At 40.9% G+C, this 134,818-nt stretch overlaps 8 protein-coding genes across 18 annotated transcripts in view; 1 reads left to right on the forward strand and 7 right to left on the reverse strand.

Moving 5' to 3' along the window:
• lpp (LIM domain containing preferred translocation partner in lipoma) overlaps positions 1-17,745 on the reverse strand; it is a 207,297-nt gene extending 189,552 nt beyond the window's left edge. Inside the window, exons 1-2 of one of the 6 annotated variants that reach the window (XM_085152077.1) lie at positions 17,430-17,744; positions 8,671-8,742 (exon numbers count right to left, since the gene is read on the reverse strand). The gene's annotated coding sequence lies outside the window, so the exon portion shown is untranslated. The other 5 variants (XM_085152074.1, XM_085152079.1, XM_085152076.1 and 2 more) reach the window with 5 other exon arrangements.
• A 12,801-nt stretch (positions 17,746-30,546) lies between these two features.
• Positions 30,547-47,362, forward strand: bcl6aa (BCL6A transcription repressor a). 4 transcript variants are annotated; one of them, XM_085151560.1, is made up of 10 exons: positions 30,547-31,347; positions 38,321-38,413; positions 41,766-41,937; positions 42,029-42,250; positions 42,359-43,309; positions 43,589-43,770; positions 43,858-44,025; positions 44,110-44,240; positions 44,485-44,622; positions 44,711-47,362. In XM_085151560.1, the coding sequence occupies exons 1-10, from the start codon at positions 31,320-31,322 to the stop codon at positions 44,852-44,854; spliced, it is 2,229 nt and encodes a 742-aa protein (XP_085007686.1). In that variant the 5' UTR covers positions 30,547-31,319; the 3' UTR covers positions 44,855-47,362. The 4 variants fall into 4 exon arrangements, with proteins under 4 accessions (XP_085007686.1, XP_085007688.1, XP_085007689.1 ...); XM_085151562.1 differs by lacking the exon at positions 38,321-38,413; XM_085151563.1 differs by having other exon boundaries at positions 30,548-40,503.
• On the reverse strand, positions 47,214-50,319 carry smx5. Its single transcript, XM_085151564.1, has 5 exons — positions 50,204-50,319; positions 49,935-50,002; positions 48,558-48,588; positions 48,385-48,444; positions 47,214-47,672 (listed from the first exon to the last, which is right to left on the reverse strand). The coding sequence occupies exons 1-5, from the start codon at positions 50,204-50,206 to the stop codon at positions 47,547-47,549; spliced, it is 288 nt and encodes a 95-aa protein (XP_085007690.1). The 5' UTR covers positions 50,207-50,319; the 3' UTR covers positions 47,214-47,546.
• Positions 50,320-52,134: 1,815 nt separating this feature from the next.
• inpp5d (inositol polyphosphate-5-phosphatase D) lies at positions 52,135-68,699 on the reverse strand. Its single transcript, XM_085151221.1, has 27 exons — positions 68,393-68,699; positions 67,841-67,904; positions 65,879-66,014; positions 65,657-65,789; positions 65,373-65,513; positions 65,196-65,280; positions 65,041-65,115; positions 64,867-64,944; positions 64,659-64,782; positions 63,082-63,188; positions 62,886-62,988; positions 62,608-62,804; positions 62,398-62,515; positions 62,207-62,303; positions 59,986-60,124; positions 59,691-59,799; positions 59,446-59,534; positions 58,781-58,862; positions 56,721-56,810; positions 56,531-56,641; positions 55,537-55,616; positions 55,360-55,447; positions 55,130-55,276; positions 54,975-55,038; positions 53,378-53,575; positions 52,825-53,249; positions 52,135-52,730 (listed from the first exon to the last, which is right to left on the reverse strand). Exons 1-27 carry the CDS (start codon positions 68,530-68,532, stop codon positions 52,699-52,701), a joined length of 3,252 nt encoding a protein of 1,083 aa, XP_085007347.1. The 5' UTR covers positions 68,533-68,699; the 3' UTR covers positions 52,135-52,698.
• Positions 68,700-68,877: 178 nt separating this feature from the next.
• Positions 68,878-76,978, reverse strand: gpr17 (G protein-coupled receptor 17). Its single transcript, XM_085151223.1, has 2 exons — positions 76,294-76,978; positions 68,878-73,595 (listed from the first exon to the last, which is right to left on the reverse strand). Exon 2 carries the CDS (start codon positions 73,585-73,587, stop codon positions 72,577-72,579), a length of 1,011 nt encoding a protein of 336 aa, XP_085007349.1. The 5' UTR covers positions 73,588-73,595; positions 76,294-76,978; the 3' UTR covers positions 68,878-72,576.
• A 1,245-nt stretch (positions 76,979-78,223) lies between these two features.
• Positions 78,224-109,540, reverse strand: myo7ba (myosin VIIBa). 2 transcript variants are annotated; one of them, XM_085151218.1, is made up of 48 exons: positions 107,789-109,540; positions 107,162-107,199; positions 106,965-107,066; positions 106,689-106,841; positions 106,048-106,232; positions 101,259-101,380; positions 101,046-101,188; positions 100,844-100,957; positions 100,411-100,564; positions 100,249-100,325; positions 100,052-100,171; positions 98,381-98,520; positions 98,079-98,289; positions 97,864-97,999; positions 97,608-97,780; positions 97,377-97,520; positions 97,108-97,266; positions 96,865-96,957; positions 96,241-96,335; positions 96,057-96,141; positions 95,750-95,968; positions 95,082-95,288; positions 94,789-94,998; positions 94,538-94,696; positions 93,298-93,597; positions 93,059-93,219; positions 92,851-92,977; positions 92,657-92,776; positions 90,612-90,785; positions 89,510-89,737; positions 89,246-89,413; positions 89,031-89,148; positions 88,508-88,634; positions 87,896-88,062; positions 87,627-87,808; positions 87,221-87,342; positions 86,972-87,126; positions 85,701-85,854; positions 85,065-85,220; positions 82,726-82,831; positions 82,515-82,628; positions 82,333-82,417; positions 82,139-82,239; positions 81,780-81,965; positions 80,081-80,197; positions 79,791-79,874; positions 79,564-79,683; positions 78,224-79,471 (listed from the first exon to the last, which is right to left on the reverse strand). In XM_085151218.1, the coding sequence occupies exons 2-48, from the start codon at positions 107,177-107,179 to the stop codon at positions 79,376-79,378; spliced, it is 6,687 nt and encodes a 2,228-aa protein (XP_085007344.1). In that variant the 5' UTR covers positions 107,180-107,199; positions 107,789-109,540; the 3' UTR covers positions 78,224-79,375. The 2 variants fall into 2 exon arrangements, with proteins under 2 accessions (XP_085007344.1, XP_085007346.1); XM_085151220.1 differs by lacking the exon at positions 107,789-109,540 and having other exon boundaries at positions 107,162-107,239.
• A 125-nt stretch (positions 109,541-109,665) lies between these two features.
• Positions 109,666-121,316, reverse strand: sap130a (Sin3A associated protein 130 a). Its single transcript, XM_085151222.1, has 21 exons — positions 121,062-121,316; positions 119,987-120,114; positions 119,635-119,909; positions 119,017-119,184; positions 118,831-118,927; positions 118,530-118,642; positions 118,306-118,430; positions 118,030-118,177; positions 117,856-117,946; positions 117,654-117,758; positions 117,304-117,445; positions 116,725-116,840; positions 116,322-116,609; positions 116,053-116,227; positions 115,474-115,569; positions 115,030-115,391; positions 114,699-114,944; positions 114,483-114,608; positions 111,938-112,041; positions 111,649-111,762; positions 109,666-110,443 (listed from the first exon to the last, which is right to left on the reverse strand). The coding sequence occupies exons 2-21, from the start codon at positions 120,096-120,098 to the stop codon at positions 110,285-110,287; spliced, it is 3,162 nt and encodes a 1,053-aa protein (XP_085007348.1). The 5' UTR covers positions 120,099-120,114; positions 121,062-121,316; the 3' UTR covers positions 109,666-110,284.
• A 6,803-nt stretch (positions 121,317-128,119) lies between these two features.
• The window catches only part of amotl2a (angiomotin like 2a), an 8,045-nt gene continuing 1,346 nt past the window's right edge, over positions 128,120-134,818 (reverse strand). Inside the window, exons 2-11 of one of the 2 annotated variants that reach the window (XM_085150287.1) lie at positions 134,206-134,818; positions 133,943-134,093; positions 133,441-133,585; positions 133,269-133,349; positions 131,551-131,846; positions 131,132-131,316; positions 130,944-131,045; positions 130,688-130,848; positions 130,227-130,406; positions 128,120-129,741 (exon numbers count right to left, since the gene is read on the reverse strand). The exon at positions 134,206-134,818 is cut by the window's right edge and continues 201 nt beyond it. In XM_085150287.1, the coding sequence (XP_085006413.1) occupies positions 129,656-129,741; positions 130,227-130,406; positions 130,688-130,848; positions 130,944-131,045; positions 131,132-131,316; positions 131,551-131,846; positions 133,269-133,349; positions 133,441-133,585; positions 133,943-134,093; positions 134,206-134,818 (2,000 nt within the window). In that variant the 3' untranslated portion in view covers positions 128,120-129,655. Of the gene's footprint in view, positions 129,742-130,226; positions 130,407-130,687; positions 130,849-130,943; positions 131,046-131,131; positions 131,323-131,550; positions 131,847-133,268; positions 133,350-133,440; positions 133,586-133,942; positions 134,094-134,205 lie in introns of both variants that reach the window. The other variant, XM_085150286.1, reaches the window with a different exon arrangement.

Below are 134,818 nucleotides of genomic sequence, written 5' to 3' on the forward strand. Positions count from 1 at the left end.
TAAAACTTCAACTGCTGACACCACAGTCAGAGTTAAAATGACACAGTAAGATTAGGAATTGTACCGAGCCTGATGTAATGGAAAACCACAACTCTTCCCAGTCAATTAAGCATTGTAAGCACTGCCTTAACTTCTCAAACACTGGCAGAGAGCACTGAAATCCACTCCAAACACAAAACTTTGAAACTTTAGGTTTTACCAACCACTTCCTCTCTTGCCTACAGTTCCTCCTCGACTTTAAATCAACCTCAAAAGAGAGGTTTATGCTATGGTATTTCCCCCAGTCTCATTGACTTTATGAGAACAAAAGGCAAATTCTGGGCAACAACAGACTTTTACACACAAACAAAAAATAAATGTTCCAAAATGTATGAGTCTGATTCTGGTTAAAGAAGTTTCAGGTCATTTACAGTGCTAATAATAAGCGTTTCAAATCGCTTGGTTTCACAGCATACAAAGGTAAAATCTGAATTCTTCGTCCTTTCATCATTCCAATCTGTTTTATGTTTTGGAGTTGAGATGTTCTGGCACTTCATTAACAGCCCCGTGTTTTGCCAACTGCATGCTTCAGTAATTTGATGGTCTTTAGAGGCCAGCATCTGTCACTGCGTGCCAAGCAAGTGTAAAGTGTCCCATTAGCCTCAAGCTTCTGTCTAATCTGAGATTAATCATTTAGTGGCATCTGATCCTAAATGATTGGGGCACCTCTCGTCCTTTACTGTGTGAAATATTTACTGTTATGACGATGGCTCCTCTCCACGAAAAATCTAATGAGGACTTTCACCTCAACTTGCTCAGAAACAAAAACTTGTTCTGTTGCGCTGAAATGTGCAGAAATTCTCCAACATTTTATGAATATTTTCTGAGCTGCAGGCCCTTGAAGTACAAAAGGAGAGGGCAGGGGGTTAAGATTTAACGCTCTTTAAATCATGTCATTCTTTCCAGCACGTTTTGAGCCTTCATCACTCCCTTTGGGAATCAAGATGAATCATATGAGTATCATGACCATCACTTATATATGTGAATAAGATTAATGACATCTGTCTATTATATAGGCACCAGTGTTTTTATGTTCCATTTTACCACCCTAAGCTACACTTGCTTAAAGTCTTATTATAAGACTAATAGAAACAGTTTTAATACAAAAGGTATCATGGCTAGAAAAAGAGTCTTGGGTAAAAAGATTTTTTTTATAAAGGAGACCTTTCAAAAGTGAGGGCCTTGATGCCTTGAAGTTTTCTCTAGTGAATTATCTGAAATCAGATCAAAGATCCAGGTTACCAGTGGCTGTTTCTGTTTCTCTACGTCACAGACATTAAACCGTTGCAGTTTATTCAAACTATGACATATTACATCATCCTGATGCTCAGAGCTGGTTATAGAAAAAAACCCTGTTCTGATCAAAAACAGATCTTAGCTTTAGATTGTGACACTTGGAGTGGGTGTAAAATTGATCTGGTTGCAGATTTAAACGGAGCGTAAATGTATTTTTCATCCCTGAAAATGTCGCAGGGATATCTCCTGTACTTGTGAAGTTATGAGGCTCAGACGTGCCAGAAAAAATACGAATTAAAGGCTGATGCTGACATCTGAAACTGGACTCAAGAAAACATTTTAGGCAAGAGGAAGTTCTGTGGGAACCCTTTCAGGAACTTCATAGTTTGATCAAAAAAAATGTTTTTTTGTTTTTTTTACTGGTTCATGCCTCCAAAAAAAAAGTCCCTGCTCCTCAGCGAGTCCCTTCTGTGTTCCAGAAACTGAGAACGTATAAACTAGTAGGAAAAATCAATAGAACAAAAGATGGGAATTTCAAAAACAAAGGGCAGCAAGAGCACGAGAGGGAGTGGTCTGACATTGTTTTGTTCTACTCAAGCAGAAAACAGTGCCTTTAAAAAAAAAACAAAAAAAAAACAAGTAGTTTCAATAAATCATTTTAGAGATGGGCCTCCCTTCTTTCCTTTCAGCTCGCCCTGATGGGTCAAATTATGGAGTTTTCTGTATTTATAAGCCCTAAATTGCTTCTTTTTTTTCTTCCTTTTTCTTCTCTTTCAAATGTTATTTTGTAAATGATCAATTAAAAGTACCAAAATATATTGAGCTTCTTTTTTATGGTAATATTTACCTCTGAAAAAGGAAGATCCTGTCAAAGATGGCAGTTGGCCCAACATAGAATTGATGACATTTCTGAGTCAACCTGGATCAGTATGAAGAGATTTTAGGATAGAATCGTTTACCAGTAAAACTGGACTTGTTTAAGTTGGAATAAATATCCGATTTAAATAAGGACACATCATGGTGATGTTCTAAATATCAAGCTAATCTGGATGCAGTTTTCCTCCTGCATGGTGTGCAGTGAATTTTCAGTTTAGGTAGAGGTATGCACACACTGACCGCAAACTAAATCTAACAAATTGTGGAAAATCCAAACTTGAACTTAAGAGAACACAATTCATGGCCACAGGCCTCGGGAGCCGAGAGTTCACTGGCAGCGTACGGAGGGAAAGTCTGAGCTCTACAACAAAACCGAAACACAGTAAATTTAAGCAAAAGTTAGAGACTCGATTATTATGAAATATGTCGGCGTATGCCTGGCCCAGACAGGTCAACACAAATCTGACAACCTGCCAAACAAGAAGGTGGATCACAACATTAAGCGCAGGGTGCGGGCCTCTTTTTGCAATGGGAACGCAGACAATCAATGCAGGCAAAGTGTTGAGGAAAACCTACTTCAAAGTGCCAAAGACCTTAAACTGAGGTGATGATTGGTGTTCAAACATGATAAAGGCCACCAGCATGCTGCCAAATCAACAATAAAATGAGGGGCGCGGCCAAAGCTTTGACTTGTCCTGAAAAATAATGCATCGGAGATTGTTTATTGACTCACTCTATCCAGCACGAGTGCGAGAGAAAGAAAATTCAGCCTCAGCTGCGAGGAAAACCACTAAATCAAGATGCCCAGCCACACACATTCTGACATATGAATAAAGATTTGCGTATTTTGATTTTCCTCAAAAAGCACACGTTCCAAAGCTTGACTAATTCCTGAATATGTCACGTCCATCATCTCTGATGCCACAGGAGAAAACAGGAGCCGCACCAAACACGTGTGAGTTTGATCTGCACTCTAAAGGTCTAAGCAGCACAGGAAAATGGCTGTAAAGAAAACATCATTAGTTACAGAGTAAACAGGAGTTCAACAGAAAAACAGAAAGCAATCAAACCCTAAAGTGATTCTCCTTAATAGGAAAGATAATCTCCTCCACTTTAGCTTGATTCTCCTCAGCTCAGCTGGTTCCTCAGTGAAATTGCTCCTGTTAATCATGCCTTAATTTGTTGACGAGATTCATTTGGAAGACTTGACTTTAGAGAAAGAGAATCTCCTCCAATCTGGGTGTGCCAGCATCTTGAAATTAAGGATACGCAAAGAAGAGCGAGACCAGATTAAGTCATTTTAAGAGTATTAGAGATGCCCCTAAAGACTGATGTAACACCGTGATCGGCGCGTGTCACTGCTTATTAAACCAGCAAAACTGATCAGCCATCTCATTCTTCTTAATAGGAATACTGAAGAAACTTCTGTTTGTCCCTCTTTACAGCACCCATGTAAGAGTTTTAGCTTGTTTATAATAAAAACATCATAAAAACCCCTAACGCTCACTCCCTGCTGGCTCACAATCCAAAAAAACCCAGAGCTGGAGCTCAATATTTATTTAAGATAATTATAAATCTGGTTGAGGTTTTTTCTGATTAAATTTTAGAGCTTCCCTCAAGGAGGTTTCGTCCTTCCCCCAAAGGAAAATCTGGGGAAAAAATACATTTATATTGGTTAAATAGTCAGAAATTCCACTAAAATATAGAAACTTTTGCTTAGCAAGATAACACAGACTTAACATTTTCTTAAATTTCTTAAAAAAGACCCTATAAATATTGATGCCACTTTACAACTATCATTAAAATAAATAACACTTCATAAGGTTCCTGCAATAGAAGCACATTTGAGCTTTAAGACAACCAGTCTGCTTTTCAGTTACTTAAAATTTCAAGTTAACAATTATCAGAATTATTACATTAGAAAATAATTGGATTCTCACTGTATGCATAATGCTTGCCCTCACTGAGCAGCCCTACTAAATATCTGTCACCAGATATCTCAGGACACCCTAAAAGGTCACGTGTTTGACCCCCATGGCTCAGAGAAGTTTTTCCCACAAAGGCAGAAGCTACTTAACACTAAACGGTGTAAATAATCATTTCAAACATATTTTCAGTGGCATGTAATAAAACACAAATTAAAAGGAAACATTTACGCAGGCAGTTTATCTCTCAGGTTAAAAGGCTTACAGAGTCCCAGTGTAATTTAGAGATAGAAGTAATTAGATAATCAGACCACACCATCACTAAAATCAGCAGCCTGAGCCCTCGCAGCAAAGTAAAATCATTTACCTCTTGCTCGACTTGTGAAGTGGGAAAAAACTACCAGGCAGCTGCCATTAAGTGTTTGAAGTGTGAAAGTAAGAGCCAGGAGGGAGGTCAGACCTGTTAAGGTGTAGCTATCAGTAAGAGTGGCTGTTTGCAAAACCAGAATTCTTCAATGACCTGAGCTGCCCTTCACTCACTCACACTCAACCACAGGACAGCTACAGGAAAACATACTGGGCTATTTAAAAAGTTCTGCCCTAAAAATGTGTGTTCGGTTTGGTCAGACATAACACTTTTTTTTGCATTTTTCACCTTCATCTCTAACTTTCTGGCATAACTGAGACATCTGCGTACAAAGTCAGTCTTGCAGTAAGAAAAATGTGTCACCGGAGCGCTGCGCTCATCTGAACTTTTTAAACATTTTCCGAAAATATCTGGTGAGCCAGAGAAACAATCCAAATCGATCCCCTCACCTTTTCATATTATGATAATAACGATAAAGGTTTCCCAAAAGCAGCCGCATTATATGCAAAGAAAATACGTGTGTGAAACTGCTACTTAAGCTCCTTTTAAGTGATTAGATTATAAATTAAGCACATAATGATACTCACAGTTTCTCTTTAGATCACTGAGGCACACAAACTGCTAGCTTCACTAAATAGCAGTGACTTGGAAAACTCCTCTCACCCCCAGAAAGCCTTGTGCAGCTGAAATGACTCACATCCCCTCATCCAACCTCTGTCAACCATCATGAGGAGGTAAACACTTCCAAATATGGAGAAAATATGAAGACGGTATTGGAGGGCAATATCAGTTTGGTTTGCTTTTAGCTTGGAATGCCATACTCTGTGAGCCAGAGTCACTCCACGGAGCCAGTTCTGCGGTGCATACCTTTCACTTGGAATAATAATGATGATTGTAGAGACTTTTTACATTGTTTTGGGTTGAGTCTGACCTAAGATGGGTGACAGTGTGAGCTTGCTCTTATATTTAAGAGAATATCGCTTAAAAAAGGAAAGAAAGAAAAGAAAAAGTGAGCGGCCTCAAAAGTACAGGAATGTCCAAGAAATGCAAAATAAAGTGAATATCAATATAATTCACTCCCTATTAACCAGGAAAGCAGGGCCAGATTAGCAGGTAAAAACAGCCCACGTGCTGTGAGGAGCGGTCTTGTCGCACAGATTGTCTTCAAGTGATTAAGAGGGTGTAATTAAAGTCTGATTACGCCCCACGAGTGCCATAGGTCAGCCGCTAAACAGCCGGTAGGAGAGAACATTACAACGCCCTGCATTGACTGGAAGTGTATTGAGGAGCAACTTGGCTTGAGAGTGCTCATTTCCTGAAACAGCTCAGCCCACTTCATTCAAATCCCACAGGAGAAGACCATTCACTGACACTTCAAGATACAGTCATTTTCCGTTTTTGGTTCCCTCATTTCTAATGCGGGGAATCGTTTTCTGTAACAAACTTCATAGAAATCTGACTCAAAGTCAGTCTGAACAGTTAAATGAGAAGTCAAAGCTTTCCCCCTGACTCTAATGTAAACACAGAAGAGCCTTAAAAACTTCACGACTCATTTATGCAAAGACGTAAAGGCGCTTATAAGCCAGTCTGATGCAACTTCAGTCTTTGCACAGAACTTGAAAGCATCAGGTGGCAGCACGGAGGCGCACCCAAGCTTTCCAAAACAAATCATTAAGTAATACTTGATGATAAATCTCAAAGCAAAAATCAGCTGCCTGTCTAGTGACTGTCCCTCCTGGACTTTAGATGGTAATCCCGATTCTGCTTTGCAGCCTTGTGAGATTGACACGTTGGAGCTCCACCTGACACAGGTGTTGGTTAAAATGACCCTGCAATTCACAGAGGACAGAGAAGACTCCTACAACCAGCATTTGGCCATGACAGTCCGATTTTTTCTTGATTTTGGCTTCTAATGATCATGCAAACAAAATAAAAAGAAAACAATCACTTTTTTTTACATTCATTTTGATTATGAAGTTCACCACTTTCCTTTACTGGGGTGTGTTTTCCACCCACATAAAACACCCAAAGTCACTTGCTGTTTAGTTCAGCTCAATCCAAGACAATTATAAGACACGCTTCAGTCAACAAGATCTATCTGAAGGATGAAAAGTTCACAAGGCCACCTGCAGCGCTTACTGGTTTGAAGAAGTTCATCAGCTCTCTGTGCTTGTGTACAGGTCCATTAAACACCTCAGACCGCTGCCACTTGGGGGGAGGGGAGGGGGTCCCATCTGAACCCACAGACATCACATGGAAGACTGGCTGCAAGCAGTGGTTTACCTTGTAAGATATGCTTTATGGTCAAAATTATTCCCCAAGTCTGTGCTGGATGAACCTAATGAACCTAAAGGTGTGTCCACCATATCTGCTATCGTCTTTCAAGATCAAGAATCAAGATTTTTAGAAAGCTTACCCTGACCTCGAGGTCGAGGTCTCTGAGATTTTTGGTAGATGCATCTATGGTATCAATCTGAAGCTCCTACATCATTTTCCAGTTATTGGAATCACAAGACTTTTCGAAAAGTTGATCTCTGTCCTCTAACCTTTGTCCTTAATATTGAGGTCTTGGAGAATCAAACTCATCTGAGATTTTTGGTAGATATCATACCATGGCATCTTCATTTAAAAAGCTCTTTAAAACACCCATAGCCGACACAAAGTGCTGTACATTGGAACTAATAATAAATAATAGGAATCATTTAAAAAGTATATCCCTGTGATATCAGTTTGAACCTCCTACATTGCTTTATTCTTGAGTTATCACAAACTTAGGTGTCCACGCTGCCTGCCTGTACACTCACCCAGCAAAAAAACGACATCAGTCTTTTAAGGCTGAGGGGTAAAAACTTTCTGGACTGAAAGAAATCAACTGCCTGGTAGGTTGAAGCATGAGACAGGAATTGCCAGAGCCAGTTGGTTAGCAGGAACTGAAATTTCAACATAACATAAGGGCGAGTAAATTATTGGTGGCATCACCCTACCAAAGTAATGCGTATCAAAACATATTTGGGCGACTGCTGAAACACAACAGTGACCTGCTAGGGTAAAGTCTGCGTGGGAAACACTGAACTTCTTCAGACTGGATTCAATCTTCTGCCTATGAAACAGTGTGAGGGGAAAGAATGAAGCCATTTGGTCTCCTTTATCACTGACAGACTCACAATCAAGCAAGGTAATAGTAGGGTCAAAGGTCAAATTTCACATAATGTTTAGATGCAAACTATGATGACATATTTAGAATCTCTAATATATCAGTAAGTGTTGCCAAAACAAACAAAGACAGGACAATTTTTAAGCATACTTTTAATAATAAAAGACTTTCTGAAAATTTGACCTTATTTGAACTGCAAAAGTACAAAAAACATGATATTTAGATTTCCTATACACCATACCCAATATGACTTTATTCTATCAATGGCAGTAAGAGATATAGTTTTAAATAGCATTACTATAACTTTGACCTTTAGATCATTTACCTTCAAAGAAAGGTAAGAGGTCAAATCTGACATTATATTTTAAGTCATTTATATTGTACTTGATACCACAAATGTCCATTTCCAACCGATAAATCAATAAGTTAACCTTGACCACCTTTGGTGGATGCAAGCCAAGTTTGGATGGATTGTTAACATGACCCCACTCTACACCCTCACAAAGTTGATAATATTTCATTCAAAACTTTTTGAGCTATTGTGTTTAAAAATATAGAAATGCTACCAAAAACATAGCCTCCTTTGTGGAGGTAATTAAGATGATTCCAAGCATTCTTTTTTATTCGTAATGCCTACATTACCCACAATGCACATCCACTACCAAAACAAGTTGGAGATTGCGATGTATTTTGGAAGTGGCAGCTAATATGTTAAGTTTTTTTCTTGCATTTGCACGACTCACTTGTCTCCACACTAAGGCTTGCTGATAAGTGCCATTACACCTGATGTACAAAAGCTCACGAAGATAATAGAGCAATAACAAGTTCATAGGAATCCTCACTGGAAGGAACACAATGATTAACAAGTAACTCCTCGTACTGTTTAACACTGAGTCCATCATAAAAGCTTCATTGTGGGCATGCTGCTTTTATGGTAGAACATGAAGTCCCTACATTTCTACAGTGTGGAAATTAGTACACTTAACCTTCCAACCAAGCTCTAGAACCACGTGACAGAAAACACAGCAACATGTAAAAAGGTAAAACACAGCAAAGCAAAAAAGCTCTCTTACTTTTTCTCCACTTTGACGTCGCTGTAGTGTTTCTGGAAGACGATGAAAGCCGTACGTTGAAGTCTGTTGACACTGAGAAATAAAAAAAAAAACCTCAGTGTTACTCAAATGGATTACACAACTTTAATTGTGCTATGCAGGACCCACACTGGCATGGTAAGTAGGTCCTGACATCTCACACACATTTTCTTTTCCATGACTGTGTTGTTCATCAGCAGAAAGATGAACTTTGGGCAGGCTTCCTATAAATCGTGCATGAACCTAAGCGCTGGTTGTCCATTTAAATTTGAGTCTGTCAGGCACCTGTCACCCCTCTGGGAGCAATACTTCATAGCAAAGATGTAGAGCGGGAACAACAATGCTGACAAGTGACACCGCAGAAAATATTTTACCACAGCACAACAATTATTTAGCAGAGAGAACTAACAGACTAAAATTTAATATAAATGCATTCCTGACAGGTGAAGGACCAATTTGTTTGCACTGGCCATCATGTGTTCAAGTCAAAGCATCTCATTACTTTGTAGGGATTAGGCGTCAAATTTAAGACACTACATACTCCAGCAGACAGGTTCAATGAGCTTGGCTGATCTGACTTCCATCTGATGGTACCAAACCAGTAAAAATGTTGAATGTCCAATTTATCCAGCCAACATTGGAGCAAAACTTAAAAAAAAAAGAGAGGCTAAAACCTAATTCTGAATTGAAAGATAAAAGGGTGAAAACATTGTGATAATATTTTAGTCCCTCCAAAACAGTCATAGTGTTCTAGTAGTGTCATAGTCATAGTCTTGCAACTAAAGACGGGCTGTGACACATTTTTTAAGCTTTCGTCATGAGAAACTTCCAGAAGCCAGGTTTATTGCAGTGTAACTAAGGGAGGGTTCAGAGTCACCTCATCTAGCCCTAACTACGTGCTGCACCAAAAAGGAAAGTTTTAAAGCGAAACTTTTAAAGTAGAGAAGGTTTCTGGTTTCCGCAATCCATATCATGCTTTTTATCAGATGAGTTACTTAAACTATATTATCTACTGATAATGTCAGCTTGTTGGCTCCATAATTATGGGATCTGGTTGTGTAACTGTGAAAGAGTTACTGACAAACAAGATCTGCATGGTGCACTGGTGAGGCATCACAGACGTATTTGGAAAGTTAAAACAGCACAGAGATCTGATCCATCACATTTATCAAATCTTTTAAATCTGGAGGTCATACCATCGTATGCTAACTCAAAATGTTTCTGTAGGTACTTTTAATATATACAGTATTTGACTTTTGATATGTATTTGTGTATGTATGATATGTAAGTGCTCCAGGGCAAAGGTTTCCAGGGTTTTCTGAAGGTCTTCAACATTTTTTTGTTTTACTAATTTTCAGATGAATGATTTTTTTGGTTGTTTGTTTATTAAGCTACTTAACATTGATCTATGAATCATTCAAGGATAAGAACGGCACCAAACTAAATGGATGGACTGCTGTTGGGTCTATACATAAAAGCAAAGAACCACTTTTAAATCGTATTTTTGGGGACTTTGTTACTGGAAGCCTGTGGCAAAAAAAACAAAAACAAAAAACATACAAAAAAAAAAAAACACCATTTGCTCCTATTTCTTTTGCAGAATCCATGAAAAATGCCAAAGAGTTGGCATTTTTCATACATTTGCCATACAAACGGATGGAAATAAAATTGTATTTTGCACCAACAAGGTGATTCCTAAATAGCGATTACCTTAAATCTTGGCACATCTTGGAATGGGGTGCAGCTATCTATAAAACACGGTAGAGGCTCTGTCATGTTTTGGGGCTCCATTTCAGCCAGTGATGTTGTACTTGTCATAGAAAAGTAAAGTTTTGATCCACTATTTTCTAAGATTGGTAACAGCTTCATTTTTTAGCATTACTATGATCCAAAACGCTCTGCCAATGCAATAAAATCACACCTGAATAGAAAAACACACAATGGAACACTATCAGTCACGGACTGGCTTCCCTAGAGCCTGGACCTCAACATTATTGAAACAGTGTGGGAGGGAGAAACATCCATCTACGAAGCCTGGAGAACTATTCCTGAATACTACTTAAAGAAACAACAGGAAAGCTTTCCTAAAAGCTTTCAGGCTGTGTTGAAGAATAAAGGTGGTCACACCAAATACTGACTTTCAAGCTTGTTGGAACTGTAAAAACTCTGTTTTTGACCCATTTTCCTAGAAAAAGAAAAAAACTATCAATGGTGATTTTTTTACAGTACTGGTCAGAAGAACTGCATCAAAAAAGCCCATCTCTACATTTTGATATATGAGTAGTTTAAACAACACCTGTTTGAATAAAACCTTCAAATAGTTTCATTGCTTTAAAAAAAAAAAGTCCTCAATAATGTATACGATTTTAAAGCTGTGAAGCAGCAAATCCAAATAACCAGAGTGACCCAGTTGAACTTGAGATTTTCTACAACTTTCCAAAGATGTTATTACATTAAACAGCAAACTGATGACTCGCGTCTCCATGAGATATAAAAATTCAACCTTTATGCTACTTTTTGTTTAAATGTTATGCTGAATGGACATTAGTTATATACCATAGACTGCATTATTAGTAGTAGCATTGTCTGGGTTCAAGTGTGTATTTCTATCTGAAATCAACACTAATAAAATTCATCAAACAGATACCGCAAGTACTTACAAAATAAAAATCCCCCCGAAATGGTTTTAGCTTTGAAGGAGCCCTGCAGCTGTAGGGGACGACCCCGAATTATCCTACAGGATTCTTTTGTATTAAATAAGAGTCAGATGGAAGTATTGGGAAAACCACCCTACTACATGTCACACCCCAAGCTGAGAAAACAGCAGAAGCCTTAAACAGGCACAGACATGTTATGCTATGCTGTGTAGGTTGCATCATAGGGCTGGTGGGGAACTGTGTTGTTATCGGTCCCAGGCGATCTTTGGTGTTCATTTAACATATTTGCATTCATTTTATTGTTTTTTGTGCAATAACAATAAACCCATTCGTCATCCTTTAAGGAAGTTTTTTATAGGCCCAACTTTAAATGATGAGTTTTGAGTTGATTAAGATCTGGATGCATTATTCAGAAATGTATGGAGTAGGGCTGGGCGATATATCGAGTTTTTAAAAAATATCGATATATTTTCATACGAGATATAAGATGTGACAATATCCTTTATATCGATATAGTCTATGTTACGTTATAATTATACTTGTGGAGCCACAAGTTTGCCTCTCTTTCGTCCACTTTTGTCTCTGCGCAACGTTACTCGGCCTCGCCTCTCCTTCACTGAACACAACTCCCCCTCCTCCCCCATAGCTTCACCTGCAGGCAGCGACAAGATGGACACGGCGTCAACGTGTTAGCGAGCTAACCACGCTAACGCCATGCAGCCCAGAGACGCTGCACAGCCTAAAATCCTTTCATTTTCACAAAAGTTGACAGCGCGCCTTATGTATGAATTCTGGTTGTGCTTACCTACCGCGAACCGATTTTAGGTGGTACACGGCGCTCAGCAATCTCTCAAAAAATGTTTTAGTACGACTTTGGTAAGCTACGGAGCTGCAGCGCTTGATGGATTGTCGGAGCATTACGGCTACCGAGGAGCCTCGCGGAGTGATACGTACTGTGCTTCAACGTAATATTACCGTATTGTGTGTATAAGGGTCATAAAGAGGATTTCAAACTCAAGGCTGTTAGTCACGCAGTAGAAGTTGGGAACAGAGCAGCTGTGAAATCTGTCTTTGTTACTATGCTCTGCGTCTTTTAGTTTACATTTTGACTGCACAATTATGAGCTTTTTGTTATGCACAAAAACAACATTGTTTTCTTTTATTTATGGAGCATGATTATTTAATAAATGCTGATAATTTATTTTTGAGTAATTTCTTCATGTAAATTATGCTGTATGTAAATAAAAATGCCTGTGTGACATCTGGGACACAGTGTGACTAAGAACTCTCTTTTTGTTCTTAACTTACGGCTTTAAAACAATATCGAGATATATATCTTATATCGCCACCCAGCTAAAAAATATCGAGATATGAATTTTAGGTCATATCGCCCAGCCCTAGTATGGAGTATGAAAAACTGGGAGTGTCTTCAGCCACTCAAGAAAACATCACTAACCCATTCAGATCCAAATGTTCTTCAGGATCTAGGGATGGGAATCAGGAATCTAGTAGTTCAGTTCCTTGGAATTGTTAGTCTAGCTGCCTGTTGATGCTTAGTGGTTCCAGTTGCACTTGTGCTACAATCCAATGATTTCAGTTCACAGGGCGTGGAGGAAATAGCACCGCAGTCTACAACGTTGATATGGACATAACTTTTTTTTACTGCACAAAAGAACAAGAGCGTGATAGTAAAGTGGAATACCTTACAAATGGCTTACGAATACCCCATGTCACGAAAAATTCAAGTTACGAAGGCACTGAACGGCAATATATTTCTGCCCGTGTCACAGCAAAATGCCCGTGTAACGAAATCCGCGGACTCTGATTGGCTGAGCCTACAATGCCTTCAGAATCATGTGACAACCCCTTGGCTTCTGTACTTGCACTTCGCTGTTCCACTTGAACGACGTATTGTTGTTCTAGTTAGCAATTAGCCTATAGCCTATCGTTCAGCATAGCCTCACTCAAAAGGCGAACTTACGAAAGACCCTTGGGAACGAATTAATTTTGTAAGTTGGGGTTCTGTAAAGTGGAAACTGAATAAAGGACAGGAACAGCTGCACTAAGCTGCTAACACAGTTTCAGCTTTTTGCACAGACAGCATGCTAATGCTAAGCTAGCCAGAGAACATACTAACGCTAGGCTAGCCAGACACCAATGCTAACACTAAGCTAGCCAAGAACCCAAAGTGAAAGCTGTCTTTGGACTGTGGAAGGAAGCCGGAGTACTGAGGAATACCCACACAGACACACGGAGAACATCCAAACTCCACAGAGAAAGGCTCTGGCCTGATGGTGCATTCGAACCCAGGATCACCTTGCCAAAGCTAACCGCCATTCATAACAACACTAATTGTAATTAACTATCTACAGCCTTAGAAGATCCTTGGTTTATCATAGCTTATAGAGGTAGTGTTTTCTAAAAGAGGTGCTGTGTGAGTATGAAAAACTGGTGCTGTTTCTTTCAGAGAAGGACATTCTCATTAAAATATGTCAAGAAACACAAACAGTGGAATAACTTGACTAAAACTACCAGGGGGGCCAAGGCTCAAAGGCAGCAGAGCCACTCATCTTTTAAGTTTAACATCATCAACGCTGTCAAACTTGTTCTTTTTAGCCAGAGATTTTAAAGACAGTTTCGTTTAATGTTGCCTGAGTAGAAAATGTGTCGGAGCGACGCAGATGCATTCAGTTTGATGACAGCTCTCCCAAGGGACCTTGGTGTTATTGATTTGAAATTCACATCCAAGTCAAAGTTTGAATTCAGTCTTTTAAAGAAGAAAGTGAGATTTATTTTTCATTCCAAGGCAGAACAATACCTACAGCCTGGACCAAGATTCTTGTTTCACTCACAAAGAGGAAGATGACGTCAGATCCATTTAGGTATAAAAGGGTTCAGTTTAGTCAACTTTCTGAGGAAATCTTGAAGCAAAATACGGAGGTATTGCCTCAGTACTGGTTACGTCAACAGACCAAACATTTTTAAACATATCTGCAAGGGAAAAGTCCATATCTCTGGCCACTATTTGCACAAGCACTCCTCTCTGGTTTACAGCCTGGCTTGTTGTACACTATTTATGTGCATGACTTATTATCTGACAACTGAATGTTGCTGCCCTGTCCAGTCACCGATACAAATATTAGTCGGGTAAATTAATTCTTCATATTTTATTGATGTATAACACCAGTTAACAACCGTTTTGGAGATGTTGCGTCACCTGTGACTATGCGAGTCTGAAATGCTTTCAAAAGGCTGTTAAACACACAATGTAAAAAGCAGAGACCCATACATTTACCATGAAACACTTACATACACTGCATCTGCATTTTAAAACCATCATCCTGTCAAACCATACAACATCAGAATTATAGAGACGTAGATGTGGGACTTAGCCTTTAAAGTTCCACTTTGTTGGTTTTTATGCACTGCAAAACTTCAATCTAGAAGGAATTGATGTGGGAATGCAAAGCAGATTTATTCATCCATTTTGTCCAGGTCATAACAGGAGTATATATCCCGCCCAAAGATGATCACAAAACAGACATGCAGCTGGAATGACAGGCAACAGTTTTAACTGGTGCTGCAACAGAAGATTGGGAATACAGGACTATAGAGAGGCAATCACACATGATCATAAAATGCTTTCATTTATGCTTTTAAGAAGAAAAAATTATGCAGTATTTTTATTCATTATGATCGATGCTGGACTTTTAACCTGCCTAGTTTGTGTCTGTGCAGCAGAAATGAGCCTTCCCTGGAGGATGTCTGGGCTCTCCCTTAGAGAAAGGGTGAGGATCTCAGTCTCTCAGAAGTGGTTCGGAGCAGAGCTGATATTCCTCCACATCAAATGGAGTCAGTTGAAGTGGCTCAGACAACTGACTAGATGCCTCCTGGACACCTCAGAGGTGAAATGTTTCAAAGATATCTTACAGGAAGGACACTCTGGAGCAGACCCAAGACAAACTGTGGAGATTATGTCAAAGTGTCAGTACCAGAGCCTACCACAGCCTAGAGGAGGTAGCTGCGAGACGGAGGTCTGGACATCTCTGTGTGGAGAGCTGCCTCTGTGACCCAGGACCAGGATATAAGCATTAGAAAACTGATCGATTGATACATTCAGTTCCAAACTGTAAAATAATTACACAAACGGCTAACAAACAGTCACTTGAGCTTCCCAGTCTCAATAAATATCTACACCAATGCCTGACTGTGTTGTTTACGAAAGACAAACTGTTTGTCTCTTCGAGTTAATTCATTCTCTTCCAGTTGATGGGAAAAATGGCGGCAGAAGCTGGAAACACGTAGCAGACGACAGTGGTGGCCAAAAGGCCAATCGCAGTGAATGCGGGCTGCACTGATACATGTGTATAAAAGTGCATACAAGGCTGGACTTCATAAATGTCTGCAGTTACAATGTGTCACCACCATAAAACCATAAATCCAACATAATCCCCATGGCAGACAGGCATAACATTGACTTTTGTACTATATTCCTTCATTTAAATAATGTAATAGATGAAAAAATGATGAATCATTGGGCCATGTCTTATCTCATAGTATCATACCCCCCCTCCCCCCTCAGTTAAGTGCTTCACTCTCAGACTGCAGGCTTACTGTGGGTCCTAGTATATTTAAAAGTAGAATGGGAGACAGACCTCTCATTTTCAGACCTCTCTTCTGTGGAACAGGCTTCCAGTTTGGATTTAGGACACAGAAACCTTCTGTACTTTAAAACTTTCCTTTTTGGTGCAGCACGTAGTTAGGGCTAGATGAGGTGACTCTGAACCCTCCCTTAGTTACACTGCAATAAACCTGGCTTCTGGAAGTTTCTCATGACGCACTGAGTGTTTCTTTACCACTCTCTCGCCACTTGGCATTTAATCACTTTAATCTCCAGCTCTCTGTCTTTTATCCTGTCCCCTTTGCCTTGCGCCCAGTCTTGTTATGACTGAGGTTTCTTCCTGTTAAAAGGGAGTTTTTCTTTCCCACTGCTGCCAAGTGCTTACTTACAGAGGGTTATCTCTCTACCAATGCAGAGTCTTTACCATACATTACTGAGCACCTAGTGGCAGCTGTTGTTGTGATTTGGTACTATAGAAATAAAACTGAACTGACAGTGGTGTATGGTTTAATGATAAAAAATCTTTATTTTCTTTCTTGTTTTTTTTTTTCCCTCGAGTGGCCCCCAACTAAGCTCAAAGTGCCCACTAGATGATCCACCCAGGATGGGTGATAGTGGGATGCATAGCCGTTATAAGGTGGTGGCGCTTATGCTAAAGCGAAAAAAAAAATGTGTCCACGCTCAAAAGTACCGTCACCTGACAGTACAGTCAAAATTGTCACTGACGTCATCAGCGACAACATAAAGGCTTCTTTCCAAAGTGGAGAACACAGATTCGCATTGATAGCTGTTGTTTTTTTTTTTTATTGTTTCGCCTTTAAAAAGTTTGACTCCCCTGCTGTGAAGGATACGTCTGTAGCAATAACGCCAACAAAGCACAGATGTGTTACTTTGTAACACACGCGGCTATGAAAAGTACTCGAACAACGTGGCGAATTCGAGGCAAACGAGTCCAACAAGCAGCAACGGTGACGATACAAATAACTATTTTTTAGTAAACGGAAGTTTCTGGGCGCTCTAAAGTAAAAAGCAGCGACATGTTTCCCTTCTGATGGAGGGCTCTGTGGGGGCTCTGGTGTCTTCCGCATTGCTCTGCAGTAAACCACTGTGCTAAATCTAGGAGCCCCGCAGAGACGCCCCGAGTCTCGTTTAGCCAAATGAGCCGCTTCACAGTGTTTGAACGTGTTTTCTGTGCATGACTGAGTCCAGCTCGGCACCAGCTAGCGACAAGTTAGCTCTGTTAGTTTCCCCGTGTCACAGTCCTACCGGCCCGGGCTCTGGTACCGAGTCCACGCCCTCACTGTGAACCCGTCCGAGCTGCAGTAAAATCCACATTACATCCCAACAAGGCCGAACAAAGTGAGCACGAATTGCTCCAGAGCCGGGTTCTTAACAGCAACACGTCAAACTGCACCGGAAACCGCCCGTATGTTTGAAAAGGTGCGACGTATAGTTTCACTTACCTCGCTTTCTAGGAAACCTAACACAGGGGCTGAAATCCCACCAAAAAAAGTGAAAACTACTTGATCCAAATTCTGGGAGAGTTGTAGGCAGTGACGTCACGCTGAAATTCCAGCTCGTCTGAGTCAGTTCAGAGGTTTGCCCATGTAAGGCAGCAGGCCAAAACAGCACGGCCCTCAGTGCGCACACATCTCCGGTCTGTGCGCACAGCTGCACGCTGCAGTCAGGCAAAGGTCCACGCTGGAGGCTTTCTCCTCAAATAAACTGTCATCCTAATAAATACTGAAAAATTGAACGTACCGATACTTAGAACCCTTAAAATGTAAATGAAAGAAGAGTGTGCAGTGATTTGGTGTCAAACATGTGGCCTGGGGGCCAGAAGTGGCCCTCCAAATAAGGGTCTGGTTTAACTTGTGGTATTTGCTTGCATATTTCACTCTCTTTATTTCAGGTGTTGTTGTCATATTGCACAAACAACAACCTCTGCCTGTTAGTATCTGACATCACCAAAAACAGATAAATACAAAATGTTTAAAAAATAACACAAAACTTTGTCAAGATCATCTTCAGCCAACAATACAAAATATGGGACAGCCTAGATTCTATCCCAGGTTTTTTCATGGGCTGTGTCACTACAAAAGAAACATGGGGGCCAGAACCAGCACTCCAAATGCTTTCCAGTCCAGCCCACGGGATTCTTTTGCAAAGTGTGAGATGATTACTTAACCTGTCACAGGTAATCACATAAGTTAGACATTAGATGTGACAGGAGGTACAAGCCAGAGGTCCAAACAAATGTGTAAGTTTGGAACACCTGTGATCTTCTGGGTCATTATTATTTTTGAAGCAATGGGATTTTAAGAAGACATAGCATTAGCTAAAGTTACCTTTTAATTTTTTCTCTCCACCCTTTGATGTTTTTCGATACTTCAACGCTCATGTATACGCTGTACATAAAAGATGGGCTTGGCTATTGTTAGTACTTTGGCCACCTTTATGTTATTCTTGTTTCTATTTATTTGTTTTGGAAACACAAATGAGCATATTTGGATGACAGGATGGAGTGCAAAGTTATCAACTAATGCTAACTAGCTTCATCATTAAGTATCATTCATAAGCTGTGTGGATGCAATACAGATACACACAGATACCTGCTAATTAGTGCAAATTAAGAAACCTATAAAGTCACAATATTTTTCTATTAAAAATGCTCCAAAAGGCACTAACAGCAGTTCAGTTTGGTCACTCCATTTACAGGATCTAAGGCCTAGTCAGCGTCTTCTACATGCACACCTGTCAGTCAAAGTGGCTATTCTCATAACTGTAGATTCTAGATGGATGAGTTATATAAAATTCATAGTTTTTATGAAGGAGGAAATTATCCATGGAGACCAAAGGTGTGTTTTTTTTTGTATCAGGCAGTAAACATAGTAAACATGTTTATTTCTGCTGTAAAGTTAGACATTTTAACATGGGAGCTGACTTAAAGCTGGACCCTGAGGTTGTTTCTTGGTTTAACCAGGCAGGAAGTGAAACTTTCTCAACTAAGAATGTGTTTTGTATGAGTGTCATTTGGTAGAGCTACTGTGACTTGTGATACATATCTGTCAGTGTAACTGCATTTTTATTTATTTTTTTCTAAGATATACTTCTTTGTATTGTAAAGAACTAAATTTAGACACAAAATAAACACAGTACATAGATCTGATATGATCTATATATCATATGTGAAATGTGTGTGTTTTTTTAGTATATAAGCTCATCATGACTTATAAAGTCATGGAAGAATGGAAGAACATGGAAGAAGAAGAGTGGAAGAATTCAGCAATCGCAAAGATGCAAAAAGATATTCAACTTTCACGGGAAACAGCAAGGATTTAAAGCATTTTTCATACAAGTAATTTTTAAACTCCATAAAAATTAAAGTAAAGTAAATTAATGTAACCATATATAATGCTTTAAAACATGTAGTCGCCCAGATGCATCTACATGGCTGCCAAATAGCGTGACTAGTTTCTGGAACTTTGGACAGGGCCAACAAAAGGCTGAAAAGATTGTGTAACATACCAAGTAGAACATCTCATAACTAGTAAAGTTAATTAGTAACGTGAATAGATATTTAAAAAAAAAAAAGATATATCATCCCATAGATATTAAGGCTTGGCTTTTAGAAGAAAGGATACGTGCAGTTTCACCATTCTGTCAATGGCTGCTTGGGAAAGCAGTTCAGATATGTAGTAATTACACTTCTCAAATATAGAACTACAAATTCCCATGATATATTATGTCTTTATAAGATTCACAGCATCCATATGAGGCAAAGCAAACAGGATTTTGACAGGAAATCACCACATTTACTCAGACACATTTCTGATAACTCGCAGTGAACGTCGCTGCTGTGCAGATGTCATTTAAATGCTACCATGCAAAAGAAAAATAGAGACCCTCAGGCTCAGCAACGCTGCTGCCTTCTGTGGTCATTTAAGATGGACTGAGACGGAGAACTACACCCCCCAAAAAAGAAAAAAAGAGTTTTAAAATAAATAAATTTATCAAGGAATGGGTTTGCCACCAGCACACAGTGAGCATCCACGGTGATAAGAAGGTGCATTAGTAAACACGCACATCTGTGAGGGCACCATCAGTGCTGAACGATACACACAGGTTTTAGTGCAACATATGAGGCCATTCAGAAAACGTACTTTACTGGAAGTCTTTGCTTATTTCAGCGAGATGGTGGCAAACCATATTTTACTCTTATTACAACATAACATGGGTCAGTTTATTTATATTGCATATTTAACACAATAGGCGCTGATCAAAAACAAAACACACACAAAAATGACCGAAATTCATTAATTAAGTTAAAAGACAAATAAAATAAACTGGTCTGCCTGCAGTCGAGACACATCCCTCACTCACACTCCATCCATCCATTCTGTACCACTTATCCTTAACCCGATCACAGGGGGTCTAGCTTAATAATTTACATTCTTTTCACTAGCTGGGCCCACGTCCTCATTTTAGGTTTGACAGCGTTTTAGTAGGTAAAGGTGAATGCTTGGACATGAATTGAGCTGCGGTTTGGGGAAGGCCTCGAAGAGGACTGGCAACAGCTCCCGGGCCTGGCAGATCCCCATGTACTAAATAGGAGTGAAGAAGTTAAAGAATTGAGAACAAGGAGTGAGGGAGGGTGGGGCACGTAAACGAAAATGAACAGTTTGCAGAGCTGGGGGGAACCTATATAGATGACAACCGGAAGGAGTGTGTTTGGAGGCGTGGTCCCGCTCCCGAAATTCCGATACATAATCTCCAATTATTTGACTTTTACATGATGTTGTGCATATTTATGGCATATATGTTTCCCATATTCTTCCCATGTCTGAAATACAATCTAGTTTAAACAGCCATGCAATAAACTGTGCAGCACTGTGTCCAGCTGGTCTTAACAGGGGACTTTCTGCTTGTCTCACAAGCCGTAACTTACAAAAGGTTTTGTTAAGGTACCTGCTAAAGACTAGCGGACAAATGACTTTGCAAATTCAAGGTGCTGGTTAAAAAGGAAGGAGCTCAGCAAGTATCAGTCTTAACTTAGAGCATTCAACCAGTGAGGTGTGAATTGGTACATTTTATAATCTGAACAGATTCAAATTCAAACTCTGTGTGTTGCATGCTGCAGTGCTCGCATGTCCTGTCACGCACCGTCTGCCTTCTGGAACCACGAGAATGAGCCAGCGCTCGTTAGTTTCGGCGACTCTTTTCTTAACTATTAGAATAAATATTACTGATGTATGAAGAAATATTACTTACCACGTATCGACCAGTGACAGCAGAAGATTGAACCAGTGCGTTTTGGGTTGTAGTCTGCATATGTTAAAAAGGCCTCAGTGCTTGCTCTGATTGTGTCACACAGTGAGCAGTTTGAGTAATTGTTTCATAGCTACTTCATGACTTCTGTGTTCAGTCTGTCCAGACTGTTGTTTAGACAGTAGCGCACATGTGTTTTTGGCCACTGTCATATTGATACTAAGATATGAAGCATGTGACTAAAACCAGTTTACACTGACAGAAATAATTACCTGTAAATGTAAATACCTGTAAAAGCTCACACAAAGCTAATGAGTATAAATCCTACACAGTTTATGTTAATGTAGTTCAACAGTGGCATTAAAGATGGTTCTGTTTTTTTTTTTTTTTTTAAAAATCCCATTTTCATAGTGTCATTGTAATAACAGAATAGAATATATACTCAAACATATATTTGGGATTTTGTGCATGTGAAGCATTTGCAACAGGCCCTTTGTTATAGTGTATACTATAACAACAGCAGCTGTTATGGTATACAGTATAACATGCAACAGTGAATGTGGTTACAGTACATTGTTTTGAAGTTACTGGAAGACCTTTTTTTTATTCATGACCTTTATTTCACCAGGAAGTCCCATGACTATCAAAATCTATTTTACAAGATTTAACTAACCTGCCAAACATGTTCAGCAACATTAACTTCTGACTTCTAATATGGAAATATTAAGTTATTCTTTGCACTGTGATCTCCTAATGGTAACCTCTTTCATATTACAAAAAGTCATTTGACCTATTGTTCTCAATAAAACATTGAAACACTGAAAGCTTTGAAGCCTTTTTTGTTGCTTATTTGACAACATTTCCAGAATTTTCTTTATATCCAAATATATATCTGTCTATAGGGTCTATGGCTAAAATGCATCTGAAATATACATCCATTCACTTCTGCTTATCCATTTTCAGGGTTGCGGGGCAATAGGCGGGGTACACCGTGGACAGGTCACCAGTCTGTCGCAGGGCTAACACATAGACATAGACAATAATTTGCACTCACATTCATACCTGCATTCACACCTATGGGCAATTTAGAGATTTCAATTAACCTATCTCCACTAACTGCATGTCTTTGGACTGTGGGAGGAAGCCAGAGTTCCTGGAGAGAACCCACGCAAACACGGGGAAAACATGCAAACTCCACACAGAAAGACCCTGGCCTGATGGTGGAACTGAACTCAGGACCTTCTTGCTATGAGGCAACTAACCACCGTGCCAATGCTGAAATTAAAATAACCAAATTTCACTAATTTTGGATCGCTTCAAGCAAAAACTGAAACCTTAAATTGTTGGTTGGTTAGTTTCCATAATATGGTCTGAGATCAGTTCTAAGGACAAAAGTTCTTCACCGAAATCACAAATGACCAAAATACATTTTGACCCATGAATTTGTGTCAAAACGGGGGGGTGGGGGTGCTAATTTCCAGCGGCCCTTCATCCTAAACTATCCATCCGGTTGGATGAAACTGGGCTACTAATTATATTATCTTTATTTGACCTTTTGACCTTTATACTGATTTTGGATTTGAGCGTCCAAGTAGAAGGAAAATTTTAATGCTGCAAAGTAAAGTTGCATGTTTTTATAAATATATTTAAATATGCCACAAGTAAGTAAGTCTTTCACAATACTGTGACTCAGTGAAATGCGTATAACATGGCATTTCCCCTGTTGGTGCCCTACGATGTTAAATCATTCAATTAGCATGTTTGTACTGATATCCAAAGACAGACAAGTGATGAAGTATCGACGTGTCATAATATTCTGGGTAATTGATGAAACTTACGCTTCTCTGCGACACCTGGCCCGGCAGGCTGGGTTTTCAACACACAACTTCAGTACGGCGTTTGTGAACTGACGTTGAGAAACCCTGTTAAGCTTTCTAATATCCTTGTATAATGTCCTTTTTATATTTACCTTTTCTAAATTTTTTATTGTTAAGTAATGTAGATAAGTCAGTTATATGAAAATGAAAAGAGATGAGACATCATCATCATTATTATCCAAACTCATAAAAACATGTACATAACAGCCAAATGTTAAAAAAAAAGTTTGCTAAAAAAGCTAATATCTTTAAAGCTGGTTATGATCCACATAAGGGCCTATGTAATTATTTAATTAACACCAGTCCTCTCGTTCTGCCATGAAAAAGGCTTCCAACTGATATTTTGTCACTAATGGCATGCCATTTTTTATTTAAACTATTCTATTAAATACTATTATTTGAATATTACTACAGCATTGTGTAGTTCATAATGGCCGAGCACTCGTTATCCTCAGCTTAACTGAAATGAACCGCCGCCGCCTCTGATGTCCAACACGAGCCAGCCGCCGCCAGGCGTCCAACAAAGGCTTCGCTTCATGTGAGCTTTGTCTGACCTCACTGAGCTCTGCCATGCAAACTAGACAATTAGTTTGCATGCTCGTGATTGCATGCAAATACAATAACTGCTTTTCACCTGACTCTGTTCTCAGAGCTGTTTCGCACTGTTGTCGAGCATAATATTGACGCTGCGTATCTGTCGTGTTTGCACGTGCCAGCGTGTTCAGATAGTTAGTCTTATCTCTGTTAAAAGTAAGTCTGATGGGGTGATTCATTTCAACGAGGAGGGGTAATGAAAACATTTAAAAGAAATCTTTGTGGAAGCCAAATGCTAAATGGAATCATTCACTCTGAGCTCTATCTTTCCACCCATAATTCTTACTTCACTGCAACTGATTACATTGTGCTCCAAGCTGTGAGTATACTTTTTTCAGCGTGCATGAAGAAAGCATAAACAGCGTTTGCAGATCGAGCACGCTGATAAAAACCAAGCGATTTGAGCTATTTTAGTGTCTCACCCGTGCATCCACTCATCTCAAACTTCCAGGGGAAACTGCAAAAGGTAATCTCATTTGTAATGTGTGACAGCTTATTTGCAAGTGTGTACACTGGCAATTTTTTAATGGGCCCGCCAGTAATTCTTCTTCCACTCTTAAAGCTGATTTCACAAAGACACCCTGGAACAGTTTAGATGACACATTGCCATCGCCTGTGAACTCAAGTTATCAATCAAACCCCAATTAACATGCTTGGTTAGAGGAAATCAGGGGTTCTTTGATGTTTGGCACTTAGGGACTGGGGCTACGCATGTCACAGAAATGATGGGCTTCAATTTTATCCACAACATACGAGAAGAAACGCGCTCACAGGCAGAGTCCAGCACAGCAGACACATCAGAGTTGGAGTTTTTGATCCAACTTGGTCCTGTTTTACTCATTTTAACTGGAGACAAGAATTACAACAAACAGGGAAAACAATCTCATGTCAAGTTTTAGCGTTTCAATTGTTCCAGCATCGGATATCCTGTTTTATCTGCTGGTTGTAACACCGTCTTCTCCCCCACACCACTTCCTCTGAAGTAGGTGAAACTCAAACATTATACCGAAGGCAGCTGCTGCACGGGCGACGTGTACTTCCTCAAAAAAGTGTGAGTGAAAGGATCTATTTAGCGCCTGCGTGCTGAATAAGAAAACAAGAAACCAACTGTCATCTAAATGCTGCACCCCTAGTTTCATAAAGGCTCCGTTTTCAGGAATTAGAGGCTGACGATGAGGTCATGCAGGTTACATCCTGGCAAGTGAAACCAACACGAGTGGAGTGATGTTTTTGTACATAATGTCATTTGGTTCCCGACTGCAGTCATTATCAGAAGGCAGGGAGTGCATGTGCACAAAAACAGCACTGAGATCTTTGGAGAAAGGAAACAAAAACAACAAATGTGTCTGGGAACTATGCACGCTCTGTTAATTAGAGCTCAGATAGCAGAGATTAGTCCTCATGCACAACCATATTACAGAGTCATGCCAAATAAGGAAAAACAAAAGTAGGAGACAGGCACACTCACTACAAAAACAATGTCCCAAAGCTACTAATCAAACAACTCCCGATCTAGATCCAGACCTCAGATTACACTAATGAATTCTAATTCTTATGTTTTAGCATGTAAATATGTATTAAAATTGCAGACAGAGAAATCTCTGCCTACAGCAAAGGTTTTTAGCATAAATGATGCATACTTGTGAGCCTCACGCTGCACCTTTGAAATGCATTTAAAGCAGCCGGATTTTGTCGTCATATCCCGAAATCATCTTTTTTGAGATTTCTACCATTTAACATGGCTTCTCCCCCCCCCACCCCCCCACCCCAGTGAAAACGATTAAGCGTCTCACCCACAGCAGAGCAGTTAAGCACAATGCCTGGCTGATATTATCAACCAAAAACCTATTTTTTTTACAGCATGGTGTCAGTGACAATGTGAAACACAATTATAAAACTGATTTTTAAAAACCAAAGATATAAACGAACATACGCATGCACACAAAGGAGCAATCTTACTGTTGATATAAAAGATTTTCTATTGCAGCGACTGGTGCCAAATGGTAAAATATTTACAAGTGTAGGAAGTGGAGGTGGTGGTCGGGACTGTTTCTGGCAGAAAAATTAGATATATTTGCAGGGGTGTTTAATCTGTTTTTGCTCTGTACATAGAGGGCATTTGGCTTTAAAGCAAGTTTCTTGCTTGATCACAGAAGGACGACGGCCGGAGCAAGGTTGAACAATATCAAAATTCTGCATCTGTGATAGTAAGTGTTTGCCACCACAAATAATCAGTTGTGCCACACAAAAAAAGTCTATAGCAGCAAAATTATCATGCACTTGACTGAACAAGAGAACTTTTTTTTTCTTTTTGCCAATGAACAGCTTTTAATTTGCAAGAGGAAGAATGAGTCTTTTGTTTTTGCATAAAGTTACAACATCCAGCATGCCAGCGTGTTTGGAGGCTGTCAGGTGCAGAGGTGTCATGTGTGTATAATGAACATCTAAATACACAGAGAAAAGAAAAGCAAACAGAGGAGAAAGTCGCACAGGCCGGACGAGTGAGACGACTGCTTGTTCCAAAAACAACTCCCAATACGCTCATCCTGTGCAGTTTCAAGTTTTTGAATTCAGCAGCTGGAGGTTTGTTTTGCTGCTCACTTTGCAAAGATCGGAATGCCTTATTGTCTCAGATGTAATAACGATGATCCAGCATGTTCGGCCCACAAACGATGCTGTTGTTTTTGTGCTGTGAAACTCCAAACATGTAGGAATGTAACTGGGAGATTCCTAAAATCTGAGGGCATTGTGTAAAAACAACAGAACATCCAAACTAAACAACAATAGGATAGGTGAAGTTAACATTCAGGCCTGCTTAAAGATCGTAATCACTTACCTTAAAAGCAGGACAAAGCTGGATTTAATACACCAAAGTATTCTTACAACACGTCACTGTTTGTTCATCGTGTTCACTCAGAAACCCTGCAAAGCTTCACATTTTCCTCACTGCAACAGTCTCATTAATCATTCATATGCTGTTTGTCTACAGTAAAAGAATAGAAAAGCTGATAGGATAGAAAATCATGGAGGATAAAAGACAAAAAAAAAAAGAAATTTGTGAGAAACAGAAACTGGCAGCGTGACATAATTTTCTAGAGGCAGTTTGAAAAACATGTAAAAAAAATTTAAGTACTTAAAATGTTAAGTTTAAAAAGATTAAGATGGCCAGAAAGAGCTGGCGTTGGCATCTGATTGGCTTGAACTTGATAAATAAATAAAAATCAGGTAATGAATATGTAGATAATAAAGTGTTGGTGTTACCTGGTTAATTAGATTGTGAAATTTCTTTTATAATAAGTTAAATGTTAATCATTTTGGCCATTTGAGAGTCCTGGACAGTTAAAAGAGTGCAGTATGAGTAGGCTAAGCTGTGATGTCCATGGTAAGCAAGGTCAGGGGCAGCAGTTTGAATTAATCTGATGATGCTCTTTAGTATCACTGGTCTCATTCCACATTTATAGTATAGGGGTTGGACAGCAGCCATGATAGGTCATGTAACAGCTGTACATATATTGTAAAATGCAGCGGGTTAAATCCACAGAGAGCAGCAAACTGTTAGTGCAGCAGCATCAGCAACCCAGCTCTTCTGTGCACTAAGAAAATAGGTCCACTGCAGTTCACAGCAAAAAATACATTTTAGAAATTATTTTGTGGCGATTCAGTTTCCCCTGCTGCGCAGCAACAACAGATCCAAGGGTTCCCCCACTTGCCCAGTAACGCCTGGCTATCACACAAGGATGAACCAAGTATTCAAACTAATCAACAGCACAGTATTTCAGTTAAACAGCAATTAGCATAAAAGGCTTGACTTTATAAGGTCAGTTTTATGCTTTCTGATTCCAAACAAAAACAGCAATGAACCTGAAATTTGGCCTTCTGGTCTTTTAGCCTTGTGAAGCATTTTTATTCAGTTATGTGCTAAATTATATGGCTGCTGTGCGGCACAGACCTTGTAAGAGATTTGTGCTTCAGTTTTGGTGAGTGAAATTCTACTGTTTCATCAGTCTGTTAGTTTGTAGCATCAGTGTCTGTGCAATGCACCTGTAAAGTTCAGGAATGCAGCTTGCTAATGATGCTAGCTAGTTAGCGCTAGCTTATTTTTAAAAAAATATGGTCACTTTGAGCTTCAAAAAAAAACAAAAAAACAACACAAATTAGAATAATACTAATGTAACAAGGTAACAGTACAGTTATGTCTTCTTCAAGTTTGTTTCTGGAAAAACAGTTATGGCCATGTTACTTTTTACTATTGTGGTCACTTTTTAGTTTTAGCAATTTTGACAAATCAAAAAGGGATTTCCTTCACAAAACACACATGTATGACCCCCTTCCCGCCCAAACCACAATAATGATCCACATCATAGATGTTCCACACTTTACCTATGGGCTGCAATTCAACTGCAGAGTAGCTGAGGTGGAAGGACATAAGGAGCTTTTCCTTGTTGGCTTTAAAACTATTATTATGATTTTCAGTTTGAACTGAAAATGCCCAAAATATATACAGCAACTATCCAGATGACTTTAATATGTTTCGTGACGGATGAGGCTCGGTTTCTGCTAACAAATTATACCTCAGTCTTGGCTATTGAGGGGTAATCCCTCAAATTGTATCCCTGATACTGAAGATCACAGTGTGGTTACATCTGTTTTTAAGTGTTTACATGAAGAAAGACAATCCCAGACTGTCACTTCAGATCATCTGTCACATGTTGCGTGGGTCATTCACTGTATTTTCTCTTCACTCCTTAAATGCCAGCTAATGCAAAGCACCATATTTGGCTCTTGTGACCTTTATTACAGCTGATAGCGACAGCCATGGATGCGATGGAAGCTCCATGTCGGCACAACAAAGGCTGCTTGCTAGTGGAGCTAGATTTCAGATGTGAAAAACGTGATAGCAGGTAAGAGAAAATGACAAGCAGGTATTTTCCTTCACTTATGTGATAATTACCTGCAGTCGACTCCCTTTAGAAAGGTTATCTGAAACACAAACATCCTGGAACAGCTCCAGGAAACTGCACCGGTGCAATGCCGGGGACCGTTTATGGGAGATCAGACATTTCAGATCTTTAAGTGTTAAAAACAATTAATATGACAGTGACACACTTGATAGATAGGCTTGGTAATTATCTACAAATTCAAGCTGCTCTTCTCAGAGTACTAAGGGTTTTAATTAAATTGGGGTTTTTTTTGGAAAATAAAGCAGGTGTAAATTTTTTCTCCAGACAGAGCAGGGTCAAAATATTTCATATAAAGTGTTGATAAGAATCACTGCGAGGCATGCTGTGGCGGGCGAGGATGATCTTATATTTCCAAGGGAAAGGCCAAGCTAGAAATATGTTATGTATAAGTTTGCCTGGATAAAAATAAACATGAAATGAATTCAAGTTTGCATCTAGAAGGTTGCAACAACAACATAAAAAGGCCTCTTTTAAAGAATTCGGTTGATCCCTCTTTTGTTAATTTGATGCAGGCCGAAATTACATCAGATGACAGCATAATCCGACATCATTATCAGCATCAAAATGTGTTTGATGCTGTTTGGCCCGGGGCGGCCGGCATGTGCAGCCTCTGTAACGGGATGATATGGATTACACTTTGCAAACCGACCTTGCCCCCCTCTCATTTTTTATGCCTGCCAGTTGAACGCAGTGATGACCGCGTGCGTTACATCGCTGCCAAATAAAACCCAAATATCCCCTATGATTAAGGTCACTCATACACTGCTCAACAGAAGCCATCCTCTTATAAGCCTCAGAGTGGAAGAAGGGGGGGGGGGTGACCGCTTGGACCTTAGTTAGTCTTGATGTCGTTTTATTGTTTTGTTCCTTCGATGCTGCCCAGGTTCTCTCCGCCTCACTGGGGCTGCCGGTGACAGGAAGAGGACAGTACAGTAATCAAAGTTTTCCTCTGAGTCGGTGTGACCTGTTGTTGGCTTTCATTTGTGTATCACTTAAGAGGCTTAGGCTTCTTCATGGGAAGTTTATCCCTGGATCACAGGGATCTGCAGGGCTCACCGGTCATTTGCCATCAGTATCCCAAGAGCTCAGATTGTTAGGGCTGCTTTATTCTGAAATATGATGGAAATGTGTTGGACTAATTTGGCTTTAGCAGGATTGGCTGAATATTAGTCCACTCATCCAGTGGATTATCCCGTGGCTGCGATGAACGTACTGAACGTGGATAGATCTGTCAAACGCCCAATACAGTATATCTTTTGCTTTTTCTCTGATATTTAGTTTCTTCTGCTCATAGAAGTGCACATTCTGATGTAGCCACGTGACGCCTTTCCATAAAGATGATAGCATTTCTATCCAACACACTGCCTGCAGCTGGCATAGTAAAGCTGTGCAGCATGTAATGCTGGTAATGGTAAGAGCTTTGGGAGTTCTTACCCGGTGAGGTGAGCTTATCTGCACAGACAGCATGTGTATTCATTTAATCTGAGTTCAACATCAGGTGTCAAGTACGATTAGAACTGATGCACATGCATTTGGCAAAATGCTTTTAACAGTATGGATTTCGTGCTCACAAGTACCTCATCAAGCACCAGTTGTGTTGTGCTTTTGCCATCAAATGATTACATTTTAATGAGATGCAGATACATTAGTTGCTAGTACCTTATGACAAAAAACAAACAAACAAACAAACAAAAAAACAGTTTAGGATGAATATCAGGGTTTTTTTTTACTCTTGTCAGGGCGTTGCTCCCTAATTTTGTCTCCTGCTGAAACATTGCTGACCTTCCTGTTGGGCGTGCCATGTTGGAGTGACAGCTGGTGTGATGTAATAACACCCCCTCCAGTAGACAAGTTATAAAGAGCAATATCTAGTTCCATGGATTGAGATAAGCTTAGGTAGATTAATGCTTGGGACACTGAAATGTTTGTTGTATAAAAGCTCTGTTTATAAAACAATGTGTCATTGCCCTATATGAAAAACTGATCTGGCAGATGGCCCGAGTTCCTCCATGTTAAAGGCACTGCTAGTCTATGGTTTGTGCTGCTGTGGCTTAATGGGATTTAAGACTCTTCATTCAAATGAAATATATATAGAAAAACTGGGATTATTTTACAGGCTGTTAATCTCTCTCTCTCTTTTTTTTTTCAAAACTGAGCCTGCCCCACGGTTTTAGCATTCGTGGAAAAGTGGAGCGACTGTGAGTGCTACAATCAATGAACGCTAGAGTGCAGGCGGCCTATCAGCTCAGAGAGCCACAGAGATGCCCTGTGGACCATTTCACTAACGTGAAGCGTGCTCAGTCGATTTGACTCACTTCAGCCCCGCTGCCGTGCCTGCCTTTCCAGAAGCGTTCCCATCCTGCTCCACAACGACAGACACGAGGCTTCGCCAGAGCTTCTCCATCACCGACAACTCACCGCTTCGGTGCCCTTTTCCAGTTTCATCCCTTCAAGCTTTGGCTGCTTGCAACTCAGGAGCGAGGCTTTGGTACCGGTCTGCCTCAGCATCCCGGATCATCCAGCTACTTGCCAGACAAATAAAACTCTGGTGAAAACAATTCTGAAAGCTACAGCAGAGGCGCTTCCGGTTCCTTAACTGAGCGTGCAGTTCAAAAATCAGCACTGCCACCTGATTCCCACTACACATCCCATCATGCCTCACTCCTTCCAGCAGAAAAAAGGTGAGTAAAAAATAGAAAAAACTGGGTGCTGCTGCTGGTTAATGAATGACGATTGTAGCTTTGCTGAAAAGGGAAGAAATTATCAGCAAACTTTTAATTAATTGAAATGTATTTGAAATTTCTGCATCTGTTGAATGCTAATTTACTTTTGTCCATTGTACAAGAGACAAAGATATTCCAACAGGTTAAGAAAGAACATTACAAGCATATAAAATAGCATTTTAGCATTTTGTTAAGTTATCATTATAAACTAAATTCCTTTGTTGGATCTTCTAATTGTATTTAATTTGGCTTCTGAGGTAGGACAAGCTAACCTGACTGAAACTATTTCCCTTTTATTCATCATTCATAAGTCAAAGTAAGAACATCATACCTCAGCAGGATGGCAGACAGCCAAACACTTTGACAGGAAGGCCAGAAACTGTTTGCTAACACCTGTATTGATAAATTTCCATATATCTTTCATGTCAGTCAGTTAATCTCTGAGATCAAATCAATATACTGCTGAATTGTCTGCGCAGCCACAATATGAACAACCATGCAAAGTAACAAAAAAGGACATACAGTGAGTGCAGGTCATGATAAAACAACTGACATCTGATAAGCAAATGGAAGTACCGACTCCAATAAATAATGCCCTCACAGCTTTTATCTGCAATATGTAAAAACATGTAAAATAGACATTTAGCGCAAGCAAAGATGCGATATGAGCAATTTCAGGGACCTTTTTGATTCACTTTTGATTTTCATGCCAAGTGTAGACTCCAAAAATCTTCTCGTGAGTGCACAAAGGACACAGAACAAAACAAAGGTGAGTGGTTTAGATAAATCTATGTTCTGCAAAAGCTAAACTCTTGGGTGTAATGTTTTGTTTTACAGTTAAAAGAACGTTAGTGCTCGGTGCAATCCACACTTTGGTTGGAAAATTTAATTTTCTGTTATGTGGTGATGTGTACTAAGAACTGTTTGTGGTCCCGTGCATGCAGAGCACAGCATCTCTGAAAGTGCAGCAGATATCAAAGGTAGCTGCATGTGTGATGTAGAGCAGATAACAATTATAAGAATGTGTCGAGCGCAGGATCTGTCACAATATGAACTTCCACCTGGCATTTCCTGGGCTGTGGAGATGCTTTTAATGAAGGCACAAAGGGATGCAGTATATGTTAGTGTTACTAACTTTGAATCAAAAATGCATTCACTGCCAAAAAAAGAGAGCCTTTATTTTGAACTCGATCAAATGGTTAATGAGGTGTGACGCTTATAGGAGCAGATTTTTTTTTTCCAGCAAAAATAATCTGTGGGAGTTTTTCTTTCTTTTTTTTCTTTTTTAATCATTCAGAACAAAGAGCTGTCTAGTTTTATATATTAACTGGGTGTGGGTGCTGATGAGGCAGTCAGTGTCGTGAGAAAATGAAACACATTTTGAGAAAACTTGCACATACTTTTTTAAGCTTTGCCTGGAAAAAAAGAGAGTCATGACACTTCCTTTGTTTGCATATTAACATTTGAAATGTAAATGTGCATTAATAAATTATGCATGATATTTTCCTTGATATTTTATTTACCTTAAATGCTGGAATTATCTTCCACTTGAATCCACGTCAGCACCCAGAGTTTTCTGACTTCTGGGGCTTGGTGGGATTGCTTTCATCCCACGTTTCCACGTTGGATTTAAATCCATTTACTGCTTTAACTGGAGGATAGCACATAAAAGCTGACGTAAAAATATAACTGTATACAAATAGAGGCTGGCAACAATGGATGCGGATGTGGACTCTCGACCAAAACATGAGGGCTAATGTCAAAGCTCCTGTGTTTGTAACGAAAGGCGTTTTATATTTGGAACTGCAGTGACTTCCCATATCTGGATTTGAGGTAGTTAAAAATGTATATTAGTCTAACAAGAATTTTACCCAGGACTGCATTCATATTTTAGGAGTTTTCTAGCACAGAAGCAGCAGAGACAGGGAGCTGAAGTGCTGGATGTGTTGAGTGCACTGTTGCTGCTTTGTACGTAGCTCTTGTTGAACTGTGGCCTAGAGCTAGGTGTGTGTAATTCCTGTTTAGCCAGCCCTGTAGACCAGTATCAGCAGTTGGCACTGGATACAGGCGGCTACTTTGACCTGGCAGTGGAAGCAGTGCAACATGTGAGAATTTGATATGGTGGAAATCAAAATTGGGCCGCAGCATGATGGAGTGTGAGGGCAAGAGAGAGGAAAAACCAGCAAAGGCAGAGCTGCAACAGTTAAATGGGGGAGGAGTGGGGGGCGACGTGAGAGCTCAGTCCCCGCTAACAAAACACACTGCTGCGACTGTATCTGTGTGGAGTGAATTTCTACAAACTCATGTTTGCAGCAGTGCTCCCACTGAGTGTTCCCCTTCAGTTTTACTTTTACTTGACAAACGCTTTAGCGTCACTGTGCAGTGGGAGTGAACATTCAGAACATTCACAAGAATTCAACTGGTTTAGCAGCTTTGAGCCCGGACCGTTTACATCCCCGCAAACCTGTTGAAAGGGGAAGATTCCATCAGCACAGTGGAAATACTCTCCAAATATTACCTCTGTTGCCTAAACAGTGAGAACAGCAAGGTTGGAATTAATCGTTCTGAACCTGTGTGCTTGGCATTTTCACAAAGGTCTGTTTACAGTGCATCGCTTTTAACACGAGACACTGAAATCACTGGTTGCCATTAGCTGAAACAGCGTGTTTGTGTTTTCTCACTGTGTCACCAAAGAGCTGAACAATGTCTCAATTACGTCCAATCACAGTGTGAAATTAATATGCTGAACTGCAGAAGCAGGTGTTTTCCAGAGACGCAGCACAGCAGTGCTTCCTCACCCACCGCATCCCAATCAGATAAACTTAAGTTACTTTTCATCCATGCAACATTAAATTTTAATGTGGAATTAACTAAATTGATGTAAAACAGTGGAATTCTGTGCATTTTGATGCCTTTGAGGGGAAAACATTAACCTATGTGCATATGCAGATTTTTATTCAGCATTTCTTCTCTGGTGAGACTCGCATGAGCTCGACTAACTGTAAAACGTATATTCTATACAGCAGATTACCAAAAAGGTGTTCAAATAAAAACAGTTTATTAAGATCAGAACAGGAACAAAAGAAGAACAACCAAATAACTAACACTATTACACTGTAACGCTTCTGTTATATACAGCAAATTACCATACATTAAATAAGCATTAAAATAATTGTATATTGACAACCAAACAACTGATGTTATTATACTGTACATAATAAATAACCATGAATTTACAGTAAGAAATTACAGCGATTTTATTGGAACATTGAAATGAGTTTAACAGCAACTCAACAACTAGCAGCACTTTAAAGCTCGCATTTTTACACAGCAAATTACTGTCATTGTTTTATTGAAAGAAACCGTTTTTTGAGATAATAATAGAAATATAGAAATGACAGATTATGATACCACAGGATTCATATTCTAGGGAGCAAATAACTGTAATTTTCTTACAGTAAGACTCAATTGAAAATATAACAGGCCCATTAAAATAATAGTATAATGTGATCAAAACCTGACAATATTGCATGGCACAGCAAATCATTTTTTTTCTAGTAAGAAGCTGCTTATTGAGGTTATAGTGGGAACATTAAAATAACAGAAAGCCTAAAATGGAGTAGATAACATCTTAGAATCAGCCAAATGTTGTGTCAGTATTTAACAGGAAGATCTTCTGTTTATTTTGTCAGTGTTTAGGTCAGTTTGCATTCAAAAAGCTGATCTTTTTATCTATCTGTTTGGGAGTACAGTGGTTATGAATCCAGTGCACATGCCAGAACACACAGACAAAACAAAAATGCTGCGATACGAGAAAGGAGCCTTGAAAAATTTCCAGTGCACTTCCAGCAAACCAAGATCTACAGCTTGATGCTAACTAATAGGTGTTGTGACAGTAGAGCAGGAAAGGGGGGTCGATTCAGAGAGATGGTTCTTATTGGATCATTACGGAGGGTGGTGCAAAGAAATAAGACCCACTTGTTTACCATTTGAATCCTTGCGCTAAAACTGCCTGTCAGAATGCGGATACCTCTATTAAAATACAAAACTGAATCCACATGGAGATGCATAACAAGGCTTTGAAAAGTAATGTCTGCAAAAGTTGTTTCCAAATTTAACAACTCCTCATGAGCACATGGAACTCGAACGCTTTGCAGCCCTGGGCGTGTGAAAGAAAATGCAAGCCCTCAGATTGTGAAGATAAGTGAAGATGGTAGAGATTGCAGCATGCTTCCACTATTTATTCTCATGTTCCGTGGAAGAAACTGACCCATCAACCAGCAGATGGCACACTGGCAGGAGACTGTTTTCGGTATGTGTGGAAAATTCCAACAAGTTCGACTCTGCAGACTGCATTCCTGGCTCCTCTCGGCTGGCCTTGAGAAAGTCCTGAATCTACATGCTTTGATATGACTAAATTGGAATTCTAGCCTGCCATCACGCCTCTGCTCTGACTATAACCTTAGCATGTAGCTTGCTTAGTGAACTCAAGGTTATCCACATAGGCGCACTGAAGAAACTTGCTCCAAAACTTACTTTTCTTGCAAGTGGGATGATATTTTTGTTTTGGGAATAACACGATAAAAAAAAATCTTTCTCAAAGCTTTTTGGGACCTCGGTTGAACAGTGTAAAAAGTACACTGATGACTATTTAGGAAGCACCCTTTGAATAAAATGCATTTGCAAAAATGGTCATGATCACTTTTTGTCATGAACATATAATAATTGTTCTCCTTTTAGATAAATGTGAACGTCTGCAAGCTCTTTATCTCTGTGATTCTGAGCTGCTGGTAATCTTCCTGTGTGTGTGTGTGTGTGTGTGTGTGTGTGTGTGTATGTGTGTGTGTGTGTGTGTGTGTGTGTGTGCGCGCGCGCGTGCGTGCGTTTAACCTTGTCATGGGGCACCAAAAAGCAACGTTCAAACTCAAGCGTGAGTGCAGACACACGCGGCAGTGTTGTTGCAAACAGACATGATTTCACGTCACAATATGACTCGTCTGTTAATTAAAAAAGCAAAGGGCAAGATTCTGAGCAACGTGAGCTCATCGTTACCTGCACAGGAAGTCTTCTGAAGTGAATTTATTTATTACACCTCATGTTGCTGTAAATCATGCATGCAGTACGGTGTGTTTACGATCACCTCATCAAACGGAGGATCAAGGAAAACGTACAAATGCATACAATAAGATGTGGAAAGCAAACCCTTTTTACTGCCACACTGCAGTCGTGCCACAATTCAGACTTGCAGTAGTGATTGTGTTTTACAAAGAGAAACTTAGTTGTGGACAAATGCAGAAAGAAAAAAAAATGCTTCTGGGATGCATGGAGTTAAAAAAGTGAAACTCAACAATATAAAAAGAAATTCTTTTAAAGAAAGGAACTAAAAAGACCTCTGTAGCTAACAGCATTATCTGTTTGGTGTTACAGTGCGGTTGCATCATGCCTCTCAGAACAAAACTCCACACTCACATCTTTGCTGACAATGAACACTGAAGTTGGCAGAAATTTGCTGTGAAACGAGACAAAAGTGTGCAGTTTATGAAAAAAAAAGTGAGGCAACCTCCGGGCCTCAGGCTTTTGTCAGTGGGCATTTCTATTCAATGACCTATCATGCTCCAAGTATAGGCAATGATACGGCTTAGAGACGTTTCACATTGTGTCAGAAGTGTACAAGATTTTTTTTTAAATGTGCAGCTGTTACCGGTCGGTCAGACTTGAATCACTGTCACAGCCTGTTTATATTGTCTCTGAACGGCGTGGTGCTCAGACAAAGGAGCCGAGACCCAGACGTCACGAACGCTTGTTTAATTGTACAGCCTGAAAGAAGATCAAGGATTAACCGATAAACTGTTCATAACGCGATAATACACTCTCTATCAGTTCAGACGGGGGCATATTGATCAGCCACTCAGCACTGTCTCTCTGTCCTCTGTAAGTGGGTCATTTATTTTTGCTAGGAACTGGTTGAATAAAAGTTTGCCAAGGATTTGCAGTAATTATCTCTTCCTTCTATAGCCGGGCACAGCATGGGGCCTTGGTAAATTACACATCTCTCTCCGAACTCCTGGATGGTTTATGGCCGTGCATTATGCATAACTGTGCTGGAGCGCCTTAAACATCCCCCAAGTGGATTGAAATAAAGTTGACGCTGCTCTTTGTTTGGAGCTCAACATAGTCTTTATTTGGCAATGCTGAATCGGAGATTGCTGTAAAAGCGCGCGTCTTAATTATTTTGGAGACTTTTCCCCCCCCTTTCCCCAATGGTTTGTGAACACCTGGAGTGTTTTTAGTGGGATGCCGGATCCAGATGGGCGGATGCTCGGGCAATCTACGGGGAAATGATGGTTACAGAGTGTGTCGCCATGCAAAGGGTTAATAAAAAAACAAAGAAAGAAGGAAAAGAAAAGGAAACGCAGTTTGTTGTTCGCTGAATTCAGAGGTAAAGGGCTGTGAAAAAGCAATCTGTGGTGTCAGATATTTTAAAACTATTTTCTCTCAGAAAAATTTGACCTGTGGACAGTTAGAAAAAACATGTAAAATAACTCTGAATTTTATACAAATGCATTAAATTACAAAAATTTAAAAGATAAACTACAAAGACTTTATCTAAAGCTAGAAATAAGGAGATAGGTACTGACTGTGCAGATAGCTTTATTAATAAAATACAAATCCACATAACACAGCTGTATGTTCCACTAAAATGGATCTTCAGTCACTCTTTGCCCTTTAATATTTACAGTAAATGCAGATCAGATGCATTATTTGAATATTTAATCAGTACTACCCACTACATATCTCATAAAACACAAGAGAAACCACAAATGTGAATTACTTGGAGACTTGTGTCTCTTCTTTCGAGGAGGCATAAGTCTGTTATTCATTCGACCTAATATTTCCAATAATTACTGTTATTTTGTGTTATATTCTCCAGCTCAGCAAATGCTCCTTCTGTGCCAAGGAGTGAACGGGATGAGAAAAGACGGGGAATCCGTGGTTTGGAATCACCACAAGCAAAGTTTCCAGGGTGAGTCACTGACAGTAAATGCTAGCCCACAAACTCATGAAATGAATAGTACTTTTCAGTTATTGGCATCCCCTATACGAGACACAGAAGCCAGCTATTAGCGAGTAATAAGCGCATAAACTCACACCACTTCTACCCTCGATGTAGGGATGTAACAAATCTACACACTTGGTTCTAGTTTCACGCAGACGCCCAAGTGCTGCTGCTGGTTTCAGATGAGGAAAGCACCAAGTAAAACACACTTCCAGTAGGCTGAGGAGTTTATTCTTGCCCAACTCTGTGAAATGATGCAACAGGGAGTACACATGCCTTAAATTAAAAAAAAAAAAAAAAAGTAGAGTGGGGGGAAGAAAATCACAGCAATGCATTTAATTAATTTTCCAGGAATCTTTCACTTTGCATTTAAAGTGTGCACATCACCTGACAGGCATCCTCCCCTTCCCAATTAATCCCAGTAATCCAATCAGAAAAACAGGACAAGTACATGCAGCATGAAACAGAATACAAGTTCCCCGTCTATAACATTATAATAGCGCCAAAAACACACCACCTATGAGCCTGACATCTCACCTCCTCGCATAATTTAAAAAGCGTTATTAAAAATATAAATGCATTCACTCCTGTGCAGTCTTCTTCCTCAGCTCACCTCATGCTTTCTGCAAGTTTCCTACACAATCTCAAAGTTCATTTACCGAAGCTCTCAATTACTAGCAGCTGTTTTAGCGTCAATCCGCTCAGATTCACCTGCTTTTAGAGCAAAAACCAAAAGGCAGAGGCAGTGCAAGAAACCGCTATGCGCGCATGAGAATATCACAAGAGAAACTCTCAACCTACCTAGTGAAAAATCTGATTAACTGACAGAAAAAAACAAAAAAACAAAAACAAAACAAGTGGCATCCACACTGCTCAACAGGCTGCCTACAGTACTTGTGAATAATAAATCTATCGAAGCTTTCCTTTTGCAACAAACCCCGGTGGTGACTCGATGTATTCTCCGTCTATGTGGTCACAGCAAACCTGCAGGAAACCACAAAGAAAAAAGAACCGTGGACATGGAGAGGAGCGAGCCTGTCCGCATGGGCCTAATTAAGAGGGCTGTCTGTGTGCTGTACATGTACGGTCTGTGTGTTAAATGCGACGACGGGCAGCCAAACGATGCGCTGCTTAAGTCATGGAATATAAATTAGTTCTGAGAATTTCGGGGGCCGGGTTTAAGGAACTGGTGACGTCGCCTGCTCGACGTCCTGTGACTGCGGATCGAACCAAAAGGCGGGGGATGTGGCTGCTAAATGTTCAAATTTTTTAAAAGTTATACACATTTTTGAGCTTATTTAAACGCTGCTTTTAGGTTTTCTCGCCGTTAGAGCCGCCTTTCGTGAAAATCGGAGGGATATCTGCTCTGGAAACGGGTTGTTGTAACTCGCAGTTCGGGAGGACCCTCTCCCCTGCCCTGGGAGAGTGGTACGGTCCGGGGCTCAAATTCCGAGAATTGTGCTCGTCTGATTCTTAGAACTGGGGTTCTTAGAAGTGGTGATGCAAGAAGTTTCTAGGAAAGCGCTACCAGGTGATTTTTTAAATTCCATATTATTTTTTTCTGCTTTAATTTGGCGCGAAGTTGTTATGTGTTATTTGTTGCTGCTGTTTTCGACATGTATGCCGGTGCTTTGTGTGCTTGTTGGGCTGTTTGAGGGGCTGTGACATCGCGAGCGGCTGCTGCTCTCAGCCCGGTCGCGCGCTCGCAGTGAGGCGGCGGGGCTGAGAGCAGCAGCCGCTGAGCTCCGGCTCGCGACGCTCGCGCTGACAGCCCGTCCTATCAGGAGGCTGTAGCTACGGCGGGGCTGGATGAGCGTGTGACGCCCGGAGCTCGCGTGAAATCAGGTGTCCGGGCGGTTGCGATCGCTCTTGCCCTGTGATTCACTTTGAGTGGGCTCGCTGCGCTGTCACACGAACTTTGCTGGCAGCGTGGCAGCCGCAGGTTCTCAGCGTTTTTCTTTTTTCCTCCGCAATTTGCTCTAATGGAGCGCAAAGAGCTGCGCACAGCAAGCCCCGCTGTTACCGTAACACTGGAGCGGAAATATTAGAGTTGGAAGGTGTGTATGTGTGTGTGTGTGAGAGAGAGATTGTGTGTGTGGTTTTTTTCCGCGGCAGAGGCTACAAGTTGTCTCTCATGTTTCCACTGTGACAGCTCGCTGCATGATAACCAAACTACGCCGAGTTGAGATCTTTTCACCCAGACGTGCGCAGTTTCGGTTGTGCAGTAATTTACGCGCAGTCTGAGACGAGAGACCTGAGAAATGAAAATAAAACTATAGATATTTTTAGATTTAAAAATAAATACAAATGCGTCCTATCACTGAAATTAAGTTTAAAAGCTGTGATACTCCTCGGAGGTTTTCTGTTTGACAGGAGGAGGGGGGGAAGTACTGAAGAAAGTACTTCATGATTGGCCATCAGTCACTTTAAGGTGCATTCTGTTCTGGTTCTATTTTCGGACGTGTCTAGTTACACTGAAGTAAATATCCGGTTATGAGTCCCCTGCCGTCTCGTGAAGCCGATTCTTCCTTCAGTTAATTAAATGTTAGTTTTTTGCTCTCGTGCAGTAATTGACCCAGAAATGCGCTTAAAGACATGCGCTGCGCAGCGCTGCGGGGCTTCACCGGTTTTACCACAGCAAACAAGTCAAACTCTCACTTGTGTTACCCTCCCAGCTGCACCGGTGTGAGTTTAAAAAAGTGCCATGGTGAGGACATCTTGCGGATGAATTTAAAATTTGGAGGTTATTTGTGTGCCAACAAAGTTTAGAGTAATAACTTAGTCAATTCGCTTTTATTTGTACAGCTGCGAATGCGCTGAAGGAGAGCCCCAACTCTGATACCACATTGCCCATCTTACAGCTCATTAATGCGTAATACGCAGGTGTTTGTCTTAAAAATGTACAAGTTTTAATGACCAACATGAACTTTTCTCTTTCTGTGGAGTTTATTTACACCGTGCACATTTATATCGTCTGGAGGTCTGGATGCTCTTAAAATGCTCACGTGTGCGAAGGAGTTTATTGCATTGAGCTGTTAACCAGAGGTTCAGAGAGAGAAAGTGAGGGGGAGAGAAATGACTCCAAAGGAAGAAATTTAAATGTCTAGACAGTGTTTACTTAATAAATGGCGCCGCCTTCTGGTGATGTGCGTGCTGCCTTCGGAGGATCGTCAGTAACTTGAGCCCAAGTTCATCTACTTGAAGCACACATACTCTTTGTGGCACGGCAGCCAAATACAAGAATATTTTATTTAAACTTGCTTTATTTTTTTTAAAATAAGAATAATCTTTATGCTTTTGCCCTTTTTTTTTTTTGCAGAACTTGACAAAATGGCTTGCGCAGCAGACAGCTGCATACAGTTCACGCGCCATGCAAGTGATGTTCTGCTCAACCTGAACCGGCTGCGCAGTAGAGATATCCTCACAGATGTCACTATCCTGGTCAACAGGCAGCAGTTTCGTGCACACAAGACCGTTCTAATGGCTTGCAGGTGTGTGAAACTAAAATCAGCGTTTGTGCTGTTCTATTTCTTTTGAACAAGCGACTGATCTTTGCATGTCTGCTCCTTTCGTTTGCTGCAGTGGGCTGTTTTACACTATCTTCACTGACTCCCACAAGTGCAACCTTAGTGCTATCAGTCTGGACCCAAAGGTGGACCCAGAGGGCTTTGCCATCCTGCTAGAGTTTATGTACACCTCCCGTCTCACACTAAAGGAGAGTCTGATCATGGCTATCATGAATACAGCCATCTACTTGCAGATGGACCACGTTGTAGACACCTGTCACAGATTCATCAAATCCAGGTGGGTGGAAGCCAGTTTTGTTTTGTTTGTGTTTTTTAAATTGCTGATAAGAATAAATCCATGGTTGTGAATACCTCCATGTTTACGGCATCCTCGTTCTCTTCACAGTGATCCGGCTGCCAAGCTGCCTAGAGATGAGTTTCTGGTCAGTCCCTTGGTTTTACCTCAGGATGTCCATGCTTACAGAGCCCATGATGTTGTTGACAGTTTGCACAGCCGCGTAGCTCCATTCAGGGACGGGAGACCCTACGGTTCAAACATGTTCAGCGGGGTCAGCACCCCCAGCAACTACCATCTCTACGGGCAGTTTCCCATGCCAGGATTCCCCTTCCCTCTCTGCAAGCTGGCCGATACCAAAAATGCTTTTGCTGACCTCTCAAAGAGCAGCATCCACCACAAGCACTGTCCTCCGCATGACAGCGGCATCAGGGCAGACTACAGCAGAGCCATTGGGACAAACTCCTCCGGCATCATTCACTCCACCACCTATGCTTCCAGGGAGGTAGTGAGAGACGATGAGATGAGGAAAGAGAGCCACGAGGGGGTCAGCCAGTCTATCGGTTTCAGCACAAGGAAGCGTGCATTTCCCATGTTGTCCCTTGAGCACCAGAAAGACTTGGGCAAAGAGCACGCACCTCAGGCCGAGGAAGATCTCATCCATCAGCACTATCCCCTGGGAATCTCCGCTGGACGCAAGAGCCTCATGAGCAGCCCGCAGAGCCCCCTCAAATCAGACTGCCAGCCCAACTCCCCGACAGAGTCCAGCAGCAGCAAGAACGCCAGCCTCTCCCAAGCTGCTGGAGCGCAAACGCCACAAGGCACGCAGGACCCCAAAGCTCGCAACTGGAAGAAGTACAAGTTCATTGTGCTGAATCAGAGCGCCAAGGAGGACAAGGTGGGGTTAAGGGATCCTGGGCTTCACTCACCTCAACGCCTCGCCCTGCAACCCTACCTCCACCCCAACGACTCGGAGAACCTCGACCCACAAACGACGAGCAAGAGCAACAGCGAGGATCTACCAGTACCCCAGGCTAGTCGTCTCAACAATATCATTAACAGGTGGGTTTTTGTTTGACACGTACACATCTGCATGCTTTAAACAAAACAAGGAAATGTATAGTTGAGGTGATTTAAATGACACACTGGGCAGATTTTAAGATTCTTTGAGCACATAAAATTTCTTTTTCTTATAAGAAAAAACAGGCATGAAGTGAAATTCAGTGTTTGTAAATATCAGGCAGGATAGTTGTAGGATTTTTATTTTTGTAATAAAATTTATGTTGGAAGAATCTGATTTGAAATGTCTGACTGGTTTAGTTTTCGATTTTGTGTCTGCAGTGCGCTTGAGGGGTCTCTGAGGAATGGCGATGGCCACCCTCCACACTACCTGAACCGCCTCACGTGCTCGTCCTGTGGCTCTCAGTCCCCGCAGCACTCGGAAGTCTGTCCCAACCACTCCAGGTCCCGTCTATCAGAGGAAATGTCAGAGCTTCATTCAGAATATTCAGACTCCAGCTGTGGTGAGTTGTTTTTTTTTTTTTTCACCTCCAAAATGAATCTGAGCGCTTTCGGAGCACAAGTCAACATCAGATTTTTCTCTTAAACAGAAAACGGCACGTTCTTCTGTAACGAATGCGACTCCAAATTTGCTGAAGACGAAGCTTTGAAACAACACATGCTTCAAGTACACAGCGACAAGCCATACAAGTGCGACCGCTGCCAGGCTGCTTTCCGCTACAAGGGCAACCTGGCCAGCCACAAGACTGTCCACACAGGTAAAAGCAATTCACGAGTCTCATTTATCTAACTCATCGGCTTTAGAGGCTGCTGAAATCTAAAGTGCTGCTTCTTGTTTTCAGGAGAGAAGCCGTATCGCTGTAATATCTGTGGTGCTCAGTTCAACAGACCAGCTAACCTCAAGACTCACACTCGCATCCACTCAGGAGAGAAGCCATACAAATGTGAGACGTGTGGAGCTCGTTTTGTACAGGTAATTAGACCCTTACATTATTTTTTTATTTTTTTTTTAAACTCAAGAGTGTCTTACAAAAATTTTTCCCTTTCTATTGTGTTATCAGCTAATCGTGCTAATGCTCGAATCTAAGCTGTAATTATGGGCAGCTGTAATCATATTTAGCTAGACAGGAGTGCCCATAGACGTGCTGATATAAAACATGTGATGTCTGAAAAGTTTAATTTAAGTTTCACTCCCACTTTTTTTTTTTTTCTTCAAGGTTGCTCATCTGCGCGCTCATGTGCTGATCCACACGGGCGAGAAGCCATACCCATGCGAGATCTGTGGAACCCGCTTCCGTCACCTGCAGACGCTGAAGAGCCACCTCCGCATACACACAGGCGAAAAGCCCTACCATGTAAGAATGATACTTTAAAGTTAGGAACCTCCTGAGTCGAGTCCAACCAAAGCGAGTAAAAATAACGCTGCTGCGCTTTCTTTTTCAGTGTGAAAAATGCAACTTGCACTTCCGCCACAAGAGCCAGCTACGGCTGCATCTTCGACAGAAGCACGGCGCCATCACTAACACAAAGATCCAGTACCGTATGTCCACAGTAGACATGCCCACTGACTTGACGAAAGCATGCTGAGCCAGATGAAGGAAGCAGCTTAAAGGAGGCAATCTTGACCTTGGCATTTATGAACCCCAACTTGTACAATCATCCAAAATTGTAGTGCCACACTGTGTTTATTAGACATGTAAATTGGCTGTGTATGCCATTCTAAACGGGTTTCCACTACATGTGAACGTAGAGCCACATGGCATCCTAGTCACTTTATTGTTTCTATATAGATATAAATATATATATGTATGTGGGGAGTGTTTTTAAGCTTCGAAGGTACGTATATAAAAAGCTTTATTTTGTTGAGAAGGATGGAATGTAAACAATCAGTTTTTTTGAAAAAAACAGTATTTTATATCAGAGAACTTACTTTTCTGAAAGTATTGAAAATTTTGACGGGTGGTACATATATTTTAAGATAATGGGATTTGCGGCTGTATAGAGTTGTCTATACATGATTTTTATGTAGATGTACGTACATGTTGTCAAGTTGCCATATTCACGTGAGCGGGGAATTAAAAAAATAAAAAATTGGATTTGGTGTAAAACATATCAGATGTCTGCTGCTGTCTGAGGATGTGCATGAGGTACTCTCTAACCGGTGTTGGGTTCTGGCGTGCACGAAGTGGGCAACTGCATAAATATTGTGACATATTGTGTAATTATATCCGTGGGATTGCTCTCTGCGGGCAGAGCCAATCTAAGTGTTGAAATGCATTTCAAGGTACTGCTTTGTAACGACCAAGAAAAACATTTTGCTTCAAATGTATTCGTATAGGTGTGACTTCTGTTGGTTGATTTGTTTTTCATAAGTGAAGGTTTACAGTTTTGCTCATTGTTCTAGATCCTACGGTAAAAGTCGTGTAAATGTTGAGGTTTTTTTGTTTTTGTAGATACACTGTGTATTCAATGTGCCTTTCTCTATGGTGACTGAATTCCTCTCCATTCAGCCCAGCTCTGTTAAGGTACAACTCAAGGACGCCACTTGTCCTAGATCCCTGTTTGTGTGTGAGCGTGTGAGTGTATATTTTTAAATGCTCGTCACCAACCTTTGAACGTGCAGACTCATCATTGTAAATCTTCAGGACTTGTTTTCGGATTGGATTTTTTTTTTTTTTTTTTTTTTAAACTGCATTAAAATTATTGTACAACGTTATAGATGTATGAATGTAAAATAAAGGTATTGGATTTCTATGTATTAACTCAAGAGTGAGCTCTTTATTTATTTCACTTTGTGTTCATGAGGAATGTCCCTCGATCTACGGGCACACAGATTTGACTGGTGTTCCTGAAACACCGGGCTGAAATTAGATGGTGATGGCGGCAGTAAACTTAATCGAAAGTATTCACCGTGGCGTTTTCACGTAACATTTCAAACGATTGTACCTTCCACTCTGGTTACAGCCACAGACTCGAACAAAGAGAATGAAGAGATGATTTCAACCTTGTTTTTGGCTTTTGAACTCTTCTAAATAGCCGTGTATTATCAGGGTCGGCTCAGCCAGATTTTTCCATCTGAAACCAAGGAAAAAATGAAAGCTGTCAATAACTGAAACACTCATTTACCCCTGACACTTTCACTGTTTAACCCTGAAAGTGAACGAGTCGCTGAATGTTTCTGTGCTATAGTCATTTTTTTTAAAGTTAATTTCTGCCATGAATTCATTAGTACTGTATACCTCTCCTGCAAGCTTTTACTGGAATTAGGCCATTGGTGTTGGTGGTGCAAGGATCAGGGGAAGCTGTGTGGGAATATGCTTTAATTTTATTGTAATTTCCCAGTTGTAATCACTACAGTTTGGTACTCCTGTGAAACACAGCAGACGGACAGAAACAGACGTACTGCTGCAGGAAGCTTGATGCCCAAAATGCTCAAGAAAACAGCAACAGCATGAAGAGATCAGACGGACCAACTCCTTTTTGCATAATTTTTTTTTTTTTTAAAATGACCATTAATGACATTTAAATATCTCACAGCATGAAAGCCATTAAAGTATTCTTCTGCAAAATGTGACAGGCTCATTTCAGTCAGCTCGGTAGCTGGAAGGACAGATCACAGCCTGCAGCAGTTTAATGTCTGCGACATGGAGTAACAGAAACAAGCACCGGTACCCTGGATGTTTGACCACTTTGATTATTCACTGGAAAAAACTTCAAAAATTTTGGCTTTAAATTGTGCTGCTTTGAGTGGGTCTAAATCTTTTTGGCTGCGGTTTTTAAAGCAGAGCTTAAATGTGATCGTCAGCCCTGAAAATCTGTCGTTGACACTCCAGTACTCAAAAATACTGGAATAGAAAAACAGTTCTTCAGCAGCAAAAACTCAAATCCTCCAACATGTCACCAAGATCATCCTAAAAAAATTAATAAATCACAAACGTCATGAAAATATAAATAAAATAATGTTTATTTCCAAGAGGCATAAAAAAGCCACAACTTGATAAGCAAAGCGTGCCTGTTATCATCAACATGAACATCACAGCAGGTTTCCTCTCTGGACTCTCTGATTAGTTTATTTCTATATAAAACCAAAATAAAGGGATCAAACGACAAAATCTAAACCGTCTGTGAGGTTAAAAAACAACAAGAAAACAAAAACTGCAAATGATTGATCCCCAGTGTCAAAGACACATTTTCAGAGACAAAGAGAGGCTGCACAAACTTAACCCAAAACCAGAACTACCCATTCATTGTTCCCCTTACCCCCCACCCCACAGCCCCGTCACTGCTTCTGCTGCATGGCTTCTTTCCGTGCAGCGTCCTGCAGCAGCTGAGTGTCCACTTCGTCTGCCGGCAGCTGAACGTAACGGACCACCGATCCACGGATGAAGCAGTTTTTCACAGACAGCTGCAGCAAATGAAAACAGTGTGAAGACAGACAGCCGTCACTCGGTGCTGGAGCTGCTGGTGAGCTTTAAGGAGTGCACATTCAAGGACTTTCCTAATGTCCGAACTCTGATTTTATGCAACTTTTAAATAAGGAGCTAAAGTTTATACTTATGTTCTTGATGCTGTATTATAATAACAACAACACGGGGAAAAACATCTAACCTTTGTTTTTCCTCTTGACCTCATTAAAAACTGAGCAGCAGCAAATGGAGCTCATATACATGATGAAAACAAAGCTTTGTGTATAATAGATGAAAAACATAATCAATGTAAAAGATATTTGTGTAACTCGGGAGGAGCTGTTGTCTGTGTGTCTTTTTTGGGGGGATAATTGAGCCCCTAATTATTTATCATGCATCATTCTGTGTGGAAAACAGAAGTCCAGTGCAAATTTTCACCGCTGGAATATTCATCGAATCAAAAGATTCATCAGGTAGAAGGGCAGCATCTCTACATTCTCACATACAGCAGCAGAGAATGTAATTTCTTTTACTGGTTGTACAGACCTCTGTAGCAGAACCTTAAAAACCTTGTAAGTACACTGCAACAGCCTTTTTTTCTGTACACTGTAAAACTGTAAACACCTGTTTAGCAGCAACAGCCTCATCTGTTTCTCTAGTCTTTTTTTCCCCCTGTATGAAATGTGGAAAGTCTCCAGAAGCAAAACTTACCATGTGTGGATATTTCTCCGGGTCTGTGACGCTGATGTCTGTGAGCTTAATGTTCAGGTACTGAAACACGCAAGCAGAGGACAGCGATGTGAAAACGGCATTTTAGTGAGCAATCATGCAGAAATGTAAAAACTGAAAAGCTTCCGTTTGAAAACAAATGAATTATTTCCAACCTGGTCAACAGAATGAAGCGTTCCACAGATGCTGAGGAGAGAAACACACATTCATGAACATGACTCTGTTCACAGATACAAACCAAAATTGCTCAATTAATCTTTAGATTATGAGGCTTGGGAACAGCTCATCGGTATTTGGGTGGAATTTACAGTCAGGTGTGCCCAGGTGAAGCAAACACGACTTCTGAGGTTTTCTTTCTGACCTCAGGATTTCCATGCCAGTTATTGATTAATTTATGGGTATTTAAACATTTATTTCCACAGGTCTGGGTGGTGAAACAATAAGAATTATCACCAAAATATAATATTTTTAATACATCTATGTTTTGTCCACATCTTCAGTAATTTGCACATATTTTAGAAGCTGTACTGGAAACGACAGGCAGCAGCACAAACCTGTTGTTTCATTTTAAAACCGTCACTACTGACAGGCATCAGGACCCTGCTCCAGAGTTTAACCCCGAGAAGGGAACAGTTTGTGTTCAAGAAATTCTCATTGTAGTTTGTTCGATCTACTCCGTCTATGAAAGAAAGCTCTGATACCACCACTGCAACACGGAAACAAAGCAGACAGGTTTGTGACCCTGATCTCACAAAACATTTTATTCTGCTTCACTTTTATCCGACATACAGAAGTTGAAGTAATGTTAAAACAAATGTAATTATGCAGCTGTGACCTGACAGGCTGCAACCTGGATTCAAATTCTTGCGTTAAGCTACATTTAGTCCAGTTTCAATCCTGTTTGAAGTCACTTCAGATTTTATTCAGAAAAAAAATCCACATCATCTCCAACAAGAAGTCAACCACAACAATCATTTCATCAGTCATCAGTGGTGATCAGCGTGACCAGTTACAAGAAATAAAACGTTCTGTGTTTAAGTCGACAGTTTCATGCAGATTAGTTCCATTTAAGCAGTGACAGCTACGGTAATACGTAATAAATATTTCAGTGCTGAGCTCATAATGAAGACTCAGAGCCCACTGATCGCTGTCTAAGGCCTTTCACTGATGACTGATTTCAGAAGTGCATAACATAACGAACTAACCTGGAACTCTAACCTCACAAACTGAACAACCACAGAGTAAAACACACAGGAAATTTTGTTAGCTTGACTTTCTGAGAATGTGTATGACTGAGAGTGAGCTGTTTGTGTTGGATTATTCTTGCAGAACTCAATAAAACGGAACTAAAGCTGAGAAGTATTCAAAACTGCTGCAATGAAATGAAAACTAATTTAAAAAAATCAATATTCAAATTGTGACTGTAGGAGCGCTGCTGCGACTATCAACGAAGCTCCAAACAGCAATCGCCGACCAAACAACAAGACCGGAAAACAGCATGTTATGTGAGCGAATTGAACACAAATACTAACCTCAGGTCATTTTTGAGCTCCACCACGACGTCCTTCCCCACCAGCGACTTGAAAAACGAGTAAAAAAGCTGCGGAGCAGAAACACATGCTAACGTTAGCTGCACGGTTAGCGTGGCGGCGAGTTGTTGTTGGTTTTTTTTTTTTTAAAGCTGACAGAATAAAGGTTACAGAGAAACACCGAGGTGTGCTCGGGTCAGAGGCTCTCTCCTGCCGCACCTATCTGCTATAAACTCTACAGAAAAGTCATAATTTTCATCGTGATTCCTTACCATTCTTACTGCTGCCTTTTCCTAGCGGCGCGTCGCCTGTCGATGACGTAACAAACCCTTAATATTCCTCAGACACACCAGGGTGTAATTACTAAAGTTCGCCACAAAGAGGCGACAGAGCTAAGCTCAACGTTCATGCATGGGAAACGTTGCTTGCACCGTTGTTTATCTAATTGTCTTAATTTTATTGCGATTTCCCCAATAAATAAATAAATAAATAAAAACTTCATATGAAAATATATTTCAGTTAAATAAAATAAAATATAATTTAAAGAGACTATAATTTAAAAAAGCTTAACACTGTCAGCTGACATTAAACAAAATGCTTATGGAAAATACAAACTCTTTCTTTCTGGTGCAACCAAAGAATAAATAAATATATGTTGGAAGTTTATAATTAATGCATCCAAAGTTTCAAATGACATCTTCTAGGAGAGGGTGTGGGTCCTTAATTTAAAAAAAACAAACAAAAAAAACACAAACTTAATAAAAAGTATATACATATACATATACACATATATATATATATACATATACATATACACATATATACATATACATATACACATATACATATATATATACATATACACATATACATATACACATATACATATATATATATGTATATATATATATATATATATATATATATATATGTATATATATATATACATATATATATATATATATATATATATACATATATATATATATATATATATATACATATATATATATATATATACATATATATATATATATATATATATATACATATATATATATACATATATATATATACATATATATATATACACATATATATATACACATATATATATATATATATACATATATATATATACATATATATATATATATATATATATATATATATATAGTCGCTGTAATTACATTTCTGTAATTATGAATTTGTCTGTAATTTGTTTTTTCAGAATTTATTTGTATTTTTCTTTGAACTTTGTCATTTTGGGATTTTTGTTTTCAACTACAGACAGTTACTGTATAACATGAAAGGTAAGGAAAACCATGATAGGGCCTTCTAATTCTCAAATACTCAGGGTGGAAAACGCAGTAACCGCTGGTGTTATTTCAGCAATATTTTAAAGTCAACATATGTGTAAAATATTTGCAGTGGAGTACATTCACACACTTGGACTTCATCAGAGACTCTTCTCTCCTCAGCCAGTTCCAAAAGAGTTACCAACTAAACCAACAGAACTGGCTAGGCTGTTAGCCTCAACATCTACACCAAGAAAACACAGCCAATGTACACCAACGGATGTCTTCAACCATGTCTATAACTATTGGTGACTATTCCCCAAATATGCAGCATCTTCCAGCCAAACAAATACTCAAACATGGAGCTGCACAGAAGAACTGGGGTGTGTAAACATGTGTCATGAAATAAAGATGAGGAGTTTTAAGGTGGGTAGAACCTGTAGTAAACATGACCCTTTGATGGAAAGAGGAAGAAAGGCTGACCAGAGAGGAGTGTGCTGGCTGAGCTACAATAGCTGGGTCTCTCATGGATGGGAACAGGAGCAAAGGCAGAGGCACAAAAGCGAGATGGGTGGAGGTTACAGGCTGCAGCCTTACGACAATGAAGAGGCGTAGTAGTAGAAGCAGTTTGTAGTGAAAGTGCACATCAGGAACTGTGCCACCTCACCATTTTAGTCACAGCTGATTAAAGAGAAAATGTAGATGTATTTCCAATAACACCAAGCCAGAAAGTCCCCTTGAATAAATTGCAAGTCTCAGACTGCCTGCAGTTCCTTTAGGGACCAGCAGATGGAGGCAAATCACTGCAGTGTGACCGGTCTGGTCCTCGCAGCAGATTGTAGCGGCCTAAACTCCAAGTTTTAAAAGCAGTCATTTGTGACGTGACATAAAACACACACGCAACATGTAATTCAAGCTTTAATATTGGAATTCATTGGAGCATCATTTGCACATATTAAAGGCAAACATGTCTGTGCAACATAATACTGTGCGGTAAACATTCATCAGCTACTGTATAGTGTAAAAACTCCAAATGAAATGTAACAGTTAATTTAGAAGCAGGTTTCAGGTTCAAACTTACGTTCCAATGCGAGCTTTGCAGAAATCCAAGAAACTAAAAAATGAGTTTACATACATTTGAAGGCTGAGTTAGACACTGGTACACCCATTTAATGTCTCACTAGCACTCAGATAAGTAGATAACTAAGCTAACTACAAGCCCGTTAGCTTAGCTTAGCATAAAGACTGGAAATAAAGGGGAACTGCTAGCCCGGCTCAGTCTAACTTACAAAGTGAGTTTTTCAGGATGACAGGCAGATGAATTTTTTAGACATTTGGACAGGTGCAAAGCTAAGCCAACTGACTTCTCTATAATGACAGCACAGATATGTGATTGTCCTCTAAAATGAGAGACAAGGGTTTTTAAAAACATTTCCACAAATGCAGCCAGGAAGCTGTACCTCTCAGTCTCACTTCACAGGGCGACCCATCTTGGAAACGTCTGGATGCACAAAAAAAGACAAAGAGATGTCATTTAGTGTATTATAGCTGTCTGGACACCTGAGTAGGTTCCTTGCTGTCTTTGCGAGACTCACCAGGTCTTCCTGGTGGTCTGTGTTTGCTGGTGAGCTCTGAGGTGTCTCTGTAGTCTCTTGGTTTGGGGGTCTGGGGCTCCGGCACACCCGGTCGGGACTTAGCAGGCAAAGGAGGGCGGCTTAGGCCCATCCCGCCTTCTGAGCGTGAGGGCACCACTGGTTTCTTTTGTGATGGGGGATGCAGGCTGACTGGTGTTGGAGGCTGAGGTTTGTTCTCAGAGCAGGTGAAGGAGCGGTTGCGTGGGGTGGGCACCGGAGGGCGATCGGTATCTCCGTCTGCTGTTTTGGAGGATCCAAATAGCACATCTGGGGGTATGAGAAGGTCCTTCTGTTGTTGGTCTTGGTCTTTAGACCGACCATGTGATTTGGTCACTGAACCATACAACGGGTTGTCAAACATCTCTGACGTCTTTCCGTTCTCACCCCTGTCAGAGAAATCATAAGTTAATGACATCGGTTTCCCTTTCTATAGAATCAGATCAGATAAAGGTTTAGAGGTATTTTTAGAAATGAAACTGAAGTCTCTTCAAACCAGAAAGAGGCTAACACTTACACAGAAGTAGGCTTTCCCGTGGGGCTGCGTGTGCTCACATCGTAACCCTTCTTTGGCTCTTTTCCGGCTTGTCCACCACAGGGAACATTTCGCGGTGGCATGCTGTAACTCCAGCCTTTATCTATCACATTCCCACCTCTGAATGACACTCCCATGTAATTGGGGTTAGAAATATCATGTGGTTGGTTGCTACAAGACCTGTTAACCAGAAAAAAGAAGAAGAAAAAGGAAAATCACGCCCTGAGTAGTTTTGATGGTCCAAACCAGCAATCAAAATTAATCAGGCAACAGAAAAACTTGAATCGCAGTCTCATGGCTGTGATTTATGCCACCAGCATGACAGTGGATTATCTTGCTTCTCTTAACTTCGATTCACCTTCTCTCCAGAGCACACTCCGTCTCTCCAGCATCTCTGCCACCTGCTCCCAGCTCTCACTAAAGATCACAGTCTTATCTGCAAATATCACGTACACAACGACCGCCTGACCTCATCTGTCAGCCTCTCCATCAGCACTGCAAACAAGAAGGGGCTCAGAGCCGATCTCTGATGTAATCCCACCCCCACCATCAGCCCATCAGTACCACAGTTCCTGTCTTGGCACCCTATCATCAGCCTATCATATTCTCTGATCCGCAAAGGCACAGTGCAGCTCGCCCTGACCTTCCCATCCACACTTCTCCATCAACATCTTAAAACAAACATCCCATCTGTAGAGCTCTTTCTCAGCATGAAGCTGCTGTTGCTCACTGATCATCGCCTCTTTTCTTAACTAGCTTCAACAACTTTCTCCCTTATCTTCATGGTATGGCACATCATCTTTATCCCCCTGTAGTTAGAGCTCTGCACGTCACCCTTGTTCTTGAAAATTGGTGCTGGTTAACCTCTTCTCCCTTCCTTGGTCATTCTCTCACTTTGCAGGATGATGTGAAACAATCTGGTGAGAAAGTCCCCTGCCCTCCATCTTCACACCTCCACAGCTATGTCATCAGGACCAAAGGATACATCCAATGTTTATGGCTGTAAATTAAATTTAAACTCCGGTGTGCACACGTTCCATATAATAGTCTTTACAGATGGACATTGATCAAACATTTTCAGGTTCTGAAGAGGTTTTTCAAACTCTTTGAATGACTTTAATCACAGAGGACGATCATAAGCTACACAAAAATGTTGACCATATTAGACCTATCCCACAGGGTGATTAGAGAAATTTACCATATTACACTTTTTGAAGCTTTCTCCAGAGTTCCTCTATGTCAAAGAAAGACATCAAACTGGTGATGCTCCAAGTCAGATACAGAAAAAAAATCTGTGCTGAATAAAACTTTTTGCCAGTGTGTTATATTTTTTTCAGCCATAGCACATCTCCTGTTCATATGAAGTTATGATGGGTTAAAAATGCTGGAAAAATCTTCACAGCAAAAAGGTACATTTCTGCGTGACTTCATTCAATAAATTGAAGTTATTTTCCTGAAATAAAACAACTGATTTTGAGGGTGAGAATGTTTTTCGGATGTGGTTGATTTTATACGTAACGAGCCATGACAGAACATGAGGGAATGCATAACAGGTTCACAAAAAACCCCCAAATCTTACTTATTGAGGTCTCCAGATTTGCCTTTTGAGGCGATGGGGTCATCCCTTTCGATTTTGATGAAATCTGAAAAAAGAACCAAAATGAGAATAAAGCTTCAAGAACCGAAGAAGAAAAATATCGAACAAATACGTCCTGCGTCGAAGCTCAGCCTCACCGTATAGCTTCTCGGTGGGCTTGCCCTCAGAGGTGCGTAGCTGGATGCCACCTGTCAGTGTTCCCGTCTTCTCCCCGTGATGAGTCAGTGTGATCTGAAACTCGGTGTAGCTGATCTCAGCGGCTCGCAGCGCGACACAGCCCTCTCCTTTAGGGATAACACACCAGCAAACTGTAAGCGCTGCTGAGCCCACCGCATCCAAATTACAAGCTGTAATGCGAGCTCATTACCGTACGACTCGTCGCTGTCCGTCGACTTCACGCATATCAGGATGTGCTGGTCCAGAAGGTACTCGGGGTCAGAGATGATAGGGGTCAGCTTTAAAAGACAGAAACAATGACTATGAACAACGACTGACTGATGCCATAACTAAGTAGTGTGTGCTGTGAGCTGTGTCTGTGGTTTACCTCTACTTGGTTGCCGAACCAAACTTTTATAGACCCATCGGAGTGCTCGCTGTTCTCTCCCTCTGTAGTCTTTACAGTTTCTGTTGGAAATGCTTGCTTTTAGTCATTGTAGCCCATTTGATGAGACACTTCACCCAATATTCATGCATACATACATGCATGCTCTGGCCTGCAGTGCTGTTTATTCATATTGATAGTTTTTGGTGCAACCTGTTTCCTTTTTTTTTTTGAGAAGTCTACTGCAAAGATCTTGGCTGTGCATGATGTCAGTAAGAGTAGATAACACATAATCTCAGGCACAGCGAGGGTGGACTTCAAGGTTAAAACAGTTCATTTCAAGCATGAATAAAATATAAGTAAATAAATAAAATTTAAACAAATTAAAATATTATTTTACATTGTGAACAATGCAAAGCTCCTCTAGTAGAGTCCCAGAATAAGAGCATGGAACTGGAGAGGAGAGGAATTGGTCTGCTTTAAATAGAGTAAGCAGTTTAATGTAGGAAGTATTTTCTCTCTAGTGTCTACACACATCAACCAGAAGAAGTGTGCAGCTAGCTGACACGGCAGTATTAATGTTTACATCCTGTCACACTGTGAGCAGCGGCTTCTCGTCACGGGTAGGTGCACACCGATTTCTGCACAGTGGTACTATGAGTGGGTGTAGCTCACCAAAGAGAAAACAACTCCCAGGAGAATTTTCTCACAACCAGGCTTGTGGGGAGATTTTTGTGTAATAAAGTTGTGGTTTCAGGAAAGTCGTATTTGTCACCTTGTGGCAAGATTCTTTGTATTTTTACAGATATGAGTGTTTAGTGTTTGCTTTTTCATTTTTTTTCCCTTTGAGTGCCATCAGTGTCCATTTGCATTCTGACTGTGACTCATAGACAGCACTTACAGTCCAGAGGAAGCATGATTTATGTGATTTTGAGGCGAACTGTTCCTTTAAAGCAGAATCTAGTGAGATGTGGTCAATCAGAAAGAGGAAACTTACTCTCCAAGCAACTGGAATGGAATTCGATGAAGAACTTGGTCTTCGATTTTGTCGACAAGATGGCCACACAGTTCATGATCTGAATTCCACCAGGAGGCGCACTGCTGGGATCTGAAAAATAAAAGCGGCATCAGACTGCGGCTATTGAGCGGACTCATCTGTGGAGTAGGTTGGGTGGGGGGGGTCATACCTTGTTTGGAAACGTACTGCGAGGCAACTCCAACTTCAAATGAGGCGAACACCGGGGAGTGGTCACTTGTCATGATGTTATTAGTGCACCCTGCAAGTTCACACGAACACTTATAAACACTTCTGTGCATATTTTACACATATTTAGCCTGAAAGGACGTCTCAGCTGCAGTTTCACTTCAACCTTTGGACACTTTTGCGTTCAAGGTTTTTTTTTCTTATTTTCTAAGTGCGAAACAAAACATGAAAACAAAAGAAGAGCGCGAGGGCCACAGAGAATGAACATTAGACCAGTGGAAATCTGACTCTGATCAGTCAAAAATCAGAGGTTCTGAGAGATGCAGAGGAAGTAAATAGATGTTAATCTGCATTGTTCTACCTCAAAATATGGAGGAAAGGGTGTAGTTTGATGGTGGGACAATCATTCGTTTTTCAGTTGGACACAGAGTCCACATTCTGTAAGGAGGAGTGCTGCATCAAATGTTCTGTGCTGGTTTGAGCTTAGAGTGAAACAAAAAAAGCTAACAAAAGGTCAGTGTGTGTGTGTGGTCCTGGTGATGAGCTCATGAAGTTGGCTGAAGAAGTGACGAGCGTATAAACTGCAGTCAAAGCAAAACGGCCTATTTTGCCATCAGATTTCAGATATGCAGATTCTGTTTACATTTCATTTCATACATTTGATAGTAGCAAACGCTCGAATGAGCGGGTGTGTCTGCATGAAGACTGCAGTCAGCAGCAATAGTTGAAAGATTAATACGATAAAATGGCTCATTATTTATTTTATGTAGGCACCAATAAGTTCATATTGGCTGCTTGGTCCAGTTAAAGACAGTTATTTGGAATTAAGTGAGCTAAACTCTCTTTTTCCATATATATATATATATATATATATATATATATACACACACACACATATATATATTAGGGAGTGCAACGATACACAAAATTCATGGTTCGGTTCCATACTTTGGTGTCACGGTTCAATATTTTTTTGATACAAAAAAATGTTCATGCCTTTTTAATTTGTTTTATATATATGTGTGTGTATATATATATATATATATATTTATTTATTTATAAATATATATTTTAACTCAAAAGTACAGTTTTTAAATTTAATGTTGCTGGAACAACAAAATAATAAAAAAAAATCTATCTGAAGAAAGAAATCAGTCATCTTTGGAAAAGAGAGTTTATTACAGAGAAATGGCTCTTTCCAAAATAAAAGCTATACTATACGCTTCTTCTGGGCTATATTCTCAGCAGCATATTAAACATATCAGGTCCCCATAAGGAGAATCATGTGCTAACGGCTGTCTAAATGACTCGGGTAAAGTTTGTAGCATGCGTGCTTGTTGTTTTTGTCTGCTTCCACTTGTCTTTGCACTAGGATGATGTCGGTGTAAATGTGCAGTCATGTTCGTTGTGTTCCCACTAGTGCTGTCAGCGTTAATCTCTTTAAAACCCATTAACGCCATAACGCGGCAAATCTCCGTTAACGAGTTACCACGGATTGCCCCATGCGTGGGGCTGGACAGCATCAACACATTAACAAGCTAACTGCGCTAACGCACTAGTTCCCACCAATTGAGCATTGCCTGGCACATCCGACATACTGTTTTACCTTTGTCCATGATGCGCTTACCATCAGGGTCATACTTCACATGAAAACCAAGATAGTTCCAAAGGCCAGATCTGAATGAGGGTGGGGGAGGTTGAATTTCGGGTAGCGTTGAGGCAGTTGCCATGTTGCAATGAGCTTAGCTTCTGTCTTGCTAGCTTGCACTGCGCTCAGTGGATCTGCACTCGACAGTGCAGCCTAGGCGGAGTAGTCGAACGCAGATCCACTGAGCGCTCAACACAGACAGCATCGTCAGAAGAAAAGTTGATAAAATAAAAAAATTTTTTTGTATTGTTCGATACATATGCCTACCGAACCGAAAGCACTCTATCGAACGGTTCAATATCGATACATGTATTGTTGCACCCCTGATATATATATACATTCCTGTATGTATAATATAGCTGCAGAAAAAAAAGGTTTAACAGAAGATTACTCACCATATGCTTGGCAGACAACATGAACCAGAGGATATGACTTTCGCAGGACGCGATCACACCAGGATGGCAAATTGTATTTTGTCTGTAGAGTTAAAATCATCTTAATATTAATATCAATATAAAATACTTGAATTTCCAAATTGAAGACTGTAAAATAATTCAAGTATAACTCTACATAAATAGACCAACATATAAGAAGCATGATGGGCAGTCATTTGTAGAAGAAACATGAGCAAATAGCCCTGCTAACATGGATTGGTTCAAGAGATCGGGCTCCATGTTCAACCGTTTGCTATCAGTAAATGTGATTTTTGACTTTTCCCAAACTGTCGATGAAAGAATAATAAGCCAACAAAAATCCAAACCAAGAATATTCAACGATAGGTAACTTAAATTAAAATTAAATTCAAAAGATGAAACCTCATTAAAATGAAATAGGCTGTAAGTACACTAAAAGTATGTAGTTAAAATTAAGAGCACGTTAAAACAAATAAAATTACATTTTATGCATAATAAGAAACTAATAACATTCGAACATGATGAAGTGAAATAAAATAATTTAGGATTAAAAAAATACAGCAATGAAGCAGATAAAATTAAAAGTCTCAGTGAAGTGACCGTGATGCATAGTAGGGGAACAGAGATGTGATAAAACATGAGCTTACCCCTGTCGCTTTGGCCTTTGTGTAGGCGTACCTCTCTCGTGTGTCTCTTTCAAAACGATACGTGGGCGCGAATGTGATTTCTTCTTCAGCTACAATCAAAATAGAATAAAACCCGTATGTATGCAAACACAATTATAAGAAAAAGGACAGTGTTTTGCAGAAAATCCCAAGCATGGCAACAACAGTGAAGACACTTCTTTCTGCCATATGCCTACATGTACTGATCAGTATTCATCAAAGCTCACCAAAATGCAAGAAGACCTTGCTCTCTTTCCTCTCCATGCTGAGCTGGTCTTTGGTGAGCAGTTCCTGGTACTGCTGCTGTTTGATCTTTGACACAATGTTTTCAGCTTCCTGTGAAGGGAACAGGGGAAAGTAGTGACTGGAAGTGTTAGCAGCTGAGAGCTCAGACACCTGACAACCAGCAGGGTTTAAAAAAAAAAACAAAAACACAACCATGCTTCTGAGAGAAAAACCACAACAAAGCAAAGTCCGTGAATCTGTATGTAAAGTAGATATAAAACAAGGTTTATGACTTACAGAAGATGCCATTTCAACGCGGTAGTTCAGATCTCCAAGCCAGAAGAGGTGCGTGAAGCGATGTGTGATGTCAAACGGATTAAGCTTCTTGTCTCCTAGATTCAGAAATCTCAGGATGCTGGCATAGTTTTGATTCCGTCTGCAAATACAGCAAAAAATATTGGAGTAACATCAAAAATGTGTGGAATCAGTGGAGGAAGCAATAAAGTTTTCTGTTTCTACTGCCATTTAGCAAAACGTTGACTTTTAAAGCAAGTCTTCAGAAAGAGGAGGACACATATTCATCATTTATGTTGTCCAGGTTAAATATAGGTAAATAAATAAATAAAAAACATGAATAATTTTTAAAAATCCGACATGAAAAATGACAAAGATGGTTGCCATCGTGGCCGTGTGACTATTATACTAGTAATAGGGGATGATGATGACAGTAAAAAAGATGGAAAATAAATAATTTTTTAAAAAGTATAAAGTATAAAGATGGATGTAGCTTGCTGGGTTGAAAAGTGAAGCTAACATAGAATTGTCTTAAACGTGGATGTTTTTCTAAAAACCAGCAGGGGGTGACTTCTGTGGTTGCAAAAAAAGACTTGTGATTGTGTTTAATACGCTCCTGAAGACTTCACAGGCTCAGTCTCTAGTTTCAGATAATATTGAATAAAACATCTGTTTTATTTTTTAAATTAGTCAGAAAGGATGTTCATCCAGGGTAACAGCTAGTCAAATACGCAGATAATATGAAGGATGGACATGGGTACTGTGATGTCACTCGCTGGTTTGTAAAGTTCCATTTTGAAACCTTGAGATGAGCGTTTTCACCAACGCCATCTTGGCTGCTTTGCTTTAGCTGAGTGCTTAGAACTACTAGTGAGTATTTGCCGTTTCCTATTGGAGTATTTTTAGTTGAAACATTTGTTTTCAGCACTTTTGGTTTGCTGACATCTTTATTTTGTTGTGTATTTTAAATCCTTTCATAACAAATGGTAAATGGACACCTCGGGCTCTATCTGAGCACTCGAAGCGCTTTGTACAACTTGCCTCATTCACCCATATTCAAGGGCTTTTTTCCCCATGGTTTTTCTACTTACTCTCCAACATTCACACACACATTCAAACACATTCTCAGGGTTAGTATCTTTCCCAGGGATATTTGGTATACAGACTGGTTCAAGCAGGGATTGAACCACCAGCCTACCAATTAGTAGATGACCTGGATGGACTTTTCATTTTTACTCCCATCCTCCCCTAGTTCATTTTTGGAAAGTTAGCAATATTTTAGCAGTTCTGGATCCAGATCTGGACAAGACCCCAAATTGTTGGTCTGAGGCAAGAAAAATAACAAATGTTTCCAAAAATGCAGTAGCTAGGGCAGTAATCAAGCGTTGGGATCAAATGTTGCAACGTTAATTTCTAATAATCGTGCAATTTGTTGTGTTTGATTTGAATAACTGTGGTCTGTCCAAATAAATACACACTGCACACAGTGCACAACATGAAAATGTACTAGAGTGAGTATACCTACCAAGCTGCAGCTCATTTTGTCATGCAGAATGCTTGTTAAGTTGACCATACAAGCACTCAAACCTCAAGGTTCTTTTTATAGGTTAAAGTAAAGGTCCTACAATATTTAGCAGCTAGTACAATTTAACTGCTAAGCTAATATTTAACAGATAATGTTAACCGTTTTTGCAAAGACAATTAAAAAAAAGTGTTTCTGGCTACATTTTGTCAATGTCAGCAGCAGGCTAAAACCAAATTGTGCTGATTGTTAGGCACATTTACATTTCCTGCTTTCCATTTACTGAACTGCTAAGTTTCTGTTAGGAAGTAGTGAATAAGTGAACAGGGGGGTATTTTGCACACGTCACTAGACAATTAGGATTTTTACCTCCCCATCCATCATAGAAATGACACCTTTGTTGATATCTGCATCGGGTTTTCCCTGAAGAGGCTATAAAAATGCTAGCACATTTCAAAGAGATTTGCAATTTCTATCAAAGGAGTTTAATTTGTTTTAGCCTAGAGACATTTTTTGTTGATAAAATGTCCGTGGTATTGCCTTAACTAAAGGCAAACCAATCATGGTTATTTGCATAGTTACCCTCAAAGGTTAATTTTGAGCCCAGAAAAACCCTGTGTTGTATATGTATATGTGTATATGATGTTACTAATCAATTCAAACTTTTTAAAGATACTTTGAAAAGTGTAACCTTCTCCTCACCTGAGCTTCTTCTCACTGCCAGAGGTCAGATGACTGTTGACAAAGCCAAAAGATGTCCCATTGAACATGAAGGACACTCCCACTGCTCCCTTGTTTCCTGCAATTCAAACCAGTAAACACCGATGGGTAATTTTTCTGTGAACTTTTATGAGCAATCATTACAGGCCTCAAGGAGAAGTGGAACTGCTTACCCAAGGTGTTGGCGATCCCTGTCTTCACGCTGTCTGAAAAAACATGAGAGATCCTGTTTTCATGCTCAGGCTTGGCCAGGACCACGATCCGAATATTCCACAGTGTGTGAATTGCCACCTGGATGTTTGGAGATGTTTAGAATATTTGATTCATTAGTGCTTTGTGTTTGCATTCGGCTACAAATTCAAAACTTTGCCACAGTTACTCACTTGTTTAAAGCTAATGTTTGTGATGTTCCTCAGGACACCTTTCACTGTATCTGCCCATTCTCGCTCACCCAAAGGATCCTCCTGAGTCCCAATGACATAAAAATCATGTGGAATATGATCTGCTGTGTCATCTTGTGTCTTCCCTTGGCCCTTACACTGAAACCAGGAGTTGATGTTCGGGGGAGGGCCGGCATTTCCTGTAGGTTTGCAGATCCGTTTTTATATTATATACAGTTAAGTTAACTGAAGCACTGAATTCTGTATGACATCACTATTACCCATGTTCCAGGTGCCAACAAACACTGTGATCATGTCTGGTTCAGGCTTTTCTGAGTGTTTGTTTTTCATTTGCTGAAGCAGCTGACAGAAGCCCTCTCTTTTCTGGATTCACAAGACAACAAAACACATCACATTTAACAAAGTGCACATGACTGAGATCAGAATAGGGAGCATCGCCTTTAAAAAGACGCTTACCTTTGTGTCATCAAAAACAAACTCTTTCCGCAGAACCTTTTCTTTCTCCGTCTCCACCACAATGACCAGCTTGGCGTGCATTTTCTGGGATTTCACCAATTGCAGGACTGGTGGATAAGAGCAGTATTCTTATTAAGTTAAGTGCTTTTGATGTTTGAAAGTAGTTCTTGACATTTGTTTTCACACATGCTATTTTGCACTTGCTGCAGAGAAGGTGCAACTTCCAGGCTGAAGAATCAAGCACAAAGTCTGCAGCTCCTTTAATGAGGCTGTCTCAAAAATCAAGGGACTCTTCATAGACACTGTTGTTAAAACATCAAGTTTTACAGCAGTAATAAACATTTTTTTCAGCCTCCAATAAACAAAAATACCTCCCATCTGTTCTCTTTTACTTATCCTTATCAGGGTTGTGGGAGGACTTGAAGCTTATTCCAGCTATCGTAGGGCGAGAGGTGAGGTCACCCTGGACAAATCGCCAGTCTGTCCCCCCTTCACAACAACTCCGGTGAATTGATTTTTTCAAACTCATCTATCTGCTTCTTTGATTGTGCGTTCACTATCTGTCAGGCTTCACCTTTACTAACTGTAGCCACTTAACTGGATCTCTTAGCACTAATAAAAATCTTTGCTACATCGCTTCAGTTTATGTATATGAATACAGCAAAATGAACAAACTTGCAACAGAGTCATTCTCTTCTCCAAAACTGGCCACTTCTGGCCAAAAAGCTCAACTTGAGGATTAAAAACAAAGAGTCCAAAACGAATACGTAACATTAGGGTGGCTACATTCATCTTTTATACTGTCTGTAGTAGCACGCACCAGTGGTCCATGTATGACGTTTTCTATATAATGATTTTTAAGGCTTACTGACTGATTAAAACTCTTATGACTACAAGTTCCACTTTATCTGTCTATTAGCATGGAAAAATTGCTTTTGTGGCACTACTTAAAGTTCCTAATTTCTTAAGATACTGACCCGAGTCAAATGTACCACCTGAATACATTTTTCTGAACTTTACAAACCCAAAGATGTTCTTATATATAATTAGTAATTTAGAAAACAATAACTGTAACTGCTTCCTCCAATGAACCAGGCTAATGTACCTTCTCTGTGGTCTCACATGTGTAAGAGCAATCTTCTAATAATTAGCGTGTTCTTGAAATATGTCAGAATGTTTGATTCTAATAACAAATGTTTCATTCTGGTAGCTAATTACTCCAAAATAAAGACCAAGTGAAAAACATTGCTTATTTTCTTTGCAAAACAGCAAGACAGAGCACAGGGTTAAATACAAAAGCTCCGGTGGACACTATAGGCACTGTAGCCATTTAGTCGAGTCTAGAAAATATAGCAAAATACTGTAAAATACGCTGAATTTAACACCTTTGTTTTTCTATTGTAACGTCAATAGAGACAAGGGATCACCAAATTTTATTAAAATCCTTCCAACAAAATTTAAAAAAGAAATCACCAAAGTGATTGTGGGATTAATCAGATTAAGTTAATCATATCTTGATGTTTGCATTTTGTGACAATCAACTGTTTGAGATAGAAATGAACTCCTCAGGTCCTTACTTTTATTGTGCACAAAGTATTTGTCTTCGGGCCCATCTTTTGACTTCTTAAAGTAGAGCTTCCCACTTTCAATGTCCACTTTCAGGAACATCTTTGTGGAAATACCGAGAGATTCTTGTTTGACCTACCAGTGAAAGAAGAAATCGATCAAATAAACCACACACACATATGACAAATGTTATGTAGACATAAGTACTAAAGAAAGCACCTCAAACGTAACGACTGGTATGAGAGATTTCCGTGGGCCCGCATCAAATCCAACATACTCAAAAACAGAACCTTTAACCTGAAAAAAGGAAGCAGAGTCGTCCTTTGTAATATCTTATAACATTTTCTATTATCATATAAAAAGCTGTTGTTAAAACATCTTACAGTACTTTACCTTATCTTCTATCGAGTAGAGCAGTTTTGTTAGTTGCTCAAGTCTACAGGACACAGGACCCGAATCACAGAAATTCTGAAAATAAGGAGGAAATACATGAAGAGAGCAGCTTTTAAGCGCTGATAATACTGCAAAGGATTATGGGTGCCACCAACTTGTTTTGGTCCAATCCCTGGAGAGAGCTGTTGGTCCAGCGTTCTGTGAAACACCTCCAGAGTTGGCATGACGCGGGAAATTTCACTGCCTCGCAAAAAAGATCAGCGCGTGGTTCAATCAACCCAATCCATTCAAGTGTATGTAATATTACACACTCCATTAAATGGACACTATACCTGTTTAGGTTCTTGCAGACTGCCATTATAAGCTTCTTGAGGCCAGGCAGGTTAGGGTTACCGTTTTGAACTTGTTCAGCATCTAAGCAGACTGAAGTCCTGAAGTATTCTTGGATGGCCATTTCATGCTCTTCTGGTAAGCTGGAGACATAAGAGAAATATAAGCTTCAGGAAAATTCGTATTAGTAATTGTTTTGGAAAGTTTGGTGCCGAATGCCTAAATTCTACTTTTATAGTGCTGTAGGTACAAGAGACATCGCAACTGTCTGTAATTGTGACCATACATGGACAAGTCCATATGCTGCAGTTTCGCCAGGTATATGTCTGATAAGGATTTGGAGGCTTGCTCTGAAGTCTTGGAGTCACTGTCAAGTGGGATGTTTCTTGGTGGGAGCTGTGGAGGATGACTGTTTTGTTCTGCAGAATAGACATAAAGTGTGTTTAGGACAAACAATACTTTCTCTTCCATATCAAAACCAATATACAGACAAAGTGAAGTTTTTGACCTGGCTCCTCTTCTACCTCCTCCTCCCTCTGGACAGAGTACTGCAGGTGGGTGACTAAACCCATGTTGGGGCTATAATACGCCTCCACCAGCTCAGGTAGCATTGTGAAGAACCTAATAGGCACTCCTTCAGATGCCTGCAGAGTAGATAACAGCAAGCATATTTTTTTAATCACTCTTTGTAAACAAAAGGATGATTTTTGTTGTTGTTAACAAAGCAGGTGACATAACCTGTAAGTGTTACTTCCCATATGATGTCAGACCTGTCTACTGTCTGCGTCTGTGGTATTTTCCAGTTGCATTCTAAGACGTTCCTTTGTAATTTTGCAATTTATTTCATTTAAAAGAACATATTATTACCCATAAATCATCAGCTATTTTAAGGAAGTAAACATATCCCTGCTCTGTCATAAGAATTAAATCGTACACTTAAACCATTAACAGAAATAGGTTTTAAAAACTATAGTCCCTTAAATAGGTTTGGTTTCTCTATATAGCTACATTGCATTTAGTCTCTTGTGCGGCTCGTAAAACTCAATTGTGAAACTTGCAGTCATTGGGCGGTTACATTATTTTAAAGTACTTTCTTTAAACTAAACTGCACAGGTGTACATTATCACCTCATGTAACAAGTTTTTAAAAGCACGAAATGGTCGCATTTTACCTGGCACGTTAGGAGGTAACAGTGCTGACTTATCGTTTCCTAGAAACCTGACACGTTGCTACTTCATACCAGTAAACTTATTTCATGACACAGCACATTTTGCTGTTACAGAATTTCTATCTAAGGCCACGGGTTTGCATAGCAATTATACATAGCTGTTATGTCAGTGCATAAATCAGTCATTTAGAAGCTCTCTAGCATTTTCACCTATTTTTATAATTACAGTATTTAAAAAAAAAAACATACAGATGATACTCTGTTCAATCTTTCTGTCAAGCCCAAGGCATTTATATCCTCTCTGTGGGGCCTGTTAGTTTTCTAATCTCTTCAGACTTACACTGCAAAGCTGACACTGAACAAATACCAAGATAATGAAGCATCTGCTGATCTGCTTCTGATCAGATTGAGTCTTGCTTTTATCATTGCCAACTAATTTACTGCAAAACTCTTAGTTCCTGCTTCAGTTTCTGTACTGGTTCATTGTAAGGTAGTTCGCCAATGGCAGATTAAATACAAATGAGAAGCAGGCATTTGCCATTTGCTGAACCATAAAGTCTCTTTTCTATAGATTTAAAAATCATAGTAAATAACAGAGGTATTTGTGGCTTTTTTAGGGTGATGTTGTTGTGCTCCCAGTCTGTAATCCTAAATCTGTAAATTTTACATTTTAAGGCTTTTAAATTACTATCAGTGTAGCTTTGTGAGGCAATGATATTTAGTGTATAATAAGAGAATATGTTTTAAACTGCAGCATGTAAGCAGCTCTGAGTTACTGAGCTAACAAACAGTTTTGTGCTGAAATCTGTATGCCTGCATGCTAACATTCAACAGAGTCTACCTGCTGATGTTTATTTAGCATGTCATCTTTATTCTTGTAGTTAATGCTCATACCTCCAAGCTGAAGCTATTAATACTTATTAATACTGGGGGTATTCGATCATCAGATTGAAATTCAACTATAATGATGCATTATTGTGTTTATTAAATTTTATGCTAATCAATCTGATAACTGGAAACGTCACACACGCGTGCTCATACACCAAAAATACATGCGGCTTCAGATTCTAGTGATCTTGAAAGTCATTTACGCATTCATCTCGCCTGTTGTTAGGATACTTCAGTCTGGGTCAAAGTGGTGGACAGTAAATGCATGTGTGGGCTTACATCTTTAATTAGGTTACAACTGAGCATTGCACTAGCAATGTGTGACTAATACTTTTGAAAATATTATTTCATCTTCACAGTAACTATAATAACTCATCTGGGTTCGGACCAGAACGATGGAAACTGTGAACCCACCTGGACAGAGAGCTTCTTGTCTTCATTTGGCAGGATTCTGTATGTGTACACACAGTTCTGATATCTGTGGATCAAATAAATGCAAATGTCTGTGGTTGGAACATGGAATGAATGTAAGGTGAAGAAACAAGCGGATTCAATGTGTTGAGTGAGCAGTTGGAATCATTTTTAAATGAAGGTTACCCAATGGAAGATGATGTGCAGAGGGGAAAGGGTGGTGCTTTGTGGCTGCACTGTATGCAAATAAAAGGGAACTAGTCTTGTGTTGCAGTGTGTATGTGCAAAAAAAAGAAAAAAAATGTAATGTGATATGGTGAGACAGTTTTAGGAACTTTAACTAATAACTGTGTTATAGCTACAGCGCACAAACGATCATGTTTGGAATTGTGTTTCTTGAACAAAATATACAGTTTGACAACCAGATCGTGTCGATTCGATACAATTCACAGCTGGTACTGCACGTCACGAAGGTTTAATGAAGTAGAAACATGAAGTATATGCAGGCATATTAGAATCAACCGCGAGCCATAATAAAAAGAAACAATAACTTACAAAACACAGAGGGCATAGGCTCCCTGTATGGATTCACTGTCCCGGATGAGGAAGCTTCCATCTCTTGCTGCTTTGGAAAGTAGATCCTCAGCTTTGGATCGAGTTATATTGCCATGGTACCAAGGTTGATAACTTGGCATCCTGTTTTTCACCCAAGAGCTCGATCTCAAGAGCTTTGCATGTGATCTCAAAAAAAAAATTATCCCAGCAAAACAAAGTAGACTCAATTTTTCTTTCTGGCTATTTTCATCTTCTCATGGTGCATACTTTTTAGTTCTTTCTTTCACTTGTTCATCCACTGCCTCCGCAAATTGTAAAAGGAAGCTGCTACTAGCTCAGCCCTGAACTTCCTCATTTGTCAAGTTAAAGAGAGGAGGGCCCTAGTGCCTTCACTCGGCCTCTTCTTTAACATAGCCGCACAGCTGTAAAATGGAAATACACACTTTTGTTTGCACAGTAGAAATCTTTATCACCTTACACGAATGATTAACCAGCATACCTAACCTCTTTGGTTTACATATTCATGTGAACTTTCAGAAAATAATGAAGTTATACGTAAAAAATTGAGCTACAAGAAGTGAAAAGAGGAAGTAAGAAAGAAAACATGACCATGATGATTTTTAGTAGTTACAGGAAGGGAATTTACTGGATATATTTACTTTAAAACCCACACAGTAAAAAAAGAAAAAAGAAGATAAGGACCTTGATTTGTTTTTCAAACATGATCATTTTGTTCTATGATAAAAATAAACCAAGGTGCATCATATTCAGCCTGCATACTGCTATTCTTTAAACCACAGATGAACCAAGGGAGCTCGGGGGTTTTCTACAATATATACATTCAGGAAATACAAGTTAAAGTAGTTGCCATGTTCATGTGATGGACAGGAAGTCTTGCAGAAATAAGGGGAGGAAAATGAGCTGCTCACAAACCACAACATGTCACATGATATGAAAAGAGAACTACATGGTGACAAGTCACTGCTGCCTTCTGTCCTCGCGCTTGAAATAGTTTTACCACTTTCACGGTGAACACGTCAACGCCACAGACGCGAAGGACGTGAAATCATACTTTTGCTTTCGGGAGACAGCAGCAGACATGTTGAGTTTATGCAGTTTTTATGTGACAAGCAAAAAAAAAGAAAGAGAGGGACTGGACATGTCACACAAATGGTGCATTTTTGCTGCAGTGAATTACACAATCATTCGCACGTTAAAGTCAGAGCATATTTTTAACATATTACATTTTATCAAAATGTAGATAGAACAATAGTTATTAGTTTGTCAAGTAACAGTGCAACAGAAACGCGTAGCATTATAGGAGAGTTAAGAAACTGAAAACCAAAAAATATTTTCACAATGGAGATTTGTCGAGCACATTTAACATATACAGTGACTCATGTCAGGAATTTATAAAAAGCTGTGACTGTGTCCACGTCATTCCTAGCTGAGCTGGAGAAACACAATACAGGAATTTTTGCATCTATGAAAATGTGATAGCAGGGAAATATCCAACAGCAGTATAATAATGGGCACATTTACACAGTCCCCTCTCAATAAAATTGTCACTCCATCGTAGAGTAAATCTGGACTTAATCCAAAGGGCTACAGCCTTAATAGTATCTCTGTGAGGAACAGCGTTGCCTTGAGCTAAATATTAATACTGGCATGCTAACACACAGCTGGAATATGAATCAAGCAAAGTTTCAAAGATTGCAGTTCCGCTAGTGACCACATGAGACTCTAAAAGTGTCATTCCCCCATAAAGATCCGCCTTAAAATGTTACTTTACAGTAACTTTAAGTGAACATACTTACAGCATACTACTCCATGCTATTCCTTCTTAATAATAAGTCAGGGGGGACTTTCTTATAACTTCTACTTCTGGTTTTTGGAATCAGAGGTGATTTTCTTAGGTCAGTAAGTAGAGTAAATGACCAGAGTAAAAGTAGGTTGGAATAATCAGCAGCTCATGACTGACCAGCAGCAACTGATTGAAAGTACCTGCATCAACAACTTTGGATTGCAAGGCAATTGCAGTTTGTTTTTCTGAGACAATTTCTCTCTGACGCATCTTTTTTTTTTTTTTTACAATACAAGACTCAACTGAACTGCTTCTACTTTGGTTCTATTCTTATATAAATTGCGGTTGCCGAGCAGCTGCAGCACGTTACAGTTAAATCACCATCCTGTAGAAACTACATCACTGTTTGTGGTGGGTTTTCTGAATTCTGAATGCAAGTAGGTAATGTGAATTTCTGTTTGTGCAGTCAAACACACGTGCCATTTTACAACAAACAGATTAAATTAAATTGCTGACTCGACCCCATTCACTTGCAAACTGTTAGCAAACTGATGTCATCTTAATGCACTAAAATCGCCTTGAAAATGGCAACTGACTGCAACCATTTCAAAGGCAACAGCACTGCAATTTTATTTTACTCTGTAAGTCTTCATAATGCCAATGACTTTGTTCATTAGCTTGACTGTAGCATAATACTGGTGATAGGAGTCACTCATCTGAACTTCTGGACTGTGTTCTTTCTTGTTGTTCTTGCTTTTTTTTAGTCTGTTACTTAATTAACACCAATAAGCACCTTTCTGTGCTTGTGGATTTCACCCATACAATTTATGGATGCAGCAAACCAACTTAGCACTTCAACTTCACCTCACACAACAGCAGCCACAGTGCTAATGGTGAGTCTTCAAAATGTGGAGTCTAGAAGCTGGTGAGTGCCTTAGTGGGTATGTCCACCAGCATGCTACCATACAGTGCTAATATTTGAAAGGTATAATGCTTACCTTACCTGTAATACTTACCCTGTTTAACTTCCCGGTTTGGTGCATTAGCATGCTATCATTGCTAATTAGCATAAACATTTTCCAAATATTTGGCCTGAAACTAAAAATTCAAACAAATGAGAATTTAACTGGATGTTGGTACTTTAGAAGACGACACATGATCACATGAGTTTTTAAAATTCTCACATGGTTCCATCACATTTCACTTATAGTGTTAAAGAATGTGCACGCACATTTGATTATCCACAAAGCAAGGACAACCTATGTCACCTTAGATGAAAAAAACAACAATATTATCAACTGTGACTGATGCATATTCATCACATTTGGCTTACAGTATAAAAAAAAACAATAGAAAATATACGCTGAAAGTTGACTATGTATATACTGAATTGCTGTTTTGGATTTCCAACAAGCAGTAGGCGGAACAATTAGTACTCAAGTTTAACCTCCATTAAGTATTATATATAACAGCAGAAGCAATTAAAAACTTTGCATCATTAGTTTTTTGCTTCATCTCCGGAACAAGTGAGTTGTTATGTTGAGACAAACTGTTTCTAAAGATTATTATTAAAACCATCAGTTGTCAAAAATTATAACCAAACAAATTCAAATAGCTTAGCCTGGCGGATACCACACAGGAAATGGGATATTTTTTGTACAGAGAGTCCCACATTAGCAGGTATTGGGCACAGTTCTGACTGGTTTGAGAGTTGGTTTCTAACATGGACCCAAAAAACTTTTAATGGAAATGACAAGAAGCTTAAACAGAACATCAAAGGCGTCACTAACCAGTACAAATTGTCTGTCTTATGAAACCAGATCTACAGTAAAAAAAACATTGGATCTGCTGAGCTGAAAGCAAGCCAACAGTACATTTTGAAAACTCATCAAATGTCATATTTACTTCTAATTGCAGTAATTTTGCTTTTAAACATTCTCCATTGCGTTACATTGTTAAAGAAGAATGAGATTTACTCGAGTCTTGTGTGTGGGTGAGTTATTTTGAAGCATTATCTTCATCAACTTTAATTCCAGTGGTCACCAAGATAAACAGTGTGTGCAGAATCAGAAGTTATAACTGATTTAAAAATGCTTTAAAAAAGTTTGCTGACTTTGCCCCAAATTTAGGTTTTAAAGATCTTTGTTCCTCTCCTGGAAGTTAAACTTCTACCACCGTCTTTGCTGCTGAATTCAGGATTCTTTGAGTGTCAAAGTGATGTCAGTTTAATTCTCTAAGGATTTGGTGGGAATGGTGTGGGGATGACACTAGAATTGGTTCTCAAACAGCCTTTGGAAACAGCATCAATCAAAGTATCATCAACCTGAAGCTTCTTGTGATGGAAAAGTTTTCACAGGTGTCTGAGTCTAGCTGCTTTTCCTCAGAACTCTGATTTGGCACTCACAGAGCTCTCATGTGTTCCCTTTAACTCTCCGCTGGTAGCCCCTGACATCCCGCCATTATCTTTACAAAACAATCGCCGCAGTGTGCCGCGGAATTTCTCCGCCCCAAACAGGTAGACCAGCGGGTCCATAACACCATTCAGGCAGGTGAGTGAGGAGGTGAGGCGGTTGGCCAGGCTCAGGCCTCTGCGTGTCTGGCATGAGACGTCTGGGTGGCTGTAGCCCAGGATGAAGGTGGCCCTACTCATATGATAAGGCAGAAAACAGACCACGTAGATGAGCATAACCAGGCCAATGGTGCGCAGGGCCCTTAGCTTGAGCGCCGGCTCCAACCTGGAGCCGCGATGCAGGCTGTGAATGATGAGGAGGTAACAGGAAAGAGTGACGAGGAAAGGCGGCATGAAGGCGACAGCCAGCGAGATCAGAGCGTTGCGTGAGGCCTTCTCCCTGTATAGCTGCAAACACACCGTCATGTTGTCCACCTGTGCAGTCTGATGGGTGACAAGCAGCGGTGCCATGGAGACAGTAACTAGGACCCAAAGAGAGAAGCTGATGATGTGAGCATAGCGAGCACGACGAATCTTCAGTGACCTCACAGCGTGAACCACAGCCAAGTATCGATCCCCTGCTACACAGGCCAGGAAGTACAGGCTGGCATACATGTTGACATAAAACAAAAAACCCACCACCCGGCAGGGCACCTCGCCCAGGGGCCAGTGGCCTCCTGTAAAGTGGTAGGTGGCCCTGAGCGGGAGGATGATGACATACGATAAGTCTGCCACAGCCAGATGAATCAGGAAGACGTTAGCTGGAGAAGAAACGCCACGCTGGTGAGAGAAAATCCAGAGAGCCAAACTGTTACCGCTCAGCGCCAGAACAAAAACCACGAGGTAGAACCATCCAAACAGCTGGTTCTCGATCGTGGTCGCCAACACTACACAGCTCTCTGATGACTGATTGGATGGCAGATGCATTGTAGCAGACTCCATTTTGGTGACTGTGGAGACAGAAAATATTATAATTACCATTACCTTTAAACCATTTCTGTAGTATAAGCAGAAGTGCATATATTCAGGACAGTTACGACGGGTCTAATTTTGCGCTGCAGGCTGCAGAGGCGGTCAGATTTCTGACCTGAATTTGAGTACTTTTGATTTTTTTTTTTTTAAGTTTATACACACACACACACACACACACACACACACACACACACACACACACACACACACACACACACACACACACACACACACAAGACAGCAAAGACAGTCCCAGTAGATTGGATATTCTTTAGATCTTACAATCACTTCTTCCTTAGAAAACCCACCCACTGCTCCATCCAACCCCGCCAAGCTCCAACTGTTCACTCTTTGTATTTTTTGCTCTCTTTTCCCTGTTGCTTTAGCTCACTCTCTACACAGAAACATCACCGGGGCGTGAACAGCAAAGTCTGACTTTAATTAATTTAAGGCAAGGCTTCCTTCCCTTTGGTATTTCTGTTGAATCCAAAACCAGCATTTCTACCGTGTTTAGCTGGGGCTGAACTGTCAACCCACACAAAAGATGTTTCTGTAGCTGATGGAAGGTTCCCAAATGCAAAAAAACCTCCTTAAATTCAACAAGCCTGTTTGTGAGAGAGTTCACATTAGAAGCTAAATACATGAAAGGAAGATTTGGAAAGTGAAACAGACTCTGTTTGGTACACCTATTCAACTGCTCATTAATGCAGTTATCAAATCAGCAAATCACATGGGAGGAGCTCAGTGCATTTAGACATGTAGGCGTGGTGAAGACGGTTGTTGAAGTTCAAACTCAGCATCAGAATGGAGGAAGAAAGGTCATTTAAGTCAGCGGTCCCCAACCCCCGGGCCTCAGACTGGTACCAGTCCGTGAGTCGTTTGGTACCGGGCCGCGAGAGTAGAGGCTCAGGTGTGAAATGTATGGTTTTCAGGGTTTTTATCGGTTTTCAGCGTTATTTTGTTATCGTTTTTATCGTTAACTCGGTTTTCCTGGGTCTTTTCACGTGTGTTATGAATAAATCTTCTTTTTTTCGGTACCGGTACTAGTTTTATTTTGTTGTATTTATCCGCGACACCTTAAAGGCCGGTCCATGAAAATATTGTCAGGCATAAACCGGTCTGTGGCGCAAAAAAGGTTGGAGACCGCTGATTTAAGTGACTTTGATTGGTTGTTGGAGCCTGATGGGATAGACTGAGTATCTCAACTGGAGATCTACTGGGATTTTCCTTCACAAAGGGTTTACAGAGGATGGTCCGAAACACGGAAAATATCCAGTGAGGAGCATGTTGATGTCAGAGGTCGACATCAACATGTCTGATACTAAAATCAGACATTAGAAAATTGGAAAACTTTGCTTGGTCTTCCACGTATCAACGGTTCAGGCTGCTGCTGGTGCTGTAACATTGTGGGGAATATTTCCTTGACACACTTTGGGCCTCTTAGTCCCAACTGAGCATCATTTAACCACCACAGCCTGTCTGAGTATTGTTGCTGACCATGCCATACCTTTATGACCACAGTGTGCCATCTTCTGATGGGATAACACAATGTCACAAAGCTCACATCATCTCAAACTGGTTTCTTGAACATGACAGTGATCTCAGTCCAATAGTACAACTTTGGGATGTGATGGAATGGGAGATTCACATCATAGATGCAACTGACAAATCTACAGCAACTGTTTGATGTTGTCATGTCAATATGAACTAAAATCTTTGAGGAGTTTCCAGCACCTTGTTGAATCTATGCCATGAAAAATGAAGGCACTTCTGGAGGCAAAGGGTAGACCTACCTGGTACCATTATGGTGTATCTAATAAAACGATTTCTGCGTATTATGCACAGGATAGCAAAGAATAAGATATACATTTAAAGATATATGTTTGTTTCCTACTACTTCAAAATAAGAACTTTCTAGACTTGTATATTGAAAAGATCCATATCCAAAGACTATCAATAACATTTCCTGATGGTTTCTGTGTTCTCTTTATGTTTTAGTGCTCATACAGTTATTTTTAGCTCAAAGATATTTTTCAAAAATAGCTTATGTGATTAAACAATGCAGGATAACCACAATGACTCACACACACAAAAAAAACCTGACTGGGCTAAATTTCACTCCCTGACTTTTGGCCCTTTATGAAGCAGCATGGCTCTTTTCAGTGGGTGTTGTGGGACCCACATGCCAGGGCATTTCTCAGCCAGGGCTCAGAGTCAGAGCTTTCAGTCCCCCTGAAGAAAGAGAACTGCAGTCCCAGCAGGGATAACAAACCAGAAACGGAGCAGCTGAATGGAAAAGCTTCCATAAATGCAGATAATCCTGGAGAGAGATGAAGCTGAAATACGCCTTCATCACGGCGATCTGGATAAGCAGATCTGTGCAGTGAAGAGGAGACTGAGCATCCTGGTATTGGTCCTTTACACACAGTGCTTATGGAAAAGCTGCAGCAGCTGTAATGTGTGAAATCTTCCATTGTCTAATGTGAAACAGGATTAAATGAGCCCACTTCATAGTAGGCAAGTATAGAAATTTGTTGAAACAGTGCAATCAGTAAAAGATTGAGCTATTTGGGTTTGCATGAGCAAAGTGAGAAATTTACAGAAAGGTTTATTTAGTAAATCAGAGGCAGGTATTTAGTTCAAGTTATAAAGGAACAAATAATAAAGAGGACTTACTGGACGGGCACTCCTAAAAAGAAAAGTTTTTCTGCTGGAAGAAAAGAGGAGATGATCAGTGCAGGAGCAGGGAGCTGTACGTGAAGACAGGGAGTTCGTCTGCCGCTGTGTGGAAAAACTGGCGCTCTGACATGAGGAATGCTGTCCTATAACCCCCCTATCTCTCTCTCAAGATGTTCTCGGGAATGAGACTGTAGCTCTTTTTGTGTCTCAACAAATTTGATAACAGAAAGGGAGTCCCAATGGGAGCCTTTCGTTTGAACCCTGACCCCACCCTTTCTTTCTCCATCCCCTTCTTTTCAGAGAGCCACTTGTGCGCTTCACAATAGGCTGAGTCAGAATGAGCGGCGCATTTCAGCAGCGGAAAGAAGAATGGCATGCCTCAGTCGCAATGAGTTTTGGGGGTATGGCTCCATGGTAACCAAGGCTAGTTGTGCATTAAGTGCCTTTACCATGAACTCCCAGCCTCCCACTGACAGATAGAAGATGGACTGTGTTGTTAATTGTGTTGTTAAAAGTTTATGACTGAAGTCTCCGAGATGATCTTTTGTACATGGCCTGCTCTGTTTTGGAGGGGGCCCCAAGCCCTCACTATAGGAGAGCCAGAGAAAAACAAGCCTTGAGAGGGGGTTGCTTGGAGGAAACAGAGGCCCTTGTTGCTGTCTTGCCTCCTGGGGGCATCTTGAATTGGAATGCCCAAAATAATCAGTCGCATAGCCGTCGGACAGATGTGGAGAGGGGACCCACTGACCAAGGGGAGATAATATTTCTTTCATACATGAACTTCACAGCTGTGTTTCAGACACATTGGCCCTTCTTCTCCTCTATATCATCGATATGCAAATGGTATTCTGTAGACTTGAATAAAACCACTATCTGCAGACTGTGGAGAAGCTTTGACATCACTACTCTGTTAATCTACTGCCAATTGCTAATTGGGACAGCCCCCCGCTTTTGTTCGGCTTCTCCACTTTGTCTGTTATTCGTCTTGTTACCCCGAAGCAAAAACATCCCCTTGTGCAAGAGCACAGCATCATAAATTTATCATTCTTCTTACTGCTGGGAGGGTTTAGCCAATAAAACGTGCTTTTTTCTTGCTGATGAAAGAGTTTAATAAAAACAGAGATGCTTTCATTTTACAGGATAATTCTGCCATTGTATGTAGCTGTGGACAGCCTCCCACAAGTAAACAAGCATCTAAGTTTATCAGTTAGAGATGGCAAATGAAAACAGAAATACATTCAGGCCGATTTAAAACATTTTAAAAGCATCAGTACCAACTTTTTTCATTTAAAGTTAATCAACTCAAGAACAAAAGTAACCTCAAATAATCGAATGTGTATTTGAACTAACTTTAAACCTATATTGAATTCAATTCAATTCAGTTTTATTTATACAACGCCAAATCACAACAACCGTCACCTCAGTGCACTTTATATTGTAAGGTAAAGACGCTGCAATAATACAGTGAACTTATTAGCTTTGCTATTCATCCATTAAAACATTTAGATGCTCCTTTTTTTTTACAGCTATCCATCACAGTTCACTATTTGATCATTTTCACCTTGCAATGGTTAGTTTCAAAATTTTGTTTGTAATGTTGGGTAACAGCTGAGCCTGTTGGTTATCCCTGATCGGTGTAGGAACTGCTGACAACAGACGGTATAAAAGATGGATGCAATTTCCACATCTGAAAAAGTGAAACCAATGTTGAAAGGTCTTAAACCTGGATTCTCTTTAATGGCCACCAGGGGGCCAGATCTGTGATTGCAAAATGCTTTGCAGTCCTATAGAAGTCTATGAAAAAATACCTCCCTGCTGGGTCTATGGTTTCGCTAACTCATTTTTGGTTAAGTTGGATAAAAAAAAAAAGTCTATTGTGTAAATTTTGGTTATACTATAATAGAAAGGAAGATTATGTCTGGCTTCATAATTGTTCATCTCAAGGCTTCAGAGCATGACTTCAGAAACCAGTGAGTGATGTCATGTAGTTGTGCATCTTTTAAAAGAAGTGGAAAATTCAGATTCATCAGGGACAATGTGGGGATTCAACATCTTGCCCAAGGATGCTTCGACATGGTGATTGGAGTATTTAGGAAATCGATTCACCAATCTTCTGATCGGTAGAGCTCCTCAATCTCCTAACCCACAGTTTTCCCAAAGAAAGCTCATATTAGTTGTCCCACGATGAGCTTTATTGTACGACAGTGGACAGTTAGAAATGATCACAGGGTAATAGTTAAAACAGTATCTGTAAAATTGACATAAAGGGAGAATCATTGTGGAGATTAACTTTCGATATACTTTTTGAAGATGGGCTAATTTAAAGGTTGCATCTGCAACCTAAACACACAAATTGTGAAGTCGGTTTGACACTTGTCCAGCTTTCACTGTGATTTGAAAATTTTCCAGTGTGAGGAAAATTCAACTTTGTAATATTTTTTTGTTTTTTGAGAAACAAAACACTGAATAGAACTTTGCTTCCAAGAAAATCTTTAATGTTTTTACACCAGGTAAATTAATGTCTAATAATTGTCCGGAATTCAACTTTCTTTTAATCTAAAAAATTGAGTACACGTGCAAAACGATGCGTCATGTGCACATAAATGACATCTGCGACATTTTGGTGAGCAGAAACAGGTCAAATATTTTGAGCTAAAAAAAAAATCCACAAATGTAATGAAACTGACATTTACACGAAGTTCAAGAACAAATCTTATTAGACCTAGGTCTTTAACTTTGACTCGGATTCATTCAAATTGGATTTATTTATTCATAATAACACGCTAGAATTATTTAACTTGAGACAGTTTTGGTTTTGTGTTCATTATTAAAAACACCAAAGAGACCAATAACTTCTGATTTTGTTACTCATACACATACCAAAGCATACATGACTTTAAATAAAAACGGAGAAATCTGCAACTACTTCGTTTCATCTAATAATTCAATGTTTTTTTTTTAAGGAAAGCACAAAAAAGTTGATTGCTAATCCAAAAACAGAGAACTACTGTGAGTACAAGTTTCAGTCTGCAGCTACAGACACACAGCATGCTTTCAGCGAGCTGTCATGCCACAGAGTTTAGATGTCAAAGCGGCGGTTCCTGGTTTGCACAGTCTTCCTGTCGCTGAGGTACATGTTGACGTAGGAGCTTATAAGATCGTCCATCTTGTAGCCCTTTTAACAGAAGAGAGTGATAGAGTGATAGTAAAGAAAAGGAAATGTAGACAAAATATAAACCAAATCTTACAGAGTGTTTCACGTCTTACCAGTGACGTTTCACACAGGAACTTGCTGCCGTTGACTAAATTACCAATAGTCATGTGAAAGTAGGTGCTTCCACTGGACCAGTTAGCAATGCGGTTGAATGGGTGAGTTGCCAGAGTTTCCTTCAAAGAAAAAAAAAAAACATGAATAAAAGCATGAATAAAATATTGATATGAGAGAAGGGCACTGAAATTTTTATTGCTCCATAGAGTTTTAGACTTTCTTTAACCTTGGTTTTTGGATGAATGATTGTGAGTCCTTGCTTGCTGATGGCAATTCGCACAATATCTGGAAATTTTTGCTCTGATGTTTGCTGAAAAGAAAGAAAGAGAAGCAAATGAGGAAACTGTCAAGCTAGAGTCATGTTGCACTATTTGCAGAAAGAGTGCTAAAGACCAGAGGCTCGCCAAATAGTGACAGATATCAATAGCGATCACATAAACACGCTGCCCACGCAGCCAATCTGATAGCTGATACCAAGATAACCATCGTGTGAGCTGCACTCGCTGGAGGCCTCACCTTCACATCAAAGAAAGCACAGCCAAACGTCGGCCAACGGTGAACCGCCTTCAGGAACGCCACCTTAGCTTCATCAGCTGTCATTCCAGTTTGTTTGTTAAATGAGGCGGTAATGTTCTGAAAATGAAAGTACAGATGTATCACAGAGTGAAACAACACCTTCAAGTGACCACTGCCTCTAATGAGGTTAATGATTTTCTAGCATTAACACTGATGATTAAGAGGGGAAAAATCCAAACCTACATGACCCTGTTTGTAAAAGCGAACCCTAAACCTAATAAGTGGTTGAGCCACCCTTAGCAGCAACAAGTGCAACGAAGAGTTTGCGATAACTGGCAGTGAGTCTTTTGGTTCACTCATCTTTGCAGAATTGTTGTAATTCAGCCACATTGGAAGGTTTGCAAGCATGAACCACCTTTGTTTTTTCTTAAGACACATTCAGTTTGAGTCACGAACAGATGGCTGGACATTCTTCTTCAGGATTTTTCGGTAGACGGCAGAATTCATGGATCTGTTTATCACGGCAAGTCTTCCAGGTCCCAGCCCCAGACACACTACACCACAGAGTATTTTCCCAAAACTCTCAGGGATCATCAAGATGTTTTCTGGCAAAACTCAGGCGAGCCTTTGTGTTCCTTTTGCTCAGCAGTGGTTTTGGTCTTGGAACTCAGTCTCTTTCATATGGTGTAGTCATGAACTCTGACATTAACCAAGGCAAATGAGGCCTGCAGTTCTTTGGATGTTGCTCTGGGGTCTTTTGTGGCCTGTTGGATGAGTTGTTAATGCACTCTTGGAGTACATTTGGTAGGCTGGTCATTCCTGTTTCAGGTTTTCTCCATGTGCGGATAACGGCTGTCATCGTGGTTCATTGGAGCCCCAAAGCCTCAGCTTTGTAACCCTTTCCAGACTGATAGATGTCAGCGACTTTGTTTCTCAGCTGTTTCGTTGGATTGTGACAGAATTTATGGATCCACGTTGTGCTGCTTTTTGAGATCTTATGTCTTATAGTTGAGATATTATGTTGCTTTTTTCCCCCTGTGTGTCTTGCTTCCAAATTTTATTGTGCAAGCAACTGTACATAGAACTTACAACTTTTATTGTCAAAGATCTTTTAGCCTGCTTCAGTTTGTCGCACAGGATCTATTTAAGTGACTAGTTGATTCAGCAGGTGTGGCATTAATAATACCTGGGTGTGTTCAGTGACACTGAACTCAGCATTGTAAAAAAAAAAATGGACATATGCAAAAAAGGGATAGTGGATATACTGGACAAAGATAACATGTCTTTTGTCCTGTTTTCCTTCTCTCACCGCAACCAGCCATGGCAGATGGCCGCCCCTCCCTGAGCCTGGTTCTGCCAGAGGTTTCTTCCAGTTAAGAGGGAGTTTTTCCTTCCCACTGTCACCAGAGTACTTGCTCACAGGGGGTCATATGATTATTGGGTTTTTCTCTGTATGTATTATTGTAGGGCCTACCTTACAATATAAAGCGCCTTGAGGCTACTTTTGTTGCAATTTGGTGCTGTAAAAATAAAATTTCATTGAACTGAAGAGAACGTTTAAGATGACGCTGGCTGGCAGGAGTTAAAAAGGAAGACAACAGAGATTTATTGTGGATGTAGTAAAAGAGGAAATGCAGAGGGTTAGTAAGACAGAGAAGGATGCCCTGTGATAGGGTGAGATAGAAGCAAGCCGTCCTACCTTCTTCCACTCATTTTCAGACATGGCCTTCAGCTGGTCAGTGGGCACCAGCTCCTTCAGCAACTTGGGAATCATGACTAACTGGTTCTTATCACTGTTGACCTTTATGCAGAAGAGCAGAGCCGCAATTTTGAGCATTTCCTCTTTGGTGCACACATGATAGCCTCTTAGGTATTTGGGTAACTCCTGGAAATTAGAAAGACATTTCGTTTACTTAAGTTAAGTTTTTCAGTTGCAGGCAACTGTTACTAGATTTTAATCGCCAACTCCATCTTTGTGTGAGGAGGAATTGTGTTAATGGAAACATCTTGCTTCATATCAGCTGGAAAATGGGAAAATGAGAAATCATTCAAATGTACCTGAGGGAAATGGAAGATAAGATCTGCTTTTGTGTCTCTGCCAGGGATCACGTTGAACCACAACTTCCTCATGAAGAACACAGTATAGTTGACCAGCCCACCTGCGGAACACACACGAGCACAGAGGTTTGTACAGGTATATAGCAGACCATTTAAAGTCCCGCCGTCATTCTAATCAGAAGATGATTTATTACCATCAATCCTTTTCACACTCTTGGACCAGTCAGTGATTTGCCTCAGACTGTCAAAGAAGTAGTCCGTCTCATTCAAACTGAGAAACTGAAACAGAATAAAAAAACACAACAACAGGCTGGTTTTAGTTCATCAAAGATGCCAGACCGTCTATTGTATAAATGTATAAAAATACTGAATGAACCTTGTCATTTGTTTTGACAAAAATGCTGAAGCCATCTGCTGAAGACAGTTCAAGCTTCCTGGAAATGTTCAGAAGGAGATCCTTGATCCTGGTGTTGGTGGCCACTTCAAATATCTGGAGAAGGATGAGATTAATCTCAGATAACACCAAAATGCAATCTCCACCCAGCAATGGCCTTTTCTGGTTTCATTAAAAGAGTTGGTGTTTTTACCTCATCTGTGTCATTAGGGAAGTGGATTTTGTGGCGGATCTGGGTGCTGTTTTGTTGGATGGCATCTAACTCCACATGGTGAGGTGGGAGCTTCCTGGGCTCCATCCTAGAGCAGAACAACAATTATTAGGTACCTGCCTTTTTGTTCTTTTTCCTAACAGATAAGTCCAAAGGTTCAGTGTTTCTAAAGCAACTGACTTTTCTTCTTAGTACCACCTCAATTTAGGTTAAATGCTAAATATACCACCTGCCTAACAGTCTGTTGGTCCGCATTTTGCTGCCAAAACAGCCCTGATGCATTGAGGCATGGACTCCACTAAACCCCTGAAGGCCTGCTGTGGTATCTGCACCAAGACGTTAGCAATAGATCCTTCAAGTCCTGTAAGCTCTGAGATGTGGTCTCTATTGCCCATTGCTCTGTGGTTAAGTTTAGAGGCTCATGTGCCCATTTCTGGTGCTTTCAGCGGTGGAGAGGAGTCACCATGGCTACCCTGACTGGTCTGTGGCAGCCCCATATGCAACAAACTGTGATGTACTGTGTATTCTTACATTTTTGGCAATTTGAGCTACATTGGCTACAAGCTGGGATAGGCCAAGTGGAAGTGGATGGATGGATGGATGGATGGATGGATGAATGGATGAATGGATGGATGAGCCAGCCTTCAGTCTCATGCATCAGTGAGCCTTGGCCAGCCATGACCTTGTCGCTGGTTCACCACTGCTCCTTCCTTGGACTTGGACACTTTTACAGATACTGACCACTGCAGACTGGGAACACCCCCAAAATGTTCTGATCCTCATGCCTGCCCATCCATTTTTCCTGCTTCTACATCTACTTTGAGGACAAAATGTTTTCTTTCTCCGTGATATGTCCCACACAGTAACAGGTGCCACGATGAGGAGATAATCTGTGTATATAATTAATGAGCCAAAAATGTAATGTATGAGTTACTCCAGTACCAAAAACCATGTGGTCTTGGACTTCTTGGAATATGAGTGTGAGTATATGAGAATATGAGTAATTTAGAGATATGAGCATATATTTTAAGGAGGCCACAGACTCAAGTGTACCCCATAATTCCAGTCAGTTGATCTCTTTACCACCTCACATTAGCTGTTCAGCTAATGCATTCAGGACATGCTATTTAAACTGCTTTAGCCTGTCTACAGTTACTTCTCCTTTTGCAATCCTTTTTGTAATCCACCTCCAGTGCAGCTCCTCCTTTTAATGCTTTTTCTGACCTAACCATTTATACCTATAGACGTTCACTTAGACCACACCTCACCTAATAAAGTTTGACACATGCTTGTTGGGAAAGTCACAGAACAAAGAGACAAACACTTCATCGAGCTTGTTGATATTCATCAGCCTCGAAGTCACATTCACCACACTTAACAGACCTACGTCTAACATTCAAATGATGTAAACAAAGTACTGGCTGCAACACTTTGCATTTCTCCACATTTCTGATCTAGTATCTCTGCTTTGTTGCAATAGGTGACTAAAGGGAGCCCAGTACGGGCATGATCATTCAAATTTACAACTCCATATTTTCCTTTTTGGATTCTACTAGAGTAGCTTTACATGCCTTTTATTTCCTTTACGCCTCAGTTCTTCCGATTCACTGCCCCTTGTAAATAAGACTTGCAAAGCACGTGGGCAGGTCTTCCAAATGCCTGAGATTTCAGTAACATCGTTGACAAAAACTGTGTGAAACTGAGCCTTTAAAGCAGTCCCCTTGCTTCCTTTTACATACCACATTATCTGAAAAAGTTTAACATGAATGTCCACCACAGCAAAATGAGACATAAGACAGGAAATCATGTAAATCATCATGGTTTTCTTTTAACTTCACTGTGTGAATTTTAAAAGTGGAATTATTCCCCCCTTTGTTGTGACCAGTATGCCTGTGTTTGAATGATTTTCTGATTACTAATAAAAGCTTTAATAACAAATGAGTCTCTGCAAGCCTGTTAGCATTATGGAGGAAAGCCTGGATGCAAATCAGATATATTTATAACTGAGGTCATGCAAATTCTGAATGTGGTCCTTTCACTGTGAAGATGATGCAACACATTTGTACAAAAAGGACTGTGTTCATCACCGCAAGCAGGTTCTGCAAAACTTGATCTCAGTGAATCTATAAAAAGAAGTTAAATTATTTGACATTTCCTTTTCACACCTGAGGGAGGGTGATACAACTTTCAGTCCTTTTTTACTCTTTAACCCAACTTTAAACGAGAAGCAGGCTCTATCGACGCATTCTTCCTGTCGCACACTCAAAAGCTTCTCTGTGTTTATTTGTGATACATAATACAGGCCAGCGTGCGGTACAAACCTCAGAGAGCTCTGCATGCGCTGCAAACAGTCAGAGGCAAGTGGCTCTCTGCGTCGCGACTCCAGAAATCGCTGAGCATGCTTCAGAAGAGGCTGACTGGGAGGAAACAGGCCGCAGCTTAGCCACATCAGCTGCCAGCCATGCTCCATGCTGAGCCTGGGTGAAGAATAGAAAAAAATAATAAAGAAAATAGAATCAATTTGCATCCTGGTCACTGAAACAAAGAAGGGCTACCTTCAAAACCTCCAATATTTTACCCTTTAAGTGTCTGAGAAGGTACATTTATATTATATTTATTTATATCTTGTGATATTTTGAACAGTTTGTCCTGTCATGAGCATCTTATGCAACATCATGGAAAGTTGTGTGGAAATGTGTACATGTACTTTTGAACCTTATAGGCTTATATACTGTTTAAATTTTCCACTTCTCACTGTTTTGGAGTGATCCATGACTAACAGACCAAGAAGATTGAGAGAGAACTTAATAACCGGAGTGTGCAGAGCAGACAGGTAGGCTGTGGACAGAAACTACTCTCAGTTTATTCTTGCAACTGTGACTGTGTCAGGTGAGTTTCTGCATGCATCGTGTCTTACAAATTTTTGGATGCATGTACACAGGAAATACCACGTTTACCGGTTGTTATTGTTGGTCATCTGCTTCATGATCTGGCAGTAAATCTCATCCCTCAGAGCATCGTGTTTAGTGGCGGGGCCGAAGATTTGGTCAGTGAGTTCGAGGGGATTCTGCTGCTGCTTGGTGGGGTAATCACCCATGTACTTCAGGATTGGTACACAGCAGTCAAGGATGGCTAACAATGGTGGATTTTGAACAGCTGAGGTTACAGAAATACCTATCTGTAACATCCCATTAGTCAGCATCTGTTTTCCCCCCTCTTATATTTCAAGACCGTGCAGCTGTCTCGTGGTTTCAGTTCTTCTTCTGTGTACTACTTATTACTACTCTGGTTTCCAACTTTCCTTGCTTACTAGGTTCTGGGCTTAAAATAAACAAAAAGAGTTAGAAGAAATATGAATATGTCCAGAGAAAGAAGCAGGTAAATTTTATGACTTCATTTTGTTTCATGTTGAGGTGTTTAGCTAATATCTGTCCACTAAGGTTCACTGCAGGCTTTATGTGACTGAATGCAGGGCCAGATGCCACTGTGAAAACGGCAGCTGAACAGCAGAAGATGATTGCAATTGTTCTATTAGGTTAGCACCACCTAGTGTGTCTGCCTTTTAGTAGCATCGTCGTCATCAAGCGGCAACCTGTGAAACGGAAAAATGAAGACAAAGAGGAAGTGCCAAAAAAACTGCCGTTTCGTGAGGCTGGCGAGTCGCAGTCCCCACAGACTGCTGTGTTAAAATGTCCACTTTACAGCAGAAATGAACATGTTACAGCCTGCCGCTGTTTCAGACTCTATGGATAGTTTCACCCTTCATAACAAATCTTTATAACTCCACCTGGATACTAGAGTTAGGGGTGTGCCCACTTTGATTGACTGGTGTGCTGATGCTGATCGCTGTGTGCTAGGCCTCGCCCGTGACTGAGAAACCTTATGCTGTTAATGACTTGACATGCCCTAAAACACAACGCACTTTAAACTAACTTAAATTAGAATCATGTTCTATAAAATAACACTTAAATCTAGTGATAGAGACCATAAACTCATAAGGAAAGAGTTTGCTGGGGTCATAAGTCACGTATGAAGTAAGATCATGCGCTCATAGAGCTCTGCACAATTAGACTTGTTGCCCCCTGCTGGCCATTGCAAAGAATGCAGCTTTGTTTTCCACTTTTTAGACCCAGAGGCTTTGCCCAGCTTCTTTGTTAATGGTTTACCATGTAAAAAAAATTGGTGAAAAAAAATTTAATTATTGCATCTTCTAGTATCCAAAGGATATCAGTGAAAGCTAGACAGGCTTTGTGGGTGAACTCTGGGTGGCCTCCAAGCTTCTTGAGTAGTGGCTGTCTTATTGGCTCTCTGGAGTGGACCCACAACCTTTCGGGAGCAGCATTCCTAGAGATCACCTGACGGTTCACATCCTTAATGGGCTGCCTGGAAAGAGGACAAGGAGTGGTGCTGTCAGTACTGTTTCACTGATCTGCTGGTGAAAAAAGCCAGCAGAAGAATGGACGAAATTTACAGATACCTGAAATACTCGACAGAGAAATCTTTCAGTGAGTAAGGAGCAATTCTCCCCACTGTGCCTGTTTCTTTCATGGTGGCCTGTATGATGTCCTTCCTCTGGTTTGGTGAGAGGTTGATGAGGTTCTGAAAAAAAAGGAAACACCCACTGCATTTAGCCTTCATGCTAGCGAAAAGGTCTATAACTGAAAAAAATGGAGGCAGGTGCTGAACTGACAACAAGACAGTAATGAAAGTGAAAACAATGAAAAGTTATATATATATAGATATATAGATATGTCTTCATGTGTGTTGTGATATCATAAAAATGCTTCATATCACTAATTTCTCAGGCTTTTTTTTTCTTTTCCAAAATTTGGTCAATTGTACGTTGATTCACGTTTATTCTGATTTGATTGGCTGCTCCGTACCATGACCTCGTTGGTGGGTTTGCTGAGCGTTGGCAGGATTGTGATGGCATCGATGGGGACGGCCCCGGTTTGTTTCGTGCGATCGTTTTGGCCCTTAACCCAGCCGTGGTCCTGAGAGAAATCGTTGTCTTTAATGAGCACGATGAGCTCTCCTTTCTTGAAGCTGAGGAACGTGGCGTCTTCTGGAGAGGATTGAAAAACAACTGAAAAGTCAGTCAGTTAATAATCAGGAGAAATGACGTCAAAGGAAGAGGAAGTGGGGCACTGACCTTGCTTCTCGACTTCTTTCAGGGCCACGGCGTACTGCGAACGCTCCGTCAGCCCACTGACAAACATGGTAATCAGCTCGGCCATGTCCGCCGCTGAGGGGCCGCTCAGGGTGAAGTCTCCTTTCAGCGTCACCAGAGACACGGCCTGGCCAGATTTTTTAACATTCCTGAGAACCACCACCGAGCCAAAAACACAATTAAAGCATTCCTCTTTTAGCAAATTCAACAAGTTATTAAAAAAACAAATAGTTTATGGAACAATTTTCTGAAAATATCCAATATTTCCTTCACGATTACAGTTGCAAAAAGACATGTGAGATTGTTTTTAATCAATATCAGTCCCCAAAATTTTCTTGCCTTATAATAGATATTCAAGACTGTGATTTAAAGCTAAAAAGACTTTAAAATAGGTCAAATGTTTTTATTTTTATTAAAGATTTGTCCTTTAAGGAGGACAGAAGAACAAAATCAAGTCTTGTTTATCTTTGAGCTTGTTCATAGTTTTTGGGAGCCAGAATTTCACAGTCAACGCATCCGTGTTAACAAGAGTATACCTTCAGGTAATCTTGTTTCCCTCTTGGATTCTCCTGAACAAAGCCTAAACAGGTTTACCTCATGGTGTTGACAGCCATTACTTCTGGGAAGGAGAGTTCTGCCAGCCTCTTCTCTCGCTCATCCAGGAATGTGATTCCAGTCCAGTTTATGGCCACGATAAACTTGCTCTTTGGCAGTGGAGGGCCTAGGAACATCATGGAGAAACTGATCATTTCCTGTTCCTGAGAGTTTAATCTAAGCTGTTTAAGATATTAAAATAATGCAGAAAGTATGAATTATATCAGTGAAATGCAGCAGTAGTAGCCGAGTTTAACGACAATAAGAGAACTGCAACAATGAGTCAGTTTGGTGCCATTTTAAAGCAGAAAAGCTGATTGTTGCTCGCTCACAAATTTGACAATTTGCTGCTGACAATCTGAACACTTGTAAGTGTTGAGCCTCAAACAGAGCATAAAAAAACCCAAAATAAACAAGATTTAAAGGATAACTACCCCCCCAGCCTCAAGCAACAGTTCTTTTTTACGGTTTGATTTTAACTTAAAGCTTTACACTTTTATGTACAAGGAACAAAGACGCCTACCTGAAAGTTTGGCAACCTCAAAGAACCTGGAGAAGAAGATGGGCCACTTCTGTCGAGCGTAATCGACTATCTCCGCCTTCAGCGAATCCGTCTTTTGTTTGGAACTCACATACGAGCCCTGTAACCGGATTACAAAGACAAAAGAAATGATTCTGCCCACAACATTTTTTTTAACCCTCTATATGTTACAGCATGTGATCCAGAACGTGACTGACCTGAGCATGGGCAGTGCTGACCATCTGCACCCAGTTACTCTCTGTCTTGGTCTCCAGCAGAGAGTTACTGATGCAGTCCTGCACAACATCCTTCACGTTTTCTGGGCGGCTGTCCGATCCGTGTTGGATGTACAAATGTTTTGCAGCGAGGTCAACATAGTCGTCCTCCTGGGGAAGTGAAATGTGGGGAAAACTCATGTTAGAGGTGTACGGCAGGAATGCTTAGTTGAATCCTTGGTTACAATACAAGCAATAGGAGCGCACCTTTTGACACTGGTACTCTCCAGACTTCAAGCCATGGATGATCTGCTTGTAGATGAGGTCTGTGCTGAGCTTGTCGTCACTGCAGTTATGCCAGGGGGTGAAGATCTCTTTACGGAAGATGAGGCGCCAGGGGGCGTGCTGCTCCTGGCCTCCCCTCCTCTTTGTGTCCTGCTCACACCGGGAGATGGCGTCCATCACGTGCTCCCGGCCGCTGCCCAGAGCCCACACCTTCAACACAGCTTACGTGATTAATATCTATCCATTTATTGACATACTTGTATTCATATTCAACTCGTACAATTATCAGGGAGGCATGTAACCAGTATGACCATCATTTGAAAATAACTACACTGCAAGCATCCCATCATGATTTTTTGTTTTTACTGTGTATTCTGGGTCACCTCTGTGCTTCTTTCCCTTAGAGCCTCTTTTTTTTGCACGTGCTTGTATTTTTGTGACTTCCTGCTCGCACTAGTGTTTGCACAATACGGAAATAATCAGAGCTTGGTTGAATTCTCCAAATCTAAAGAAAGATGCTTCTTTTATTACCTCCTTTACCAGAGCATGCTCTGGAGCATTGTTTATGAAAGGAAGGTAGATAAGACTGTTCCCCAATTCAGAGCATTTACAAACAGGAATAATATAAATCAATAAAAAGCTGTTTAAGTCACACCGTAACTCGAGTTTGACTGAGTGGAAAACAAGGAAGGTTTCAGATATTCCTTTCATGTAAAAAAACCCCCAAAACAACAAATTTTAACTGGCTTTATTTACATTTTTTCTGTTTTTCTTTTGCTTCTTCTCATTCCTTTCTGCCACGGAAATCAAAGGCTTAGGTCTGAGCGTTCGGCTCTGTCAACAAGTTATTTCTGGTAATGAGTGTTTTTGCACTGCAAAGTGAAAAAAAATCCTCACTCACTAACACTTTTGGGCCCTGCATCTTCACAGCTCATAGGGTGTATATTTATGAGCTGTTTATAACAAATTGAGATGAGCGGCTGATAGATGTCTATTCTGGACGCTCTGATTGCCACAGGATGCTTTCCGCATATCAGCTTCCCATTTCAGATGAAAGAATTCGGATCCGTCTGTAAACACGTACCTTTGCATACAAGGCGACGTAGATGGAAAAGCCGAAACTGTCTTTGAGGTTGATTTTGTTGGAGATAAGCTGGCAGATCTCTTTAGACGTAGATGCTGAGTCGACGGGGAGGTTAATGGAGCGGTTGTCCATAAGCATCACAGTCACAACTATGGGCTTTTTTGTCTTGGTGGCCTGTCACGGTGCAGGAAATAAACATGTTAGTTAAGTGGAAATCACAGTTTGTGCATATTTTCTGCACCTTAAGGTAGTAGCTTACTCAACTTACACAAAAACATTTTTTCAACTCTAAATTAATATATCTAGAAACATGTGCGCTTTAATTTTTCAAAGAGATTTCAGATGCCGCATAATTCCAACTGAGACCAAACCAACACTGTAAATGTGGACTGTGACGTCTCCTTGCAGCATTTTTTAAAATTCTTTTAAATAGATGTGAGCATGTTACAGGATGTTTGTATAGCTAGTGTCAGCTGCTAATGTAGCATTTCACCATCTCATCAAATTTCAGCACAGAATTTCTTTTCTTTTATAATGATAATGACAGAGTTTTCAGTTTTAAAGTTTTCACAGAAGTCGGCAGTCATATGCAGTTCTCCGAAAAAGTGCAGCCCTCTAACGTGATGTTTTCTGTGTGTTTATCAGTCTTTCACGTGGTTGTGGAGTAATTTCAGCCCTTTAGCTGTTAGACAGATGGCCTCACATTTGACTTTAGAGTACTTTGGCCTAAAGAGGAGTTCACAATCAACTGAGTGACTGCAAAATGAGCCCAAACCATCAGCCATCCTCCACCGTGCTGGCAGCTAGTGTGACGTGGTGGTGCTGATGTGTTGTGATTGGTTTTCTCCAGACATGGTGCTGTGCATTTTGATGCATTCTCAATCATCCAGGTAAGTAAATCTCCAAAAGTTAACTCTGTTTATCTGGACGTAGCGTTTTGTGGGAGAAATGTTTCGTCACTCATCCAAGTGACTTCTTCAGTCTCAGCTGACTGCAGGTTTCCACAATCTTATAAACAGTATATTTGCATAATGACTGAAACCAGCCCACTGAAGGAACAATGGGCTGGGAGGTCAGTTCCTTAATCTTAATTATGCAAATTCTCATGACCATTGATCAACAACCACTGACCAAAACCCACTGATCAATGGCCATGAGTACCATTCACAGAGAGTTGGAGAATGGCTGCAATCACAGCATTGTAAGATGGCAAAAGATGTACCCTTAGGTCCCCTCCTCGATTCAGAGATGGTCTTTCTCTTTTCACGTAAATGGCCTCCTTGACTCCACACTCAAACCTGCGTTCCTCCCTGTCCAGGATGTGTACATCTTCATCATTGAAAGAGTGTCCACTGGCCTGTAGGTGTAAATAGACTGCAGAGTCCTGGCCGGATGAGGTAGCTCTTCTGTGTTGCACCATCCGCTTCGCCAGAGGTTGTTTGGTTTCCCCGATGTATAAATCCTGGCAATCCTCCTGGCACTTAACAGCGTACACTATGTTACTCTGTTTGTGTCAGGAGACCCGATCCTTGGGGTGGACCATCTCTGAATCGAGGAGGGCCCTAAGGGTACATCTTTTGCCATCTTACAATGCTGTGATTGCAGCCATTCCTCAACTCTCTGCGTATGGTACTCATGGCCATTGATCAGTGGGTTTTGATCAATGGTTGCTGATCAATGGTCATGAGAATTTGCATATTTAAGATTAAGGAACTGACCTCCCAGCCCATTGTTCATTCAGTGGGCTGGTTTCAGTCATTATGCAAATATACTGTTTATAAGATTGTGGAAACCTGAAGTCAGCTGAGACTGAAGAAGTCACTCGGATGAGTGACGAAACATTTCTCCCACAAAACGCTACGTCCAGATGAACAGTATCAACTTTTGGAGAGGTGCTGTGTATTATTTTTCTGGGAAGGCACCCATCAGGCTAAGGTATAGATTTAATGCATAAAGTATTGTTGTCATTTAGAGTTACTGAGCATATATTGAAGGAATTTTGAAAATGCTGCATTTTTCATATGAAGCTGTATAAATCTCAGCACCTGCAGCTCCAGATAGGAGGGAGGCTCCTCTCGCGTGCCGTTCATCACGGTGCGCCGCAGCCTGTCAGCGCAGTAGGACGAGTAGCCGCTTGGAGCCAAGCGGATGAAACTTTGGAGGTACTGCGAAGACAAGAGTAAAAGGTAAAACATCACAGCATTGAAATGCGCACAGCTGTTACGGCTGCTGTACTCACCTTTATAAATCTCTCACTGGGAGGAAAAACGCCCAAACAAAGCGACAGCAGGATCCAGCCACGGAAGAAGCCCGTACGATTGTTGTTGTCATGAAGCTGTTTGCAGATCTGACAGTAAATCTCATCTCTGTGGCAGAAAACTGTGTATTAGCAGAAGCTCAGAAAGAGATATCAACAGCGGAGCTATGCGATTTCAAACTTCTGTAACCTGAGGTCAGGCCTGACGATGGCGTATCCGACGATGTAGTGGAGCTTTTCCAGAGAAGTCAGGGGTCTGTCCAGTGTGTCCGACTCTCCAGTCAAGACTTCGGGATCCTCCTTCACAGTCTGCAGAGTGGCAGGCTTGGAAACTTCCGTCTGATCGTCTGACTGTTGGAGAAAAATGTAAATGTCCATTAGCTTGGTTAAAAAGTGAACGGCAACAAAATATTCTGGCTTCTGCTTCACCTCCTCCATGATGATTGAGGTTTTTCTGAAGTTTAAACCAGATTTGGGGATTCCATTTTCTTGAACATTTGATACTTTTCTGTTTTTGGACAGTAGGTCAGTGAATGTGGAGCCCTTTCGTCCTCGAGTGCTTGCATCCGGTACAGTGTACACCTTCTGGTTTTGAGGGATCTGGTTGGGCACAGCAGAAGCCTTCCTGGTTCTTGTCAGGATGTCTATAAAGATGGAGCCCCTTTTGTTTTGTCCTGGTGGCTCAGGGACTGTAGAAGCTTGTGTTTCTTTTCTATTCCTCAGCACCCTCTAAAAAAATGAAAAAATAAATGGTCAAACATCTCTGGAAACTGGCCCATGATTATCAAAATGAACACTGATTAAATTTGTCAAGTCTCTCCTGCAAGATCATCCTCTAGTGCCATTTTGGACTGCGTCTTGTGCAACAGTGTCTTAGTCCAGTTGGTTTGATGGTCTTACTTGTAACGCATTCTACCTCGCAGTTGTGTGTACTCTTTGATGATGAAAGATTCATGAGAGTGTGAGTGTGGTTAAAAAGAATTTCAAGCGAATCAAGTGTTATAATGTCACATTTAGCCAAAAAGTGCTTTGAGTCAGACACACAGTGAAACTCACGGCCTTTCATTTATTCCTGCATGCACGCCAATATCCACGTGTAATAGAAGAACAAAAAGCCACAAATAACAGGCGAAAGATTAAGGAAAAGATTATCTACAAAAATTAGTACAGCAGTCTTTGAAACAAACCACAGATTAGGCCGAGGAAGGCTATTGCAAAGTTTAGAAACTATAACCTCAAAAGCATGATCAGCTCTGATTTTTAATCAGGTGACTGGAACAATTAGGACACCCTGATCAGGTTATCAGAGAGGCCGGCTGCAGTTATAAGGTATCAGTAGCAGTTTTTATGTGAAAATTTTTGTAAAGAGAAAGTTACAAGAATTGAGATGGGAGAAAATTTAAGTGCTGTCTAGTCATTCTGTACTATTATGTGTCAACGAAGGTTTTACTTTTTTGTTTTTTCTAATAAAAGAGAAAAGACTGAATGAGCTTTTAGATGTAAGACTCTGAATTCCGTTCTCAGTCAAAATAACAGCAAGACTCTTAGCAGATAATTTGATGCTGCTGGGAATGACTGACCCCAGACTGAAAACGAGAACCTCCGTTTTGCCAGGATTAAGATGGAGCAAACTTAAAGACATTCAGTTTTTTAAGGTTTTGATTCCTACCTGATCCAGGCCCACCATGTTGCTGAGACGTCTGTCCTTTCTGGACATCAGCTCCTGTGGCATAAAGCGATCCTGTGAGGAGGGTACCCTAGCCCGTTTCTTTGGCTCAGGGAGGTCTCCCATAAACCTCAGGATGATCCACCACACTGTGAGCGAAGCCTGGTGAAAGCACAAAAGAGACATGATTAAACTTTATTAAAAACAGACAGAAACACGTGGAATTATGATGTGTGGTGAACTAAGAGAAGCACCAGAACATCATCTTCATCCTCATGGTAGAGCAGGGGCTGATGAAGCCTCTGTCGGATATGGGTGTGGGTGGCTGCACCCTGGAAGTACATGGAGGCAAACTTGGCGAAGGAGTACTCATCCAGGTCATCATAGTCTTCGTTGGGAAGATCCTCCTCCATCTGGATTTCGTCAATGTCTATCTCTTCAATTATCCGTTTCCCACCAAAATTCTGCAAACACATACAAGCACGTGTGACTCATCGGCTTATATCTAAAAATCATTCAACACCTGCCAAAACATCTGGTTCCAAACCTCATATCCCATGGGTGCCTGCCCCTCCTGCCCTCCTACAGTGTTGGGCATTAAAGTAAGGAAGTCAAACATGTCATCCACCATCTCCTGGTCTGACTGCCGCTTGGCCTCCATCTCTCTCTTCTGTCTCAACACCTCCTCCAAGCGTCTCTGTTTCTCCAGAATGAGCCGCTGTTCCTCTTCTTTCTCTTTAGCAGAGAGGTACATCTGAAAGAGCAAAAACATTGCTCTAAGCAGGGGGCAACTAACCTTGTTGCAAAAATAAGTCAGACTACATAGAAGCCTATCAGGAAATGAATCAACTGCTCATCCGTAAACACTGAGGTCACAGATCAACTAAAGTTTTGGTCTGAGTCATCAGTTTAAATTGTTCCCTACTACAGCTTGATGTGCATTGTGTAAAATTCTGCCCTCACACTGAGTAAACAGATGATAAAGCAGGGTATGTGGCCACTCCTCGCTGGTGACAACAACAGACAAATTACCAAACTTCACAAAGCCATAAAGATAAATGATTTTATGGATGGAGTAAACTAAAGCAAGGAATAAATACTTGAAATGATGCTCTAACATTATAAAATAAATGTGAAATAAAAACTAAAATAACTGATAGATAGCAGTACAGTGGAAATAAGATGAAAGGATCAAACATCGGTGGTGGTACTTACGTCTCTCTTCATCTTTTCGAGAGCTTTTCTCGCCAGTATGCCCCTGGTGTGTGCCTGCAGCAGGATTACAGCCTTCCTCTTGCGCTTCCATTCCTTCCTGGCCAGGTGTCCTCGAACATGGGTCTGTAGCACGAGGGTCGCCTGCCTTCTCTTTTTATATTGGAAGTGGAGCTGGCGAGAGCGAACCTGTGCCTGCAGCCTTGCAAAGCCCAGCTGCACCTGGAATCGGAAGATGAGCGAAGGTTTAAAGCAAGCGACGCCTCCATTTTCACTCGAGTCAATGCTGATTTTTGAAAAAGCGACTTACCACTTTGTACAGCTTCCTGCCTTTGTGTCCTCGCCAGTATTTCTGAATCACGATCGCGGCTGACCTTTTCCTCAGGAATTCTTTCCTTTAGATGGAAAGAATTCCAAATTTGAAGCAGTAATTCACATGTAAGAATACTAAATAAATAAATAAATAAAGCGTAATGCAGATTTAATCCTCCTACCTGTATTTGTAGCCTCTCAGGACTTTCTGGATCAAAAGGGCTTTCACATTTAGTTGTTTTATTCGCTCTACTTCAAGCATTGTGTCATGATGGTCCTGAAAGAAAACCGCAGAAATTACCATTTTATTTCCTTTTCATTTCCTTTGCTGGTTCTTGACTGCTGACGTTCAGACAGTAGTGAGATTCTTTTATGTACTTATGTATTTCTATGTTGGCAATTGCTTCTGCGGATTTTCAGCCTTTGATTGCTCCCCTTCCTAACTAACCTAACTAACTGCAAAGCAGAGTGCTCCAATAGATTCTGGTTGTCCTCATCTGTATTGAATTTCTGCGGCACAGTAGATAAGAACAGGCCCTTCTCTGTAAAGGCTGCTTCCTATCAGCAGTGCATGTTTTCAGATTGCCGGACGTTTAAGAAAAATGTGTAGGTAACTGTGTATGTAGGGATAAATACAGACCAACAGGAGTGACACAGAGGTGCACTATGAGACGACCTTGAAGGGCATGTTAGGTTTTTGGAAGTCTATGACTGCTTAGTGCACACATATTTCAGTATTTCAAACCATATACATTCAGCTAAGATTGTTCTTATAAGCTTCCAAACACAGAAATGTGAGGTCACACCTTTAGGAATATCTTTGTCTTTCCAGTCTTCCAGTCACCTTCTCCAGTAAGCAGGTTTTCACAAATACTTTCACAGCATTTCTCTTCGCTTTCCTGTTAAACCAGCAGTTTTTTAAAAAAAAAAAGACAACAACGTTAATAACATTATATGGAAGACTTTCATTTGGATTTATGCTTACATATGAGTTGGTCATAGAAAGAATTTTGCTGATCAAAACACAGATTTTGTCAAAAACAACTCACGGTTTTTGGATCACAAATGGAAGTCCTCAGGAGGACACGATATCGAGTTAGAAACTCATCAAATGTGTAGCGTACAGGATACCCAGCTTTCCGGATCCTGATGGTCTCCATCATACCGGAGTAACGGAGCTGCCGCATGCACAGCTCTCTGTCAAACAGCTGAGACAAAGAGGTACTAAATGAGATTTATTTGAAGCAATTTCTTCTTCTTTTTTTCAGTTTTCAAGCATGTTTTATTCTGTTTGAGAGGACCAAGACTGTCTCCTCACCATGGGCTTCTTGAAGTCATTGGGTTTGATGCAGCGGATGAAATATGGCTGGCATGCAGTCAACGTTTTCATCAGGGAATCCAGGGACTGGCGGAACTGACCGCTCAGTGTTGGCACACGCTTCTTGCCATCTGGTACTTGTTGCTAATACAAATAAAGTGCAAATATGTGTAAATAATTCTATACAGTGATGGTGATGTGAATGGTCAAGTGATAAAAGGCTGCACTAACCCGGGTGTTTCCCTTGGCTGATGTTATGGTCATTTTGGTGTTGGCAATCTTGATGCTACCGGAGGTGGATTTGAGGTCATTACGAAACACCTGTTTCAGGAGTTTGTTGGTGGACTTTTCCAACATCTTAATGAGGTCTGAGCTCAGGGTGTCACGGTTTTTTTCAAGAAAACCTTAAACAAAAACAAAACATTGAGAACATCAGAGGAAAATTACCAAAAGAGCAACAGGTTGGCTTTAAATGACTTAAGTGTACCTTGTGAGTCATAGAAGACCTTTCCAGCAAAATGCTCGATTCCAAACTGTGTTTCATAGTTGTTCTTTGGGGGAAGATAGATGCCACCTTTCTCGTGATACTGGTTCATCTTTTGGAGCAGGGTGGCATCTGTGGCCTGAAAATTAAATTACACTTTTAAAACCCTTCCTTGATTTGGTCCGTTAGAGAATTTAAAGTACGACGAGGACAAAGACCTTGGGGAAATTGCTCTCCTCGTCAATAAGCGACAGCAAGTTCATGGATTTGCTGGCCAGTACGTCCAGGGTTCGCTGGTTATCTTGGTAGTCAATGTGCTTCCAAACAATGTTTTCACGGGCGTACTCTTCCTGCTCAAGCTTGAAGACGTGCTTGACGAAGAACTGCTGCAGCTGCTCATTGGCGAAGTTGATGCACAGCTGCTCAAAGCTGCAGAAAAAGGAGAAACAAAGACAGAGGCTTAGTAAGAGCTTAGTAAGAGTACCCACACAGGCCTGGCCTGAGAACGGAGGACACCAACCTGTTTTTACTAAAGTTCTCAAAACCAAAGATGTCCAGAAGGCCGATGGATTGTTTGGCCTCGTTCTCCTCATCAGGCGGCTTGTAAATGGCACTGTTGATTTTCTCCACAATCCAAATGAAAAGTCTTCCATATATACCCTGGAGCAAATACACAGACACCAGCAATAAAGCTTTTTTTAATGTGGAAACTGATCTGTGACCAGTTGCTACTGATGATGACTAAATTAACCTAATAAGTGTACCTGTCTGAATTTACTCTTCTTTTAACTGACAAATTCTGCATTTTGTAGCTTAAAATAGTTGTGGTTTGCATAAAATTACACTTTAGAGAAACTCCAAAATCTAATTGAGGTGGAGGGGTTTGTGTGTCCCAGGGATCCCAATGGCAAATTTATCCTTTGTGAGGGACCAGACAAAGAGTGGTTCAAAAGATCCCTGTCAGTGAAAAATCTAGAGACCAGTTCAACCTCCACAGCATAGGGTTACTGAGTCTCCGCCCAGGAGCCAGGCCTGGGGAGGGTGCCGTAGGGTCAGCGCCTGGTGGCCAGGCCTTCGCCCATGGTACCTAGCCAAGCACAGCCCAGAAAAGGGACATGGCCTCACCCTCCTGTAGACACGCCACCCGCAGGTGGCACCGTAGGGGTTGGTGCAATGTGTGCTGGGTGGTGGCCAAGGGCAGAGACCCTGGCTGATCAATCTTTGGCTACAGAGACTAGTGACTGGGACATGGAACATCACCTCTCTGGCGGGAAAGGAGCCTGAGCTAGTGCGTGAAGTTGAGAGGTACCAACTAGATATGGTCAGTCTCCTGGACAGGGGCTGGACTCTGTCTCAGAATGGAATTTCTGTGGTGAGAGGTGGCGGGCTGGGGTGGGTATTTTAGTATCCTCTTGGCTTGCTGCCTGTACTTTAGAGTTTTCCTGGTGGACAAGATGGTTTGTTCCCTGCACCTTTAGCCCATCGTCTGGGCTTATTCGGGAATGAGAATCTCCGAGTCTGAGGCCATGGTCCTCACCTTGGAAAAGGGTAGAGTACCAACTCTGGGTCAGGGATGAGTTACTGTCCCAATTGGAGGAGTTTAAGTATCTTAAGCTCTTGTTCACGAGTGATGGGAAAGAGGAGTGGGAAATCGCTGGACTGATTGGTGCTGCAGCTGCAGTGATGCTACCACTGTACTGGTCTGTCTTGGTGAAGAAAGAGCTGAGTGTAAAAGTGAAGCTCTCGATTTACCGATCAATCTACATCCCTACCCTCACCTATGGTCACAAGCTTTGGTTAGTGACTGAAAGAATGAGATCACAGATTAAAAAGTGGTTGCTCCTCCACATCAAAATGAGCCGATTGAGGTGGTTCAGGCATCTCACAAGGATGCCTCGTAGGCACCTCCTAGTTGAGGTGTTTCAGGCATGTCCCATCGGGGGGAGGCCCCAGGTCAGATCCCGGACATGCTGAAGAGATTATATCTCTCAGTGGATAGGGAGAGCGAGGTCTGGCATTCTCAGCTTAAGGTGCCCCCGCGAGCTGGCCCAGATAAGCAGAAGAAAATGGACTGGTGGATGGATAAAATTACAATCTACACAGGAAAGTAGTATCTGATTACCTACTTTAAACCATCTAGGCCTATCTTCCTGACTGCTAAAATGAGCTGCAACGTCACACATTAGTTTACTTTGACAAATGCATCCCTGCCGTCCATGGCTTGAGCAGAGGTCAGAGATTTGGTCACGTGTTCTCTGGCAGTCTGGAAGGAACGCTGAGTCAGACCTTTCCCCAGTGCTTTGGGATCCACCTGAGGCAACAAGGTAGCACAATCAGACAAGATGATCTCTTAACTCTAGTTGTATCTTCAGAGAAAACTGCACATGCCTCCAAGAGCTCGCTCGCCATTTTGAAATTGGTCGACGTGTGGACGTTGCAGGCTTCCAGATTATCTACGATGGTGGCTGGAATTCCACAGGAAATGAATGTCAGTTACTTGAATGATTGCACCTGTTTCAAAATAATCTTCATTTTTAATCAATGCTTTACCCTCAAAGTCCACATTGCCCAGGTGAAGAATGGCTGCGAGCAGTTTGGAAATTTCCCACAAGTCATTTTCTGTGAATGTGAGAATCTTCAGAGCTGACTGGAAGTGAGCGTACTCCTTCACGTCGTCACGACCCTCACAGCTGGTGCAGTTACCCTGGTGTGGTCACATGAGTTAAAACTGAATAAGCAGTGAGATATCAGATCAAACATCCAGGGCACCAGTAATTGTTTCTGTTCAGTTTTGCTATTGAAACTATGACAAATCCCATGAAACTGATATACTGATATTATGGTTACAGAAACCATGACTATAAAGATTTTTATTTGGTAAAATAAAAAAGTAATTTGGTTGATTTTCTCCACCTGCTCCATTTTATTTATTATTTTCAGAAAACATAAATAAATCCAATCTTTAATCTAAACATCACAGTACCATGGTCAGATACTTGTACTCAGCGGCGTTTCCAAGGGAAAGAATCTTCTTCTTTTCTGCCGACATGCCCATCAGCATGTAGTAAAAGATGTGGTAGTTTCTTTCGTCTGGTGCCTGCACATTGATGCATGTGTTCTTTACTACAGGAAAGTTTGACTTTAACACAATGCTGTTTCCGAAATGTTCAGACTGATATTCCCACCTGACGACACACCCTGGACTTCTCCAGCAGGTACTGCTCAATGCGGGCACCTTCAATAGCCCCACCCTTGGTGAAGTTGATGTCGATGTACTTCCCAAATCGACTGGAGTTGTCATTTCGAATGGTTTTGGCGTTACCAAAGGCTGAGAGGATAGGCTACAGTTAATATAAGGCAAGTCAAATGACAAAAAGGTGCTGGATAAGACAGCGTACCCTCTAAAATGGGATTTGCTTCTAGAACCTGCTGCTCAATCCAGGAGCGCTGACCGCTCACTGCAGCCAGAAACTGCAGCATCAGCTTGGTGCTCTCGGTTTTCCCAGCTCCCGACTCTCCGCTGATAAAAGACACGAGGGGGATGTAGATGTGATGGATTTCCTGAATATTTTCATAAAAATCTCAAAAGGATTTGGCTCAAAATTAAACTTCAATACATCAATAAAGCAGTTCTGCTTAGATCAGTTCAGATCTTCTCTATTACTTAAGCAGCAAACTCAGGAATAAAATAACAAGGCATTCTAATAAGGAAGTGCATTTCATCTCCAGAAAGACCAGGACACTTAATGAGTCCTGGTCTTTCCTGTTAGAGCGTACTTAAAGGATCTTTTTCATTTAGTCACCCAGACTGAATAACAAAGATTTCTGAACGGAAACTTTAGAGAAACTCCAAAACCGAATGCTGGTTTTGGTTATTTCCATTATAATAATAGAAACTGGACCCTTTTGTGCTGTTTTAGTCTTATGTATATGATGTATTAACGCACCAGTGTCTTTTTTCTTTACATATAGTGCTTCATTTTTTTGAATTCCTAAAGCTTCCAACATCTGGAAATATTTTCTTGTTAGATGAATTAGACAAGGATCATGAATAGTCGGCTGAGTATAAAGGTAACAAAAGGCACCCAGTATTTTCACTAATTAATATTCAATTAGGTGACAAATGTAAAGTCTGGAGAGACTGAGGACAAATTTTAACTGTTTCTAGGTTGTAGTTTATATTAACTGTAACAAGGTGGGGGCAGAGCAGGTCAGCCACTAATCAGAAGGTCGGTGGTTCGATCCCAGGCTGCCTCCTGGCTGCATGCCAAATATCCTTGGGCAAGATAGTAACCCCATGTTTGCCTACTGGTGGTGGTCAGAGGGCCAGTGTCCGGCAGCCTCGCCTCTGTCAGTGGCTACAACGTAGCTTGCCATTACCAGTGTGTGAATGTGTGTGTGAATGGGTGAATGACTGAATGTAGTGTAAAGCGCTTTGGGGTCCTTAGGGACTGAGTAAAGCGCTATACAAATGCAGGCCATTTACCAAGGTAACTGCCTGAAAGAACGCAAATTGTAGGTTATCTCCAAATATTAGTGAATATTTTTACCTTACCTTTAACCTTAGTGGTGATAATGGTGTTGCCTTGTTAATACTTCACATTTATTACTTATTGGGCACTTAGGCGCTCCTGTAAAGATAGCTCGCTCTTTTTCCCCATATATAAGATCCAATTAATCATTTTACACAGTCCAGCAATCATTTGTTATCTTTTAAAACAGACTTGATAGTAAAAAAAAAGAAAAAAGAAAAATGTGCAATAAGATGTAATAAATGTATATAATATTTGGAGTACTTAAAATTTCAGCACTAACATGATTTTTAAAGGATTTTATACCATCTCAAACAGATGCTCACTAAAGAAACTGTCAGAATTTAGCCCAGCTAGCTCACACATGCACCACCTCCATAAAGATTGCAGTCTTAAATAATCTGAATATGTGACACAAACCTTTTCACCTTTAGCGCCTTTATCAAATATTTAGAGGTATTAATGTGAACAACACACAGATAAACACAGAAATATGTGCTGGGGCAACATTTCATAACTCCAATAAATGGGCGGAATTTAAATGCTGAGATGTTTCAATGATCAAAGGAGAAAATGTGGTGGACCTACTGGTGACCATATCCATATATTTGGTCATCTTCTGAAATTTGAGGAATTTGGGGGGGAAGGGTTTAAGGTACTTAACCCTTTAAGACCTACCATAGAACCAAGTCCGCCAGAGCTTATATTATATTTTTACATGCTGTAGTGTCATTTTTGGGAGCATTTCAAGTTGCTATACATCAATGCAACCAATACAGCCTAGATTTTAATAATATGTAGGAATTAAGTGCATAGTGATTACATAAATTGCAAAAAAGTGCAATAAACTACAAAAAAATTGAAAATTGTTTTTGTTTTTTTAACATATATTTCTAGTTAGAGAAATTTAAGAGGCTTATCCCTCAAAACTGTAAATACAAAAAAGTTGCACAAAATAGTTTCCCACCACAGGAAATTTATTTTGAGTGCCTTTATAGTTTTATTTTTGAAATACACCAATTTTTATACACTGCAGGAAAAACAAAAATAAATATTATGATGCAAATTTGCAAAAAAGCAGCATATGCATCAAAATAAACTATTTCCAGCAGTGTAATATGAGTCCTAAGCATCCCAGAAACGATACAGAAAGTCATAAAGTCAAACATAACTTTTAAAAACACCAGTATAGGCTCCTTGAGGCCCGGACGGTAAAAAACTACATTTCCGCGAAATGACGTCACTTCCGGTTTCGGGCGGGTCATGGCGGACATGCGATAGTTCGCGCTGATGTCTAATCCAATGTAGGAAGTGTTACAAACAGCTGATCGGATCGGCAAAGCGTGTTTCTGGAATATTATGTTTTTGTTGCTGCAAGTGCTTTTTATGCAGTTTTTGCAAAGCTATATGTGGAAGGAAACTGTGACCGAGGACAAGCTGATGGCATAAGATGTAAGTACAACTCCTCAGGTTTCATATGCAAAAAAAATTATTGCGCTAGCTCACGTGGATTTAAAAATAGTTACGCAAAACAGAGCGTGCCGCTCCTACCGGTTTTAAAGGGTTAAACAGGTATTCTACCAAACTTTCATAGAAGAACATCAGAGGGCAGTAGCGGTCCTAGCCTGTTTGGCGCCCTGGGCGAACACCCCCTCTGGCGCGCGCCCCCCCCCCCCTCCTCACACACGAAGAGAGAGACAGAGTATGCATTGTATGCAAACGTTGTATGCAAACGGCTACTAAACAGACATCATAATTCCTCATACAATGAGAACAGGACAAATCAACAATTGACACTGACTAATTAATATTATATTATTGTATATATTGTTTGGAGTTTAGTCTGTTACTGTTACTATTTTTACCATTTCTTCTTGGAGGAACTGTAACCCAAATAATTTCCTTAGGGATTAAGAAAGTATCCTGATTCTTAATGTTTTAGGATACATGACCTGCCATTATCCAATGACACATCTGCTTACCTGTATCTTTTGCTCGTTTCTCCTTGTAGGAGTCATAATTAAATGTATTGAATTTTAATGATCACTCGGTTTTCATTTGTTTGGTTGCTATGGTGATGTGTAACGGGAGTCACGTGGGTGCTAGCGGCAAAATTAAGAGGGCGTTGTCAGTCTGTCTTTCACTGGTTTGATTTTGACAGAGAGGAGGGCTGGGTAGCCGTAGTTTTTGTTGACCGCAGCACAACGAGTTTCCCCTTGTTGCATTAGAGCCTGTGATGTTTTAAGAGTTTGAATCGCGAGCCGATCACATTGCTCTGTAAACTTTTCAAGCACTTTAATAAACAAGCAAGCAATTCCACCTCTGGCATTATTGCGTAAAGTTGAGAGGCAAATAGACAGGCTCAGTCCCCGGCCTCTAGCGACTGTGGAAGTCGCTACACTCCTCTTCTTCTTTTCTCATTTAAAAAATGAGAAAAGAAGTTTAATAACGGGTTGTGTGTGAGACTTTAGATCAACAAAATATAAAATATACATTTTAAATTGTTATTGATCCCTTTACCCCTGGTCCTAAAGTGTATATTTATTTTCTTACTCTTCTTATATATATTGTTTGTTTACTTGCACTGTTGTAACTGGAGCCTCGTCGTCTCGTCTCTCTATATACTGGACTGTATGTAGCGGAGATGACAATAAAGTTTACTTTGACTTCAGCAGCGAGCTGGCGCACCGAGGGCTCTCGCGCTCACTTTTCGAGTATAGAATTTTGAAAAAACATCGGTGCAAATGATAAGTCTGTATCATAATGTCTGGTGTTTTCGTGTTTGTTGGTTTGTTTGTAATTTGTTTTATTTTGCGAGTTGGTAATTTTTGCTGCTCCAGCCAGCCAGAGCATCCCCCGCCGCCCCGCCCTTTCCTCCCTGTGCCGCAAGCAGCAGGCGCACCTCGCAAACGGAGGGCGCCCTTACTCCCAGCAAATGGGCGATAGAAAACCAATGCCATTCCCAATATGCGCTGGCATGATGTCGGGGAAGCATGAGAACGAGCCGCGATGCCGCCCCGACCACGGTGTCGCCCGTATCTAAAACCGCTACTGTCAGAGGGCATTGATGGAAAACTAAAGAACAGAATTAAATTTAAACCATTCTCCTGACATATAAACACCCCATCATATCTTATAGACCCCAAAGTACCATATCACCCCAACAGAGAACGGTGCTCTTAGACTGCAGGCTTACTGAGACATTTAAAAGTGTAGTCTCTTTTTTTTTTTTCCTGTTTCCCTATAATTTTATATTCCTTGTTCCTATTAAGAAATTTCTACACTGTATTTGGGATGATTTCACTTAAGCCAAATAGTCTTAAATAACATCCATCAAAACGTAATATAATTTAAATCTAGATGTACACATAGTATAAACCAGTTTTATATGTTTAAACAATCTTTTTATGTGAAGTGTTTGAATCTATGTATAATCACAATCTAATAATAAAATTCCAATCAAATGCTTTCATAAAGAATAAACATATTAAAGTTCTCATGCTTTTTTCCTTTGCTGCTGCTGTATCATTTTTTCCTAGTCTCTACATTTATTCATTATAATTCAGATAGATGCAGCTTAAAACGGGAGGAAAAACCAAGAGTCTGAACTGCATCTGTGACTGTATGAGTGGTAAAACTGACATAAAAACCCAACCTGATGACACAGCACTGGTTCTTTCGGTTGCGGCGCATGTTGAAAAAGCAGCTGTCTGCGATGGAGAAGACATGAGGCGGCAGTTCACCCAGCCGCCGGTCTGTGTACATGTGCACATGCTCAATAGTGTAGATGGGCAGCAGCTGGTAAGGGTTCACTGCGACCAGAATGGAGCCTGTGTATGTCTTTAAAACAGAGAGCAGCGAGTAAACACATCGTTATCATGGTGGAAACTCAGCATGTGATACATAACTCTCACAGATTAGTCACAGTAAAAAAAAGCAGAGATAAATGCTGAATGATTGCTCGATAAAATAATTGAGAAGTATATGATAGAGGATATTACACTCAGTATAATTTGCCCCTAGCCTTTCACAGCAGTGTTTTTACACCACAAAAAAGGCCCAATTCATAATTAAACACACGCTCCGTTGAGTTTTGGTGTTGTGACTCATAAACACTGGGTTACTCTCTTTAAACAGAGGCTCATTGGTCTCTATGGAGACAAACAACACAGTGATAAACTGCAGGGCAAAGTCTGAGCCTGAAAGCTGTTCGCATCGAGTAAGCATTTCCATGGATGGTTATGGATGTCATAAAACTAGGCGGCTCTGCAGTGAATCCAGGAAACATAAACTTACATAGATGATTCCTTCCTTGTGTCGTACCAGGAGGTTCCTGAGCAGTCCGGCCTCGTTCAGGTCACCCAGCCTGATCATATCGTCCACGCCCTTCACAGAGGTCGGATGCATGGGCCGGATGCTTTTCTCATTTGTCTTCTTGAGCTTCTGTTCCTGTGTGTTTGTTATTAAAGATCTCAAATTATACAGAAGGCAAATACAGCTCTTTTGAAGGCAGATTTCACATTAATGTAAAGAATCTGGCAGGAGCGCAGAGTATCGGTCGGGTTTTTGTACCTTTCCTTCGTCATCGAGCAGCTGAATCTGCCCGGTGTCTGTGACCTTAACCTCCGCCCCAATCGGCACCCCGGTGCCCGTGTCCACCCATACAAAATCTCCCTGTTGGGTGAATTGGGAGTTATAATGAATGAAAAGGCCTTGTAATGATTTAGGATCATGAATCTTAATTATAGAAACAGAGAACTCATTCCTACCTTGCTCAGGTGCATCATCGCTGAAATGTGAATTAAATCTGCAACGAAAACATTTTCTTTTCTACTTCTTATGAAGGAAAAGTTACAGCAACCGAACTTAAAACACAATCAATACAGATTTCCTTAGCCATGCTATAAAAATCAGTTTCCACGGTTTTGCACTTGCTCCAGGGTGTTTCAGCCACCCTCCTATTCCACCCCAAAATATTATTTGTAACCAGTTTTCCAAGCATGACAAGCATTATTGTTGATATAATGATCAGAAGTAACAGGAAAATACATCAGTATCCTTAAAAGAAGCTAAAAGGCTCAACAGCCTTTACTGGACTTGGACTAATCATTCTTATCTGTGGCAGTTAACCCCTAAAGAGTTTCATAACACTGCTGGAGATTTATACAACAGCCACATATTTTAGATATGTAAAAAAGCAGTCTTCTGCTACATCTACACAAACTTTAAAGGCAACTAAAATAAAGCATGGGTTTCACTTTCAAGACACGTTTGTTCAAAAGTATACACTGAATTTTATAACCTTGCTACTAAAGACCAAAAAAATACACCAAAAACATATAAATATTAAAAAATCCATCTTTTCTAGCTACATTTTTAGAGAAATCAGCGCTTACCTGAGAACAGGTATGTGTTGCGTGGAAGCCCCTGCTACTGATGAGGGACTAGTTCCTTGAGTGGCTCTAAACCAGGAAGTTTCCCCACTTTATGGTACTTTGACTTTGCTCCTTCAAACGCAGAACAAAGAGAGTAACTATTATAATGCCACATCCCAAACATTTACTTAATACGAGCGCAAAAAAAACATTAAAAATTTATTTGTTTTTAAACACCTACTGCTGCTATTTATAAAGTGTTATTTTCACATAGTAAAAGTCAGGTTTCATGGTGGTTGATGAGGTACACAGTAGCACACAAATACTCATCATATTTTCATTTTTTTTGGTCTTTCTGAACTTAAATGGTTCAAAAAACAAGTTAGAGTCTGAGTCAAAAGTGGAATGATGATTATATAAATGCCAGTAACAATAACTTTTCCTGATTGATAAACATGCTGTTGTCATGGGTCAAATACGTGCCAACACGTTGTGATGTATCACAGGCAATTATGTTGTAAAACAGCATGCAGTAAAAGGGAATGACTGGGCTCAGCCTGAAGATAAAAGAAGGCGAATAAAAACAGACAGGTCAGATTATTCCAGAAGCAAAAACCAAAATAAAGGAAGAAATTCAGCTGCATCAACATGTGGCCAAATTAAGTGACACGTGGGACTGAATCAGATTTTTCATGTAGTACTTGGTGACGGTGGGAAGAAAAATCCCCTGTTAACAGGAAGAAACCTCTGGCAGAAGCAGGCTCAGGGAGGGGTGGCAATCGGCTGTAACAGGCTGGGGGTAAGGTGAGGAAGATAGGACAAAGAGAACCTGAGGTTAATAATAACTAATTACCACCTGATCCAGCCCTAACTATAAGCTTTATCAAAAAATATATATATATTTTTATGCCTAATCTTAAAAGTAAAGAGGGTGTCTGTCTCCCAAATCCAAACTGATAATCTTATGTCTTATCAGGAAGTCTTTTAGGACAACCTGATAATATTGAATTACAGCATCCGGCCTACAAATAATAAATGGATGAACTAGTTTTTCAATAATATTCTGATGCAGGATGTTTCTAATTTTAGAGATTTGCAAAAATGCAAGAACATAGTCATACATATTTCTATAATATGCACACTGAATGCTGAACATATGCTAATTAATTAATTGCATATGAATTAGTACAAGAAGTATCAGTTCCAGGTTTGTAGTACAGTTTGAAGCGCAACGTTCAAACACTGGAGTACAGACAGGGAGGGTGAGTTTCAGTTACAAACTGAAACTACATCCGTTTTACACCCACTGCAAGTCTCGCTGTGTAAAGTGATCAAAATGTTCTACCTGCTTAAAACCAGGTAGAACATTTTGCTACCAGGCTCATCCTCAACCTGTGATTCCATCTGAGTCAGAATAATTTCCTAATCCACTCATATTTATATACAGCTGTGAAATGTTTTTATATACGGACACAATTAGCAGGATGAAAACTCAAAAATAAGAGCAGAACTTGTATTGTTTTCAGTATCTTTACTATTATTACACAGACAAAAACAATGTACAAGGTCTGGATGTTTCAGGCTCACTTCAGGTCGTACACTCTGCAGCACAAAGCGGCACGTCACACAGCACACAAAACGGTTCATCGAGTACAAAACTGGAAAAGAACGAGGTCGATGGAAAAACAGAAGCACATTTACAGTGATTTACATGAATTCAGTCCGCTGTTCACACGAGCACAGCCGCTCTCTTTATTCCAGATTAAGTGAAGATTTGATGGCAGTTTTAAATATTTTCTCATATCCGGATTTTTAGATTACACCTAAATTGTGGCTGATAAAAGATCTTTTTTTGTTTTCTGTTTAAACAAATGAAGCTGCTGGATTTAAAAAAAAAAAAAAAAAGGAAGCAGTAGAAGTGACCTGAAACTTTTCTTTAAATGACATTTTAACAGCATCTGGAGAGCGTGTGGAGCAGCTCGGCCTGGTCCATCTCATGTACACTGACAAAATAAAGGCACAGACTGATGAAAAGAGCACGACTGAGATTAGTCCGTTTACAGTTTGCTAAAGGAGTCCTTTTGAATGATTCTGACCGGCTCCGTTGGATAACTCACCTTGCACCTCTTTTTAGAGTCGAATATCACAGATACACAATGTGCCAAAAGTCTTACAAGAGGCAGAAACTAAGTTAGTAACAAGGATCTTTTTTTTTTGGGGGGGGGGGGGGGGGGGGCGTTCATACATTAAAAGAAAGGGGAAGGGGGAAAACCAAAACACGGTGGCCATCAAGTGGCCACTCTAACAACCTACAATGTTCCTGTGTTTTGAACGAGAACCAGTTCCTGTTCCTCGAAGCCGTCCTGTTGCTCTTCTCTGTGCCCACAGATATGGAGGGTGCGTGTGATTGTATGCAGCAAATCATAGCACCAAAACTCTGAGCAGCTCCTTCACCCCTACACGGAGAGAGAGACGGTGGGAACGGCAGCGGTTTCTTGGCAGATGGGGAGGTCGCTCTTATGCCCGTTCTTTGCGCTTCAGTTTGGAGGACTTCTTGACTGTGCCGTTCTTGTTAAGCAGCTTCAGGACCTTCTCTTTGTGGTCGAGCACTTTCATCATGGTGTCTCTGGCCTCGGTCACCTGGTCCATCACCAGTTTACAGCGCTGCATGTTACCCTGAGGAGAAATGTACTGATTGAGTTTGCTAAACTCATTACTAACATTACATGTATCTGAAAGAGAGAAGCTGTGGGGCTTTTTCCAGCCTGCCTAACAAGAACAAAAAGGAACTACATGAACAAACTACAGAAGAAGAAAAAAAGCAGCAGTTTACAAAACTCAGAAGCCCAATCTGTGTTAAAGAGGATCTGTTATACTCATTTCCAGCCAATACTTCTATTCTTGGACTCCAGAGCAGCTTTGCATGATTACAGCTAAAAATAATCCCTATTTATCTTACACTGGGCCTGGTCCCGCCCCTCAGTTCATCCTCTGTCTCCTCCCCCTTAAAGCGAAGCTTAATTTGATTGGCTGGCCATTGAACAGCTGTGTTACACATAACCATATGACCATATGAGGGCTATCTGCTGTGACTAGGATCATAGAGAGCCAAGTCTGTGTTTATAGTGGAGGTGTCAAACATAAGGCCCGGGGGCCAGAAATGGCCTGCCAAAAACTCCAGTTTGCCCCACTGTGTGATTTTAGAAAATGTGCAGGGCTTAAATTTTTGGACTTTGAAATCAATTTTACTTTAGTTTTAAACATGTTTTTGCTGCTGATGACACAGAGAGAAAAGCAGAGAGAACATTGGTTTGTTTTTAGTATAAAAACGGCAGAGCTTCACTTTTCAGATGCTTTACATTGTGGGTTCATAAGCTGTGCTATTCGAAACTTTAAGGAGAAATTCAGACAAGTTGACAAAAACAAATTGCCTCTAAAAAGTGAACTGGATTCAGAGAGACACAATATTCTTCTATAACCAACTCAGCATCATCACTGGACCAGGGCAGGCGGACTCACCCAATAAGCAATAAAATTTGTATCCACATGGTTTATAACCAAATGAGTGTATTTTGGAGGGTGAAGCACTGAACTTTGCTTTGTCATTAACTTTGCTAATGACAGTGAGAGTCTGGCATTAAACAGATCACAAGTATGCTGTTTTTATTCACACCGTTCTTCATGTTTTCAATTCTGTTTATCAGACAAGTCTTTTTTCTCTGCTGAGGTTTTAATTATCTATTTACTAAACATCTTAAAATAAGTCCTGAAGTTCTTTAAACTGCCCACCCCACATGTATAACTTAGGAAATACTGATTTTTTTAATTTGCATAACCTGAGCAGTGAAACCTTTATTTTTAATGTGCAGCAACAACCTCACCTGTATTAGTTCGTTAATTCGGTGAAGGTCATCATCTGCGCCGGCCCTCTTCTTTGGAATCAGACCCTCCTGAAGGGTGGAGAGGCGGCTGTACACATCATGCTCCAAACTCGACTGCAGAACACGCGACAAAAAAAAATCTGCTTGTTAAAGAGCGTAAAAGTCTCTGAAATTGATTACATTTCTTTTTAAAAACAGAAGCTCACTTTAAGCACTGTTTTCCCCCAATTTAAAGACAAAACTATATTAACTGGGCCAATATAATAAAGGTCAGGAGGTCAGCACCCACCAGCTGCCTGAGCTGTGCTGCACACAGGTGAATCTTCCAGCCTTGTGCTCTGCATGCCACTCCTCTCTGATTGGCCATATCCTGCAAGGAGCCCTTCTTCTCTTCTGAAACATTAACAAAAAGCAGAATTAAACCGAGGGAAGCGACAAAGAAGATTCAACACAAGCCTTTCATACACTTCACTGATTGCTCCTCTGTATGTTTTTTAATTTTAACCTCAATTACAGTTATAACATTTTATTTGATTTTGGCTTTTTTTTTTTAAAAAAATGATAAAATCAAGATTATAATACAAACCAAAGGAATTTGTTTCCTCTTATTGCATATTTGGTATTATTGTAGGGTCTGCCTTACAATATAAAGCGCCTTGAGGTGACTGTTGTTGTGATTTGGCGCAGTATAAATAAAACTGAATTGATTTTCTCTTGCATGATTCAGAAGCATAACAGTGCATTTTTCCTCAACCCCTCAAACTTTAAACTCACTCGATGTTTAGTTCAACTTGTGTCAAGATAAACAAATGGTTTTAACTTAGTTATCCATATGACTTACCTGGAATTTAAATCAGTGTCTTTTATGTGTAATGATTTATCTTTATTTATAACAGTGTTTTCACATTAATGAGCTTTTCAGGGTTTGCATGCATTTTTCAGGGTCAAATTGAAGCACTTTTTAAGCACTTTCAAGGTCAATTTTCAAGCTTTTCCAGCACATTACTAAAAAATATATATATATATGTGCACTTAAAATTTAAATGCACGTTTCCCTTAGCATCACCTCTGTAAGGCCATGTAAAAAAAACATTTGTTAAAACATAGAAAAATGCCCCACAGACAAATACTGAAAAATGAAACTGTACACTATATGCATATTGCACAAACTCAAAAAATATATACATTTCTCTTAAAAATTAAGACTTGCAAATGTGAACAAATCAACTTGTTAGAGATATTCATCTCCACTTGAAAAAAAACCCCCAACAATAACAACCCCACAAAACAAGAAAACTGCACCGAACACCACAATGATACAGCAAGGCCAAATTAATAAGTCTTTTCATTAGATATTGATGCTTCTTTCCTATGTGACACAAAAAGTAGGAGACAGATGTTTGTTTGCTTTTTTTTTTAACTAGTTAAGCATCCAGCACCCCCAAATATGGGGGCAAAAGGGAGGAGATCACGTTTAATCAGTTACAACACGAGGTCAGAAATATAAGTGCCAACATGAGTAGTGTCCACAGAAACATCTGAATCTCAGCTAAAATCTCATATAAACCTTTTCTAGAAACACCAAACAAAGAAAACACACCAAACAGTTAAAAGAGCAGTTACGTCACCAAGAATCTGTGGACAGGTAATATCCATATTTTGATTTATGATTTTCTGGAGTTAAATGTGAACTGAAGCATTTTCAAAGGTGTTATATGCTATAAAAAACTTAAAAAAAAATAGACGAGTGATATAAAAAAAATCTAATTTTTCTGTTTGAGTCACAGCAACTTTGCCATTGTAACATCTGCAGTAATATTTACACGTCTGATGACATCTCACAAGTGTTAGCTTTATTTTGATACCAAGACTGTTTACACAGAGTTTGTAATTGCAGAGAAATACTCCATTTATTTAGGTCATTTCATTTTCGAGCAGAAAGCTCAGAAAACCCCTGGGGGCCTGACAGCTTAAAGTTAATTTCCAATAAAACCAACCGTAAGTTGTTTAACTACATTGTTGTCTGTATTATTGTTAAAGTTGTTAAAATGCACAAGCATCTACCTAAAATCTATTTATTTAGTCTATCATCAGTGATTTTATTAAGTACAAATATAATGTATTGTTCATCTCTGGGTGGCCTTTAGGGTCAAAAACAGTCCCTGATCATGGCCTAACTCTCCACCGGGTGACTGTGTCACCCATCACCCTTACCTCTATTTTTCTTTTTTTGGTTCTCATTTGAATTATAATAGTAATTAAAGTAAATACCTTTAATAGCCATGTTTTCAACTTTGTTTTTGAGTTCAGGATCTGCATGTTTGATGCATTAATGGATAATTGCGTTAAATAATAAAGATTTCAATTACTGACCAATTAATCATACAGCTGCACAAAAGTTTAATAATAATAATGGATTGGATTTATATATCGCTTTTCAAGGCACCCAAAGCGCTTTACAATGCCACTATTCACTCTCGCATTCACACACTGGTGGAGGCATACGGTTGTAGCCACAGCTGCCCTGGGGCAGACTGACAGAAGCTAGTCTGCCATATCGCGCCATCGGCCCCTCTGGCCAACACCAGTAGGCGGTAGTAGGCTGGACACAACGACCAGGACAGAGAGCCCAGGGATCGAACCGGCGACCTTCCGGTTACAGATACGCTTCCCAACCCCCTGAGCCACAGTTTACAAAAATATCCATCAATATTTACCACACATATAAGAATCTACAGTGAAATTGAAAAGCAACCGACCTTTTCAGTTACTGAAAAAGCTGCTGCTGGTATGAAATATTAAATACTTTTGTTTGCAGCCAGTAAGACACTCACCTTTGACCCGGATGTCGCTGTACCTCTGGAAATGGTGATAAGCAGCTTTCCAGGGGTTACGATAGTGCCGCAAAAGTGTAATAGGTGGGCGAGGCTTCACCGGCACGTAGCGCACTCCTTCTTCATCTTCAACATAGAAACGGGTGTTACCAAACTAATAGTGCAGACAGGAAACATCACCATCATCATCGGCACCGCCATGATCAGGTTACATACCGACATACTCCCTTGGTGGAGATTCCCGTCTCTCGGCCCTGCCGGTGATGGGCCTGCCTGGGGTCTTCTCCTCATCTGTGCTGTTAGTCTCAACCATCTCGCTCTCCTCTGTGGAAATGACATGCTGCTGCTTGCGGGGCTTCTTTCTCGGGGAGGCTCCAGGGATCAGATCGCCTGTGGCTGGGGTGCTCAGGGTGGACGTCTGTGTGGTGAGGGCTGGGGCCGCTGACATACTCGTGTTGGGATCTAAGGGGAAGCCTGCATGTTAGTTTTTATTTATATTTTCTATAAAGATGACCTTTAACATTTGGAGCACAAACGTGTTTGTCACCTGGCTGAGAGGTGTCCATCGCCTCCACTTCCTGCTTGATTTTCACATCTGGGCAGACAGAGCTCGTGGCACATACTGGAGTGCTGCTGGCAGCCGGCTGGGTGGGGGAAGCCACAGTGTTGGCCATTGAGGCCGGGACAGGGGGAGTTACAGCCATGGCAGCCGGCAAGGAGGACAGGACAGTGGAGGGCTGTGAGGGAGGCACGGGGCCGGGTGTAGCCAGCATGGTGGGGATGGCTTGAGCGAGGTGCTGGGTGTTCGAGGACACCGCCTGCTGCTCTCCACCCTGAGAAGGCAATGCTTCTACTGTAGCTATGACAGGAGGGGCCACTGCCATGTGCACCTCAGCTTTGGGCTTCACTCTGATGGATGAACAAAACATGTTACATCACTGACACAGAACAGGAAATGAACACGCATGTAACAAATGAGACACAAGCTCACCCAGCGGGTCGAGGCGATCCCGCTCCTCTCACGCCGCTGTCAATTCTCCCAGTACTGGCTTCAGTCTGGGCGGGGATCAGGTTCTTACGAACACACCTGAGAAAGGGGAAGTGTAGAAAAGAAAACATTAAACTATTTTCCTGGAATTGGAAGTTTGATATGGTTTGACATGGATATTTTGACACTGTGGATTCAGAGCTGTTGATCAGCGTGTGAAAGTAATCCTGCGTTTAGAGCGATTACTAAAAATCTCCAACAACGATGCTTCTGTGTTTCTCCCTCCCTCCTTTACTCTCACCATGTTTGGTTAAAGAGATTTTATATATAAACTTGAAAATATTCAGTTCAGTGCTTTTTCAAACCTTTAGTTTGTTTACTCTGGTTAGAATAAGTTGGTGAGTTTGCGACTTTTCCTATGTTTTGGTTTCAAAACTAGCCATCTCTCTAGTAGGGAATCATCTGTGTATTCATCTCAGTTTTATTTCTACCCTGCAAAATGTCTCAGCATTCTCCATATTTATTTTAGAAAAACAAGATGTAAGGTTTACTGCAAAACCCTGCTTCACGTGTTATACTCACGTTTCATTGGCGGGCTTCTTGCGGAGAATACTCGGTCTTGGGGAGGAGACCAGTGTGGGAGCTCCTCCCACTCCTCCACCCTGGGTGTGCGCCTGCACCATGGTGGCTACCGGCTGGGTCGTGCTGAAGGTGCTGCTAATGGGGCTTGCTACAAAGCCATCAGCCAAAACAACCCCTGAATTTAAAAAAACAAAACAAAACATTAATTACAAACAAATTTCAGTAAAAGACTCAGAGACCAGGCTATTTGGTATGATCTAAGTAACTACCAGGCTTTGCTTCAGACTGTGGTTGCTGCTGCTGTTGAGTAACCAGCGCCTGCTGTATTCCCTGTGTGGTGATTGACGCAGACGTGTGCAAACCCTGAACGCCTATCGATGCAGGCTGAATGCCCTGCGCTGCAATCGGTGCTTGCTGGATCCCCTGGGTGCTGATCTGTGCAGACGGCAGACCGATGCGGTCCACTGCCATCAGCTGCATGGGGTTCAGGTGCACAGTGGTCGCCACGCCCACTCCAGCTTGAGCTGGCAACGCTGAACTCGGAGCTTGAGGAGTAACTTGGAGAGCACAAAAGGGTAAAAGATTTTTCAGATCCCAGGCTCTACATTACACTAAACTAGACTTAAGTCCTTCCAATAATGAGCAGACACTGGGACTATAGCAAGTGCTTACCGGGGTACTGGCGGATGGTGGACACAGAGCTGCTAATAGGGGTGTAGGTATGTGTCAGAGGGTATGACGAAGAGTAGGCAGGCAGGAAATACTGGAACTGCACTGGTACAGAAGGTCTTAACAAGAAAGAAACAAGAATTAAAACAAGATTGGATTGGTTGTCTTCATCGTCTGTGATGTTTTTATACTTTAAACTCTTGTGATCTGGATCATTGCCACATGTTGGTCCAGACTTAGAGATATTTAATATATTTAATACTTTTGATTAATATATTTTTCTTCAAATGTTCAAAAATACATTTTCAAAAAAAAAGGGGAACAGATTTTTTTTCCTACAGCTTAGTTTGAATTGGAAGTTTTATGGAGGGAGAACAATAAAGAGGATATGCTGAAAGGTAAAATGGAAAACACAATGTGACACAACTTGTTTTCTAATTGGCCAAAAATTTCAACTGAAATTAAACTTGGATTAATTCCACAATTTTAGAGGAAATAAGAGGAACGCGCACAGATTTTTGATACAACTATGTAATACCCCATCATATGATCAGACTAAATTCCCCAGCACAGGGAGCTCACCTATTGTCGCTGCGGGCTTCCATGGTGACAGGGTTGGGAGAAGACCTGTGGCCAGGGATGGGGATGAGGCTGGTTCTCTCTCCTGGGTAGTCAGGCTGAACACGGGGTGAAGAATGGGCAATAGGCTGAGGGACCACTTTAGCTGTGAACAACACCCCAGAAGACTGTTAAGAAAAGCTACATGCTAATAATGAAAGGTGAGATAGCATATGTAGGGATGTGCATGAACTGGAAATAATATTTCATTACTTCCAAGATGTAAACACGCAGCTCGTTCTGTTCCATGTCATTTAAAAAGACAGCAGCACAAAAATGAATGTTGCATGAATGAGGCCAAAGAGTCAACATACCAACAGGGATGGTGGAGGTGGTCACTGCTGTAGCATGAGAAGAGTGTGAGGCCATTGTCATGGTGACAATTGTGCTACTCGTCATTTGGGTGTGTGTCACAGCGCCTAAACAGAAATGAAACAAGATGTCAGCTTCTTCTTTAGTAACATTACAAAGATTTTGACATGCTAACGCATAGCTAATCAAGATAAAAGCTGATACCTATTGTGGTTGTTGATGGCACAGTGTTCGTGGCAACTATTGGTGCCACAGTTGCTGCAGCTACTGGTGTCACATTACTGAATATGGATTTCTGTGTGGAAAAAAGGCAAGATTTTAGTTATTATGCAAAATAAATATTGCATATTTTTGCAGTGCATCATCAAGAGTAGTAACCTGTGTCATTGTGTGCGGAGGCTGGGGCTTCTGAGCTCCGACTGCAGGGTGTGATGGCAAAGTGATCCGTGTGGCTGTGTCACGGGTCCCCTGAGGCCTCTGGATGCTGACAGCGGGTGGAGGGGGGTGAATGGTCATTGCTGGACGCCTGAAATAGTAAAATAAATAAATAGTTAAATATGACCTCTTCAAAAATGCAAAGTAAACAAGTAGCACTAAACTGCGAACAAACTTGGCTAAGAACACTGAACGATCTCAGACTTTATCTTTTCTTACCCATGTATCACCTCTGGAGAGTGTGAGACTGTCTGGCTGATAACTGGAGATTGAGTTCTAGTCACTGAGATGGGAGCCACCACGGTTGGGAGGACAGCTGTAGAGGTTGTTGCAGGAGATCGGGACTGTGGACAGTATGGAAAAAAAACAGCAGCAGCCTTACACTCTGTGCTTCTACATAACTAACATGAATATTCTTATTTCTTTAAAGTTCTGCAGGGCACCTGAATCTGGTGAATGATGTGCGGCACTGTAGGCTGGGCAGTGCCTGCACTCGCTCCAGTGGCTGGCCGCAAGACAGTTTTGGAGCTGGACATAACAGCTGCTGCAGCAGCCCCTGCAGGACAGAAAATACAGCAATCCATCAAAATGCAAGCCTGACATACTGTCGACAACATTTAGGAGATGACTGTCCAAATCAGTCTGGATCTAACTTTTACTTTCTCTTTGACAGATCATTTACAAGTACTCGTTTCCTGAAGCTGCACTAAAGTTACTCCCACAGGAGTCTTCCTCGCTATATACCTCGAGGCAAGTGTGGTGGGAAGGACTGCTGAGGAACTGCAGCAGGGGTCCTGATGATCTGAAAGTTCGGCATCAGGTGCACGTTGCTTGAGTGACCCTTAAACACCAAGAAAGTAGTACAGGTCTTTAGTTATCAGCAGGAAAAAGACAAACATTAAAAGCAAATGTAGAAAAGAAAAGACTCACCTGCTGACCACTGATGGTTGCCACAGGGATAGACGGGGTGGTAGCGATGCTGCTCTCGATGGTGACTGTTATGTGACCAGGCACCTTGGGGGGTATGGGCATATGAGCCTGGTTGGAAGCTGGTGCTGGAGCAATAAGACGACTTGGCATTGGTGACTTCAAGACCGCCTGAAAAAGACATCAATTTAAAAAAATTAACATCTGTTTGTTTTAACAAATAATACAAGCTAGATGATCAGATTCAGACAGCCCAGGTGAAAAGTTCAAGCTCAAGTAAAAAAAGAAATATCCTATCATGAGATTCCTGTCTACAGCATAACATTTCCCCCCAACAGATCAGAGTTTTACTGAACCTTTTGGTACTTCAGAGCTAATTTTAACTTTTTAAAGTTATTGTTGGGTAGCTTAGTCTACAATAACATACTTTTTAAAATATAAGGAAAATTGGCGTCTTATTATTTTCAGAAATTGCAAAAACTGAGACCAGGGGGAAAATGTTACGTTGAACACTGCACTCTACACTCAGAAAACTTTGCCAATATAAGAGAGCAAATTATGTTCCTTTTACTTTGGAGATGGTTACGTTTATAAAAACTCAAACAGAGACTTAAAGGTCACCTTCATCTGGCTTTCAGTAAGCACTGCAGGCTGGCCCTGTGGGAGCTGGACAGAGGGGGTGGGTAAGGTCGCAGGTGTGCCGGGCTGAATGGCCACGTTTTGGGTGGCAGCTGGAGGCTGGCCGAGTTGCGTCTGTACTTGTGGGTATGGTCTGACCACCATGGTCTCTTGCTTTTCATCTCTGAAAGTCGAGGTTCCCCCGCCACCGGCAGGTGGATGATCATGCTGACCGTGGTCACCATCCCGACTGCTGTCTGCATCTCCACCACCTCCACCTGAGGAAAAACAACTTGATTAGACATCAATTACACACTTACATCTTCTCTTCCGTTTTTGTGTGATTAAATGTTACCTGAAGCGTTTGACGGTTGATTTACAGGCACCAGGTTTCCAGGTGCTGGGATCTGAGGTGCTCCCCCACTGGAAGCAGGCAGCCCATGTCGGGGGAATTGCTGGGAGCTCATTTTAACTATTTATGATCTAAAACAGGATGCAAAGAAGATGCACACAGGATATGACAAAGTTAAAAACACTACCATACCGCTGTATGCCTACTACGATTTAAAAATGAAATACATTTATGACACAAATATCTTAAATAACGGCATAACTGTTCATTGTGGACGTGCTTTGCATAGTTATGGATACAGACTCTCTTCACTCTTACTGAAAATACTAAAACATCCAATTATTAAAGTTAATTATTGTAGCTACGTACAGACAACGTTAGACTGTAAGCCCTGAATACCACACAGGGTTAGCTTAAGTATCCCGGGATGGGGTTAAATTCCCGACCTGAATATAGATTATTTCCCCCTGGTATAAATACAAGTGTGCCGTGAAATTTTAGCTCACACTTTGGTCACAAAATATTTGAAAACCTCTGCTCTTGACGATCCAGTCCGAGGACCTCAACAACAACAAAAGCCATGTAGATTAACCCTTCACATGCAGCGCGGGAACGTAAAACGGACAGACGGAGGGCAGAGGACGTGTCCATGACATTAAGAGCTGTTTAAAATCACAGAAAAAGCTGTATTTGAGTGTCTGAAAAGGATCGAACGGTTTCAGTACCTTTGTTTGGCATTATGTAGTCGGTATCGTATGACAAGAAGCAAACTGAGTCGATGCGCACCAAATATGACGTTAACAAGCATGCACAGAAAAGGCCTTTCAACTAGAATCACACCCGTTTTCAGCTCAGTCAGATACTATCCACCGTGGTGGCTGTTTTAGCCTCTGTAACCCTAAAACCGAAAAGCTGCCTCATTAGGCAGCTATCCCACCTAGCAGCATGCTAACACTGGAAGCGCTAGCCCCGCTAACCTGCTTTTCATGCTAAATCCTGAACTTTCTACAGAGTACAGCGGCACAAACTTCCTACAGCTAAAATGACAAAAAGGCTGTTGTGTGTGCGCAGACTTTACCGTATCGATGAGTTGCTGGGCAATGCTCGTTTTGTGGATTACAATTTTTCCATTCGTCTTTTCTTTTTTTCACTCTCAAAATGCAAGCCGGAAGACCGCTGAGAAAGGACTGCACCTACTTTCTACATTCAACCAACCAGAGAAGGGACTGTTCGATCGCTGGCCAATAGAAATGTTTTTAGCGCCATAAAGCGGTACAACGGGCTGAAGGAGGTAGGCGGTTGTTAGGGGGGACGCTAAGACACTCTAGTCACGTGATCGACGGACGCAATCGAGCTCACTTTGGAGCCAAGTGGGAACCTCCGAAAAAATGAAGCCAAGGCGGAAGTGCAAAAAACTGCCGTTCTTCTAAAGGCCACTTGATGCTGCCTATGCTTCAACAGCAATGAAATATCCGCACAGAAACTAATTAATTCAAAGAAATAAGCGACCAGACACATAATTCAAGAATTAAATGACAAAAAACACCCCAATATATTTAAAGTAAAGGATTTCAGGCACCCCTCATAATGTGCCAACTCTTGGTGTATTCCAATAGTCAGTACTTGTTAAATGTAATGAAATATTTTAAATCCTGTTAAACGTTAAGCTGTCTTTAACATGTAAATTTCCTGATTTACGGGAGAAATAAACACTGTTAAAATGGTCTCCACTGCCTGATTTTTGATTTTTAATAAACAGGAGCTCAGTCCCCATTTGCAAATCAAATAAAACATATCCCTAGGTTTTTTTTTTAATGTTTTCATTTTCGCTTACATGCAAAACAAACAAAGAAAGCTTCTAAATCTTCCCTTTCACTCATGTTGCTATCCTTTTGTCACCATTCACAAGGACAGGAACAAAACTTAAAGTAAAGCTTCAAAACATTAAGATCCAAGCCCTTAAAGACATTTTGTTCTCTTACACTTTATGCTTGCCCCACTACTAAAAAAGCTCTGGCATGAAGTTCAGTCCCAGCACACCGAGGAGGAGCAACTGTAATACCTTCACATAAACACTAGAGAGCAGCAGCAGGTCATCAAAACATCTTTACATTCTCTACATGTTTCCATTACCCCCTTTTCCCTTTTTAGTCACACTGAGTTTCTCATCTTATACCCATTTTGGTTAGCAACTTTTTTGGTTCCTCGTCAGAGCAAATCACAGTGTTGGATATTAACCCCCCCTCAGAAAAAAAAAACTTACTTAGCTAATTTTTCTACTTAATCTTTTTTCTACTGAATCTCCATAATGAGTATTTTTAATTTATGTTCTAAAGTATATTTCAGTGAAAATTTGCATTAGTAGGTGGGGTTATGTTTTAAATAAAACAGCTTTTAAATATAGAATTATGCTCTAATTTAAGTCTTCTCTAGCCCCTTTTCATGTAAAACATCTGTATCACCCCAAAAGAACAGATGTTTACTTTACCCCCATGTATATTGCCGATCATATATCTTTTGGTTTCCTGTGAGCCCCGACATGATAACCAATTTTTTTTTTAAAACATTCTGGAAGCTCCCCTGGTATATGTCAACGTTATTATGATTAACTTCATATAGAAGTACATGTAAAAAATATTATATATATAATATATGTATAAATATATGTAATATTTTAGCCAACTGACATAAAAATAAGAACTAAACTTAACGGAAAAAATGAGAAAAATATTTTCTGTGATTTTCTGCTTTGGTCAAAATTATTGCTTTAGTTTATCTTTGTTTACTGAGACTAAAATTACAGTGAAACTACACAATTAATCATAACCACAAACACCATCTGGAAAAAATGTATACAACAAAGTAAAAACCATTGGAAAGATATAAAACTATGCACAACTCTGGGTCATATCGTTAGGCTATTCAGCTGCTGGATTACAAACTACACATCTCATACCATCAGTGTGATCAAATAGATATATACATATTTCTTGTGGGAAACATGTGAAAAAGTTCTGTAGAAACAGCAACAGGATTAGGACATATGAAACTGTACTTTATATAGTTTTTAAGGGATTTATGATGCTGTTTTTGGGACTAGCTGATTTCTAGCTAACAGGTGGAAATGTCTGTTTAAAGGTCGGTTCAACAACTGTAGGATGAATTTGGCATAGATATTTCTGTTGCCCAGCGACTTTGCTGATGCCATGCCTTTTTCTTTTGCCCCGTTTTGGAAATATGCTGCCCTCCATTAGCACAATCAAAAATTGCTCTTTTATTATAAGTAAATATGTTGTAATGTATTTCAGCATTAGCGCACATCTACTTCAGTTAGTTTGCACTATTTTTCAAAGCTAAAAACTAATTGCCCCTTGGGGATAAATAAAGTTTTTCTGATTCTGACTATCAAATTTATGGCACCTTTTCTGTTTTTTTCATGTTTTCTGCCATTTATATACTTTTATAATCTAGGATATTAATATTAAATTGTATTAATATTAAGTTTCATAAGATTATATACTGGTGCCTGACCGGGATTATACAAAAGAGTTAAAAGAGATGCAGGACATAGTAATTAACAACATGTAAAAACAGTCAAGACAACCAGACCAACAGAAAGATTGAAAAAGCAGTCACAGTAAAAGAAAAACTCTTTCAAAGTAAAACAGGAAATAGACGCTGCTAAATATGGAAGTAGGAAAACTCCTAGTAAACACGAAGCAGAGGAACACACGGAGGTAAGAGTAATAATAAAACTGGAACCCAAAACTAAACAAAAATCAAAACGATAAACTTCACACACCAATGATTAATTATATAAAGGAAAAGAGTATTGGTACGATAAACTAAAAGAGAACATTTTAAAAGAGTATATCCGAAGATAAAGTATAACAGTTATTTAAGTCACTACAGTATTTTCCCACTTAAGTGTTAAAACAGTGTCAAGTTCTTCTTTTTTTTTTCTACATTAACATGAGTGAAAATTCACGAACGATCTTTCATCAGCAATCAGCTCTCTCCCCATAGTCGTCATTTATATCCACCTGGATCATAAAGGGTTATTCAACCACTGCTGCATGCTGAGGCATGCCATGGAATTCCCCAGCTGTGCCTATTCAGTTGCATACACCTGCCGGTATGTTTCTTTAAGTTGTGAAACACTCGTAAACTCTTTGGATATTATTTGTGACTGGTTTTATTTGGAACGATTAAATGAGTCCAAGGAAGTAAGCAGTAAGTTAGTAAGATCAGTGATTAAAATCAAGAAAATGTTAACATGAGTACCAGCAAAAGAAAGAAACACTGTTTTTCTGTGACATACCAGTTTGACTCTTACTCATTTGTCTGCATTGTTAATTACTCATAACCATTTCAGACTTCAGTTAAGTGACTTTTCACAGCTGTACAATGTCTGATCTTAGCGTTGACTCATTTTTTATTTTGGTTTTTTGGTTTTTCTCTGGCCTGAAGGTTGTCCTCTGCAGCACGTCTCTCCGTGTTGCTACAGACACAGTGTGTTTTGACTCATCTAATAATTCCTTCCCTACAATGAATCGGCCTTTCTGGATTGTGCAGCACAGTTGATTCACTGGAAACCACTAGCAGACCCAGACAGCAACCAGCTAAAGCACCAAAGAGAGGTTCTCCGTGGTTAATGAAGTATACTCTCTGCAAGAACCCCTTTCAAACGTGGCAGCTTCATTATCTCACAACTCAATTAATTAAACAAGTCATTATGTCTGAACTCAATCAAACACTGGGGCACCACAGAGAGCTCACAAAGCTCCAGATTCTTTCAACTCAGTTTGGCTGTTCTCCCAGATGTTACAGTAAAGTTTCATGTCCAGGCATCAATGAAAAAAAAAAGGATTTGTAAGGTTTAGCAGAAAGTTACTTACATTAGCCAGATGTTAACATATAATGATGTGGTAGCTGGTGGCTAGCTACAGAGATATAGCTAGGCTAATATATACACATCAACACAGAGCAGATGAAGGATCATGTTCAGACGTTCATGTTGAGGGTCCCCGATGGGCAAAGTGGAGTTGAAGTTTGAACTGGATTCAAAGTCACCATCTGGCCAGAGAGTTTGCCCGTTCTCCCATGTCTGCATGGGTTCTCTACAGGTACTCCAGCTTCCTCCCACTATCCAAGGATATACATAGGCTTAGGTTAATTGGAGATTATAAAATGATTAATGGCACGAATGTAAGTGTGAATGGTTTGTCTCTCTATGTTGGTCCTACCATCAACTGGTGGCCTGTCTAGGGTGTACCCCCCTCTCACTCTAGGCTCCAGCCCATTGGGTAAGAAGAAGAAAATAGATGGATGGAGCTTAAAGACATGCTGCACATGAACAGTGCTGATAAAACACTGCAGAAGCTGATAATGACGACTTGGACTTTTGTCTTAAAAAAACAAGACAAAACACTTTAGCAAGATAAAAAGACATCATCCTCATGAGAACGTGACAGAGAGTGACATGTCACCCAAACAATGCTCAGCTGAAATCGACAGAGCTTTGCTGTGACGTTGGGTTGAAGTAGGAGAGCAGAATAAGCTCCTTTTCTCTAAGATGTCAGCTCCTCCCTGCTGGATGCGTCTTCTGCTGGAGTTCTTTGTCTCCACCATCACCAAGTGGTGCTCATCTAATGTTGTTGAGTCTTTACCGTACTACATAGAGGTGACTGTTATTGTAAGCTGACTTTTTATAAATAAAGCTTAATTGAATTAAGTCGAGAAGTTCAGCAAATAATATTGCAGTGGACTCAGGCCGAAAAATTTGCTGCCAGTGGCCTCCTCTGAGAGATTTGCATCGTCTCTCTAACATCCCTAAAATTAGAAGTCAGTGCCCTGATTTATGTGGAAATGCTGAGGGGGCGGGGGCACATTCCATGGCTGCTGTAGGCAGGAAGTTTTGGAATCTCCATGGAAATCAAGGCAAAACACAGAGCCCCACAGTTATTTTTCCAAATATTTCACACATGCCTTTAGTACAAAATGTGCTCAAAAGGAAAGGAGGACAGATGATTTGTTACCAACTGTCCCCTTCATTCCTCACACACACTTCGATTGTATCTCGCATTGCTTCAAATGGTGCTTGACTTTAACATTTTTCTGACTGTAGATGAAGCGTGAATTGTGTGGAGTGCATTTCACACGAGTCTGCACTTTCATACCATGAAAAACAAACAAAGTCGAAATTCAGAACATTGTCATCTGTTCTTGATCCACTCTGATTGAATCACGCGCACAGTTGGCAGGAGTCACAGTGGTGAAATCATGGCGATAACCTGACAACAGTCTTTGTAAGTTATGCTCCAGTCCGCATGTATGTGGAATGCATACATGAAGGTTTAACCTTTCTCCATGCAGGCTGGAGGAGAATGACTTTTCAGCTAAATTTCCCACTATGATGCTGTTCAAACTTAGTACTCACGTAATCCTAACCTTTCCCCTCAGCTGAGCCTCACCTCACTCACAGTTACTGACATACGAGTCAGGAAATGTGATCTGCATTTGCACAGATAGGACCAAAATAATGGGAAATCACAGACCGCATGGTGCCAAAGCTGAAAATGGTACTCAACACATGGCGATTTATTACTGCAGCTTTTCCCCGCCTGAGAAAAGTGGCACTCGCCTATGACAAGTAAAGGCAGCGAGAGGAAAATGTTTGGCATCTGAGGAATGAAATTCCAACCTCAGCAAGGGGGAACAAGGAAGACAAAAATATTTACATTAAAATTAAAAGTTTACCGAGGAATTCCTGCATGTCCCTGCACATCTTGAGAATATATAAGAAAGCACATCCACATCAAAATGCAATCAATTACTTGGCATTTGATCTGATTATTTGAGGTTAAATTTGTATTTCCATTTAACTTGAGTGACATTACAGGTTCTCTTATTTTCTGAGAATTCGTGTGGATTAGTTCCTGCTGGGCAGGTTTGGAGAATCACTTTGTGTGAGATGAAATCTAAAATCCTCAAGAACTTAATTTTCTTAGGATTTGAGGTACAGCTTCTGGTATTTGTCATGCAAGATGCCTTTATCTTAACAGCAAGATAAAAAAAGATTGCTGTGAAACTAATACGGTACATTTTCTACAAGTACAAGAGTACTTGCAGTGTTTTTGTACATCATATTGTGTCTCTGCTTGACGAAGACCAACCACAGCTGAGCAGTCATAGAAGTCACAGAAGAATAGAGAAGATCTTGGCTCAGTTGATGTAGTAGATTTATTGGAAGGATGACTGATGACTGAGGAGAGACTTCAGCCATTTTAAAGAAAACTTGGAGTCAAACAGTAAGTACAAAAGTTTAACCTCAACAGCCTGGTCATCCCCTAAATCCAGTATATCTAAAGAGACCAAAACTACAAAACTAGTAGATTTTTGTCACTTTGGGGATCAGCCTCAAGTGGACAGAGGATAGAGGCTGAATTTTTCAAACTCGAAGATTTCTGAGGTCACTGAGATGTTTGGAAAGGGTCACAGCGACAAAAAGAAATGAGGCCACTCTGGAAGTGTCTGAGCTGAAGATGTTAAGATTTTCACTGGGAGTGACTAGAGATGAGTATGTCAGAGGAACAGTTCAAGTGTGGATATGAAGTTAGAGAGGCTAAGATGGTTTGGACTTGTGCAGAGGAGTGATATTGGATATACTGGACAAAGGACGCTGAAGATGGAGATGCCAGGCGTGAAGAAAATAGAGGAGATTCATGGACGTAGTGAAGGAGGACAGGCAGAGAGTTGGTGTGACAAAGGGGCAGATGATCCACTGGTGCGACCCTAAAGGGGGAAGCTAAAAGAAGAAGGCGAGGTCACCGTCTTTACAGCCTGATATAAATGGTTGTGTCTCTATAGCTGATATCTGCCTTCATAACAACTGCAAGAGGTGATTTTTAAACTTTTTATCTTTGAACTAATGAGGAACCGTTGGTGCACCCTATCTGGATTCAGTAAACTTAGCTAGCTGATGTTAGCGGGTGAAGTAAATCCTTTTAATTGTTCAAATATGGTCACTTGTGGTTCCAAAAAAGCTGGTAATAGCACCAAAAGTTCAGATTTAAAATGTTTACAAACCAGCGGGTGACATCTACGGCTTTACTTCGGTGAAGAGAACAGAGAGCCTTTTATCAGGAATATATTAAAACTTTATTATTGTGAAATGTTAAGGCATACATACAAATGTTTCCTTTACAAAAGTTCACAGCAACATCACGTTGGGTCAACCAGCTGAAGCGAGGCAACTTAACACAACCTTTTATATTCGTCATCAACTATAACTTAAAGATAGAGTCCATCTTTGGCACCAGGAAACAAGACCATTTAAAGTAGATATGAAAAAAATAATAATTACAAAATATATTAACTTCTCTCACTTCAAACAGCCATTTGTGTAAACATGTTGCAGAATAAGCAAAGGGCAGTAACTCTGACACACTGCACTGACCAGCAAATGCACTGTGATGGAGGATGAAGGAGAACATTGGGTAAACGTGAGGTTTGACACGCTAATATTTAAAAACTGGATGAGCTTATTGGCTTCTTCAGAAATCCACTGATGATGAGTTTTAATGTCCTTTCCCCATGGAGTGTGGCACATTCCAGTTAAATAGAAAACACATTCATTGAAAACAGAAGTGTACATTCATCAGTGTTCAGTGATCCTACATCACGCAGGGAGAAATAAATAGAAGAGTCCATATTATGCTTACAGTATAGTCTACCCAGAAATGTGAGATACTTGAAAAACAGCTGAATATAACAGCGATGGAGTAGCAAATGCGGGCCAATTATAGTTGACCGTTTCGACGTTTGTGGTAGATCCAGCTACCACGACTCAGAAGAAATAACCACCCCAGAAAAGGAGTCATGTGGAGAATGCCTGCCATTTTAACAAGGGCGAAGGGTCAGACTTTAGATAGCCTTTTTCTTTAACGGGAGCATTCCCTCAGCGAGGAATGTGAGAAGATTAGCTCCACTGTGGCATGGGAGGGGAGCGAAACGCTGGGTAGCCACCTTCTGAGGCCCCAAACATTAGCCGGGGATCTGGAAAACCAGACCCCAGAGAAACGGCGTCAATCCTCACAGGCTTTTTAAAGAGAGAACCGAGCAGGCGTTTTGCAGGCTTCGCATTCAAAAAAAAATGTTTCCAAATCCCCCTCTGAGCTGCGAGCAAGGCCTCCGAATGTATTTTAAAGAGGAGGGCAACTGTTAATTTAGCTCTGTTAAATTCTGAGTCCTTTTAAAAATATTCCCATTACTTTCAGAGGGCATGGTAACAGGGATGCTACTGGAAAACAAAACCAAGAAGTGAGTCATGTGTATATAATTAGAAAAAAAAAGTGGTGCACATTTAGGACAAACAAAATCACATCAATTATGAGCAGCATTTACATGTATAAATACAATACATAATTAAAAAATAAAAAGAGAAACATGCACAATATATGCACAGTCAGCAGCCCAGTTCCTGTCACGCTAAATACTGTCCAGGTACCGTGAACGAATCCCAACTGCCCGTTTATGAGTTGTGCAGAAACAGCAGAAGGAAATCTCAGCACACACATGTTGATTTAAGCCAGACGTTGAGGAAGCCCTTTAAAGTCTCAGCCAAGAGTCTGTGTCAGTGCTGCTGTCAGTCATACGAGCCGCAGCGAGCGCTCAAATGAGGATTTCCACCACGTCTGCGCCCAAGCTGTTGAGGCTCCTTAGCATCTTCAGCGGAAGCTTTGGCTCCTCCGAGGTTTCTACAGGCAGGACAGAATTTATAGATTAGAATAAACAACACTGGAAGGCAAACTACCGATGCACGTGTCATTCGTTTAGATAAATATTTGTTATTTATACGTCCAGATTGTTTTGGAGTTGCTCGTTTTTGGAAATATCCTCTGTGAAGAGGTCTGCACTTGCCCTGCAGTGCTGAAAGCACCAAAAACCTGATGTGAAAACTAAGTAGCAATATCTTTTTCTTCTAGAAATCATGACCCACTTACCACGTGGTTCCTGGAGGAACTATTTTCTCTCAACCACATTATGGTAGAAACGCAGCGTGGCCTCTGTGGATCTTTTTTGATCAGAGTGTTTCAGCTGTAATATTCATGTTTGCTGATTTGACTGGAGGAAACAATGTAAAGCTACTTGTCGGGAGTGATTTGTCTGTTTAATTCAATGACACATTCTTAAAATGAGCTGTGAGGAGCTGATTGGGCCTTAAGCACTTTGAAAAACCCACCAGGTGTAGCCGCTGAGCTTGCTTCACACATCTTGAGCTTGCCGTGCTCTGCTGTGGCCTCAGGCTCCTGTGAGGCCTCGTCACTCTGCGTGCTGCAGTCTCGGCTCAGGACCTTAGCAGCAGCAAACAGCTTGGGCTGAAGCACAGCTGCACCTGTCTGGTCATCTGAGAGGCTCTTTCCTGCAGACAAAGAGAAGAAACTGCTTAATTACCCGCCTACATCCACATTTACGCGCTCCTGAACATCTGCCGCGCAGAGCTCTTCCCATGACTATTCTGGATGGGGCTATTCTGGAGTGAGAGATGATATGCATTCCAGTTTAAAAACAGGGCTGTGTCCTACTTGTTTTTGTCTTTTTCAGGGTGTGCGCATTCTGTCTGGCAGTTGTCACAGGATAGCGCGTGAAATTAAAGATTCCAGATTCCTCAGCTCGGCACGAATAGTAAGGGCAGAAGCTCACCTTTGCTCTCCATGCCGCCGGTCGCTATGTTGATGGAGGGGACGGATCTGGCCGAACGAAGCCCCTGTTTCTCAGGCTTGCTCTGCTCCAACCTGGAGCGCTGCTGGAGGACTTTGATCACCGCGTCCTTCTCCAGGAGCTGAGCGTGAAGAGCGCGGATCCTGAACGCATGGAAAACATTGTGAGTTTAGAAAAAACATCACAGAGCAGGCAGAAGACAACGAAGACAATGAAGTATGGATAAAAAGATGATCACCTGTTCTCCATCTCCTGACGTCTATGATGGGACAACGGCAGATCTTCATTAAAACTACTGTCCGGAGAGTGCCGCGGGGAGTGATTGATGATAGTTGTATCTCTGAAAATAAAATAGAAGGTTTTCTAAATAATCCCCCAATTTTTCTGTTTTGAATCTTCACTCCAGTTTGACAGATTTGTTTGTACCTCTGTGCTGCAGCTGTGGCTGCTGCATCCATTGCAAACTGCCTCATGGTGCTCTCCTCCAGGTACTTTTGCTCCCACTTGGTGATATCTGCCTCCAGGGCAAGGATACGTTCCTCCTTCTCCCTCAGATGCTGCTGCAACCTAGACGAGCTCGGCTCTGAAGCTGTGGAATCAGTGCTCTGGTTCTGGGACTGAAACGGTAGACAGAATAGAGCGTTTAACACCCAAGGAAACAAAATGCTCTAAATCAGACTCTCTGAAAATGTGTTTATCCCTCAATCCAACCCTGTGAGCCAACCAAGTGTTTCTATAGGATACGCCGTTTAGACATGTTCACATTGTTAAAATCTGCTAACTGAACCATGGGGGGCGGGGGGCGGGGGGGCGGGGGGGGGGGGGGGGGCGGTTGTTTTCCTCACCTGTTGTGCCCTGAGGCTTTTTAGCTCCTGCTCCAACCTCGTGCGTAGCCGGAGCTCCAGCTCTTCCCTCTTCTCACAGGCGGCCTGCAGCTGGGCCAGCGCACTCTGCAGCCTCTCCACTTTCTTCACGTACGCCCTCTTCCTCTGAAGTTCTTCTTCCAGCTGACGGTTGCGAGTCTGCGCCGAGGCCAGAGCCTGCTCCATCAGGTCCCGTTTCCGCTGGCACTCCTCCCTGGACACTCGCAGGTGCTGAATCTGCTTCTCCAGACATTCGCGCTCCCGCTGCTGCTCTTCATCTGCAATACAGGAAACAGCGGGTTAATGAAGGTGACGAGGCTCCGACTCTGAGAAACAACCACAAAGGTCAAAGAAATGTTAAAGTGAGTCTGATATGATTTTCCTCATTTCCTGCTCGACCACTCAGCTTGTTTGTTAGTCACCTCTGCTCATAACCATTTCCAAAAATGTCCAGCTCTTACCAACTTAAAAATAAATCTTTTGAGATTCTTCCTGGCTTTTGTTTGATTTTTTTAAGCTTATAAAACTATATCACTGAAAAAAAAAGAAAAAGAGTGAAATCGGGGTCTCCTCTAAAGAGAAGCTCCCATGGCCTTCGCTGGGGTCAGTGAAGCCTTCACTCCAGGAGCATTTCAGTGCATTTTCTAAGGAATGTGACCCAACAACAGACATAAAGGCATGTGGTTCAACATCAAAACATTTGACACCTCATTTTCTGCCAAGTTTATTGCCCTCGTAAACATGGGATCAGTAAAAACAATATTTCTCATTGAATCTTTGAAAGCTAGTCTGCATTTCAATGAGCCCTTTTAGAAAGTTTAACTGACATGCCTCTTTAAAAGGGGGCTGATTACACAACATGAGTGCATGCCTGTGGAGGGAATGCAGACTTCCTCTTATCCACTTACGCACACAGGCATAGCCTTGTACTGGTAAAAGCTCTGGAATGTCTCTGAGGACGTGAAGTAAACAAGCAGCTCAAAATATATTTCATGTGGTTCTCATAACACAAACATATAAACTACACATCCCACTATTGTACTGCTCTTCTCTGCTATGCTGAGATAACCGTTTGGGAAAGATAATCATAGACACTGACACGACTGCATTTACTGCCCAAATGTTCCAACATAAGTGTCATTCCACCTAATCCTCGCTGTAGGGATTTCTCTACAGCTCAGTTCTGAACAGAGCTAAAAGGGAGCAAAGAAATATTCACAAGTGGCCGATCATCATTAAGCTATGGCATGAAAAAGAAATGCCCAAACAAGGAGAATGAGCAAGTCATGGGTCATGTAGAGTTAGGCCAGGACACCCAGACGTATTAGTTCCCCTTGAGAAGGGAGGTCATTAGTAGCAATGCAAAACTGAGCACATCAGTTAAAAAAAAAAAAAGGGGGGGGGGGGGCATCCCTAGTGGCGAAAACCCTGAAAGCCCTAAAAACATCTCAGGAATCCAGGCCACATTTACTGCAGCATTAAAAAAAAGTCTGGAGTCTAGGTGCCAAAAGTAACTTACAGGAGAGATACACCCATTTGTGTGACAACATGTAGACAGCACCACATCACTAAAGAAGGAAACCAATCCCTGCTCAGCTATGTTCCTGCTATTGTTCAGTGTTTCACAGGGAATTGTGATTGAATCTGTGATGAACTGCAGCGTGAGAGGAGTTTGTAACAAAAGACTGATGCAGACTCACTTTGCTCCAGGAGTTTGACAAAGACGTGCTGCTTCGGGTCGGCGCAGTCCGCTCTGTGCTTGTTAGCCACGTCGAGTTGCTCTGCACAGAGATGACCAGCATACCACAATAAGCACACACGCATAAGGTAGGTTTAAAGCCAGGAGACAGACAAATAAAAACGGAACCTTACCTCGCAGGTCTCTGTTGAAGTCATGCATTCTCTTAACCTCTGCCTCTAGTTTATTCCTCATCGTTTTCTCCAGAGTTTCTCGCTTGCCAGAGCCTTTCATGAGGGTCTCATAAGCCTCAGATATCCTCTGAATCTCCAACTCCAACTGGGAAGAAAGAGAGAAAATGAGTCTCTGGGGGAGGAATTCCTGCATATTGTCTGGTTTATGTTGCAAATGTTAATATCAATGAGGCGAATTAGTCTACTGAATGCCACCCGCTGTGAAATGTCTCTTTAACACTACGTGAATGAATAATGGAATTAACATTCCAGACTGAACACTCGTGATCCCAGGTGCCAGCCATTTATCTCCTCACATGCCGACATGTTTTTAAAGACAAAAGGAGATGCGTTGTAGAGATTCCATGCTCTGAATTAGTGAGAAAACCCGTCACCTCCTGCACCAGCTAAAAACGTTTGCTTTCTCGCGACCTCAACGAACCATTCACTACCGTCCTCTCACCTTCTGAAGCCTGGTGGCCTTTTCCGTGTACACCTCCAGTTCCTTCCTGAGCCGCTCGTTCTCCCGCATTAATGTGTCGCTCTGAGGGGAGTTGCTGTCTGAAGCTGCTGTGATGCCGTTGTGAGTCTCCTGCGACTGAGCGGACACAAACCTGCAGACAGGAGATAGCAACAGTGCTGAAAAGACCGCCAAAATAAAAGAACAGCAGACTTCTCTGGGGCTGTTCTTCTTTTTTTGATAGCGCATGTGTTTGTGGATGTTACCTGTGCTGTTGTGTGTAGAGGGGAGGATGGTTGTCTTGGTTGTATTGCACATATTCCTGTGAGTGGCTGAGCATGTATCCAGGAAGTCTGACACAGAAAGGATAGTCTGGGGGTGGTCCTCGCTGCTCTGCACACGGCTGAGCCCTTTGTCTGTCAGGTGTCGCAGCATTTAAAACATTATTGTGATGATTATAGAGCTGTGGGTAGCTGTGTGAGGAACTCATAGGCAGACTGTCCCTAGACCTGTTTCTCTCCAGAGAAAGCTGCATGAGTCTCTCACTGAGAGAGCGAGTGTGCTCTCTCTTCAGATCCCACTGTGCCTCACTTCCACTTCCCACTACATCCATGCTGGGTCCATTGTGCTCCGCCTGCCCCTTCTGAGAGTTCAGGAACTGGGAGTGGGCTTTGGCTTCCTCGTAAGTAGGCAGTTCCTCCTTGTGGAGATGGTACAGGTGGCACACGGGGCTCTCAGAGTGCAAGCTGTCTCCTTGGTGCTCCTGACCTTGAGGCTCCTGCCTTGTTGACATCTGGATGTATTGAGTGTCCTCCTGAGTGAGGCTCTCCAGAGAGGAACGGGGACTGCCGGTGCCGCCGCCGCTGCTGCCTCCACGCA

The sequence above is a fragment of the Neolamprologus multifasciatus genome, chromosome 23 (assembly GCF_963576455.1).
Source record: "Neolamprologus multifasciatus chromosome 23, fNeoMul1.2, whole genome shotgun sequence".
NCBI classification, from domain to species: Eukaryota; Metazoa; Chordata; class Actinopteri; order Cichliformes; family Cichlidae; genus Neolamprologus; species Neolamprologus multifasciatus.

Coding starts and splice junctions, on each gene's coding strand:
- bcl6aa (XM_085151560.1), top strand. CDS start 31,320: ATGCCTCACTCCTTCCAGCAGAAAAAAG. Junction 38,414..41,765: donor CCACAAGCAAAGTTTCCAGG/GTGAGTCACTGA, acceptor TTTTTTTTGCAG/AACTTGACAAAATGGCTTGC. Junction 42,251..42,358: donor CACAGATTCATCAAATCCAG/GTGGGTGGAAGC, acceptor TTCTCTTCACAG/TGATCCGGCTGCCAAGCTGC.
- smx5 (XM_085151564.1), bottom strand. Junction 48,445..48,557: donor CGCTTCATTCTGTTGACCAG/GTTGGAAATAAT, acceptor TGCGTGTTTCAG/TACCTGAACATTAAGCTCAC. Junction 47,673..48,384: donor CGGAGAAATATCCACACATG/GTAAGTTTTGCT, acceptor CATTTGCTGCAG/CTGTCTGTGAAAAACTGCTT.
- inpp5d (XM_085151221.1), bottom strand. CDS start 68,532: ATGCCAAGTTATCAACCTTGGTACCATGGCAATATAACTCGATCCAAA. Junction 62,805..62,885: donor TGTTGGCACCTGGAACATGG/GTAATAGTGATG, acceptor GCAAACCTACAG/GAAATGCCGGCCCTCCCCCG. Junction 52,731..52,824: donor CAGACCACCAGGAAGACCTG/GTGAGTCTCGCA, acceptor TTGTGCATCCAG/ACGTTTCCAAGATGGGTCGC.
- gpr17 (XM_085151223.1), bottom strand. CDS start 73,587: ATGGAGTCTGCTACAATGCATCTGCCATCCAATCAGTCATCAGAGAGC.
- myo7ba (XM_085151218.1), bottom strand. Junction 93,598..94,537: donor ACATGGTGGGCCTGGATCAG/GTAGGAATCAAA, acceptor TCATTTTTTTAG/AGGGTGCTGAGGAATAGAAA. Junction 88,063..88,507: donor ATGGCTGTCAACACCATGAG/GTAAACCTGTTT, acceptor GGTGGTTCTCAG/GAATGTTAAAAAATCTGGCC.
- sap130a (XM_085151222.1), bottom strand. CDS start 120,098: ATGAGCTCCCAGCAATTCCCCCGACATGGGCTGCCTGCTTCCAGTGGG. Junction 114,609..114,698: donor TCCACCAAGGGAGTATGTCG/GTATGTAACCTG, acceptor TCTATGTTGAAG/ATGAAGAAGGAGTGCGCTAC. Junction 110,444..111,648: donor GAATTAACGAACTAATACAG/GTGAGGTTGTTG, acceptor ATTTCTCCTCAG/GGTAACATGCAGCGCTGTAA.